Source organism: Mus musculus, chromosome 13, assembly GCF_000001635.26.
Source record: "Mus musculus strain C57BL/6J chromosome 13, GRCm38.p6 C57BL/6J".
NCBI classification, from domain to species: Eukaryota; Metazoa; Chordata; class Mammalia; order Rodentia; family Muridae; genus Mus; species Mus musculus.
The window spans coordinates 49979572-50123227 of record NC_000079.6 but is presented as its reverse complement, the minus strand read 5'-3'; the positions used below and the strand labels follow the sequence as shown (position 1 = coordinate 50123227).

The following is a 143656-nucleotide window of genomic DNA, read 5'->3' as shown; positions in this document are numbered from 1 at the left end:
CTGGTATCTGTCCAGAAATTTGTCCATTTCGTCCAGGTTTTCCAGTTTTGTTGAGTATAGCCTTTTGTAGAAGGATCTGATTGTGTTTTGGATTTCTTCAGGATCTGTTGTTATGTCTCCCTTTTCATTTCTGATTTTGTTAATTAGGATTTTGTCCCTGTGCCCTTTAGTGAGTCTAGCTAAGGGTTTATCTATCTTGTTGATTTTCTCAAAGAACCAACTCCTCGTTTGGTTAATTCTTTGAATAGTTCTTCTTGTTTCCACTTGGTTGATTTCACCCCTGAGTTTGATTATTTCCTGCCGTCTACTCCTCTTGGGTGAATTTGCTTCCTTTTTTTCTAGAGCTTTTAGATGTGTTGTCAAGCTGCTAGTATGTGCTCTCTCCCGTTTTTTCTTGAAGGCACTCATAGCTATGAGTTTCCCTCTTAGAAATGCTTTCATTGTGTCCCAAAGGTTTGGGTACGTTGTGGCTTCATTTTCATTAAACTCTAAAAAGTCTTTAATTTCTTTCTTTATTCCTTCCTTGACCAAGGTATCATTGAGAAGAGTGTTGTTCAGTTTCCATGTGAATGTTGGCTTTCTGTTATTTATTTTGTTATTGAAGATCAGCCTTAGTGCATGGTGATCTGATAGGATACATGGGACAATTTCAATATTTTTGAATCTGTTGAGGCCTGATTTGTGACCTATTATGTGGTCAATTTTGGAGAAGGTACCATGAGGTGCTGAGAAGAAGGTATATCCTTTTGTTTTAGGGTAAAATGTTCTGTAGATATCTGTCAGATCCATTTGTTTCATCACTTCTGTTAGTTTCAGTGTGTCCCTGTTTAGTTTCTGTTTCCATGATCTGTCCATTGGTGAAAGTGGTGTGTTGAAGTCTCCCACTATTATTGTGTGAGGCGCAATGTGTGCTTTGAGCTTTACTAAAGTTTCTTTAGTGAATGTGGCTGCTCTTGTATTTGGAGCATAGATATTCAGAATTGAGAGTTCCTCTTGGAGGATTTTACCTTTGATGAGAATGAAGTGTCCCTCCTTGTCTTTTTTGATGACTTTGGGTTGGAAGTCAATCTTATCAGATATTAGGATGGCTACTCCTGCTTGTTTCTTCATACCATTTGCTTGGAAAATTGTTTTCCAGCCTTTCATTCTGAGGTAGTGTCTATCTTTTTCTCTGAGATGAGTTTCCTGTAAGCAGCAAAATGTTGGGTCTTGTTTGTGTAGCCAGTTTGTTAGTCTATGTCTTTTTATTGGCGAGTTGAGACCATTGATGTTAAGAGATATTAAGGAAAAGTAATTGTTGCTTCCTGTTATTTTAGTTGTTAAAGGTGGCATTCTGTTCTTGTGGCTGTCTTCTTTTAGGTTTGTTGAGGGATTACCTTCTTGTTTTTTCTAGGGCGTTGTTCCCGTTCTTGTATTGGTTTTTTTCTGTTATTATCCTTTGAAGGGCTGGATTCGTGGAGAGATAATGCGTGAATTTGGTTTTGACGTGGAATACTTTGGTTTCTCCCTCTATGATAATTGAGAGTTTGGCTGGGTATAGTAGCCTGGGCTGCAGTTTGTGTTCTCTTAGTGTCTGTATAACATCTGTCCAGGCTCTTCTGGCTTTCATAGTCTCTGGTGAAAAATCTGGTGTAATTCTGATAGGCTTGCCTTTATATGTTACTTGACCTTTTTCCCTTACTGCTTTTAATATTCTATCTTTATTTAGTGCATTTGTTGTTCTGATTATTATGTGTCGGGAGGAATTTCTTTTCTGGTCCAGTCTATTTGGAGTTCTGTAGGCTTCTTGTATGTTCATATGCATCTCATTCTTTAGATTTGGGAAGTTTTCTTCAATAATTTTGTTGAAGATGTTTGCTGGACCTTTGAGTTGAAAATCTTCATTCTCATCCACTCCTATTATCCGTACGTTTGGTCTTCTTATTGTGTCCTGGATTTCCTGGATATTTTGAGTTAGGATCTTTTTGCATTTTCCATTTTCTTTGATTGTTGTGCCGATGTTCTCTATGGAATCTTCTGCACCTGAGATTCTCTCTTCTATCTCTTGTATTCTGTTGCTGATGCTCAAATCTATGGTTCCAGATTTCTTTCCTAGGGTTTCTATCTCTAGTGTTGCCTCGCTTTGAGTTTTCTTTATTGTGTCTACTTCCCTTTTTAGGTCTAGTATGGTTTTGTTCATTTCCATCACCTGTTTGTATGTTTTTTCCTCTTTTTCTGTAAGGACTTCTACCTGTTTGATTGTGTTTTCCTGTTTTTCTTTAAGGACTTGTAACTCTTTAGCAGTGTTCTCCTGTATTTCTTTAAGTGATTTATTAAAGTCCTTCTTGATGTCCTCTACCATCATCATGAGATATGCTTTTAAATCTAGGTCTAGGTTCTCAGGTGTGTTGGGGTTCCCTGGACTGGGCGAAGTGGGTGTGCTGGGTTCTGGTGATGGTGAGTGGTCTTGGTTCCTGTTAGTAAGATTCCTCCGTTTACCTTTCGCCATCTGGTAATCTCTGGAGTTAGTAGTTATAGTTGACTCTGTTTAGAGATTGTTCTTCTGGTGATTCTGTTACCGTCTATCAGCAGACCTGGGAGACAGATTCTCTCCTCTGAGTTTCAGTGCTCAGAGCACTCTCTGCTGGCAAGCTCTCTTACAGGGAAGGTGCGCAGATATCTTGTATTTGGACCTCCTCCTGGCCGAAGAAGAAGGCCCAAAACAGGACCTTTCTCAGACAGTGTGTTTCTTTGGCAGTTCCCAGGTGGTACAGACTCTCACCTAAGCAGACTAAATTCCTAAGTTCCTTGGAGTCCCGGGACCAAGATGGCGACCGCTGCTGCTGTGGCTTAGGCCGCCTCCCCAGCCGGGTGGGCACCTGTCCTCCGGTCCGGAAGGTGGCCGGCTGTCCCCGGCCCACACAGGGTGCTGCCTCAGCGCCTCTGTGCTTCTGCCTGTTCCAGAGGCTGTCAGGTTCTCTGGCGCACCCTCTCACCTGTTCAGACTAATTTCCTAGGTTCGGCGGGTCTCGGACCAAGATGGCGACCGCTGCTGCTGTGGCTTAGGCCGCCTCCCCAGCCGGGCGGGCACCTGTCCTCCGGTCCGGACGGTGGCTGACTGTCCCCGGCCCACACAGGGTGCTGCCTCAGCGCCTCTGTGCTTCTGCCTGTTCCAGAGGCTGTCAGGTTCTCTGGCGCACCCTCTCACCTGTTCAGACTAATTTCCTAAGTTCGGCGGGTCTCGGACCAAGATGGCGACCGCTGCTGCTGTGGCTTAGGCCGCCTCCCCAGCCGGGTGGGCACCTGTCCTCCGGTCCGGACGGTGGCTGGCTGTCCCCGGCCCACAAAGGGTGCTGCCTCAGCGCCTCTGTGCTTCCGCCTGTTCCAGAAGCTGTCAGGTTCTCTGGCGCACCCTCTCACCTGTTCAGACTAATTTCCTAAGTTCGGCGGGTCCCGGACCAAGATGGCGACCGCTGCTGCTGTGGCTTAGGTCGCCTCCCCAGCCGGGCGGGCACCTGTCCTCCGGTCCGGAAGGTGGCCGGCTGTCCCCGGCCCACACAGGGTGCTGCCTCAGCCCCTCTGTGCTTCTGCCTGTTCCAGAGGCTGTCAGGTTCTCTGGCGCACCCTCTCACCTGTTCAGACTAATTTCCTAAGTTCGGCGGGTCCCGGACCAAGATGGCGACCGCTGCTGCTGTGGCTTAGGCCGCCTCCCCAGCTGGGTGGGCACCTGTCCTCCGGTCCGGAAGGTGGCCGGCTGTCCCCGGCCCACACAGGGTGCTGCCTCAGCGCCTCTGTGCTTCTGCCTGTTCCAGAAGCTGTCAGGTTCTCTGGCGCACCCTCTCACCTGTTCAGACTAATTTCCTAAGTTCGGCGGGTCTCGGACCAAGATGGCGACCGCTGCTGCTGTGGCTTAGGCCCCCAACTCTGCTTTCAATAGGTGTACCCCTCAATTTTAGAAACTCAGCAAGATGCATATATAGAATTCCTTCCCAGGCAAAGTATAGACTATGGACTCTAAGGAAAAGCTCTCTAACAGACCTGGTTCTTAGCCTGGTGCTCTGAGTATGGGAAGCCTAGACCATCACAGACTCAGAGTGATTTCTGTCAGGGCAGAGATTATGCCTCCAATGTGTCTTGTGTTGGAAAGAAGGGAATTACTAGGAGACCTGAGTCTTCCTGTATTTCCCTTTAATTGAGGGTTGGGTGGAGTATAATCTCTTTGTGACTGTACAGGAGCCTCAGTTAGACCAGGAGAGATGGAGCTGGAAGCAGACCTACCTGGATGTTGCTGTTTACAAGAGTATTGCAACATGTAAGAGCAGAGCCTCCTGCTACCATGGAAAGCAGAACTCTGGTGCCCCTGGGATTGGCAGCACTATATGCTTGTTTGGAACCCACAGCCCCATTAGTACACCATAAAGTCAAGAGTGAGATGAATCTCCTACAGGAGACTTGAAATTTAAGAGACCTGGGGTGAGTCCTGTTCTGGACTTGGTTATTTTTGATAAATGTGGCAAAGTTAGGAAGACCAGGTTCTTGACCAAGACTGTCTTGGGGCTCCTGGCTAATCCAGGAAAGAGAGCTGGAGTTTCCCCAGAGCTATGATAAATTTCAGGTCCAAAGGACAAACAGGATTCCTTGAGGATAAGTGTGACCAGAGGCAAAGTGCTCCCTTCATGAGTACACTTCAAGTCTCTTCTTCATATTTCACTTCATGAAGACAGATGTCTACATCATTGACAATGAACTCACAGAGGCCATACCTTTGTTCATAAGAGCACAAGTGTATTTACCAAAGAGGTGGGTCAGGAAAATGTTACTAAATATTTAGGTGTAATAATCCAGGGTGTGCTCTACTTCCTGGCTCCGGAGGAACTCTGATAAATTCGAGAAGTCCATGAAGAGGGAGGGATGACAACATTGCCCACTGACATCTTCTCCCCATGAATGTATGCTCTTCCTGTTCTCATTGGCAGACCTTGGTCCCTCTAAGACTAGAGAGCAAACTCTCTCCTTAGGCTGCCTAGGCTCAGTTCACAGCTGAGGAGGATCCAGCAGGGACACCTGTGAAACACAGGACAGCACAGCTTACACATGGTCTCGGCTCTAGCCCATGAGGGTTTGGTTTAGAGTAGGGCTCCATGCAACCCAGGAGGACACAGCTTACAGGAGGCATCCACTGCAGTGCAGAAGAGCATGGGTTATAGCCTGGGTCCACTGCAGCCTCCCAGCTGGACTTCCCACCCTTCTGCTCATGTCGATGAAGAACAGGAAGATTGAGACCTCTTTTTCTCCCAGGAAACGTAAGGAAATATTGGGCTTGCAGGTAACTGAAGATGTAGTCTTGACACCTCCTAGGAGCTGAGAATAATCAGCATTTGGATAAGTGCATAGCCTGCTGCAACAGCTGTTTGTGCCATCACATCTCCCAGAATAGCTAAGACCTCTCTGCAGGCCCCCCCACTTCATTTATTCCATGAAGCCACAGTTACTTTGATACCCAAAACACACAAAGATACCACAAAGAAGGAGAACAGTTTTGCTTATGAATATTGATTCAAACATACTCAAAAATTTCTAGAAAACTGAGTTCAAGAACACATGAGAACCATCATTCACCAGAAACAAACAGGCTTCATTCTAGAGATGCAAGGTTGGCTCAATATACAAAAATCCATTAATGTAATGCATTATATAAACAAACACAAAAGGAAAAGAAATCACATGAATTCAATGCAGAAAAAGCATTTGACAAAATACAATACCTCTTTGAGGGAACCCATTCCGGGCTCCCTGGCCAGCTGGACAGAAATCTACTCCAGGCTGTAAACAAGCCCATGTTTGGTGCATGGCCCGCCCTTAATTCCTGATTGGCTGAGCAAGCCTGCCTGGTGAGGTGATGTGACCTATGGTGATTGGTGGGGGCGTGGTTGTGGCTGGAGTGGAGAAAAACACTTGTAACTAGAGAGGCGGGGGATTTGAAGAAAGAAGCTGCCTGAGTAAACTGCTTTAAGAAGAAGCAGCGGTTGTGTTTTGCTTGCTTGCCGTGTTGGATGCGACACCTCTTCATGTTAAAAGTACTAGAAAGATGAGGAATTCATGGTCCATACCTAAATATAGTAAAAGCAATATACAGCAAACCAACAGCCAATATCAAATTAAATGGAGCGATACTTGAAGAAATTCCACTAAAATCAGGAATGAGACATGGCTGACCACTCTCCTTGTATCTATTCAATATAGTTCTTGAAGTTGTAGCTAGAGTAATAAGACAACAAAAGGATATCAAGGGGATAAAAAATGGCAAGGAAAATGTCAAGGTATCATTATTTGCAGATGATAACATAGAATACATAAGCAACCCAAAAAATTCTACCAATGAACTTCTACAGCTGAGAAACATCTTCAGCAAAATGGCCTCATGTAAAATTAACTTGAATCAGTAACTTGCATTTATACCAATGATAAAAGAACTGAGAAAGAAATTAGGGAAACAACATACTTTATAATAGTCAGAAATACTATAAAATATCTTGGAGTAACTCTAATCAAACAGGGGAAATATCTATATGACAAGAACTTCAAGTCTCTCAAAAAAGAAATCAAAGAAAACCTCAGAAAAAGGATTGATATTCCATGGTAATGGATTGGTAAGATTAACAGTCAAAATGGCCATTCTACCAAAAGCAATCCACAGATTCAATGCAATGGCCATCAATATTCCAACACAGTTCTTCACAGACATGGAAAGAGCAATTCTCAATTTGATATGGAAATACAAAAACAAAAACAAAAACAAAAAACAAGTATAACTTAAACAATTCTTTTTTAAAAATATTTTTATTAGGTATTTTCCGCAATTACATTTCCAATGCTATCCCAAAAGTCCCCCATACCCTCCCCTCTACTCCCCTACCCACCCATTCCCACTTTTTGGCCCTGGCGTTCCCCTGTACTGGGGCATAAAAAGCTTGCATGTCCAATGGGCCTCTCTTTCCAGTGGTGGCCGACTAGGCCATCTTTTGATACATATGCAGCTAGAGTCAAGAGCTCCGGAGTACTGCTTAGTTCATAATGTTGTTGTACCTACAGGGTTGCAGATCTCTTTATCTCCTTGGGTACTTTCTCTAGCTCCTCCATTGGGGGCCCTGTGATCCATCCAATAGCTGACTGTGAGCATCCACTTCTGTGTTTGCTAGGCCCCGGCATAGTCTCACAAGAGACAGCTATATCAGGGTCCTTTCAGCAAACTCTTGCTAGTGTATGCAATGGTGTCATCGAACTTAAACAATTCTTAACAATAAAAGAACGTCTAGGGGAATCACCATCCCTGTCCTCAAGCAATACCACAGAGGATTAGTGAGAATAACTGCAACAGAGATGGGCAGGTCGATCAATGTAATAGAATTAAAGACACAGAAATATATTCACACACTTATGGATACTTGATGTTTGACAAAGAAGCCAAAAATATACAATGGAAAAAAGAAAGCATCTTTAGTAAATGTTGTTAGTTTAAGTGACAGTTGTTATGTAGAAAAAATGATAACAGATTCATATTTTTCATCTTGCAAAAAGCTCAAATCCAATTGGATCAAGGACCTCAACATAAAACAAGATACACTGACTCTAATAGAAGAGAAAGTGGAAAAGAGCCCTGGATTCATTGGCATGGGGCAATTTCCTAAACACAACTCTGAGGTCAAAAATTGATAAACGGCACCTCATGAAACTGAAAAGCTTATGTAAAGCAAAGGACATAGCCAATATGACAAACTTACAACCTACAGATTGGGAAAAAAAAATCTTCACTAACCCCAAATCTGATAGACGGCTAATATCTAAAATAAATAAAGAACTCAACACGCTAACCTCTAAAAATGCAAACAACATAATCAAAAAATGGGGTATGGAGCTAAACAGAATTCACAACAGAGGAACCTGAAATAGCCGAGAAGCATGTAAAGAAATATTCAAAGTCCTTAGTAATCAGGGAAATGCAAATCAAAATGATCCTGAGATTCTGCCTTACACCAATCAGAATGGCTAAGATCATAAACTCGGGTGACAGCACATGTTGGGGAGAATGTGGAGAAAGTGAAACTCTCCTCCATTGCTGTTGGTGTTGCAAACAGGTAGAACCACTCTGGAAATCAATCTGAATGTTCCTCAGAGAATTGGAAATAGATCTTCCTGAAGACCCAGCTATACCACTCTTGGAAATATACCTAAAGATTCCCCATCATGCCACAGGGACACCTGTTCCACTATGTTCATAGCAGCCTTGTTTGTGATATTCAGAAACTGGAATATATATATATTCAGCTATTAAGAATGAGGACATTATGAGTTTTGTATGAAAGTGGATGGAACTAGAAAATATCATCCTGAAAAAAGTAACTCAGACCCAAAAGCACATGCATGGTATATACTCACTAAAAAGTTGATATAAGCCATAAAATCACAAAATACATAAGTTACTATCCACAGAACTCAACAAGGTTGAAACCCTCCAGAATGTACCAGAGACATGGAAGATGAAAGACACTCAGGACTCAGATGGAGGGACCTTAGATGAAATTCTCAAAAGTGGGGAGAGGGAACTTGTAGAGTCCACCTCCAGTAGAATACAGGGCATCAAGTGGAAGAATGGCATTTCCATCCCACAGTCAAATACTCTGTCTCAGAATTCTCTCTGCCTAATAGAAACCAAGAAAAAAAATGGAGAAAAGACTGAGGGAAAGGAGGTCCAGTGAACAGCCCAAATTGGTATACGACTGAAGGAGATATTCTGAAGCCTGACACTATTACTGATGTTATAGTGTGCTTATATACAGAAACCAGCATGGCTGCCCTCTGAGAGGCCCAACAAGCAATTGAAAGAGTCAGATGCAGTTACAGTGAATCAAAGGATAGAAGCTGGGACCCCTGTAGTTGAATTAGGGAAAGGCTGGTGTTTTGTCCGGCCCAGCCGACCACATGTTTTGGGTCCTAGGCTGGAAAAGCATGTTGGAAACCTTTAAGAGAAGGGCTAGGCCTCGAGAGATAAGGAAGGAACCAAGACAAAGCTCTCTGCTCAAGGTTCAATTTTTACTATTCCAGCACTCTGTTATGAAGGAAGGGGGAGAGGCCCGATTCTTGCCAAATAATCTTGGGATCCAGTAGCAAGGTGACCACGTGATGGCTTCTGAACAGCAAAGCTGTGGGCTCCAGCAGTGGGCGTGGCAGAACGATTGAGCAGCAAGCTCCATCCAGGTGTAAACAGTGGAACCATTAAGGCTGGAGGAGGGGAGGCTACATCTCCTCCCTGTTGTTAATAAAAAAATAAAAAAAGAAAAGGCTGGCCTGAGGCAAAAAAAAAAAAAATTATGTATGCGCAATAGTTCTGCCTGAACTCAATTCTTAAGGCTAAAGAGAAAGCCCACCTCCATAGGATTTCCTAACTATTCTTATGGAAAACCGTATCTGGATAAGACTGCCCTTTCTGTCCTAGTAAACAACAAACAGAAAAGCCCTGAGCAGTATGCTCAGAATTTATAATGCTAATTAGTACTGAGTAGGTAACTTCCTAGTTGAATTTTAAGTAGGTTGTTGGAACCCTGGCGAGGGTTGACTGTACAAATTTGAAATGCACTTTATTAAGAATAACACTGAGTTGATATTCCTCTGAATTTTTGGATGACAGGCGGGAAACAGGGAGGAGGGGGTAACAACTGGCTCCGTAGTACAAGGCCAATTGGCTTTTTTAGGGTGGGAGGCTGTGAAGGGCTTGCCCTTCCAACAGTACGGTCTCCAACCTCCCCCCCCCCATTAATTAAGTTTAATAAGGCCATGCTTAACTGAGGTGATCAAATGATTTTCTCATCCGTAAATGAGTGGGCTTTTAACCTTGGCTTGGGTGGACATTGACCCAATCCCTCCCTCCCGTGGGTGCTGTCACGACCCACACCTGTGGCTCTTGGTATCTTTTGGGGAGGGGAGGCAGAGTCTTAGATATTTTTGGTTTTAGCTGGAAATAGATACCAACATCCATCCAAACCAGGTATATTGCACAGGGAACTCAGAAATGGTCAAGTTGGACCGCTCCCTGAAGTAATTCTCTGCACCAAGCGATACCCATACTGTATTCGTATGATCACGAAACAGTATGCACAATTCTGAGTATTGTGCAGCTCCTATTGTCAACCTCAGATTTAGCAAGGCCTAGACAAGAACTATGTCATTAGTAACACCACGATTCGTGGCTGAAATAGGAGCTGGAAGTCATCCTCCTCATCTCTGTTATTTCCACAGCCTGAGGAACTAATGGGACCTTGCAGTAACAGCAAGGGTGAAAAGCCAGAGGCCAGCAAAGGGACTAAGCCCATCTATCAAAATAAAAACCAATCTCTTTTAATATTTGAAATATCTGCTTTTCTTTTACCCTCTTGGTAAACCTAAATTTCAACTCAGGCCGAAAGCCACGTGCTGGAACGTCCTTGGAATGAAGATAGCAGTTGCCACCTGTGAGCTCTTGGGGGTGGGGGGATACATGCCCGCTGGTCCGGCTGGAGAATGTTGATTGACCTGATTGAAAAACAACATCTAGACAATGAGAAAGTAGCAAAGCAAATTTTCTTTTGGGGAAGTCCTGGTACTTTATTCAGTTGGAAATTATAAAGCTAAGGCTAGTCTCTGACCTCCTGTCGGGGAGCTGGTTAAGAGAGTAGCAGGAAAACAGCTTTTCTGGGAGCCTCAGTTCCCAGCTGAATTTTAAACGAAAGAGGAATTTTAGTTCTCAGAATGATACTTACGAGGAGATTTAGAAACTGTGTTCATCTGAGGAATTAATCTCTTTGGCAGCCACCGCACTCCATCTTCATCTCGTGAAAAAACACAAACCGAGCCACTTCCCCAGATTAGAACCGGATCTGGAACCTTCCATTCGTTAGTCAGCGGGTCCTTCCATTTTACCAATGCATAAGAATTAGAAGTAACTGGATGCCAGTGGCGATCTGCTGCAGACTGACCTTTAATATCAGTTTGCAAAAAATTTAGAACAAATAAAGTAAAGGCAAGATGAGCCTTTGGTGACCTTGAGGTATATAACTATCCCTGTTTTGTTTTAAAAAGCCAATTCTTTAAGGTGTGATGAGCATGTTCAACTATTCTTTGTCCCATGGGGTTAAAAAGAATTCCAGTTTTATGTTTGATACCGAATTCCTTGCAGAATGAAATAAAATTCTTACTAGAATAGGATGGCCCGTTATCTGTCTTAATACGTTTAGGCAATCCCATGGCATTAAAGGCTTGCAGGCAATGATCAATTACGTTTTTAGAAGCCTCTCCTGTATGAAGAGAAGCAAAAAGAAATCTTGAACAGGTATCGATACAAACATGTATATATTTTAGTTTTCCAAATTCTGCATAATGGGTTATATCCATTTGCCAAATATGATTAGGCATAAGGCCTCTAGGATTGACTCCTAAATGTGGCACTGGAGATAATGTAATACATTTAGGACATTGTTTTACAATCATTCTTGCTTGCTCCTTATTGATCTTATGTCAGAACCTTAGGGTATGGCTAGAGAGATGAAACCTTTCATGATCATGTTGGGCCAAAGCAACAGGATCTGAAATTAAGGTTTCTCCTATTAGACCTCTGTCAATGTGATCATTGCCTTTAGCTAGAGGCCCAGAAAGACCAGAGTGAGACTGTATGTGGCCAATTAAAAATGGATTTTTCCGGGCGAGAATGATGTTTTGCAATTCTGAAAATAAAGATCCTGACAGCATATTGAAGTTAAACATACCACAGGTCTCCAATAAGGGTACTGATTGTGCAACATATAAACTGTCAGTAAAGATATTAAAAGCCTCATGTACAGACTGAAAGACCATTAGTACTGCTGTTAACTCGGCTAACTGAGCCGAAAGGCCAGGAGTCTCTATGATAACTTGTTGATTATTATTAAGATATCTAGCTTGCCCTTTAGAGGAGCCATCAGTAAAAATCAGTAGAGCATTATATAAAGGCTGTAAGGAAGTCATTTTAGGAAATATCACATCATGTACATTTGAAAATTTTATCAACCTATCTTGGGGGTAGTGGCTGTCTATAGTTTTGTTAAAAGGCTGAACAATGATATCTGTCTCTTTGTCGAAATAAGTTAATGCCTGCCTTCTTTTAGTGATCATCATCTGTGCCACTGCTTTGTGATATGGCAAGATATTACATTTAGGAGAAATCTTTGAGTGTATCCACATAATAGGAAATTTTTGCCATAGCAGTCCCATAGGCACATGAGTTGTATTGAAAATTAACAGATGTAGGGGCAAGGAGTAATCTATATAAGTGACAAATTGCTCTTTAATAGCTTTTTCCACTAGCTGTAAGGCCAGCAATCCTTCTGAGGCTAGGGATCTAGGGGAAGTGGGGGATGTGCTCTGACTTAACTTTGCTAGGTAATTTAGAATATAGGCATCTCTAATATTGGACTGAATATTAGACCGGTCAAAGATTGAGTTAGAATGACTGGTCACACTGAAAAAAAAGAGAAAAATCATTATGACTCTATTAAATGACTAATTTCATGAATTCAGAATATACAGTCTCTGATGTACTATTGCCATAAAGTTAAAAGACTAGAAGCTATTCTAAGCTGGAAAAATGGCAAGCAAGAATGGATCTAAAACATGAACTTAATTTAATTTCTTAGTCATTATAATCAGGACACTGAGTCAACTTACCTGCCAGCTCATCACACGAATTAACCAATATGCTTTTGCAGCGTTTTGTGGAGAGAACCTGTTTTTCTCTTTCCTAATTAGGTAGCTGTTTAGGATCAATATATAAGCCAATAAGTAGATATTTTTTAAGATACTATGAAGCATTTATTAAATTCATTTTCCTTTAAATTTTAAATTTTGAAAATAAAGGTATGATTTAAATAGTGTGCATGGGAATGCACTAAATAGTATGTATGGGGATACAATTTTTCTCTTTTTTGTCTTTTAAGAAGTTAAAGTTTTAAAGTTTCACAATATCTAATCTTTTAAATTAATAACTTGTTGACAAAATATTTTAAATACTTGTCTGTAGAGGGGCAGTGACTAATTGCACTTTTAATCATTTTTGTTAAGGAGTGGTTGTAACTAAAAAGCTTGCAAAGTTATTAAGAGTCACATGTGCATAATTTATTTATTTATAAACTAGAAATATGCATAAGCATTTGCAAATTAGAGAATTAATAGTATCTGAGGGACAAACAATTTTAAGCAATTCTGAGCTCAGAGATATTGCATTGACTATTAATATACTAATTAAGGTTTGATTGTTCAGCATTTTAAAACACCATCTACAGCACACAACTAGATTATTTGTGCTGGAACAGGGGAAACTGTGTGTCTTAAGACTCTACCCAACAGCAGCTAGTTGGGCCCACGTGGGCCACAACGATTGGCTGGGAGGATGAGAAAAATGACTTTACAATGTGTTTTCTGGCCAAAGAATTGTCACAACTGGCACAACTAATATTTAATTACCAATGAATATAATTAATAACAATAATAAAAGCTTTCTTTATTTTTTGTAAAACCTTTTGTAGTAAACTAAAACCCTAAGTAATAAAAGGATATTGTCTCTGAGTCCTTTGGGTGAGAGCAAGGATTTAAGGTAAACTTCCCTTGAGAAGCATTAGTTAATAAAATACTTTCTACTTAGGAAACAATATACACTGAAAGATTCAAACTCTTAGCTTCTTGAATAGAAGCAGAGACAATAAAATTTTTCTTACATAATGTAAAGCTATATTAGCCATATCTAGAGGCAAAATTTTCTAGTGACTACCAGTTCACTAGAAGCAAATCTCTTTGAATTTAAGCATTATTCTAAACATCTGAATAGATCTGCAACACTGTTAAAAAGAAATTTTTGGAACACAGGGAAAAACTTTCTCAGGCACTGTTTGCAAAACACAAGAGGACCACAAGCTGCTCTGGGACTGCCCAGAGCCCTGCATTGACTCAAAGGTAAAATATTTTTTAATCTGAGCATCTTGGCCCTCCTGTAATAAGGACCGATTCTAGAGGAACAATTTAACTGTCTACGCCTATAATTTGTGATACTCTTTTTTAAGATGACTTACAGTTAAAACGTTCTTCACAACTTTAGTGTTGTGAAAAAATTGCCCATATTGCAGTTTCCTTCCAGGCAGCAACTATAGCCAAACTGATTGTTTGAGGGTCTAATCTATGCACAAAGACAAACATAGCTAGATAACTCTGTCCCAGTTTTGTATGAAATGAGCTGTATTAGCGCTATCAAAAGATGATTACTCTTATAATTATCTTAATTAACAACATATGGGTGAGTAGAAAATCTTAAAATTGTAATCAAACTGCAAGCTGCAGTCAATGGAACACGGGCAGTTTTAACCATAATTTTCAAGTTTCTTTTGTAATGTTAGGATAATATTTACAACCTTGGGAAGGCAAAATCCAACTTTAAAACAATTTATTATCTTTAAAATCAATATTAGAAGCACTACTATCATATTACGAAGTTTGGCTGCCAATTAATACCTATGAATACATGCAAGCTTTAATGCTTTAATAAAGAGGCATTGCTTTAAATCTTATCTTAAATTTTACTTTTTAGGACAGGAACCACATTAATTATTATCTAAACTAGAAATATCTTTAGAGATCCAGCCTCTTGACCTGCCTTATGCCACGTGTGGGAAGACATTAAACTTGAGTTATCAATTTTAAGACTAACCATCTGTAGCAATGTAACAATTATTCACCTTAACCAACAACTTATGAGCTGATTGTGAAAACACACAGAGCACATTACCAATAAAAAGGAACCAAATGATGTAGGTACATTTAGACCAATCAGAAAATATTAATTTTCTAGCTACAATCATAGAATAAATGCACTTTATCATTTGTCAAACACATTAATCATGAACCATTTATCAGCTTTTTTACCCTGAACTAAGAGGCTGTGCACTCGCCCTTTTTTCCTAAAACGAACAGTTTTTCCAGCAGGGACCCTCCTGCCATGTGTCTGATTTTTGGTTGAAGCACATGGCAGCTCTCAGCTTTGAAGATAAAGTTTTTTATACCATCTTTTTTATCTAACATAAAACATAGAACATTCATTCATACAGACTGGACACAAACATACATGAATTGAACACGTGAACAGTTCGTTGCACCAGACATTAGACAAGACACAAAAGGGGGCAGAGTACTTCTGCTATAAGGCCCAGAGAGAACAAAGCATGGCACTTCTGAAATTACTCCCTGCTTTTTGGGACATTTTCCTCCCTCATGATGCAGTTTTTTTTTTTAACTGTGGCAATCTACCTGATTATTAATTTCCTTTTAATAAACCTTTTCTTTTCTCATGCCTAAGAATGTAGCTTCTGACAGCTAAGGCCAACCGCCTATTACATTTCTTAGTTCCTGTTAAGCTTCACTGCTGAACCTAAGTGAATTAGCGCTCAGGTTGAACGCTGTTTCAGCTTAGCCCATACCCCTTCTCCGGTATGAATTTCGTTTAATTATTTTCTTCTTCTATGGAGCTCCAAACCAGCAGTGTGTCTTCCAAAAGTCCTTTGCCCTTTCTCTGTCCTGAGTTGGTTGGTTCGTCAAATGTTGTGTCTGGCTAGCCGACCACATGTTTTGAGTCCTAGGTTGGAAATGCATGTTGGAAACCTGGAAGAGAAGAAGGGCTAGGCTGCGAGAGATAAGGAAGGAACCAAGACAAAGCTCTCTGCTCAAGATTCAATTTTTACTATTCCAACACTCTGTTATGAAGGAAGAGGGAGGGGCCTGATTCTCGCCAAATAATCTTGGGGTCTAGTAGCAGGATGACCACGTGACGGCTTCGGAACAGCAAAGCGGTTGGATCCAGCAGTGGGCATGGCAGAATGATTGAGCAGCAAGATCCATCCACGTGTAAACAGTAGAAACATTAAGGCTGGGGGAGGGGAGGCTATAGGCTGGAAGAAGCTGAAGAAGAGGGTGACCCCATAGGAAGACTAGCAGTCTCAAACAAACTGGGCCCCCAAGAAATCTCAGACGACAAGCCACAAATTAGGCAGCATACACTAACTGATATGAGTTTCCCAACACATATACAGCAGAAGATTGCCTGGTCTGGGCTCAGTGAAGAAGATGTATCTAACCCCGAGACACTTGACTCCCTATGGAGTGGGGTGGGCTGGGATGTTGCAATATCTTCATGGAGATGTGGAAGGAGGAATGGGGTGAGGAACTTTCAGAGGGCAGACTGAGAAGAGGATAACAACTGGATTGTAAAAATTATTAAGTACTAATACTAATACTTCTAATAAATAAAAAACAAAGACACCATTACAATTACAAGCAAATAGATGAAACTAGAAAATATCAACCTGAGTGATGTAACACAGATTCAGAAAGACATGCATAGTAAGTAGTCACTAACAAGTGGACATTAACTACAAAATATAAAATAACTATTCCTCAATTAACAGTCAGAGAGACAAGGCAGAACATGGAGTGCCCAAGAGAGGATGATTGAATCATATTCAGAAGAAGCAATCCAATAGACATCAGAGGTAGATGGAAGGAAAGAACTGGCTGGGAGAGGGGTTGGAGGAGCAGCAGACACAACTAGATGCAGACACACAAAGCCCAAATTTAGGCAGGGCTTGGGGAGTATTGTGAAAGAGTTGGGGTAAGGATTGAGGGAACAATAAGGGTCAAGGACACCACCAGATGACCTAGTTGACATAGTCAACTATCTGGGGCACATGGGGGCTCACAGAGACTGTATCACCACCCAAAGAGCTTGCAGAGGTTTGAAATTGGCCCCCTACACATTTGTAGCAGGTGTGCAGCTTAGAGTTCACGCAGGTCCCTGAAAATTTGAGCAGGAGTTGTCTCTGATTCTGTTGCCAGCTTTTGGATTCCCTTCCCTTAGCTGGACTGCCTGGATGAGCTTCAGTGGCACAGGATGCACTGCTTCCAGTTGAGTGATGAGGCTGGGTGGTACCCAAGGGGGGTGTCTCCCCTCTCTGATGAGAAGGAAAGGGAGTAATGGGTGGAGAGATTTGTGAGGGTGGGATTGGAAGAAGGGACTACAATCAGGATGTAAAGTGATTAAAAATTTAATGGGACTAAAGGAACTGAAATAGCACAGAAAAGAGCCTAAAAATTGAAAATGGAATGACATGAAATTAAAAGGTCTTGTACAGACAAAGAAGCTGGCATCTCAGGCATAGATGATCAGAGATCATCCCACCAATGAAATTCTGTGTGTGCCCTGAACATTTAGAATCTAGAAACAATGGTGATTACTGAATATCAAAATTCAAGCAATCAATAAAGGACTAAAGAATAGTTTTTAAACAGTAATACACAGAGGATGATAATTATTCTACCAATACTTCAACATTCTCAGCTTTTCAGGTTAATTAAGGTTCAGAATATATAAAGAATACAAGAAATTAGATAGCAACAGTCAAAGCAACCCAATTATATAATAAGGTACAGAGCATAATGGAGAATTCTCAACAGGGAATACTTCAATATTCTTTGCCTTCAGGTAGTTAAGATTATAGCAATACTGAGATGACATTTTACTTAATGACAATGGCTGAGATCAAACAATGAGAAATTTTAGCAAAGTTGAGGGAAGGGACATGTCAGAAGCTGCTATTGGGTGTGTAAACTGGTGTTTAAACAGCATGGTGGGAATTGGTACAGAGTCTCCTAAAAATAGAACTACCATAAGCCCAGGTGTACCATTTCTGAGCATGGGCTCAAAGGATGCAGTCTGCATCCTGCCAAGGACATCCATGCACATCCATGGTGACTGTGGTATACTCCCAATGGCAAGACAATCAGGCATTTTAAAAAGACCTAAATGAATTCTATCAGAGTTTGCTAATTTGAAAAATTGGATATGTAAAGGAAAGTATCCAAACACTACTGAGCATTTAAACTATCATAGGCGGTTTAGTTCTTAATTAGCCACAAGCATTCTTATGGCCAGGAAATGAAATTCATTTTCATAAAATTCTGTACCTGAAGACAAAAAGGTACATTAGTTTTGATTATATGAAATAATAACAAATCTAAATAAATAAGTGACAAAAGGAAGTTTTGTGTCTGACTTGACACAATCTGTGATTACAGAATGAACAGACAGGGTTCTGCAGACAGAAGACAATGTGACAGTGACAATACCAAAGAAACAACACAAGTTCCACAGAGAAGCTCACTTTGTCAAAAACTAAGAAACTGATCTACTCAAGTAGGTATCTTCTAGGAGGCAAACGTACAATGTAACTTTCTGGTTGACACCTGAAATACACCTGAAAGAATGTTTGGCTGAAGCAGACACAGGTGAAAGAATGTTTCCTATAGGAAACATGAAATGACGAATAATGTTTAGATGGAACATTAATATGATCCTAAAGAAAGTGGGAGCTTGAGGTTTGGTATGCCTAGCTCCATTTTGCTACTCATAGCAGGTGTAAAGCTTGTATTGGTTCACATTACAATTGCTGAGCTTCACCCATGGAGTCCTCTTACAGAGAACCTCACCAAAGAACTTCTAGTGAGATTCCTGAGGATTTTGCTGCTTCCTTGGACTCAGACTTCATTGGCAGCCTCACAGAATCGGCTGCATTCAACTGCCCTTGCTGACTCTTGTGTGGTGTCTGCCCAGTGGACTGGTCTGCAGGAACTGATTCCTGTTTGGTGTTTGCTAGGGAACTGGACTCAGACCAACTAAGTTTGTAATGGCCCAATAGAACTATTTCTATATAGGTCTGCTTCCCCCATATCCTAACAACCTTTCTTTCCCACTTCATCTGGTGGCTTGTGGGCTAGAGGGATTTTAACCCTTGTTAAAGTAGGCTGAACAAAACAAATGCCTACACAGAGGAGCACTGATACTCAGGGATAAGGAACAAAACGTGGCCAGAGGTCTATTTTTGCCTGACTCAGCAGCAGGATTTGGAAAAAAGGAAGCAGGAAAAGGACACAGGAGGTGACCTTGTCCTGGAGGCTGGGGAGGGGCTGTGGCAGCCTCTCTACTGCCAGCAGCCCTTTGTGATGAGGAGGCCACACCTGTGTGATGTGCCATGAGCCCTCCTGACACATCTCACACTGCACTCAAGGACTCAGTAGCCTGAGAGCTGCATTGCAATTCAGAAGATGGAGAATTTTCTCTCTCTGATGAATAGCATTATTGATTCATGGATGAGCAACAGCTCCATGGACATAGCAATGGACATGAACATTGGCTTTATGTGTGGAGTTGGGCTCTTTTTCCTACTTATCCCCTTCCTGAAGGAGTACCCAGTGTCACCAGCATCTGAGAATGAATGGGACAAACCACAGGTGAGGAGAGCCTTGGTTTATACACAATGGGGCAGCAGTCTGTTGTTCATGGCTGTTGCTTTCACATTTTCTAGGAACACTGGTTTAGTGACAATTTTGGTATTTTTTTTAAAAAGTAACATAAGAATATAATCTTTTGTTTTAGTCTCAGGTATGAGATATGTGGCTGCTTCAAAATGTTCACAGCAGCTGAGTATGAATTGCCTCATGTTTAAGACAGGGAATGATTTTGCTAGGAGATGATAATTTGTTTTGGTTAATTTCAGAATTCTGGAGATATTTCAGAGAATACATAAATGCTAGTTCCTTGGGAGACATGGTGGGTTGTCCTTTGATCTTGGTTTTTATCGCTTGGTTGTGTTTGTGCTTTGATCAGTAGTTATGTGCATAGAAGACAGAAGAAAACAAAATAAGATATATTAACAGTGAAGATGAAATATCCCCAAGGCACTCAACACCCTCAATCAGCAGACAGTACACTTATAATAACGACTCTCCATTTACCCTGTATGCTTTTCTCCCCACTCCTAACAACAGTTAGGGAATAGAATGAGTGAAGAAAAGGGTGGAGAAGGTTGGAAGAAAGACGAACATACAAAGTAGCTTAGGTCTAGCTACAGACAGTAAGTGGTAATCTCTAGAAAGACTCTGAAGGGGTTGACAGGCAAGGCAGATGGGAGAGTGGTCCTGAGGTGTCTGCATGAAGCTCACAGACCATCAGTCCATGATGGCAGAGAGGCCAGTATGAATCAGTGAGGTTCCATGGACATACATTTCTGAGTTGGTGGGGACACAGGAGAAGCTCAGAGGAGATCATCTGTCCTCTGTTCAGGTGCTTGCTTATGTCTGTGCTGAGCTGATATGAAAAAGGTGATGAGAACATGAGCCTCAGATCAGGGCTTGAGTCTCCTCTGCTCTGAGGAAACAGGTATCACCTGACAGCCCAGAGGCAACTGCAGGGCTCAGCCTTGGGTAGAATCCTGTCTGAGAAACATTGACTGAGGACATCTGTGGTAACTGTGGCATAGACAGTGCCTTCTCCTGTTTATTCCAAAAAGGTGACAAGGGAAATGTGTTTATACACAGTATGAGTGAGTGGAGAATGGATGAGAGAACACTTCTTAGGAAATGCAGATTTCATGTATTTGGGGAACAAAGAGACCAGGAAGCTTGTCTACCAGAGAAAGGAAGAAGTGTCTCCAGCTCATTTGTGTTGTTTATTACTGGCAGGATGTGAAGAGGTGGCAGAAGAAGACCAGTAAGAAAACAGCTACTGGAAAAGGTAGGCTTCTGCTTTCCTGTGGAGAGAAATTCCCTCTGGCCTAGCGTTTAGTGAAGAGGACCTGGTATATAAGAAAGAAGTGGGGGCATGTGGAAATGAAATTAGAATTATGGAATCCCCAGGTATTGGGATGGAAAGGAGCTGTGGATGGCCTGGGATGGGTGCTACACATGGGAGAGTTGTTTAAGGAACTGGAGTGATGCTGTGACCCTGGATGTGGGGGGGGGGGGGGACCCAGGTTCACCTGAAAGCAGGTAGCTTCAATCTCTTAACTGCATTTCTCTTTCAGATTCTGGGCCATTACCATGTTGTAATTGGAATTATAAAGGTTGAGGTAGGGGAATGAAAAGTGTATATGGAGAGATGAGGCCCCTTCATTCCCCTTGCTCACTTTCAGTGCTCTACCCTTGCACTATGGTTCTTGAGCATTAGAATCCTAGCATGGGGAGTCACAAGAGGATGCCTCACTCCTGTGTGTTCTCATTCCTCATCCTGATCCTATCTAACTATCTCCAGGTTGTACAGATGGAGGAAAAAATGCAGAAGAGACCAAGACACCATCACAACCTATGGAAATGGAAGAAATCTTTGTTTTTAATCGATTTTCATACCAGGATGAGGGCTCAGGGTCTGGGCATCTTCATTCTGGATATGGGTGGGATTGGAAGGCATCTTTGTTGGATATGAGACTAAGGGGCATAGGATATGTAGGCGATGGAGGTGCCAAATTTACACAGATGGATGGGCCTCTTGATCCTCTGATTGGGGTTGATGCTTTTGCCTCCTGTCTTTTGCAGCCCCAACAAGCAACGTTACAAAAATCTTAGTCGATTTTTCTGGGGTACATACTCTATTAACTCTGAATCAGTTGTGGCTACTGTCCATGAGCTCAGAAGCCCTTCCTTGGGAAAATGTAAATCTGTGAGGTTTAGTGATGACAGTGGCCCTGACAAAGCTCCATCCAAGGCTAAAGGACTTCCACAGCATTCCCAGCATCAGCCATTACCTCACCACCGTGTGATACCAAAATTGGTAGATGAGAAACAAGTCCAAGAAAAGAAAATCCTCACAAAATCTACCCGAAAACAAACACCACCTTGTTTCAAAAGTAGGACCTATGTGGTGCCACATCCCACCACTGAGAGAAGGAAACAGGCATCCCTACCAGCTGGAAGCCTGCCTGGGAAACATGGACCGAATTCAAAAGAAACCAAAGATTATGATGAGCGAAAACATCAAAAAGCTATTAGCAAGCCCACTGACAACTTGCGCTGGGACACCCTGCATTGTAAAGCTATCAGTCCAGTCATCATCCATCCTGAGCATTGCCAGAGGCTCCAGCTCCATAAGGAGCCAGAGAATAACGAAAAGACAACTAGAGTCAAAGAACAACAAGGAACCCCATTCAGATTCCTCCCCTACAGGAAACCGACCCATGTACAGGAACATTTCCCAGCAAACACTGTTCATTATTGCAAGAACAGGCCTCAACTCTCCCAGCCTGCCCAGCCCTCCATCTTCAACACCAAACCCTACAAATGTAGTAAATGGAAGGGGTCTGTGCCTACAGGGCTGCCCTTAAAGAAGGACATAGCAAAGTCTGATATGCATAACACCATAAAGAAGGACCTTGGTGTGGGGGCACAAAAGGTGCCTGGCACTGCAAGCAGCAGCCCTGGGAAGGACGTGAGACCCAAGAAACCTGCACTGAGGACAGAGAAGGTGTCCTCCATGAAACCTGCTGGGCACTATTCCCTGCCTGAGGCAAAGACAGCATCAAATTTCACAGAGTGTCCAGTGAAACAAAGGAGACCATATCTGCAGATGCTTGTGGCAAGGGATCTGACCCCACCTGGAGTTCCAGCCTCAAACCTCCCCCAGGTTGTGTATCCCTCCTCGCCCATCTGCAATTCCAAGGCTGCCAGGGTCCTGGAAAAATTGCATCACCAGGATGCAGGAGGGACAAGGACGAAAAGTGCATCAGTTGCGAGGCCAGAGAGAGCTGAGTTTATACACTCACTTCCAGAGGCTCAGGAGACCCACAGAGCCCCTCCATTTGCTGCCAGCCATGGGGCCACAAAGTCTCATCTAGATCCATTGCCAAAATACCTCAGTGTTCAGAGACCTGCTTGCTACTTCCAGGCAGCAAATCCCCAACAGATCAGGACTCTCTGGGGCACTGGAAAAGGCAGTCTGAAGCCAAGTACCAATCTCAAAATGGCCAAGCATACACCACAGAAGAACTTTCAGGAGGTGGACTCACGACATCGCCCATGGTGTATGACAATGGAAGGCCCTGGACAAAGGGTCCTACCTTCAGGAGCCAAACAAACTACAGTGGAGGTGAAAGAAGAGCCACCTCATGCATGGAGAGTGAGTCTGGGATCCAGTGAGAGTCACATTGGTAAGCATATAGATATCAGACCCAGGGACTTTGGGTCATTATGGGCCAACAGACTCCCAGCCCATCCACAAATACCTACCTCCCAACACTTGCAGGACTCAAGTGAGAGTATTTTTAGTTCAAACCACCAGCCAAGAGCCTGGCCTGTGAGTCACCATCCAGTTGGCCCCAGTAGAGTCATCCCTGCTGATGTCAACTTGCCTTCAAAGGACTCTCTGCCCAGCTTCCAGAATACAGTCCAAAACACCAAGCCTTCCCAGGGCTTATGCGATGTCCTCATGAGGAGACACCAGAGGAGTGATACTCAAGAGAACAGGGTCCTAGCTGATAAGATCAAAGTTTGTGATTATGATGGGTTCCATCCCCATGTAGAGAGCCAGAGTATAAAATCTAGGGCCATACGCCTGGCAGAAAGGCTTGAAGAAATAAGGCCTTCCATCCTGAGCTCCATAAAGCTCAAGGATACAGCCAAGTCTAGAATAGCAGAAAAAGGAGAGGCTACTTCTAATACCTCTCAGAAGAACACCTTACTTAATAATTTACTAGAAAGAAACCTCAGCAAAAAATACAGTGGGCAAGGGGATTCTTTAAGGATTGATCAACCCACACCAGCTGCTGAGCAGACAAAAGTCTTAACCATTAAAATGGTCATCTACAGAATGATAGCTGCACTGAAATCCCTTGTGGATGTTCTGTTCCAGATCTTGGAGGACAGTGAAGGGGACACATCAGAGGTACAAGGGAGTGAAGTGGAATCACTGACACCCCAGCTGACATCCCACTCTTCTGAGAGTCTGTATGACACAAACTATAGCAGACCAGCAAGCAGGAGGAGCTGTGGCCATTCCACCTCTGAGATGCATAACTATTCTTCTACATATAGAGGAATGGGAGACAAACTGCAGTCAGGGATTAAAGCCCAAAGAGCCTGTGACCCATATATGAACCAAGAGATGAGAGGGATGTGCTTTGACCAGCTCCACATGCCCAAGGGGAAAGAACTTCCATGTGAGTACAGGAGAATTGGAGCCAAGCAGGAGCCAGGTCTTGTTGCCCAGCAAGCCTCTGACTCTAGGTATACCTTGCAGAATAGGTTAAGGAGCAGGTGGCTCAGGCCATCCATGCCTTCCCACACCAGGATCTTCTAGAAGATGTCCCATCTTGCCAGCCATTGTCCTAGTAATAAACTTGGTTTTCTCCCTACAAGGAAACTCTTTCTTTCTGGAGCTCTTCCTTGCCTGCCCATGGCTCCTTCCCAGACAGGAGCTGCTGCTTGCTTCCTGCTGTTGTCGTTTAGCACTGTGGTTTCTGTCCTACAGTGATGGAGAAGAGGAAGGTCAACATTGTGTCTGCCTCCGTGCACTTTATGGAGAGATACAGTAGGTGGGAAGGCACGGTCACTTACAGGTGTCATCCTCATACTGTCCCATCACTGTGCAGTTAGTATTAATCTTTCTGTCATAACAGAGACAACAAAAGGCTACATGTTTTCTGGATGACCCAACTGTCTGAGCTGCCTACCCAGGTCTGTGGCCCAATGTTTACTCTTCGCTGTCCCACCTTGATGTATTTGTCACTGTACAGAATGATGTGCAGAGACAACAATCCCAAAGTTTTATCCCCATTTCCAAGATAGGAGAATCTCTACCTGCATGAGTAGGACAGGCACAGAGAATACCTATCCCAAGAGACCCTACTCAACCTGATGCAACCTGAGCCCTTATCAACACTTACCTAAGCCTGGGTGATAGGGCAGTGACTGCCTATAGTCTGCCTTCCTCTCTGATGAGAGCAGGGTCCAGAGTAGATCCCACAGCCTGCCTTTCTCTCTGAGAAGAGCAGGATCCAGAGTAGAACCTGCAGTGTTTGACCATGGGTGTTTACTGAGGGCCATGTCACACAGGCCTGCCCAGTAACACAAAAAAGCTTGCAGAGAAGCCAGAGACATCCCATTGAGTCCACTCAGTGCCCTCCCTGGAGACCTGGATCCATCCTGCGCAGGCCATCATCTTGCTGATATGAGGACATGCAGCTCACATGATGCTGGACCAGTGCCACTCTGTTGTAGACGATGTCTGATAGCTTGTAGATTGTTTCCTGGAAGGTTTCTTTGCAGGTAAAATAGAAATCTACATTCCTACCTTACAATCCTTCAAGCTCTGAGGAGACCAAAGGCACTGTCTGCATACATTGATTATCAAAGTTTAACCATGCCTCTTTTCTCCCATATTTTGTTCAATTCTGCATCCCTCTTGCCAAGCCCTGAATGAAACAATCCATTTTTCATCCCCCACTACTTCAACATATCTCATCTCCACTATTTCTTTTGCCTTTTTTCATATATTTGTTTTTAGAGTAAAATAACATAAGTATAGCAAAACATGGGATGTCAATTCATTAGTATAAACCAAACACATGCCCAAACACCCAGGGTCAATATGCAGGGTCCTGTCAGCCCCTCAAAGCCCATGTGCTCCTCTGTCATCACACCTCCCCCGTGCCAAGGATGTCACCATACTTTAGAGACCTCCTCCTCACATTTAAGTAGAATCCTAATACCCTGAGCTTGTACTGCTCAACTTAGCAGTCTGGCTCGATCATACTGTGTCTCTTCTCTGTCTGGCATCCTCTAGTTAGCATTGTAGCACTTGTTCTATAGAGCTGTATCTGAATGATTAATATTAAGTAGTTTCACATTGTTTTAATGTACCCAGATTTCCCTACTCATTCCAAAGTTGACAGATGTGCACATTCCCCTGTTTAACTGCTGTGACTGTCCTGGAACCCACTTCTTCCCTGCATGTTGAGATTAATAGCTTGTGTACTTCTGAGGCTCCAGCTTAACTGTACAGAGTTTCCACTGGCATGGACTTTGCTTAATTTTTTGGCCCCTTCAGGCCTCCTTTCCCAAACTCACTCATTTCAGTTAACTGTAGTATCAGCCAATGGGGTTAAGGACTTTAGTATGTTTGGTCCTTGTTCATATTTCTTTTTATTTCATGCAAGTGAACTATTCTTCCACTCTTTGAACTGCCTTTTTCTTCACAGATTTATAGGAACGTATATTCTGGGTGTAAGCCCTTTATGGGTTGTATATCTTGTCAGGAAATTATTCTATGCAAAGTTTTTCCCCCTGGAAATTGACCTACACATGGCTGAGTGCCACCATGTGAGTGCTGACAATTAAACTCTGGTCCAAGGCAGTATTGAGCTACCTCTCCAGTCTCATAGGTACTCACATTTTATCACAAGATTTTAACTAGTACATCCCTCTCAGTAAGTTTATTTTGACTCTTTATTATTTATAGTTGTCAAAATAAAATAGGAAAAAATTAAAAACTTAAAATCAATCAATATGTTGAATCTTAAAATAGTATATTGAATTTTCATGTTCTTTAAATATATGTGCCATTTACAATAACCATAACCATACCATTACCATTCTTTCTCTCTCTCCCTCTCCCTCTCTGTCTCTCTCTCTTTTGGTTTCTTGAGTCAGGGTTTCTCTGTATATCCCTGGCTGTCCTGGAACTCACTCTGTAGATCAGGCTGGCCTCGAACTCAGAAATCTGCCTGCCTCTACCTCCCAAGTGCTGGGATTAAAGGCGTGTGCCACCACTGCCCGGCACCATTATCATTCTTAAACTATTCTTTTAAACTATGAAGATGATATTACTATTTTAAGTTTAGGACTGTTAAATGTACCATTTTAAATTTTGTAAAACTTTACCTTCAAGGTTTCCTACTTGTATTAGATATTTTTTGAAATTCAAGAAATGTTTGTAAATAATATCCATTAGACCACTAAAATTTTATGGTTTCTATTTGTTTTGTTTTTCTTAAGATAAAAGTATGCTGGGAAAAAGCTGAAAGATTTTACTTGCTTTCTTATGTCAAGGCAGGAGGTGTCCAGCAAGATCTGCATCTAGCAGATTATGTGGGTCAATGACAAAAGGTGGGATGTCACCAGGACAGGATACCTATCTTTGTATCTCAGGTGACACTGTCGTCCGGGGGTTGCCTAGCAGGTTCTGGTACCTGGCATTGTATAGGCCACAGAAGAAGAGATGTTGTCAAGGCAGGAATGATATCTAGACATGTATATTTTGGGTGCTGCAAATGTCTCTAAGCTAACAATGTCTATGTGATGATAACAGAGTAGGAGATGCATGCTCTGCACATATATAAGACTGTAGTTTATCAGAACTTCTTGAATATCATGTCTAATTGCACCTGACAATATAGTGCTATGAAGAGTTCCAGCTGGAGAGCACCTCCCTGCCACACATAATAGGTTGGGAATCTGGCCTCACCATACACTACACCACCACAACACTTGGACTTCTTTCCAGAGGTGACTTGTTGGCCAGGCCAAATTCACAGTTTGATGTTGCTGTATGCAATGCTGTTCTCATGGCTTAGTGAACAGAAGACACCATCTGTGTGAGGAAATGCTGAGCCTGTTCCATCTGTAGACAGCTGGCCTTCTCAATGTGGCTCCCCAGACCTCCCTCAGCAGCACATTCCAGCATGATAAAGATGTGTTTTATGGTTTGGGTGATATGGAACAGCTTCATGATGTTTGGATGGTCCAGAAGGTTAATGATGTCAATTTCAGTCAGGTTGACTGAGTCATTTTTCACACCCCTCTCCTGGATTCTGAAAGTGGCCTACACCTCCTTGTTGAGGTGGCACAGCTCTGGAAAGCTGCCTTTGTCAAGTTTCGTGAAGATGAGGAGATGATCTGAAAGGGTCACACTTTTGGAGGACCTGGCTTCCAGGTTAGCTTCCTTGCTGCCTGCTCTTCTTCATTTGCCTGCAAGTTGCTTGATAATTTCCTCTCTAACACCAGGTGACAAAACACTCAGATGAAAACCATGATATTACACACAAGATAAGCAGGTCTGGGAGGAAGATTATTCCTCTCAGTTCTCACATGGAAAAGTGAGAGCGTGGTAAGATGGTAGCACTGTGTGCATCAGGGTCATAGAAAATAACAGCAACAAACCCCAAAGCAGTAGCTGACAGAACACACTGAAGGAGAGAGCTGAACATTACCAAACAGACCATAACATACAATGAATAAAGCAAAAAACCCAAAACATAACAAAACAAAACACATGACCCTTGGAGGAAATGGAGGAGGCATTCCCAAAACAAAGCAAAGTAGAAAGTACAGAGTAAAACTAGAGACACTTGGGGGAAACACTGTTGCAGATACAGCAAGGCTCTAAAATCCATTAGAACAGATCTTGGAATCTATGGAATATATATAGGAAACTTACACAGAAATCTATTGTGAATCAGAGAGAAATGGGCAAATTTTAAAATACATATAAAATGTTTAGTAACAGGCATGAAGTTGAAAAATGAATAAACAAATAGAAATTAACCAAATTCCTAAGACAAGAAATACTCTGGATAAAATGTTTTGAAGAACACCAATGATCCTATAAGAATTCCATAAAATAAAAGGAAGGGACACTTCCCAGTGTGTTACACAAAGCCACTGTTGCCCTGTCAACAAAACCAGACAAACAGAAAAGAGCTGTTTCAGAGGGTAGAGTTGCTTACCACCAGAGCAGATGACCAAAATTTTGTGTCAAGCCCACATGGTGGAAGGATAGAACTGACCCCACAATTTGTCCTCTGACTTTCACATGTGTGCAGACACACAAGTACAGAACCCAAACTCTTGTAGCCCCGAGACTACAAAGCCAGTCAGTGGGAAGAGAGGCTCAGTGCCTATGACCCAACCAAAGAGATTCAGACAAGATGAGAAGGCACGGTAAAGGACCCACCTCACTAGGAAGCCTGGTGTGGATGCTCATCTTCTGTCCTCAGTGGAAGCTCCTTTTAGCTTCCTTTCACTCTGGGAGGTCCTTTCATCTCCCCCTGGGTTACACAATGTAATGGACACTGTCACATGATCCTCAGGACAACCAAACTCTGTTCCTCCATTGAGAAACACCCCCAGCTGCCCAGAATCCATCTCATAACAGAGGTTGCTTCCCTCCATTTTCATACACTATGTTCTGGGGCTTCCCTCCTTGGTGCAGTTTAGTGTTTGAGAGGAACAAAGCTGTCCTTACAGAAGACTTCTCAGATGTCTGCCTTATTCTGCTCGTGCCCCAGCACCCTAGAGGTTCTTCTGATTTTTTTTTCTTCCCCTTCTATTGCCTTATTTGCATCTTGTGTCAGCTCCAGGTCTAACCCTCATTGCCATCTTTGGCTAGTGTCACTCTGTCTCTTATCGCCACCTTCTGCTTGTGAAGGGGTAGAGCATGATGTAAGAATTAAAGAGAAACTCAAAAACAGAGAACAAAAAACAAAACACAAAAATCTTAATGGGACAAAGCTGACCAGAAAGCCTCACCATCAGGGTTATTAAATATGGCAGGTACAGTGTTCTCTGAAATAGTGCTGGCTAGGACATAAAGTGCTACACACACACACACACACACACACACACACACACACACACACACACACTGCATAATTTGAGATCACAAGATGCAATGATAGTTACCAGAGGAGCATTCCCATTGTTGGATGCATCTGGAGCTCCCATCAAGCTGGTATACATTTCTGCATGAACTTTAGGTCTAGACACACAGTTGAGTTAATGTGTGTGCAATATCAGTAGCAGCAGGAACTGTCATTATGTCCTCAGGATTTTCAGATACTTGCTGATAAAAATTTGATCACACAAGTTAATCCAAGTCTGTTTTCAATAGGTTTGACCCTAGATTTTAGGAATCCAGCAAGATCCATAGAATTCCTTCCCAGGCATCTCTTTGCCTATGGGCTCTGAGGAACGACTCTCTAATAGGCCTGGTACTTAGCTAGGGGCTCTAAGTGTGGGACCTCCAGACCATCACGGTCTCAGACTGACTTCTGTGAGGGCAGAGAGTAGGCCTCAACTGTGTGCACTGTGGAGGGGGAGGGAATTACTATGAGACCTGGTTCTGCCTGTTGTTTTCTTTAACAGTAGGAGAAATATGAACTTGTTCCTAATGTGCAGAAGCCTGGTGGATCAGGAGAGATGGACCTGGAAGCAATACCACCTTGATGTTGTTGTCATTTGCATCATGTGAGGGAAGAATTTCCTGGTGCCTGGGCAATCAGACCTCTGGAAACCCTGGCATTGGCAGCACTAAGTATTGGTTTGGAATCCACTGCCACACTTTTAGATGAGGAAGTCAGCAGGAGACAAGTCTGCTACAGAAAGCTAGATACAGACCTGACCCTCAGTGAATGCTTCCCCTGCTCTGGACCTGGTTTCTTTTGATAAATGTGGCACAGTAAGGAAGACCAGACTCCTCCAGAGCATCAGTCCTCCTGCCCAGGACTGACCTGTGGGTGCTTGGTCAACCCAGGGCGGGAACCTTAGGTTTTCCACAGAGCTGTGCTATCTTCAGGTCCAGAGGTCAAACAGGATGCCCTGACCAGAGGCATGGTGATCCCCACACTAGCACACTTCCTGCATGGCTAACAGCCTGGCTTCATTGCTGCCTCCCAACTAGACTTCCCAGGCCTCTGTTCATGAAGATGAGGGACAGGCAAGGTGAGGCCTGTGCTCTTCTCATGACAGTTAAGAATAAAATCAGGCTTGCACGTAATCAAGGTACAGCCTTTGACACTAATTGGAGACAGAAATAATCAGCATTTGGATGAGTGCATAACCTGATGCAACAGCTGTGTGTCATCACATCTCACAGAGCAGATAAGAGCAGGGTGTAGTGACTGCCCTTCCTGCATCCCCAGGTAGATGACCTCTACAGGCTCATCTCCCTTCTATTCTCCAGAGGAAAACACCTACCATGTTTTAGAGCACCTTTTGGCCTTTGTTATTTACTATTCAGTAAACAGTCACAGAAATGGTATTTCCAACATCATATCTGTGGTAGAATGGTCCAGCAAGGACAGCACCCACCTCCCAAACTCCCCTTTCATTATGTCCAGTCTCATTGCATGTTACAAGAGAGGCAGAGGCTGGCTTCACTTCTCCCTCAAGAATGAAATGAAAGATATATAATTGGTAAAGCAGCCTCCATAAAATCTGATTCCCTGAACTGAACTCACATGCCCAGGAGCCCATCTACTTGGGAATTGAAGGGAAATGAAGCTGACCCCACCCTGGAGACATGGGAGTTGCAAAAATGCAAAACAGACTCCACACTATCAAAAACAACTTATCTAGGGAAAATTGGAAACTATTCCATACTGTCCCTCCACAAAACCTTTCCCACATCCTGTTCATTAGCTGCAAAACTCCATGCATGCCATATATGATGGCAAATCATCTTGCCCATGTATGCTCTGCCATCTTGTAGCTAAATATATTATCCTAGCTTCCACAACCTCCCCAACACACACAATTTATTAGAAATCAGGACCTATTACACACACCACTGGGGGCAGCCAGCAGCCTGGTGTTTCATCAGACTCTGATGGATACCTCCATATCAGCACCACATACTGACATGTAGGATCCGGGCCTAAAAAGGAAAAGGCATGGACTCTTAGCAGTGCAGTGAAACAGTAGTAATCTCAGAGCATCCATGCGGGTCTGTTACATAGCAGCACATGTGGGATTTACTGTGGTAGAGTATGAAACATATCGGGGCCAGCTAGGCATCCCCTGCAATCCAAAAAAAGCTGGATATTGAGTAATGTTACACACCTCACCCACACACAACATTCTAGGTATCCAACCCACTGACCTTCTACCCATTCTGCAGGTGCTGGTAGATATAAGGACTTGATAGATGGCAATCTCCCTTTTGAAGACACTCTCCATGCACTGTTATGTATCAGGCCCTGTGGCAACCAAACCTGCAGCCTGTACTCACTGCTATTTCCTGAGATACTTCACAGAACCAGGGACTGTCTCAACCCTCCAGCTCCTGAATAATGATGTGGAGACTTATATTTATTTATTGTAGCTTATGCTTTAGCTTGTTACCCCACAACAAGCATGTATCATTTCACTAACCCATTTATTCTAATTCACATCTCCCACGTGTTCCATAATCACTCAGTACGTCTGACTCCCTGCATGTCTATCTGGGAAATCCTTTCCACCTCTGAATTCTTCCTACAGTTCCTACAGAGAATAACTTAACACAGTGCACAAAATGCTACCTCATTACAGACCCAACTGGCTGTCAGTCCCTTTAACAGCCTCCATCACCACCACAATAGCTACTAGAAATCATCCCATGCCTGACATCCCCCCATGCTGTCCAGGACCACCAGGTCTAAGTGTGAATTTGCACAATATTCTGGAGCTGTACATATACAACTATGTGCTAGGCCCACTGACCTACCCCCTCTCACAAACCACACATATTATGTGTGTGGATAATCCCTCTTCATTGCCACTCAAACTACACTGGTGTTATTTAAGCATGCTGGATTCCCTCGTGATGCCCTTCCAGGCTTTGCTGGAGGACACGCCCAGGCTGCCATTTCACATACAATGCAGGATATCAGAGCCTTCTAGACACATGCTCACCTCTTCTGTCACCCCACATAGACCACTAGGCATCATGGCTAGCTAGACAACAAAGGATATAAAAATGTATACAGAACAGTCTATTAACAAGACAAAGGGATACATTACTCTAAATAGCCTATGCAATTTATAAAAGGCAGAAGATGGCCTTCTTGGCATCAGTGGGTGGAGATGCCCTTGTGCCTGAGGATGTTCGAGGAACCAATGTAGAGGAATGCCAGGGCGGGAAGATGGGAGTGAGTGGGTAGGTAGGGGAGAACCCTCATAGAACCAGGGGGAGGATGGGATATTGGGTTTCTTATGGGGAGAACAGGAAAGGTGAAAACATTTGAAATGTAAATAAAGAAAATATCTAATAAAAATGATAAACAACAACAAAAACAAGACAAAAGTAAACATTCCTAAAATAGCCTATGACATCTCTATAAGCGGTCATATTCTAGGCCACAGGAAAGCCTTAATATTTAGGAAGAAAGGGAAGTAATTTAATGTATAATACCAAAGAACAGAAGAATAAAAGCAGAACCAGTAACAGGAGAAATTACACAAGTTAGTAGAGAATGACCATGACACTCTTCAATGACCAGAAAGCTGTGGACAAAAATCTTAGGGGCACAATTTTAAAATTCCATAACCAAAGGAAAGTAAAGACAGTTTATAAGAACCTTTGGTATATAGCTAAGACACTTCCAAAGGGAAATTTTGTAGCAATGTGTGCATGCATTAACAGCAACAACAACAAAAACAACAAAAAGGAAAAACCCAGCACAATCTCAAACAAATGACCTAATGATGCATCCTAAGGTCTTAGAAAAACAAAGCAAGCTTCCACCCTCTACAAGTGGTGCATGGCAAGAAACAATAGAGATTGGGGCAGAAACAAATGTAATAGATACTAAATGAATACTATAAACATTAAGCTAAACAATAGTTAGTTCTTTGGAAAATAAATAGGATTGAAAACCTCCTACTCAAAGTAATCAAAGATGTAGAGTCCCAGACAACAAAATTAGAGATGATAGGACAGATGTTATAACAGATTCTGATGAAATCTAGAGGATTATTGGTGGTGAGGATTTGTTGAAGACACATATAGGAAAAAAACTTGAGAATGTGGAATAAATAGAAAATCCACTATGACATATCAAAATAATTAGGAAACAAGAATGGTGGAACATGCCTTAAATATCAGTAGTAGTTCGGATGCAAACAAGGCCAGTCTCTGTGAATGTGACCAGATCCCGGTTACATAGTGAGTTCCAAACCAAACAGTCCTCCAATGTTCCACAATGAAATCCTGTCTGATAAAAAAGAAAAAGACTGGAGAGATATTTCATTGGTTAAGTCGACTTACACTTCCTGTTCTTGCATAACACCCAGATTCTATCACCCAGGTCAAACAGCTCTCAATTGCCTGTGATTCCAGCAGGAAGGACACCAGTTATCCCTTCTAGACTCTGTGTGTTCCCCCACACACATACATACTCACACAGCCACATAAACACACATAGTTCAACATGATTAAATGATGAGAATTCCTAACAAATTCTGAATTGACAGAACATTGTTGGATGAAATAAAGGCTTTATATGGTAGACATTGTGCCTACATTATATCAAACACAGCAAAACTGAGAGTATGTCCCTTGAAATTTGCAGTGAGACAAGGATGGCTGCTCTCTGCATTCTTATCCACTAAGAGCCAAAGAACAAAGAGATGACTTTAAATCTAAATTTATAAAGGGGATACAGGTCTTTAGAGAAGAAATTCATAAATCAATTATGAAATATAAAAAAGCAAAATCAAGCATGTGAAAAAATGCATAAAATTGGTCAAGCTCTGAAAATGGAAACAGAAGCAATAAAGAAAAACAACTGAGTGAATCATGGAGCTTGGGAAGAAAGGGAAGAAAGAGAAACTACATATGCAAGTATCACCAACAGAATATAAGAGATGGAAGTGAGGAATTCAGGTATAGAATATATGATATGAAGAAATCAATAGATCAAAGAAAATGCTAGATCTAAAAAGTTCATGACACAAAACATTGAAAAAATCTGGGACATGATGAAAGGAACAAACCGTAAAAAAGAAAACAAACAAACAAACAAACACAAAACCCCAGCATATAAGAAGGAAAAGATTCCCAGCTACAAGACGCAGGAAACACTTTCAACAAAATCATAGAAGAAAATTTCACCAACCTAAAGAAAGCTATGTCTATCAACATACAGGAAGCATACAGAACACAAAATAGATTGGACCAGAAGAGAAAATTCTCCCACCACACAATAATCAAAGCACTAAAATGTACAGAACAACCAAAAAAGTGTATTAGAAGTTTCGAGAGAACAATTCGAAGTAACATTAAAAGTGTGTCTTATTACAATTGTACCAAATTTCTCAACAGAGAATTTAAAAGCCATTGAGCCTTGGAAGATGTCTTGCAAATTTTAAAATAGCAAAGACTTCTTAACAGAGTACAATGGTCAGAAAAACTTTCAATCGACTTAGAAAAAGAAAACAAGATATTCCATGACACAACCAAATTTAAACAATATCGATCCACAAATACAGCCATATGCAAGATATGAGAAAGAAAAGTCTAACCCAAGGAGGCTAATACACCCAAGAAAGCATAGGAAATAATAACACGAAAGCAGCAAACTACAGGAAGGGAAGTATGTGATTGTGGGGGTGCGCACGCGCGCGTGCGCGCGCGTGCACACACACACACACACTCTACCATCACCAAAGTCAAAATAACAGGAATTAACAGATATGAGTCATTAATATCTCTCAACATCAATGGACTCAATTCCCCAATAAAAAGAAAGAGGCTAACAAAATAGATGTTAAAACAGAATCCATCATTCTGGTGCATAACAAAAACATACCTCAGCAACAAAGTGTAAAGATATTACCAAAGAGTAAAGGAATAGACAAGGCTTCTCCAAGCAAGCACATCCAATGAGCAAGTTGAAATAGTAACTCTACTATCTAGTGAAATAGAATTTCAGCCAAGAATAATCAAAAGAGAGGGTAAGGACACTTCATAATACCATCCTAATGAGTGTCATGGAGTTAAAAGGGTAGAAGAAAAAGGGTTGGAGAAGGTTGGAAAGAGAAAAACATTCCAAGTCTAGCTGCAGACTGGAGAGGGAAACTCTCTAGAAAGAGGATCACCTCAGTCTGCAGCCAATGTCATGTAGAGCAGAGGTGACAGTGCCCCTGAGGTGTCTGCTTCAAGTTCTCATACCATCTGGAGAGAGTGGCATAGAGCTCACTAAGAATGACCATGTTCCCATAGACAGACTGTATTTCTGAGTTAGTGAGGACACATGACAAGCTATGAAACACACCACAGCATCTTTCTTTCCTGTGCTCAAGCATTTGCTTTTGTCTGTGTTGAACTGATGTGAAGGAGGTGATGAGACCCTGGTCCTCAGATCAGGGATTGAGTCATATCACTCCTATGAGGTAGTGAGGATCACCTAACAGCCCAGAGTCAGCTGCACAGCAAAGGCTTGGGCATGATCCTGTCTGAGGACATCTGTGGTACCTAAGGTACAGTGCCTTCTGCTATTGTCACAACATGGATAATAGTAAATGTGTTCAGACACAGTGTGACTGAATCAAGGATGAACTGGGGAGCTCTCTGGAAAATGTGGATCTCATGTTATCCATGGACACAGAGTGTAGGAAAGTCAGCTACCCAAGAGAGTAAAGAAGGACCCCAGTTCATTTTTATTGTTTGCAACTGACAGGTGCTGAAGTGGGGGCACAGCAAGACCAGAAACAAAACTGCTACTGTAATAGATAGGTGTGATGGTTTGTATATCCTTGGGCCAGGGACTGGCACCATTTGGAGGTGTGGCCTTGTTGGAATAGGTGTGACCTGGTTGGAATGGTTGTGTCGCTGCGGGTGAGAGTATAAGACCCTCACCCTAGTTGCTTGGAAGTCAGTCATCCACTAGAAGCCATTGGATGAAGACATAGAACTCTCAGCTCCTCCTGCACTATGCCTGCCTGGATGCTGCCATGCTCCCACCTTGATGATAATGGACTGAACCTCTGAACCTGTAAGCCAGCCCCAATTAAATGTTGTTTTTGATAAGACTTGCCTCAGTCATCATGTCTGTTCACAGAGTAAAACCCTGACTGATACAAAAGGCTTCTTCTTTTCTACGCAGAAGAGTCCAATCTGGCTCTCACTCATTGAAGAAGGTCATGATGAGAGCCATGTGTTTTGGATAAGAGAAGCAGAGCTCAAAGAAGGAAGTGGGGCTGCTGGGAAGGAAATCAGAAACAGAGAATCCAATCCCCAGGCTTTGTGAAATAACAAAGGTGTGTTTGGCATGAATGGGTGTTACACTTGGGAGTGTAGTTTGAGGCAATGGAGGGATACTGTGCCTCTGTATGGAGACTCCAGGGTCTACCTGCCAGCTTGTAGCTTCAATGCTCCCAAGTGCAAATATCTTTCAGATAACAGGTCCTGTGGCCCTTACACTATTGTAAGGGAGAATAACAGGAGAGGAGGAAAGAGCAATGAAAGTGAAAATGGAGAGATGAGGCCCCTCCATTCCCCTTGCTCACATTCAGTGCTCTGTTCTTCCACTATGATGCTTGAGCATTAGAGTCCTAGCATGGGGAGTCACAAGAGGATGCCTCACTCCTGTGTGTTCTCATTCCTCATCCTGATCCTACTTAACTATCTGCAGGTTGTACAGATGCAGGAAAAAATGCAGAAGAGACCAAGACTCCATCACAACCTATGGAAATGTAAGAAATATTTGTCCTATGGAATTTTCATACCAGAATATGGGCTCAGGGACTGGGGATATTCATACTGAAGATACTTTGCAGGGTGAGATTGGAGCACATTCCTATTAAAAGTGATACAAAGGGATATGGGATATGGAGGCAAGTGATAGACTATATGACTACATGTATGATATTTACACAGACTGGTGGGCCTTTTGATGCCCTGCTTGGGGCTGATGCTTTCACTCCTTATCTTTCGCAGTCCCACCAAGCAACATTCCTAAACTCCATACAACCATTTCTAAACTCTAATAAGAAAATGGATCACCTTCCTTTCTCTCGACTGTTGTTCTTCCTCAATATCTTGGAGGATCTTTTACAGCAGAAATTTAGTGGACCTGTCTGGGGCATATCCTCTGTATTCACAGAGTCAGTTGTGGCTACAGCCAAAGACCTCAGAAGCCCTTCTTTACCAGGACACAAAACTATGAGATTTAGTGATACATATGGTTCCTTCCAAGGACTACCCAAGGCTAAAAGACCTTCACAGCTTACTCAGGACCAGCCATTGAATCAACAGTTTGTAACGCCAAGCTTGGTAGTTATGAGAGAGTTCCAGGAAATGGAAGAACTAACAAGATTTATAGCAAACTAACACCTTGTTGTTTCCAGAAATAGGGCTTGTGGAAAATCTGTCCCTAGTACTGACCGAGAGATACAAGCACATCTTCCAACTGAAAACAAGCCCTGGCAAAATGGGCTGAATTGGAAAGGCACTACAGGTTCCAATGAACAAAAACACTAAGAGCAAATTAGCCAGCCAACTGACAACTTGTCCAAGGACACCATGCCCATGAAAGCTATCAGTTCAGCCTACATGCTTCCTGAGCATTGACAAATGCTCCAGCACCATGAGGAGCCACAGAATGAAGATGAGGCAACTAATGTGGGAGAAAAACAAGGAACCCCTGTCAGATTCCTCCCATCCATGAAACTGACCCCACTTCAGGGACATTTCTCAACAAACAGTTATCATGAGTGCAAGACCAGGCCTCTGCTCTCTCAGCCTGCCTAGCCCTCTGTGTGAAACTACAAAAGCTACATGTCAAACCAGATGATAGAGTCTGGGTGCAGTGAGATGTAATAGTTAAACATAAAAAAAAAAAAAAAAAAAAAAAACATGCCTACGATAATAGCCTAGGTGTTAGGGACAAAGACGTGCCTTGAACTTTAAGCACCATGCCTGGGAAGAGGCTGAAACCCAGGAACCCTGCACTGGGGATAGAGAAGGTGTTCTATGTGAACACTGCCATGTGTCATTCCCTGCTTGATTCAAAGACTGAAAGGAAGCTGTAATCAAACATAACACCACTTCCTGTGAAATGCAGGAGGAGACCATATCTGGAGAACTTAGAGGCAAAGATCTCACCCTACCTGTGTTTCCAGCCTCAAACCTTCCCCCAGATTGTACATTTCTCCTTAAATATCTGGACAGGACATTGAGACAAAAACTAAGCAGAGACACGGTGTAGCTAACAGAAGTTATGAACCAACAGAAAACCTTCATACTCATTGAAACTACACAACTCTCTACTTCAAGATAACTTGGTCAGGGAAGAAATAAAATAAAAAATACTTTCTAGGATGTACTGAAAAAGAATGCAGAGCATAGCCTGACTTATGGGACACAATGAAATAAGTGCTAGGAGGGAAACAAATTCAGAGCACTGATTTCTTTTATAAAAAATTAGGAGGAAATTAGTCTGAACAGGTTAGAGGGTGTGCCAGAGAACCGGACAGCTTCTGGGATGGGCAGAAGCACAGAGCCGCTGAGGCAGCACCCTTGGCGGGCCGCAGACAGCCGGCCACCGTCCGGACCAGAGGACAGGTGTCCGCCTGGCTTGGGAGGCGGCCTCAGCCTCAGCAGCAGCGGTCGCCATCTGGGTTCCGGGACTCCGCGGGACCTAGGAAATTAGTCTGAACAGGTTAGAGGGTGCGCCAGAGAACCGGACAGCTTCTGGGACGGGCAGAAGCACAGAGCCATTGAGGCAGCACTCTTGGCGGGCCTCAGACAGCCGGCCACCATCCGGACCAGAGGACAGGTGTCCGCCTGGCTCGGGAGACTGCCTCAGCCTCAGGAGCAGCGGTCACCATCTTGGTTCCAGGACTCCCTGGAACTTAGGATTTTAGTCTGCACAGGTGAGAGTCTGCACCACAGAAGCTGACAGCTTCTGGGAACTGCCAAAGCAACACAGCTTCTGAGAGAGGCCCTGTTTTGGGCCTTCTTCTTCGACCAGGAGGAGGTCCAAAAACAAGATATCTGCGCACCTTCCCTGTAAGAGAGCTTGCCAGCAGAGAGTGCTCTGAGCACTGAAACTCAGAGGAGAGAATCTGTCTCCCAGGTCTGCTGAGAGACGGTAACAGAATCACCAGAAGAACAATCTCTAAACAGAGTCAACTATAACTACTAACTCCAGAGATTACCAGATGGCGAAAGGTAAACGTAGGAATCCTACTAACAGGAACCAAGACCACTCACCATCATCAGAACCCAGCAATCCCACTTCGCCCAGTCCAGGGCACCCCAACACACCCGAAAACCTAGACCTAGATTTAAAAGCATATCTCATGATGATGGTAGAGGACATCAAGAAGGACTTTAATAAATCACTTAAAGAAATACAGGAGAACACTGCTAAAGAGTTACAAGTCCTTAAAGAAAAACAGGAAAACACAATCAAACAGGTAGAAGTCCTTACAGAAAAAGAGGAAAAAAACATACAAACAGGTGATGGAAATGAACAAAACCATACTAGACCTAAAAAGGGATGTAGAAACAATAAAGAAAACTCAAAGTGAGGCAACACTGGAGATAGAAACCCTAGGAAAGAAATCTGGAACCATAGATTTGAGCATCAGCAACAGAATACAAGAGATGGAAGAGAGAATCTCAGGTGCAGAAGATTCCATAGAGAACATCGGCACAACAATCAAAGAAAATGGAAAATGCAAAAAGATCCTAACTCAAAATATCCAGGAAATCCAGGACACAATGAGAAGACCAAACCTACGGATAATAGGAGTGGATGAGAATGAAGATTTTCAACTCAAAGGACCAGCAAACATCTTCAACAAAATTATTGAAGAAAACTTCCCAAATATAAAGAAAGAGATACCTATGAACATACAAGAAGCCTACAGAACTCCAAATAGACTGGACCAGAAAAGAAATTCCTCCCGACACATAATAATCAGAACAACAAATGCACTAAATAAAGATAGAATACTAAAAGCGGTAAGGGAAAAAGGTCAAGTAACATACAAAGGCAAGCCTATCAGAATTACACCAGATTTTTCACCAGAGACTATGAAAGCCAGAAGAGCCTGGACAGATGTTATACAGACACTAAGAGAACACAAATTCCAGCCCAGGCTACTATACCCAGCCAAACTCTCAATTACCATAGATGGAGAAACCAAAGTATTCCACGACAAAACCAAATTCACACATTATCTCTCCACGAATCCAGCCCTTCAAAGGTTAATAACAGAAAAAAACCAATACAAGAACGGGAACAATGCCCTAGAAAAAACAAGAAGGTAATCCCTCAACAAACCTAAAAGAAGACAGCCACAAGAACAGAATGCCAACTTTAACAACAAAAATAACAGGAAGCAACAATTACTTTTCCTTAATATCTCTTAACATCAATGGTCTCAACTCCCCAATAAAAAGACATAGACTAACAAACTGGATACACAAACAAGACCCAACATTTTGCTGTTTACAGGAGACACATCTCAGAGAAAAAGATAGACGCTACCTCAGAATAAAAGGCTGGAAAACAATTTTCCAAGCAAATGGTATGAAGAAACAAGCTGGAGTAGCCATCCTAATATCTGATAAGATTGACTTCCAACCCAAAGTCATCAAAAAAGACAAGGAGGGGCACTTTGTTCTCATCAAAGGTAAAATCCTCCAAGAGGAACTCTCAATTCTGAATATCTATGCTCCAAATACAAGGGCAGCCACATTCATTAAAGAAACTTTAGTAAAGCTCAAAGCACACATTGCACCTCACACAATAATAGTGGGAGACTTCAACACACCACTTTCACCAATGGACAGATCATGGAAACAGAAACTAAACAGGGACACACTGAAACTAACAGAAGTGATGAAACAAATGGATCTGACAGATATCTACAGAACATTTTATCCTAAAACAAAAGGATATACCTTCTTCTCAGCACCTCATGGTACCTTCTCCAAAATTGACCACATAATAGGTCACAAAACAGGCCTCAACAGATTCAAAAATATTGAAATTGTCCCATGTATCCTATCAGATCACCATGCACTAAGGCTGATCTTCAATAACAAAAAAAATAACAGAAAGCCAACACTCACGTGGAAACTGAACAACACTCTTCTCAATGATACCTTGGTCAAGGAAGGAATAAAGAAAGAAATTAAAGACTTTAGAGTTTAATGAAAATGAAGCCACAACGTACCCAAACCTTTGGGACACAATGAAAGCATTTCTAAGAGGGAAACTCATAGCTCTGAGTGCCTCCATGAAGAAACGGGAGAGAGCACATACTAGCAGCTTGACAACACATCTAAAAGCTCTAGAAAAAAAGGAAGCAAATTCACCCAAGAGGAGTAGACGGCAGGAAATAATCAAACTCAGGGGTGAAATCAACCAAGTGGGAACAAGAAGAACTATTCAAAGAATTAACCAAACGAGGAGTTGGTTCTTTGAGAAAATCAACAAGAAAGATAAATCCTTAGCTAGACTCACTAGAGGGCACAGAGACAAAATCCTAATTAACAAAATCAGAACTGAAAAGGGAGACATAACAACAGATCCTGAAGAAATCCAAAACACCATCAGATCCTTCTACAAAAGGCTATACTCAACAAAACTGGAAAACCTGGACGAAATGGACAAATTTCTGGACAGATACCAGGTACCAAAGTTGAATCAGGATCAAGTTGACCTTCTAAACAGTCCCATATCCCCTAAAGAAATAGAAGCAGTTATAAATAGTCTCCCAGCCAAAAAAAAGCCCAGGACCAGACAGGTTTAGTGCAGAGTTCTATCAGACCTTCAAAGAAGATCTAATTCCAGTTCTGCACAAACTTTTTCACAAGATAGAAGTAGAAAGTACTCTACCCAACTCATTTTATGAAGCCACTATGACTCTGATACCTAAACCACAGAAAGATCCAACAAAGATAGAGAACTTCAGACCAATTTCTCTTATGAATATCGATGCAAAAATCCTCAATAAAATTCTCGCTAACCGAATCCAAGAACACATTAAAGCAATCATCCAGCCTGACCAAGTAGGTTTTATTCCAGGAATGCAGGGATGGTTTAATATACGAAAATCCATCAATGTAATCCACTATATAAACAAACTCAAAGACAAAAACCACATGATCATCTCGTTGGATGCAGAAAAAGCATTTGACAAGATCCAACACCCATTCATGATAAAAGTTCTGGAAAGATCAGGAATTCAAGGCCCATACCTAAACATGATAAAAGCAATCTACAGCAAACCAGTAGCCAACATCAAAGTAAATGGAGAGAAGCTGGAAGCAATCCCACTAAAATCAGGGACTAGACAAGGCTGCCCACTTTCTCCCTACCTTTTCAACATAGTACTTGAAGTATTAGCCAGAGCAATTCGACAACAAAAGGAGATCAAGGGGATACAAATTGGAAAGGAGGAAGTCAAAATATCACTTTTTGCAGATGATATGATAGTATATATAAGTGACCCTAAAAATTCCACCAGAGAACACCTAAACCTGATAAACAGCTTCAGTGAAGTAGCTGGATATAAAATTAACTCAAACAAGTCAATGGCCTTTCTCTACACAAAGAATAAACAGGCTGAGAAAGAAATTAGGGAAACAACACCCTTCTCAATAGTCACAAATAATATAAAATATCTCGGCGTGACTCTAACTAAGGAAGTGAAAGATCTGTATGATAAAAACTTCAAGTCTCTGAAGAAAGAAATTAAAGAAGATCTCAGAAGATGGAAAGATCTCCCATGCTCATGGATTGGCAGGATCAATATTGTAAAAATGGCTATCTTGCCAAAAGCAATCTACAGATTCAATGCAATCCCCATCAAAATTCCAACTCAATTCTTCAACGAATTAGAAGGAGCAATTTGCAAATTCATCTGGAATAACAAAAAACCTAGGATAGCAAAAACTCTTCTCAAGGATAAAAGAACCTCTGGTGGAATCACCATGCCTGACCTAAAGCTTTACTACAGAGCAATTGTGGTAAAAACTGCATGGTACTGGTATAGAGACAGACAAGTAGACCAATGGAATAGAATTGAAGACCCAGAAATGAACCCACACACCTATGGTCACTTGATCTTCGACAAGGGAGCTAAAACCATCCAGTGGAAGAAAGACAGCATTTTCAACAAATGGTGCTGGCACAACTGGTTGTTATCATGTAGAAGAATGCGAATCGATCCATACTTATCTCCTTGTACTAAGGTCAAATCTAAATGGATCAAAGAACTTCACATAAAACCAGAGACACTGAAACTTATAGAGGAGAAAGTGGGGAAAAGCCTTGAAGATATGGGCACAGGGCAAAAATTCCTGAACAGAACAGCAATGGCTTGTGCTGTAAGATCGAGAATTGACAAATGGGACCTAATGAAACTCCAAAGTTTCTGCAAGGCAAAAGACACCGTCAATAAGACAAAAAGACCACCAACAGATTGGGAAAGGATCTTTACCTATCCTAAATCAGATAGGGGACTAATATCCAACATATATAAAGAACTCAAGAAGGTGGACTTCAGAAAATCAAATAACCCCATTAAAAAATGGGGCTCAGAACTGAACAAAGAATTCTCACCTGAGGAATACCGAATGGCAGAGAAGCACCTGAAAAAATGTTCAACATCCTTAATCATCAGGGAAATGCAAATCAAAACAACACTGAGATTCCACCTCACACCAGTCAGAATGTCTAAGATCAAAAATTCAGGAGACAGCAGATGCTGGCGAGGATGTGGAGAAAGAGGAACACTCCTCCATTGTTGGTGGGATTGCAGGCTTGTACAACCACTCTGGAAATCCGTCTGGCGGTTCCTCAGAAAATTGGACATAGTACTACCGGAGGATCCAGCAATACCTCTCCTGGGCATATATCCAGAAGATGCCCCAACTGGTAAGAAGGACACATGCTCCACTATGTTCATAGCAGCCTTATTTATAATAGCCAGAAGCTGGAAAGAACCCAGATGCCCCTCAACAGAGGAATGGATACAGAAAATGTGGTACATCTACACAATGGAGTACTACTCAGCTATTAAAATGAATGAATTTATGAAATTCCTAGCCAAATGGATGGACCTGGAGGGCATCATCCTGAGTGAGGTAACACATTCACAAAGGAACTCACACAATATGTACTCACTGATAAGTGGATATTAGCCCAAAACCTAGGATACCCAAGATATAAGATACAATTTCCTAAACACATGAAACTCAAGAAAAATGAAGACTGAAGTGTAGACACTATGCCCCTCCTTATAAGTGGGAACAAAACACCCTTGGAAGGAGTTACAGAGACAAAGTTTGGAGCTGAGATGAAAGGATGGACCATGTAGAGACTGCCTTATCCAGGGATCCACCCCATAATCAGCATCCAAACTCTGACACCATTGCATACACTAGCAAGTTTTTATCGAAAGGACCCAGATGTAGCTGTCTCTTGTGAGACTATGCCGGGGCCTAGCAAACACAGAAGTGGATGCCCATAGTCAGCTAATGGATGGATCACAGGGCTCCCAATGGAGGAGCTAGAGAAAGTACCCAAGGAGCTAAAGGGATCTGCAACCCTATAGGTGGATCAACATTATGAACTAACCAGTACCCCGGAGCTCTTGACTCTAGCTGCATATGTATCAAAAGATGGCCTAGTCGGCCATCACTGGAAAGAGAGGCCCATTGGACACACAAACTTTATATGCCCCAGAACAGGGGAACGCCAGGGCCAAAAAGGGGGAGTGGGCGGGTAGGGGAGTGGGGGTGGGTGGGTATGGGGGACTTTTGGTATAGCATTGGAAATGTAAGTGAGCTAAATACCTAATAAAAAATGGAAAGAAAAAAAAATTAGAGAGCTCCTACACTGACTACTCAACTAACAGCACACCTGAAGGCTCTAGAACAAAAGGAAGCAAACCAACACACCAGAGCAGTAAGTAGTACAAATAAACAAACTTATGGCTGAAATCAACCAATTAGAAACAAAGAGAATGAGACAAAGAATCAAGAAAACCAAGAGCTGGTTCTTTGAGAAAATCAACAAATAGATAAACCCTTAACAAAATAACAATTCGGAAATTTAAAGGGGGACACAATAACAGAAACTGAGGAAAGGATAAACAGGCTGAGAAAGAAATTAGGTAAACAACACCATTCACAATGGTCACAAATAATATAAAATACTTTGGTGTGACTCTAACTAAGCAAGTGAAAGATCTGTATAATAAGAACTTCAAGTCTATGAAGAAAGAATTTATAGAACAACTCAGAAGATGAAAAGATCTCCCATGCTAAAGGATTGGCAGGATTAATATAGTAAAAAATGGCTATTCTGCCAAAAGAAACCTAGAGATTCAATGCAATCTCCTCAAAATTCCAACTTAATTCTTCATCAATTAAAACAAAAAAAAGAGCCATTTCCAAATACATTTGGAATAACACAAAACCCAGGAGAGCAAAAATTATTCTCAAAAATAAAAGAACTTCTGATGGAATCAGCATCCCTAATCTCAAGCTGTACTGCAGAGCAATTGTGATTAAAAACTGCATGGTATTGGTACAGTGACAAGCAGGTAGATAAATGGAGGAGAATTGCAGACATAGAAATGAACATACACCTATGGTCCGCTGATCTTTGATAAAGGGGTTAAAACCATCCATTTGGGGAAAAATAGCATTTTCACCAAATGGTGCTGTCTCAACTAGCAATTAGCATGTAGATCAATGAGAATCCATTCTTATCTCCTTTTACAAAATTCAAGTCTAAGTCGATTAAGAACCTCCACATAAAACTAGAGACACTGAATCTTATAGAGGAGGAAGTGGGGAAGAGCCTTGAGCACATGGGCACAAGTGAAAAATTCCTGAACAGAGCACGAATGGCTTGTGCTGTAAGATCAATAATCGACAAATGGTACCTCATAAAATTACAAACTTCTGTAAGGCAAAGGACACTGTCAAAAAGACAAAAAGGCAACTAACAGATTGGAAAAGATCTTAACCAATCCTACATCAAATACAGGGATAATACCCAATATATACAAAGAACTCAAGAAGTTAGACTCCAGGGAAACAAATATCCCTATTAAAAAAAAGGTATACAGAGTTAAACAATGAATTCTCAACTGAAGAATACAGTATGGCTGAGAAGCACCTGAAAAGATGTTCAGCAACCTTAATCATCAGGGAAATGCAAATCAAAACAACCCTGAGATTCCAGCTCACACCAGTCAGAATGGCTAAGATCAAAACCTCAGGTGACAGCAAGTGCTGGCATGGATGTGGAGAAAGAGCGTCACTCCTCCATTGCAAGGTGGTGGGATTGCAAGCTGATACAACCTCTCTGGAAATGACTTGGACAGTTCCTCAGAAAATTGGACATAGCACTACCTGAGGACCCAGCAATACCACTCCTGGGCATACACACAGAAGATGCTCCAACATGTAATAAGGACACATGCTCCACTATGTTCATAGCAGCCTTATTATAATAGTCAGAACCAGGAAAGAACCCGGATAATCCTCAACAGAGGAATGGATACAGAAAGTGTGGGACATTTACACAATGGAGTACTACTCAGCTATTAAAAACAACGAATTTATGAAAATTTTAGGCAAATGGATGGATCTGGAGGACATCATCCTGAGTGAGGTAACCCAATCACAAAAAACACACATGATATGCCTTCACTGATAAGTGGATATTAGCCCCAGAAGCTCAGAATACCCAAGGAGCAATTAGCAAACCACACAAAACTCAAGAAGAAGGAAGACCAAAGTGTGAACATTTTGATCCTTCTTAAAAGGGGGAATGAAACACCCATGGAAGGAGTTATAGAGACAAAATATGTAGCAAAGACTGAAGGAAAGGCTATCCAGAAACTGCTCCACCAGGGGATTGATCCCATTTACAGTCACCAAAGCCAGACACTATTGTGGATGCCAACAAGTGCTTGCTGACAGAAGCCTGATATAGTTGTCTCCTGAGAGGCTCTGCCAGTGCCTGACAAATACAGAAATAGATGCTCACTGCCATCCATGGAACTGAGCACAGGGACCCCAATGAAGGACCTAGAGAAAAGGACCCAAGGAGTTGAAGGGTTTTGAAGCCCCATAGGAGGAACAATAATATGAACTAACCAGTACTCCCATAGATTCCAGGGACTAAACCACCAACCAAAGAGTACACACGGTGGGGCTCATGGCTCCAGCTGCATACGTAGCAGAGGATGGCCTAACAGGACATCAATGGCAGGAGAGGCCTTTGGTCCTGTGCAGGCTCTGTGCCCCATTGTAGGGGAATGCTAGGGCCAGGAAGCAGGGGAGTGGGGGTTGGTGAGCAGGGGATGAGGGAGGGGATAGGGGGAAGTGGTTTTCAGAGGGGACCCCAGGAAAGTGGATAACATTTGAAATGTAAATAAAGAAAATATCCAATAAAAAATTATAAGATCTTACTACTAATGGCTATACTCAACAAAACTGAAAATCAAGATAAAATGAATGTTTTTTTTTCTAGACAGATACCACATACCACAGTTAAATCAAGAGCAGGTAAACTATATAAACAGTCCCACAACCCCTAAAGAAATAGAAGAAGTCTATTTTAAAATATTAAAATGCATTAAGTATATTGAAATATTAATTAATAAATGTCAATTATTAAATTGATAATATTGATGCAAAAATACTCAATAAAATTCTAGCAAATCAAATCCAAAATCACATCAAAACCCTCATTCATACAATCAAGTAGGCTTCATCCCAGGAATGAAGAGATGGTTCAATATATATAATCCATCAATGTAATCCACTATATCAACAACCACAAAGGACAAAAACCACATGTTCATCTCATTGGATGTTGAAAAGGCATTTGACAAAATACAGTAAAATGCCATGTTAAATATCTTAGAGACATCAGAAAATCAAAGCACATACCTAAACATAAAAAGGGAAGATACAGCACATGGATAGTCAACATCAAATTAAATGAAGAGAAAATTGAAAAAAAAAATCCCATTAATATCAGGAAGAAGACATGGCTGCCTACCCTCTCACTATTTATTCAATATAGTGCTCAAAGTTCTAGCTAGAGCAATTAGACAATAAAAGGAGGTCACAGGGATTCAAATTGGACAAGAAGATTCAAGGTATCACTATTTGTGGATTGTATGATAGTATACATAAGCAACTACAAACTTCTACCAAAGAACTCTTACAGCTGATAAACAATGTCAGCAAAGTGGCTGAATATAAAATTAACTCAAATCAGTAGCCTTCCTTTATACAAAGGATAAACAGGTAAAGAAAGAAACTAAGGAAACAAAATCATTCACAATAGTCACAAAAAATATAAAATATCTTGGTGTAATCTAACCAAGCAAGTGAAAGATCTGTATGACAAGAACTTCAAGTCCCTGAAGAAAGAAATTGAAGAAGAACTCAGAAGATGGAAAGCTCTCCCATGCTCATGCATCTGTAAGTTTAGCACAGTAAAAATGGCTGTCTTACCAAAAGCAATTTGAGGTCACTTATGTTTACTATAATATCATCCACTGATTCAATGCAGTCCACATCCAAATTACAACTCCATTCTTCACAGACAAGGATAGAGCAATTCTCAATTTCATATATATATAAAAAAAAAAAAAAAACCACCAAACAAACTAAAATCACAGGATTGGAAAAGTATCTTACTATCTCATCGATCAAATTTCCCAACAATAAGAGAACTTCTGGGGAATCATCATTCCTCAAGTCAAGCAGTACTACAGAGCAATAGTGATAATAACCATATGATGTGGGTATAGAGACAAACAGGTGGATCATTGGGATAGAAGTTAAGAGACAGAAATAAACCCGCATACCTATGGACTCTTAATCTTTGACAAAGAAGCCAAAACTGATACAGTGGAAAAAAGAAGGCATCTTTGACAAATGGTCCTGGTCTAACTGGCAGGGTGCACATAGGAGAATGCAAATGGACCCATATTTATCACCCTGCACGAAGCTCAAATCCAAGTGGATCAAGGACATCTACATAAAACCAGACACACTTACTCCAATAGAAGAGAAATTCAGAAAGAGTTTCAAACACATTGGCACCGGGGAAACTTTCCTGAGCCATTGGTGATGAAAAATTGACTAATGGGACCTCATGAAACTGAAAAGCTTCTATAAGGCAAAGGATACTGTCAATAAGACAAAATGGCAATCTACAGATTGGGAAAAATCTTCATTAACCCTTCATCTGATAGAGTTACAATACAAAATATACAAAGAACTCAAGAAATTAGACTCTTGGAAACCAAATAACCCAATTAAAAATGGTGTAGAGGGCTTAAAAGATAATTCTCAACTGGGGAATCTCAAATGACTGAGAAGCACTTACAAAAAAGCTCTTAAAAAAGTTCAATGCCCCTAGTCATCAGGGAACTGCAAATCTAAATGACACTGAGATTTTACCTTACATCAATGAGCTAAGAGTTCACCATGGCTAAGCTTACAAACTCAAGAGACAGCACATGCCAAAGAATATGTGGAGAAAGAAGCACACTCTTCCAGTGTTGGTGGGATTGTAAAGTGGTACAACCACCCTGGAACTCAATCTCATGGTTGCTCAGAAATTTGGAAATAGTTCTACCAGAAGACCCGGCTATACCAATCCTGGGCATATATATGAAAGATGCTCCACCATACCACAAGGACACATGCTCCAGTATGTTCACAGCAGTTCTGATTATTACAAATAATTAGAAGCTGGAAAAAAACCCAAATGTCCCTCAACAAAAACAGGATATAGAAAATGTGGTATATTTACACAATGGACTAATACTCAGCTCTTAAAGATGAGAAAATAATGAATTTTGCAGGCAAAAACAAGAAAATACCATCCTGAGTGAGGTAACACAGACCCAAAAGGACATCAATGTTATGTGCTCACTGATAACTGGATAATACCCTTAAAGCCCAGAATACCCAAGATACAACTCATAGACCATATGAAGCTTAACAAGAAGGAAGATCCAAATGTGGCTACTTCAATCCCACTTAGAGCAGAGAACAAAATGATCAGCAGAGACAAAAGGGAGGAAGTACCTAGGTGGGAAAGGGGAGGGGGAGGCAAAAGAAGGGCAGAATCATATATAGGGTGTGTGGGGAGGGGGCAGGAGAAACACAGACAGCCAGGAGAATGAATAGAAAAATTCAGCAGTATGGGGTCAGGGGAATGAGAAACCTCTAAAAAGTCCCAGACACCACATAAGTGGGAGTCTCCCAGGTCCCAACGGGAATGATTTTAGCTGATATGGCCGACAGTGAGGAGATGAAACCTAAAAAGCCCACCTCCAGTAGATAGTCATCATCCCCATAGGAGACATGGGGCCACCAACTCTTCTTCAATACTATTGACCCAGAATTGTTCCTGTCTAACAAAATGCAGGGACAAAATAAAGCAGAGGGTGAATTTAATGCCATCCATAGACCCAGCCAACTTTGGATCTATCCCATGTGAAGGCACCAAACCCCAAAACTCTTATTACTGATGCCATGTTGTGCTTGCTGTAGCATGGCTGTCCTCTGAGAGGCTCTACCTGCAGTTTACTAAGAGATACGGGTACTTATAGCCAACCATTGGACTGAGAACTGGGATGCCTATAGAGGAAGGAACGGACTGATGAACCTGACAATACCAACTAAGCCAGACCCTCAGAACTCCCAGAGTCTAAGCTGCCAACCAAAGAGCATACAAGTGCTGGTCTATGGTCCCCTTCAGTAGGAAAGGATGTGCTTAATCCAATAGAAACTTGATGGCCAATGAAAGGGGAATTCTAACTGGATAAGGTGGGTGTGGGTGGTTGGATGGGAGAGCTCCCTTTCAGAAACAAGAGGAATGGGGTGTGTGTGGTAAAGACATTATGGAGGGGGAACCAGGAACAGAAAAACAATTAAAATGTAAATAAAATAATTGATAGAAAAATAAATCAAAATAAAAGCTGATTCCTTAAAATAGGCTCAGATTTGCAGGAAGCCAGCTATGTGGGTATTGCAGAAGAAAAGTAACAGAATACATCCCAGACACCTGGTGGACACACACACACACACACACACACACACACACACACACACACAAAAGACAACAGACCCCACACTTTCAAAAACACCTTATCTAAGGATAACAGCTAACTTCCCATTCCTATCCCTCACAAAACCCCATTCCCACTTCCTGATTATTATCTGTAAAACCCCAGCTTTGTGTGCAGCCTAAATAATCTGAGCCTGATGGGCACTGCCCTCCTGTAGCTACATATACAATTCTATCCTCCACCCCTCATGACCCCACATAACATGCTAGAAATCAGGTCCTTTACACACACCACTAGGGGCTCCCAGCAGCCTGGTGGTTCATCAGACTCTGATAAACACCTTCACATAAGCAGCACATACTAGCCTTTAGACTTCAGGCCAAGACACAGACACTGACTTCTAGCAGTATAGTGAAACAGTCACAGTGTCAGAGTACCCAGGAGGGCCTGTTACATATGAGGGGTTCACTGTGTTTGAGCATGAAACATACCAGGTCCAGCTCGTACCCCCTGCAATCCACTAAAAAACCCGGATATTGAGTATTGCTACACACCTTCCCAACACATAAACTCATAGGTATCAAGCCCTCTGTCTTTCTACCCAATCTGGATGTACTGCTAGATATCAGGTCTTATCAGATAACCACTTCCCTTTTGATGGAGCTCCACATGCACTATTATGTGTCAGGCCCCATGGTTCTCTAACTCCCCTCCAGTACTCACTGCCATTTCATGAACTACTTCACAGAAGTATCACAAGAATGCCTTGCCTCACCTGTTTCTGAAAAACGACATAGAGACTTCTGAATAGCATGTATAACTTAATTATTGGCATTCATTCTAATCCACATTTGCAAGGTGTCCTGTTACCTCTCACTCAATATGTCCCACTTCCTCCATGTCTGGCTTGTGATCTCCTATGGCTTCTGAATTCTTCCCACAGTTCCTATCTCTGCCCTGAAGTCCCAACTTGAATATCCAGCTCAGATAAAGGCATGCAGTTCATTCTTAAAGCCAATTAGAGAATGTCTTGGGGACTCCGCCGAACTTAGGAAATTAGTCTAACAGTAATGTCTACCCCTTTCCCTCCATCCATTTTTCCCCTGTCAAGTGTTAGGGGATAGAATGGGTGGAAGAAAAGGGTGAAGAATGATGGAAGGAAGATGAACCTACAAAGTAGCTAAATTCTAGCTACAGACAAGTGAAGGGAAATCTCCAGAGACTGAAGGAGCAATCAGGTACTGTAGAGGTGAGAGTGGCGCTCAGTTGTCTTCCTGAATCTCTCAGGTCAACTGTACAGGGTGGCAGAGAGGCCAGTAAGGACGACCGAGTCTCCATGAAGACACTGCATTACTGAATTCATGAGAGAACAGGACAAATTACAGGAATATTCATTTCTCCTTTTCTCAGGTGCTTGCTTTTGTGTATGCAAAGCTGATGTGAAGCAGGTGATGAGACCAAGGGTCTCAGATCAGGGCTTCAGTCTCCTCTGCTCTGAGGAAGCAGATATCACCTGACATCCCAGAATCAGCTACAGAGCTCAGCCTTGGGTAGGAGCCTGTCTGAGGAACATTGGCTGAGGACATCCCTGGTAACTGTGGCATAGACAATGCCTACTTCTGTTTTCACAATGGGGCTAAAAAGAAGGTGTTTATGCACAGTATGAGTGAGTCAAGGATGGATGAGAGAGAGCTTCCAGGGAAATAGAGACTTCATGACATCCATGGGCACAGAGAGAAGGCAGCTTGTCTACCAGAGAGAGGAAGAAGGGATTGTGGCTCATTTGTGTTGTTTTTAATTGGCAGGAAGTGCAGAGGGGGCAGAGCAACACCAAGAGAAAAACTGCTGCTGTAAAAGGTAAGCTTCTGCTTTCCTGTAGAGAGGAATTCTTGCCAGCCTGCCCTTCAGTGAAGAGGGTCATGATGAGAGCCATGCTCCCTGAGGACATCAGATACAGGAAGGAAGAGGAGGATGCTGGGAAGAAAATCAGAATCTGGGAATCTGCAGGTTGTGTGATAGAAAGAAGCTGTTGTTGGCTGGGCTGGGTGCTACACAAGGGAGTGTGATTCAAGGCACTGGAGTGATGCTATGTATCTGTATATGAGATTCCCAGGTCCTCTGAACGTAGATAGCTTCAATTCTCCCAGCTGTGCTTTCTTTGAGATAATTGATCCTGTGGACTTTGCACTCTTGTAAGGGGAATGACTGGAGCGGGTGGAGGGAGGTGCAAGGAAAGTGTAAATGAAAAGTTGAAACCCCTCCATTCCCCTTACAAACATGCAGTGTTCTGTTGTTGCACTATGGTGGTTGAGCATCAGAGTCCTAGCATGGGTACTCCTAAGAGAGGAGCCTCACTCTTGTTTGTTCTCAAGAAACTCTTGTTTCCTCTCACCAAGAGGAAGACAATTGACTCAAAGACTGAAATAAAGCTGGAATCAAATTTCACAGAGCTACCAGTGAAACACAGGAGGCTATATCTGAAGATCCTAGAGGCAAGGGATCACAACCCACCTGGAGTTCCAGCCTCAAACCTTCCCCAGGTTGTGAATCCCTCCTCACCCATCTGTGATTCCAAGGGTGAATATGACTTCAAGGCTGCCATGATCCTGGAAAATTTACATTACCAGGATCCAGGAGGGGCAAGGATGGAAAGTGCATCAGCTGCCAGGCTAGAGAGTGCTGAGTTTATACACTCACCAGCAGAGGTTCAGGAAACCCAAAGAGTCCCTCCACCTGCTGCCAGCCATTGGGCCACAAAGTCCCATCCAGATCCGTTGCAGAGATACCTGAGTGTTCAGCAACCTGCTTTCTGCTTCCAGGCAAAACCCCAGAAGAGCATGACTATCAAAGGAACTGGAAGAGGCATCCAGCATTCAAATGCTACTCTGAAAATGGCTACGTATGCACCATGGAGTAGGTTTCAGGATGGGGCTCCAGGATATCCCCACAGCACTGGGACAGAAAAGGTCCCAACTTCAGTAGTCAAACAATCCCATGCACTGTGGGGGAAAGCAGAGCTACCTTGTGCCTTGAGAGTGAGTCTGGGATCCAGTGAGATTCACAATAGCCAAACCACCAATATCAATGCCAGGGTCTTTGGGTTTTTAGAGGCCAAGAGAAGCCCAGCCCATCTACAAAAACCTATCCCAGAGCAATCACAGGACTCAAACCTAAAAACACAACTGTTCAGTAAGAGGAGGGATATACAACCTGGGGCAAGTTTGAGGCTGGAACTCCAGGTGGGGTCAGATCCCTTGCATCAAGCATCTCCAGATATGGTCTTTGACTTGATTTCAAAGAAGCAGACACAGGCCTGTCCTGAGAGCCATCATCCAGCTGGCCCCAGTACAGTACACCCTGCCAAGGTCAGCTTACGTTCCCAGCACTCTCTGGCCAGCTTCTAGAGGAGATGCCAAAACACCAAGACTTCCCAGGGCTTATGTGATGTCTTCATGAAGAGACAGGAAATGGTGGAAACTAAGGACATCAGTGTTCCAAAGGATCAGATCAAAGTGCTGGATCTCAAGGGGTTTCACCTTCATGAAGAGAGGCAGAGCACTCTAAGAGCTACAGGCATAAGTCAGGGAGAAAGGCAGGTGAGAGTAAGATGTTCCATCCCGAGCTCCACCGAGCTCAAGGATACAGCCAAGACTTAGATACCACAAAACGGAGAGGCTACGTCTAAGACCTCTTGGAAGAACATCCCAAGGAATGCTTTTCAATGTGGAAACCTAAGCACAACATGCAAGGGACAGCAGGATATTCTAAAGCATTCTAGCTCCCCACCAGCTACTGAGCAGACACAGAAGGTTGTAACAAGAAACGAGTCCATCTGCCATATGCTAGGTGAAATTACATGCCTTGCGAATATTCTGTTCCAGATCTTAAGAACACTGAAGGGGAACAGTCAAAGGTAAAAGGCTGGTGTAAAGTGGAATCACTGAGATCCAAGCTGGGTGCCTTATCCCATACCTCTGAGGGTCTGTATGACACACAGCATAGCAGAGCAGCAAGCAGGATGAGCTGTGGCCATGTCAGCCCAGAGGAGCACAACTGTCCATTTACATACAGGAGAAGTGGAGACAAACTGCACTCAGGAGTTGATGCCCAAAGAGCTAAGTTTATGGTTGCCATAGGCCAGACACTTGGTCATCTTCCTAATACACTTGACTCCCACTTTGACTGTGGAATTCCTAAAACTGGGATGACCTACATGGCCTCCTCTCCCATCCCTGCACATGAACCAGCTGTAGAATATTTTGCTGCCTCCAGATGTGTATGCATGAATCCCTGTGCACTGAAGCTTCAGTGGGGGGCTACCATTCTTTAAAGCCATTGACCTGAATCCAAATAAAAAGGAATCGCATACCTAGAGTAAAGAGAAGGACGAGATCTGTACATGTTAAATTATGACAGTTTTAGGGCCCAAGTCTTAAGACCACTGAAGCACTTACACTCAATCTGTAATAAGTAAATGCCAGTGCATTTAACCCAGGGAAACACACAGCTGCCTGAGTCTATCATTAGCAGGATTACTAATGCTTTCATTAATAAAGTGAAAAGGGTCTGTTTTATGGTGATGTTAAAAATCCTTTACTTATTCATGTATTTGTATCTTTGGTCCCCATTAGGTATCACTGTTTTAGGAAGCTGGGAAACCCTTGAATGTGGAGCGTAGCTGCTAATACTGGGCTTCTGGGAAGTCAAAGCAGTGTTAACCAACTGCCTCACCTCTGCTGCCAGTGACACCAGCTGAGACTACCACCATATTGTCCCTGCCCTCAGAAAGCCTAAGCTGAAATAAACTCTTCCTTCTCTGTGCCATGTCTTGTCATGGTGATGTGACCAGCCATGAGAAAATAACTTGAGACAGAAGACAGTCACGTGGGTTATAACTTCCCATGTTTGGCCTATTTTTGGTGTGACCTCACAAGGAGCCATCATGAGTAGCTACAGGAACCTGCTCATATGAGACATTGGCTCTGGCTGGCTTTGTGCTTATACTTCAGAGAAGCTGTTTGTTGCTTGGAGAGAACTTGGTCTTGGATGTTGGTGTTGGAAAACCTGAGCATTCCTGATTGATCAGTTGGACGGTGACATAGTACACTTGTCAGCTCATTGATTTTTGATGTTGTCTTTTTGCTTTATTTTGTTGTCTCTGAGACTCTAGCTCCTGGGCTGGCTCAAAACTATATAGGCCAGATTGTCCTGGAGCTCACTATGTAAAGAAGGCTGGCCTGGAGCTCACAGCTATCCATTTACCCTGCTTGTAGAATGATGGGATTAAAGACACAAACCACTTAAGCTGGTCTGTTTTAGTTTTTACAATTTTTATTTATCTATTTATTGGTTTTGCTTTTGAGTGTGATTTACACACACGTATTCATTTTCCTTCATTAATTATTACATTCTTTTCCATTGTAATGCTTACTTACTTTTCCATTGCTCTGACAAAACACCATGACCTAGGTAACTTATAGAAGAGTTTGTCTGGAAATTACAGTTTCAGGCAGTTAGAGTCCATGACCATCATGGCAGGGGTCATGACAAGCAGGCAGGCAGGCAGGCAGGCATGGCACTAGAGCAGTTGCTGAGAGTTTACATCTTGAGACAAAAACCACAGAGTAGAAAGGAAGACTGAGTTTTGAAACCTGCCCTGAGTGAGACTTGCCCTAATCTTTCTCAAACAGTTCCATGAGCTAGAGATTTTATATATATGCGCCTATGGGGTCATCCTCATCCAAACTGCCACATAGACAATTTATGCTTGCCATTTTTAACTTTGGTTTTTCTTATTGTAAAACTTATGTTAATATATATTAACTGTACAAGATAAGGAATTTTATTGTAACATGTCTATACATGCATGTAATGAACTTTGATCATCTTTATTATTTCTAGCTCTGATCTTTATTATGTTTTGTTGACTATGTTCTGGGGTTTAATTTATTCTTTTTTTCTATAACCTTGAAGGTCATCATTCAGTTGTGCAAAATAACTGTTTTTTTTATGATATAGAAATGTATGACCACGCCCTTGTCTCCTAGACCTGCTTAGCTTGTTTGATCTAGCACTGTATAGTGATATCACACTTCACAACTTAACGTGGTGGCAATTGAGGAGGAGCTTGAGGCCAGCCTCACGATGAGGAAACCCTCAAAAATAATGTCAAAGTCTCAATGATCTCAATGAAGAGGAGAAGGGAACCTGCTTTTCTTACTCTCCTATCATCTGGAAGGAGCCAATTGAAGGAGGAAGATAAGAAAGGGAGGTGGAAGAGCTGCAGAGGCTTCCTGGCATGCAATGCTGCCTGGAGAAGACAACTGTGCCATCCAGGTCTTCAGAGTGATGCTGTGGGTACCAATATCGTAACCAACAGTCTGGGAGAGAGTAACACTGGCGTGGCATCCTGTTACACCCTACTTGGTGACCCAGGAATACCACGGGGACGATGAAAGTGACAGGGGGCAGTCTTCCTTCCCTACAATCATCCTGGGCCAAACATCACCAGGTAACAGCCTTGGGTTGTGCCCACAGCCCCTGAGTCCAGCTAACACAGAGGCTGGAAGGGTTTAGGGAGATAGATATATGTCCTTAGAACATTATGCTCTTGCCCCCCAGACTCAGAGAGAAGAGCTATATCCCCAAGGTAAGAGAATTACAGTGGCAGGAGAGGACAACAGAGTCTGCAGGAAACCCAATAACTGAGGCGATTATGATAATTCTTCCTATTTATTTTATATTTGCCTTTTAAATAACCTTTGCAATTTGCACATATCACAGGACATGACACTCGTGATGTCATTTGCCTTAGAAGGAGCTTTCTCCCTGATCTGGGAAAGCTGAGCCAGAAGTGGACAGCACAGGGTGTAAATTGAGGTGGAAGGGGAGGGAGGAGGGTTTGGCAAAAGGGAAAACAGAAGTTCAGAAGGGAGGACCCTGGTGGAGAGCTGTGGTATAGCAGGTTAGTTCCATGCTAACTCCTGTCTATGTCAAAGTCTCTAAAAGAGTCCTTTCCCGGTATCTTTTGTAGGGGGTGAAGAACATGTCCAGTTCTATGGTTCTTGAATGATGGGCCTGTTTTAGATCTGGTGTGCACTGAGAGCCACAGGAAAGGTCAAGACCAGAACTACAGGAGTGTGCCTCCCTCCACACCATTAGACACCGGCAGGGCACACCACCACCCCATGCCCCATGCCCCCATCCCATAACTCATCCAGCTGCTGGGCCTGAGCTATCACTTCCTGCGTCCTTCAGCTTTACTGTAGTCCCAGTATTATATGCTGGAGCCAGAAAGAGATAGTTCACTATCATCCCACCCCTAGATCCTGAGCACCTGTGGGACTGGGCACCCACAAAGCCCCTGTCAGTCACCTCTGGACACAGAGCTGAGGGCCTTACAAGCTTCAGATTTTCACCAGCTTGGTCCCTGCACAATTAGCAGTCTTCTCACTGACCAGCATGGGAGAGAAATACAGAAATCATGTAAGTCCAAACGGGGGGGGGGTGAGAAGGAGAAAAATAGGGAGTAGGAAGGGCTATGGGAAAGAGAGAAGGGAGAGGAAGGATAGAGAATTGGGTTTGGGGATTGTGGGGAGAAGGAAAATCTGCCCTGAGGAAATTCTAGATACTGAGGTGAGGGAAAGGAATGAATGCATTGGGTGATAGAGAGGCCGTGGATAAGCAGGATCAAGTCCCCTGAAGAGTGGAGCTGGAGGGGCAGGGCATGGGCAGCCATCAGGTGTGCTTGGGATAAAGCTGCACAAATGGGAGGTAGCCTTGGAAAGATGCTCCTGGCGTGGGTAGGAGAGCTGTTGGCAGAGAGGAGAAGGGAAGCCCCAGCTCAGGAGGAGACCATCACTGCTTCTGTCTGACCTAGTCTTGGGCAGCTCTGCTATATGTTTTCTTTGTCTTCTTAGATTCCTCGGTCCAGGCTCTGGTGCCCGGTGGTATTACCATCTCCTCCCCTGACATGTTTCCACGAGGTCTGATTTTTACTACCAACCCAGTTTATTGACTGGTTCACTGAGATGGCACTGTTCCACTTTGGAAAGATAAGTTGGCCCTGTCAGGCCTTGCACACAGAAGCTCTCACAAGGACAGTGGTCATTTTTCTACTTTGTGCCCAATGCCACCGTTGGGATCAGACCCACAAGGAAATGGATTGTCACAGGACTAGAACCCTCACCCATTGGTGCTGTGTCGAGCCCTGCTGAGTACGGTGCCTGCAGTATCTACTGGGAACCCTCAAGTAGGTAGAGTGGCTCCTTGAGTTGGAAGGCCACCGCTGGTGCTATATGGAGTCCTACCCTACTGGACTCTTATTGCTGAAGATGTCACTGAATCTACTAAGTACCAGCCAGCGGTAGAAGATGAGGTTCCTGAAGCCTGGTTTTGACTTAATGCTGACCTAAGCATAAAGAAAGGCAACAGGAGGCATCAGAGGCCAGCCTCCCACAACCCCCAGGGGACAGTGTAATGATGTGACTTGCTGATGAGCTAAGGATGATTGAGTGACTGGGATCTATTGAGCTCAGCAGCAGGTCCACACACTGACACTCTGTCCCTAGACTGTTGAGGAGGACCAGGCAATGTTAAAATGAATGGCCGTATGCTTGTACATCAGTATGGAATGGAAACCATGCTCTTGTGGGTCATCCACTCACTGTATTGCATCATGCAGTAAAGCCACAACTGTCAGGCGAGTCCCGTGGAGGAAATAGAGGTAGAGATGCTGAGCAGCAAGTTCAAGGGACCCGAGTGGGTTTGACTAAGCGGGTGACTGCAGAGGCAGGCCTGTGGCCCTGTTCACTTTAATGAAGCCAAGGCATGAGGAGAGAAAAGAGGGTGGCTATTGCCCTGCATGGAGCAGGCCAGATGGACACCAGCTTAAGCATAGGATGGTGGTCTTTGGGGGAGGGTTTTAGTCTCTGGCATGCACAGAGATGTTTTGAGTGGCCTTGTATGACAACTATGTCAGCACACCTGTGAGACTGGGATGGTGGCTTTGAACTCCTACCTGAGAGGAGAGAGGAAAACAACAGGCTCAAACCCCAGCACACTCTCTTATGGCCTATCCACATGTTCCTTACTCTGACAGTGGGAATGGAGACTGTCATTTGAGCTCCTACATATTAGGCTTTCTCCATATATCCTCATGTAACCCACAGATGTCTACCTCAGTTGGGAGCATGCTCTGGAACACCTAAGGAGTAGGGGATGAATATAGCTTCTGAAGGAAGGATAGACTTTCCAAGATGGCACCCCATGGAGCCTATTAGTCAGGCCTTTTGGCCCTTGCTGTAATTCTCTGTGTGGCCTCTGACTAAATTTTGGTGTTCAGAATTCAGCTCCAGAGATCCCCACAGGCCACCTTTTGTCATCAGTTCTGTTGGCTCACTTGGTCCATGTGATGTATGAAAGAGATCATTTTCCCTTGTCCCAAATGGACATATGCAAGTGAATTGAGAGATGGCTGGTAGAGGCCCATGTCTACCTGGCATGTTAGTGGGAGCTGTTTCTTACCGTTTGTTCCCAGAGCCTGGTGCCTAGGACAGTAGCAGAGCTAGCCAGGCAACATTAATCACTTCAAATGATGACCCCCTGAGAAGCCCCTGCTGATAATGCCCAGATGTCACAAAGGAAGGAGACAGACAGGATTTATGCCTGCCTCTCTTTAGTCCCTGGAAACCAGCCAAAAGGAACTTGTCCTCTGCAGAGAAAGCTGACATTAGTAAGTCCTGGGTAATACTAAACATTGTGTCCATTCATCCACTCCTTAAAGTGTTTTTTCCCTTCCTAGAATTCACATCTCCAAGCTACTGGCCTATTATCTGAAACTAGAAATACAATGTAGCCAAGACATGGCAAGAAGAAAAATTTAATACAAAGAATATGAAAGGCCTCACCCCGCCCCCTGCTAGCCTTCACACCTGGTCTCTTTAATCTGACCAGGTATTGCAGGGATAAGGGGCGTGGCCCCAGAAGCTCCTTTTGCCCATCATGGCCTTATTCTTTCCAAGCAAGAAACACTGACTAATGTCAAGGAGTGATGCCCTGCCCAAGGTCACAGCCCTGCTGAAAAGTGGAGGTGCACACTGGTCACAGACCTGCTGAAAAGTGGCAGTCCACACTGCTTCATATGGAGGGCTCCATGCTTGCAGAGGACAGAGGGGTCCAGGTGCTACTAAGTGTCCTCTTTTTCTCCAGGTCCCTTTACATTGTTGCTGGACACTGCTCTTGTTTGTTCTGTCTGGAAAGCTCCAAGCTTCCTCCTGGCCCCTGGATGTTTGTGAACTAAAGGAAAAGTCACATTAGTAGAAATGCTGTGCTGTGACTCTGATTTCCTTAAAAATGAGGCTTACAGTGTATCTGCCTATATAAACTTTTCACCCACTGGCCAGGGTGATAGGCTACTTGCCTTAGAATAAAGATATTTAAGTGCAGATGTGGAGTGTCCAAGTCTTCTTTGGGTCTCCTCCAGTCATTTTTTGAGGTATGGTGTCCCCTCTCTCTGCTCACAGTAAGTGACACTTGTTCTCATATTTACCCATCCTCCAGTGTCCAATATCCTCCTGAGGAATGGCTGGGCTTTACAGCACGTCAATCTTTCTAGAGACTTTCTACAATGCAAACATAGGTGCCAATTGGTTCAGCAGACCTACACAGTTAGGTATGTGTCAGGCAAAGCATGAGGTCCTAGACATACTATAGTGGCAAGGATGCTGTTCTGTCCATGGGCTGAAGTCTAGTGGGTGGGAGCACAGAAAGGTGAGGTTACTGCAGGATGACAGAGCTCACATGTGCTGAGCACACATGGAGCCCTGGTCAGTCTCTAGAGCCTATGAACACATATGTGCACACATGCATGTATGTACATGCACACACAAGGAGAGACAAGGAAGCATGTGTGGGAAAAGTCTGTGAGTTTGAAGGTAAGAGCAAGGGAGACCATTTGGAGAAGGCAGCTGCTTCAGAGTCTGGAAGAGTTCTTGGATGACATGACATGTCACCTCAGTCTGGAGCAGGGTTGGTCCCAGGATAGGAAACAAAGAGCCAACTGTGGGATCTATGCTCCTGTGTCATAGAGTTCTCAGATGCAAGAAAGTTCAAGGAATGCAGAGAAAGAAATCCTCAGCTCAGAATCCCCGCACCCCCGACACACAAAGTCCTCTGTGACCTGAGCAGGGGCCTGTGCTGGGGCAGAGATGAGGAGCTGCACTCTCTTGAGGTGAGAGCCTGAGGAAGAGGGGCTGGGAATAGTCAGAGGGCTGCATTGTCACCTTTTTGTTTTGTGTGGGCTGGTGATGACATGCAAGGCCTTGTTACTCTGCCTCTGAGCTACACACACACACACACACACACACACACACACACACACACACACACACACAGGTAAATCTGAGGTTTGTCTAAAGACACACTGCCCAAGCTGATCTTGAACTGCTAGGCTCAGAAATCCACCTGCTTTTTCCTCCTGACTATTAAGGACCTCAGGTACATGCCACACTTCAGGGGCCCAGTGGGAAGACCTGACTTGAACCAATGGGCCTGGTCTTTGTGCCTGGGCCTTGTAGGAAGAGGGTGGGTCCTGTTCAATGGGACCTGTCTGAGTACCCAGGGCTGTGTATTTGTGCCAGGGTGGGGTCACATGTGTAGGAGGTGTTGGAGCAAGGTTTGTTTGCCAGGGCCGGGGCCCAGACAAATGTAGCCATGCCTGGGGCTGGGTGGCACAATCAACTGATGCCTCAAAACTAAAGAATTGAGACAGATCTGCCTCTTGAGCCCTGTAAAGTATCAGTTCAAAATAGACAGAAGCCCTGAATTTAAACCCTGAATGCTGAAGCTGTTGGAGGGGGAAGAAGGAAAACACTGCATACACAGGCATAGGCAGAACTGACTGGAGCACCCACAGCACAGGAGAGGGCCCCACGTGCTGGAAAATGAGATGACACAAAATTAAAATGCTTCTGCACAAAACAAGATGCTATCATTAGGGGGATCAGACCTCCTAGAGCCTGGGATAAGCTCATCACTGTGGGGTGTTAACATCTAGAATGTACAAAGAGCTGCAGATATTCAACTCTAAGGACAAGTGGTCAATAAATGGACTAATGAACTGAAAACAGTTTTCAAAAGAAAACATGGCACAGCCATGTCCACTAGGTATGGTGCGGGGTCATGGAGCAAGCATTACTGCTTGCCAAGGTTCCAACAAGACTGAGACACAGGCTGCAGCTGCTGTCATTCTGTCTGTCACTTTGGGGTTTGGTCTGTGTGTGCTGCATTCCTGGGGACTTTCTGTAAGATGGTTCATTTCATGTCTTTTCGTGAGACAAATTATGCATGAGTATTTTTAGAAAAATCCTAAAGTAAACTTTATTTGGCCATGACTTGGAAGTCTTACTTATGCCCTGGAGATTGTTAAGCACAGATAAGCACATACCTAGATAGGCCATTACTCCAGGAATCTTCTTAGACTTCTACCCCTGAGCTAACACAAACTGTATAAATGGAGCAGTGTAAACAGAGACAATTGACAAACTCGGACTGGCCAGGAGAATAGGTTACAGAGTCAAGGCCTCACTTTACAATAGCTTACACTTCTATAAAAATGTAGTTTACAGATAGGGGGGTCATACAGAGTACACCTCTGGAGGAATAGAATGCAGTAAATTAGACTGACTAAAATTACCTTTTCCTATTTCATAGCTTAGACGATGAAACCTATAATAAAAGGAGTTAGGTTTCTGCATTAGTATTCATAAAAAAGCCTGGTTCAGATATTTTCTGTTTGTCTGGAAAGCTTTCAATTGCAAACACTTCCAGCCTCAGAGCAGGCTGTCATATAATAATACAGCATGTTTGCTTTGGAGGAGAAATTCTTTAGATTCTCTAAATTGGAGTTACAGGGCTGATAATAATACAATCTGTTCTGTTTGCATTTTCTAATTGTAAGTGAACTCGTAATCCTGGACATGTAATGAAAAGTCAGACACACTGTGATGTGGCCTGAGCCCTCCTGACAAGTCACACGCTGTACTCCATGGTGCAGCTCCATTGTGTTAGTGTTCTGACAGCTGCGTGGGAATTCAGAAGATGGAGAATTTTCTTCCTCTAATAAATAGCATTAGAGACTCATGGATGAGCCCCAGCTCTGTGTTCATAGCAATGGACATGACCACTGCCTTTATGTGTGGAGCTGGGTTCTTTTTCCTACTACTCCCTTTCTTGAAGGACTGCTTAGTGTCACCACTACCTGGGAGTGAAAGTCACACCCCAAAAGTGAGGAGAGCATTAGTTCACACACACTGGAGCAGCAACTGTGTTGCTCTTGACTGCTACTCTCATATTTCCTGGTCAGGTAGTCAGACAGGTAAGGGGAAGTCACCAGAAAGAGCAGCACCACAGTCTGCAGGGACTGGCGGGCAGGGCAGAGGCTAAAATGGTGCTGAGGTGTCTGCCTGACACTCTCAGAGCACTGTACAGCGTGACAGAGAGGCCACTAAGGAGGACTGAGGCTCCATGGACAGGCTGCATTTCTGAGTTGGTGGGGACACAAGAGAAGCTCAGAGGAGATCATCTGTCCTCTACTGATGTGCTTGATTTATCTGCTGAGCTGACAACAAGCAGGTGATGAGACCAAAGGCCTCAGATCAGGGCTTGAGTTTCCTCGGCTCTTAGGGAGCAGGTATCACCTGACAGCCCAAAGGCAGCTACAGGTGCTCAGCCTTGGGTAGGATCCTGTCTGAGGACACTGACTGAGGACATCCCTGGTATGTGTAGCACATATAGCCCCTTTTGCAACTTTTCCAACAAGGCAATAAGGAAGTGAGTACAGTGTGAATGAGGCAAACATGGCTGAGAGAGAGAGCTCACTGGGAAATGCAGATTTCATGTATTCAAGACCAAAGAGAGCAGGCAGCTTGTATACCAGAGAGAGGAAGAACAGACCCCAGCTCATTTGTGTTGTTTCTAAATGGCAGGGTGTGAGGAGGGGGCTGAGAAAGACCAGGAAGAAAACTGCTACTGGAAAAGGTAGGCTTCTGCTTTCCTGTGGAGAGAGATTCCATCTGGCCTGCCCTTTAGTGACAAGATTCATGATGAGAGAGCCAAGTGTCCAAGGACATGACATGCAGGAAGGAAGAGGGACTTCTGGGAAGGAAAGTAGAATCAGGGAACACCCAAGTTTTGTGACAGAAAGAAGCTGTGGTTGGGCTAGGATGGGAGCTACACATGTGAGTGTTGTTCAAGGCACTGGACTGATGCTGTGCCCCTGTATAGGGAACTCCATGGTCCACCTGACAGCAGGTAGCTTCAATACTCCTATCTGTATTTCTCTTTCAGATAATTGATCCTGGGGCATTATATGTTGTAAGTGGAATTACACAAGTTGAGGGAGGAGCAGGAAAGTGTAATGGAGAAATGAGATCCCTTTATTCCACGTTCTCACTTTCAGTGTTCCTTGCACTATGATAGTTGAGCATTAGAGTCCTCGCAGAGGTGTTCATAAGAGAGATGCCTCACTCTTCTGTGATTTCATTACTTGTCCTGTTCTTACTTAATTATCTCCAGGTTGTAGAGATGGAGAAAAAAATGTGGAAGAGACCAATGCTCCATCACAACCTATGAGAATGTAAGAAATCTTTGTCTCATGGGAATTTTCAAGCCAGATTGTGAGCGCAGGGTCTGGAGATGCTGTGCAGGGTGCAATGGGAAGACAGCCCTGTTGGATGTGAGAATGAGGAACATGTGACATGGAGGCAATGAGTCACTGTATGGCTACAGGTGCCATATTTACACAGACTGATGGGCCTCTTGATCCTCTGCTTGGGGCTGATGTTTTGCCTGCTCTCTTTTGCAGTTCCACTAAGCAACTGCTCCAATACTACCCACCACAACCCCTGTGGAACCCTCTTCACAAAATGGATCACCTTCCTCTCTTTCAGCAGTTGTCTTACCTCAAGGTCTTGGAGCATCTTATATAGAAGGAGTTTAGTCACATATTCTGGGGCATTTCCTCTCTGTTAGCTGAGTCAGTTTTGGCTATTGCCCAGATTCTCAGAAGCTCTACCTTGTCAGAACGGAAAACCGTGAGGTTTTGTGATGCTTTTGGCCCTGCCCAAGCTCTAGCCCAGGGTCAAGGACAACCACAGCTTTCCCAGGAACTGCCATTGGCTCTGAAACTTGTGACACCAAGCTTGGAAGGTGTGGCATGGTTCCAAGAAATGGAAATGGTCCCAAGCTCTACATCAAACCAAATACCTCCTTCTTTTAGGAGAAGAACCTGTAGAATAGCATGTCCTACCACTGAGAGAGGTACACAGACACCACTAACAACTGAAAACCAGTCCTTGCCACATGGACTAATACTGGAAAAACACCACAGATTCTGATATCCAAAAACATCAAGAAGCTATTTGTAAGGCCACTAAGAACTTGTCGAAGGGCACCCAGCACACTACAGGTATCAGGTCAGCATCCATCCTTCCTGAGAATTGTCAGATCATCCATAACAATGAGGAGCCACAGAATGAAGACAAGGCACCTAACATGGGAGAACCACAAGGAACTCCTGTCACACTCCACCCTTCCAGGAAACTGACCCAGTTTCATGAACATTTCCCAGCAAACAGTGATCATTATTGTAAAAGCAGGTCTCAACACTCCCAGACTGCCAAGCCCTCCATCCTCAACTGCAACCCTACAAATGTAGCAAAATGATGGAGTCCTTTCCCCTGGGGTACCTGTAAAGAAGGACATAGCAACCTGTGATATACATAACACCATCAAGAAGGGTATTGGTCTAGGAGACAAAGTTGTGTCTTGCACTTCAAGCAACAACCCTGGGAATTGGCTAAAATCCAGGAACCCTGCACTGAGGAAAGACACTCTGTCCTACATGAACCCTTAGGAGCAACATTCCTTCTTTGACCCAAACACTGAAAGGAAGCTGGAATCAAACAGCACAAAGCTCCCAGAGAAAAGCAGAAGGAGACCATATCAGGAGAACCTTGAGGCAAGGGATCTGACCCCACCTGGGGTTCCAGCCTCAAATGTTCCCCAGGTTGGGTTTGCCTCCTCACCCATCTGTGGTTCCAAGGCTGAATACTATTCCAAGGCTGCCATGGTCCTGGAAAATTTACACCACCAGAATCCAGGAGGGACAAGGGTGATAAGTATTTCAGATGCCAGGCCTGAGAGTGCTGAGTTTACATTCTCACCTGCAGAGGTTCAGGAGTCCCAAAGAACACCTCCACCTGCTGCCAACCATGGGCCCTCAAAAGCCCAACTAGATACATTGCAGGGATACCTGAGTATTCAGCAACCTGCTTTTTGCTTCCAGGCAAAACCCCCACAGAGCAGAACTATCAAATGCACAGGAAAAGGCAAGCTGCAACCAAATACCAGCCCTAAAATGCCCACTCTTACACCATGGAAGAGACTTAAGCATGTGGACACAGGACAACCCTGCCAGTGGGTGGTAGTGATTGACCCTGAAGAAAGTATCCCGCCTTCACCAGCCAAACAAAGCAATATAGTGGAGGAAAAAGAAGAGCCGCCTCCTGCATTGAGAGTGAGTCTGGGATCAAGTGACATTCACAATGACCAAGCCATGGATCCCAGGACCTTTGCATCTTTAGAGGCCAACAAAAACCCAGGTCATCTCCAAACACCTACCACACAGCACTCAGAGGACTCAGCCCTAAAACCACAAGCATAGAGTAAGGTTGACTTGATATCAAAGGAGCAGCCAGAAGCCTGGCTTGTGAAACATGATCCAGATGGGCCCAGTAGAGTACATCCTAACAAGGTCAGCTTGCCTTCACAGAGCTCACCTCCCAGCTCCCAAAATGCATGCCAAAACACCCAAGCTTTCCAGGGCTTAGGTGATGTCCTCATGATGGCACATGAAAGGGTGGAAACTAAAGAGATCAGTGTCCTGAAGGATAAAATCAAACTGTTGGATCCCAAGTGGCTTCATCACCATGAAGAGAGGCAGAGTATTATAAGATCTACAGGCATACGTCAGGGAGAAAGTCTTGGGGGAGTGAGGCCTCCATCTCAAGCTCCACCCAGCTCAATGATACAACCTGGATACCAGGAAAAGGAGAGATTACTTCTAAATGCTCTTGGAAGAACATCAGAAAGAATCCATTACAATATGAAAAAATCAGCAGAAAATACAACAGTTCAGGGGATTCTTTACAGAATGATCACCCCCCAGCATCTACTGTCCAAATGCAGGAGGCGGTAATAAGATACAAGGTCATCTAAAATATGGTAGCTGAAATACAATCCCTGGTGAGTATTCTTGTCCTAATCCTGGAAAATACTGAAAGGTACCAACCAAAGGTACAAATGTGTACAGTGGAATCACTGACATCCCAGCTAGGTGGCTCATCCTATCCTTCTGAGGGTCTGTAAGACACAGATCATAGCAGAGTACCAGGCAGAAAGAGCTGTGGCCATGCCGCAATCCCTGAGATGCATAACTGTCCCTTCACATACAGAGGAATTTAAGATGAACTACAGTCAGGGATTGAAGACCTGAGAGCCTATGATCAACATCGGAACCAAGTAAAGAGGGGAATGGGCTTTGACCAGTTCCACATTCCCAGGGAGTTTGACCTTCCATGTAGGTACAGCAGAATTGGAGAGAAACAGGAGCCAGGTCTTGCAGACCAGAGAGCCTTTGACCCATGTAGAACAAAGATTGTAATGGGTCACTGTCCACACAGAAGCCCCGAGTGCAAAAGCATTCATTCAGATACAGAGAAATTAGTGATGAACAGCAGCCAGGTGTTGACCATAAAGCCTTTGACCCACATCAAAGTACAAGAAAAGGAATGGGCTGTGGCTGGTTTCTGAGTCCCAAAGAGAACCATCCAGTCAAGCACAGGGCAACTGACAGCTCTTGGCCTTCAGTTGCTGCCCAGCGAGCCTCTGACCCCAGGTAGACCTTACCAGAGTAAGTCAAGGAGCAGGGGGCCCAGGCCATCCATGCTTTCCCACACCAGGATCTTCCAGAAGATGTCCCATCTGCCCAGCCACTGTTTTCCCCATGCCTCCTTGTAATAAACTTGGTTTTGTCCCTGCAAGGAAATTCTTTTTCTTTCTGGAATTCTTCCTCGCCTTCTCATGGCTCCTCCCCAGGCAGGAGCTGCTTCCTGGTTCCTGCTCCTATCTTTCAGCATAGTGGTTTCTGTCCTACAGTGATGGAGCAGGGTAAGTTCAGCATTGCTTCTGCCTCACTGCAGTTTATGGAGAGACAGGTACACATGGGAAGGCACGGGCACTTAGAGGTGGCATCCTCACACAGTCCCATCGCTATGCACATAGTATCAATCTTGCTGTCATTACAGAGACAACAAAGGGCTATAGTTTTTCAGGATGAGCCAGTCATGTAAAGATCCCATTCAGGTGTGGCCCAATGTTTTCCCTTTGCTGTCCCACCTTGATGTATTTGTCACTGTACAGAATGATGTGCAAAGATGACAATCACGAATTTTCATCCCCAGTTCCAAGATAGGAGAATCTCTACCTGCATGAGTAGGACAGGCACAGAGAATACCTATCCCAGGAGACCCTACTGAACTTGATGCAACCTGAGCCCCGATCAACACTTACCTAAGCCTGGGTGATAGGGCAGTGACTGCCCATAGTCTGCCTTCCTCTCTGATGACAGCAGGGTCCAGAGTTGATCCTGCAGTGTTTGACCTTGTGTGGTTGCTGAGGCCCATGTCACACAGGCCTGCCCAGTAACACAGCAAAGCCTGCAGAGAAACCAGAAACATCCCATTGAGTCCACTCAATGCTCTCCCTGAAGACCTGGATCCATCCTGCCCAGGCCATCACCTTGCTGACATGTGGACATGCAGCTCATAGGATGCCGCACCAGTGCCACTCTGGTATAGACAATGTCAGCTTATAGATTGTGTTCTGGTGGAAGCTTTCTTTGACAATATTTGGAAACCTACATTTTTTTTCTTTCTTTCTTTCTTCCTTTCTTTCTTTCTTTCTTTCTTTTTTTTTAGGTTTTTTTTTTTTTTTTTTTTTTTTTTTTTTTTTTTTTTAGGTTTTTTGAGACAGGGTTTCTCTGTGTAGTTCTGACTGTCCTGTAACTCACTCTGTAGACCAGGCTGGCCTTGAATTCAGAAAGCCACCTGCCTCTGCCTCCTGAGTGCTGGGTTTAAAGAATAGACAGAGGGCTGCATTGTCACCTTTTTCTTTTGTGTGGGCTGGAGATGACATGCAAGGCATTGTTACTCTGCCTCTGAGCTACACACACACACACACACACACACACACACACACACACACACAGCTAAATCTGAGGTTTGTCTAAAGACACACTGCCCAAGCTGATCTTGAGCTGCTAGGCTCAGAAATCCACCTGCTTTTTCCTCCTGACTAGTAGGGCCCTCAGATACATGCCACACTCCAGGGGCCCAGTGGGAAGACCTGACTTGAACCAATGGGGCTGGTCTTTGTGCCTGGGCCTTGTAGGAAGAGGGTGGGGCCTGTTCAATGGGGCCTGTCTGAGCACCCAAGGCTGTGTATTTGTGCCAGGGTGGGGTCACATGTGTAGGAGGTGTTGGAACAAGGTTTGTTTGCCAGGGCCAGGGCCCAGACAAATGTAGCCATGCCTGGGGCTGGGTGGCACAATCAACTGATGCCTCAAAACTAAAGAATTGAGACAGATCTGCTTCTTGAGCCCTGTAAAGTATCAGTTCAAAATAGACAGAAGACCTGAATTTCAACCCTGAATGCTGAAGCTGTTGGAGGGGGAAGAAGGAAAACACTGCATACACAGGCATAGGCAGAACTGACTGGAGCACCCACAGCACAGGAGAGGGCCCCACGTGCTGGAAAATGAGATGACACAAAATTAAAATGCTTCTGCACAAAACAAGATGCTATCATTAGGGGGATCAGACCTCCTAGAGCCTGGGATAAGCTCATCACTGTGGGGTGTTAACATCTAGAATGTACAAAGAGCTGCAGATATTCAACTCTAAGGACAAGTGGTCAATAAATGGACTAATGAACTGAAAACAGTTTTCAAAAGGAAACACGGCACAGCCATGTCCACTGGGTATGGTGCGGGGTCATGGAGCAAGCATTACTGCTTGCCAAGGTTCCAACAAGGCTGAGCCACAGGCTGCAGCTGCTGTCATTCTGTCTGTCACTTTGGGGTTTGGTCTGTGTGTGCTGCATTCCTGGGGGTGCTTTCTGAAAGATGATTCATTTCATGTCTTTTCGTGAGACAAATTATGCATGAGTATTTGTAGGAAAATCCTAAAGTAAACTTTTAATCATAACTCATAATCCTGGCCATGTAATGAAAAGTCAGACACACTGTGGTGTGGCCTGAGCCCTCCTGACAAGTCACATGCTGTACTCTCTTGGTGCAGCACCATTGTGTTAGTGTTCTGACAGCTGCGTGGGAATTCAGAAGATGGAGAATTTTCTTGCTCTGATAAATAGCATTAGAGACTCGTGGATGAGCCCCAGCTCTGTGTTCATAGCAATGGACATGACCACTGCCTTTATGTGTGGAGCTGGGTTCTTTTTCCTACTACTCCCCTTCCTGAAGGACTGCTTAGTGTCACCACTACCTAGAGGTGAAAGTCACACCCCAAAAGTGAGGAGAGCATTAGTTCACACACACTGGAGCAGCAACTGTGTTGCTCTTGACTGCTGCTCTCATATTTCCTGGTCAGGTAGTCAGACAGGTAAGGGGAAGTCACCAGAAAGAGCAGCACCACAGTCTGCAGGGGCTGGCAGGTAGGGCAGAGGCTAAAATGGCGCTGAGGTGTCTGCCTGACACTCTCAGAGCACTGTACAGGGTGACACAGAGGCCACTAAGGAGGACTGAGGCTCATGGACAGGCTGCATTTCTGAGTTGGTGGTGACACAGGAGAAGCTCAGAGGAAATCATCTGTCCTTGCTGAGGCTCTTGATTTATCTGCTGAGCTGACAAGAAGAGGGTGATGCGACCAAGGGCCTCAGATCAGGGCTTGAGTCTCCTCGGCTCTTAGGGAGCAGGTATCACCTGACAGCCCAAAGGCAGCTGCATAGCTCAGCCTTGGGTAGGATCCTCTCTGAGGATCACAGACTGAGGACATCCCTGGTATGTGTAGCATATATAGCCCCTTTTGCATCTTTTCCAACAAGGCAATAAGGAAGTGAGTACAGTGTGGATGAGGCTAACATGTCTGAGAGAGAGAGAGAGAGAGAGAGAGAGAGAGAGAAAGAGAGAGAGAGAGAGAGAGAGCTCACTGTGAAATGCAGATTTCATGTATTCAAGACCAAAGAGAGCAGGCAGCTTGTATACCAGAGAGAGGAAGAACAGACCCCAGCTCATTTGTGTTGTTTCAAAATGGCAGGATGTGAGGAGGGGGCAGAACAAGAACAGGAAGAAAACTGCTACTGGAAAAGGTAGGCTTCTGCTTTCCTGTGGAGAGAGATTCCATCTGGCCTACAATTTAGTGAACAGGTTCATGATGAGAGAGCCAAGTGTCCAATGACTTGACATGCAGGAAGTAAGAGGGACTTCTGGGAAGGAAAGTAGAATCAGGGAACACCCAAGTTTTATGACAGAAAGAAGCTGTTGTTGGGCTAGGATGGGAGCTACACATGTGAGTGTTGTTCAAGGCACTGGACTGATGCTGTGCCCCTGTATAGGGAACTCCATGGTCCACCTGACAGCAGGTAGCTTCAATACTCCCATCTGTATTTCTCTTTCAGATAACTGATCCTGGGGGCATTATATGTTGTAAGTGGAATTACACAAGTTGAGGGAGGAGCAGGAAAGTGTAATGGAGAAATGAGATCCCTCCATTCCCTTCTCAATTTCAGTGTTCGTTGCACTATGATAGTTTAGCATTAGAGTCCTTGCAGAGGTGATCATAAGAGAGATGACTCACTCCTCTGTGTTCTCATTACTTGTCCTGTTCTTACTTAACTATCTCCAAGTTGTAGAGATAGAGGAAAAAATGTGGAAGAGACCAAGACTCCATCACAACCTATAAGAATGTAAGAAATCTTTGTCTCATGGGAAATTTCAAGCTAGATTGTGAGCACAGGGTCTGGAGATGCTGTGCAGGGTGCAATGGGAAGATAGCCCTGTTGGATGTGAGAATGAGGAACATGTGATATGGAGGCAATGAGTCACTGTATGGCTACAGGTGCCATATTTACATAGACTGATATCTCTCTTGATCCTCTGCTTGGGGCTGATGTTTTGCCTGCTGTCTGTTGCAGTTCCACTAAGCAACTGCTCCAGGACTCCCCACCACAACCCCTGTGGAACCCTCTTCACAAAATGGATCACCTTCCTCTCTTTCAGCAGTTGTCTTACCTCAAGGTCTTGGAGCATCTTATATGGAAGGAGTTTAGTCCCATATTCTGGGGCATTTCCTCTCTGTTCCCTGAGTCAGTTCTGGCTACTGCCCATATCCTCAGAAGCTCTACCTTGTAAGAATGGAAAACCATGAGGTTTTGTAATGCCTGTGGCCCTGCCCAATCTCTAGCCCTGGGGCAAGGACAACCACAGCTTTCCCAGGACCTGCCATTGACTCTGAAACTTGTGACACCAAGCTTGGAAGGTTTGGCATGGTTCCAAGAAATGGAAATGGTCCCAAGCTCTACATCAAACCAAATGCCCCCTTTTTTCAGGAGAAAGACCTGTAGAATAGCATGTCCTACCACTGAGAGAGGTACACAGACACCACTAACAACTGAAAACCAGTCCTTGCCACATGGACTATACTGGAAAAACACTAAAGTTTCTGATATCAAAAAACATCAAGAAGCTATTTGTAAGACCACTAAGAACTTGTTGAAGGGCACCCAGCATACTACAGGAATCAGGTCAGCTTCCATCCTTCCTGAGAATTGTCAGATCATCCATAACAATGGGGAGCCACAGAATGAAGACAAGGCACCTGATATGGGAGAACCACAAGGAACTCCTGTCACACTCCACCCATCCAGGAAACTGACCCAGTTTCAGGAACATTCCCCAGCAAAGAGTGATCATTATTGTAAAAGCAGGTCTCAACTCTCCCAGGCTGCCAAGCCCTCCATCCTCAACTCCAAACCCTACAAATGTAGAAAAATGATGGAGTCTGTTCCCTTGGGGGTACCGGTAAAGAAGGACATAGCAACTTGTGATATACATAACACCATTAAGAAGGGCATTGGTCTAGGAGACAAAGAGGTGCCTTGCATTCAAGCAACAGCCCTGGGCAGGGGCTAAAATCCAGGAACCCTGCACTGAGGACAGACACTCTGTCCTACATGAACCCTTAGGAGCATCATTCCTTCCTTGACTCAACACTGAAAGGAAGCTGGAATAAAACATCACAAAGCTTCTAGAGAAACACAGAAGGAGACCATATCGGGAGAACCTTGAGGCAAGGGATCTGATCCCACCTGGGGTTCCAGCCTCAAAAGTTCCCCAGGTTGGGTTTGCCGCATCACCCATCTGTGGTTCCAAGGCTGAATACTATTCCAAGGCTGCCAGGGTCCTGGAAAGTTTACATCACCAGGATCCAGGAGGGACAAGGGTGGAAAGTATTTCAAATGACATGCTTGAAAGTGCTGAGTTTACATTCTCACCTGCAGAAGTTCAGGAGACCCAAAGAACACCTGCACCTGCTGCCAGCGATGGGCCCTCAAAAACACAACCAGATCCATTGCAGGGATACCTGAGTATTCAGCAACCTGCTTTTTGCTTCCAGGCAAAACCCCCACAGAGTAGAACTATCCAATGCACAGGAAAAGGCAAGCTGCAACCAAATATCAGCCCCAAAATGCCCATGTTTACACCATGGAAGTGGTTTACACATGTGGACTCAGGACAACCCTGCCAGTGGGTGGTAGTGATTGACCCTGTAGAAAGTATCCCACCTTCAACAGCCAAACAAAACAATATAGTGGAGGAAAAAGAAGAGCTGCCTCCTACATTGAGAGTGAGTCTGGGATCAAGTGACATTCACAATGACCAAGCCATCAGTATGGATCCCAGGAACTTTGGATCTTTAAAGGCCAACAAAAAACCAGGCCATCTCCAAACACCTACCACACAGCACTCACAGGACTCAGGTCTAAAACCACAAGCATACAGTAAGCTTGACTTAATATCAAAGGAGCAGCCAGAAGCCTGGCTTGTGAAACATGATCCAGATGGACCCAATACAGTACATCCTGCAAAGGTCAGTTTGCCTAAACAGCACTCACAGACCGGCTCCAAGAATACATGCCAAAACACCCAAGCTTTCCAGGGCTTGGGTGATATCCTCATGAAGACACATGAAAGGGTGGAAACTAAAGAGATCAGTGTACTGGAGGATAAAATCAAACTGATGGATCCCAAGTGGCTTCATCACTATGAAGAGAGGCAGAGTATTATAAGATCTACAGGCATACATCAGGATGAAAGCCTTGGGGGAGTGAGCCTTCCATCCCAAGCTCCGTCCAGCTCAATGATACAACCTGGATACCAGGAAAAGGAGAGATTATTTCTAAATGCTCTTGGAAGAACATCAGAAGGAATCCATTACAATATGAAAACTTCAGCAGAAAATACAAAAGGTCAGGGGATTCTTTACAGAATGATCACCCCCCAGCATCTACTGTCCAAATGTAAGAGGTTGTAACAATATATAAGGTCATCTACAATATGGTAGCTGAAATACAATCCCTCATGAGTATTCTTGTCCATATTCTGGAAAACACTTAAAGGTACCAACCAAAGGTACAAATGTGTACAGTGGAATCAATGACATCCCAGCTAGGTGGCTCATCCTATCCTTCTGAGGGTCTGTATGACACAGATCATAGCAGAGTACCAAGCAGAAGGAGCTGTGGCCATGCCGCAATCCCTGAGATGCATAACTGTCCCTTCACATACAGAGGAATTGGAGACAAACTGCAGTCAGGGACTGAAGACCTGAGAGTCTATGATCAACATCAAAACCAACTAAATAGGGGGATGGGCTTTGACCAGTTCCACATTCCCAGGGAGTTTGACCTTCCATTTAGGTACAGCAGAATTGGAGAGAAACAGGAGCCAGGTCTTGCAGACCAGAGAGCCTTTGACCTATGTAGAACAAAGACTGTAATGGGTCACTGTCCACACAGAAGTCCCGAGGTGCAAAAGCATTCATTCAGATACAGAGAAATTAGAGATGAACAGCATCTAGGTGTTGACCATAAAGCCTTTGACCCACATCAAAATACAAGAAAAGGAATGGGCTGTGGCTGGTTTCTGAGTCCCAAAGAGAAACATCCAGTCAAGCACAGGGCAACTGACAGCTCTTGGCCTTCAGTTGCTGCCCAGCGAGCCTCTGACCCCAGGTAGACCACACCAGAGTAAGTCAAGGAGCAGGGGGCTCAAGCCATCCATGCCTTCCCACACCAGGATCTTCCAGAAGATGTCCCATCTGCCCAGCCATTGTTTTCCCCATCCCTCCTGGTAATAAACTTGGTTTTGTCCCTGCAAGGAAACTTTTTCTTTCTGGAATTCTTCCTCGCCTGCTCATGGCTCCTTCCCAGGCAGGAGCTGCTTCCTGGTTCCTGCTCCTATCATTCAGCACAGTGGTTTCTGTCCTACAGAGATGGAGCAGGGGAAGGATGGCATTGCTTCTGCCTCACTGCAGTTTATGGAGAGACAGGGACCATGGGAAGGCATGGTCACTTAGAGGTGTCATCCTCACACAGTCCCATCGCTATGCACATAGTATCAATCTTGCTGTCATTACAGAGAAAACAAAAGGCTATAATTTTTTCAGGATGAGCCAATCATGTAAAGATCCTATTCAGGAGTGGCCCAATGTTTTCCCTTCGCTGTCCCACCGTGATGTATTTGTCACTGTACAGAATGGTGTGCAGAGACAACAATCACGAATTTTCATCCCCAGTTCCAAGATAGGAGAATCTCTACCTGCATGAATAGGACAGGCACAGAGAATACCTATCCCAGGAGACCCTACTGAACTTGATGCAACCTAAGCCCCGATCAACACTTACCTAAGCCTGGGTGATAGGGCAGTGACTGTCCATAGTCTGCCTTCCTCTCTGATGAGAACAGGGTCCAGAGTTGATCATGCAGTGTTTGACCTTGTGTGGTTGCTGAGGGCCATGTCACACAGGCCTACCCAGTAACACAGCAAAGCCTGCAGAGAAACCAGAAACATCCCATTGAGTCCACTCAGTGCCCTCCGTAGAGACCTGGATCCATCCAGACCAGGCCATCACCTTGCTGACATGTGGATATGCAGCTCATAGGATGCTGCACCAGTGCCACTCTGGTGTAGACAATGTCTGTCAGCTTACAGATTATGTTCTGGTGGAAGGTTTTTTTGAGGATATTTGAAAACCTACATTCTTTTTCTTTCTTTCTTTCTTTTTTGGTTTTTTGAGACAGGTTTTCTCTGTGTAGTCCTGACTGTCCTGTAACTCACTCTGTAGACCAGGCTGGCCTCGAACTCAGAAAGCCACCTGCCTCTGCCTCCTGAGTGCTGGGATTAAAGGTGTGTGCCACCATGCCCAGCTGGAAACCTACATTCTTGCTTTGTATTCTTTCTGAGCTCTGATGTGAGGACAGACCTTATCTGCATCCATTGTCTGACAAAGTTCAATCTCTCCTCCTTCCTCCTATAATTATCTTTCAATTCCACATCCCTCCTGCAAGCCCCAAATGAAACAATCCATTTTCCACCCCCCACTGCTTCACCAGATCTCATATCCACTTCCTCTTTGCATTTTCTTCATATATTTGTTTTTAATGTAGGATAAAAGAAAAATATAGCCCAAGAAGATGGGCGGGCATAATGTGGATGCTTCAGTGCTTCTTAGAAGGGTGAACAAAATATTCACATTAAGAAATATGGATTCAAAGTGTTGAGCAGAGCCTGAATAGATGACCATCCAGAGACTGCCTTACCTGGAGATCCATCCCATATACAGCCACCAAACCAATACACTATTGTGGATGCCAGGAAGTGCTTGCTCACAGGACCCTGATATAGCTGTCTCCTGAGAGGCTGTGTCAGAACCTGACAAATACAAAGGGAGATGCTCACAGCCAACCCTTGGACCGAACACTGGGTGCTGGATGGCGGAGATGGAGAAGGGATTGAAGGAGTTGAGGGGGGTTGCAGCCCCATGGAGGGAGCAACAGTGTCAACTAATGAAATACATCCTGGAATTCCAGCTGTCTGTACCACCAACCAAAGAATACACATGGAGTAAACCATGCCTCTAACCACATATGTGGCAGAGGATAGCCTTGTTGGACATCAGTGTAAAGAGAAACCCTTGGGCCTGAGTGTGTTTGATACCCCAGTGTAGGGAAATACCAGGGAGGGAAAGACAGGAGTGGGTAGGTGGGCAGGGGACCACCCTCATAGAGGCATGGAAAGGGGAATGGGATAGGGAATGTCTGAAGGGGAGATCTGGAAAGGGGGAAACATTTGAAATATACATAAAGAAATTATCCAATAAAAATTTTTCAAAAATGAATAAATAAAAGAAAATATAGCAAAATATATATGTAATGTCAATTCAGTACTATAAACAAGTGCGCAAACAAGGTAAAATGAAGGATGCTGTCAGCCCCTCAACACCCATGTGCCTCTCTATCATCACTCCTGCCTACTGCAAGGGATGCCACCTTGGTTTAGGAATCTCCTCCTCACATTAAGTAGACTCTTGATACACTGAGCTTGTTCTGCTCAACTCAGCAGCCTGGCTCACTCAAACTGTCTCCTCTCTGTCCAACAGCTTCCATTTTATATTGTAGCATAGCATGATGCATCCTTGCTCAGTAGAGCCACATATGAATCATTTATATTAAATACTTTCACATTATTTCAATGTACCTAGATTTCTCTGTTCATTAAAAAGTTGACAGTTGTCCACATTTCCCCGTTTAATTGCTGTGACTTCCCTGGAGCCTGCTTCCTCTCTGCATGGTGCTATTATTAGCTTGTGTGCTTCTAGGGCTCCAGCTCAGGTGTACACAGGTTCCCTCTGGCATGTGGGTGGGTTTATTTTGTGACCCTTTGAATCTTCTTTTCCCAATTTCACTTGCTTTAGTCACTTTAGTGTTAGCCGATGGGGTTAGGGACTTTTATGATGTTTGGTGCCTGGTCATATTTCCATTTTAATGCATACAGGTGTGCCATTCTCCGACTCTTAACAACCTTTCTCTTCATTGATTCCTAGGAACACATTCTGGGTGTGAGTCCTTTATTAGCTGTATATCTTGGCAGGAAATTATTCTATACCAAGCACTTTCCCCCTGAAAGTTGTTACCCATGGCTGTGAGCCACCAGTGAGTGCTGGGAATTCATTCCTGCTCCTCTCCTAAGCAGCCAGTGCTGTTAACTACTAAGCCACCTCTCCAGTCCATAGGTCCTGGTATTGTATGGGAGGACATTAACTAGTTCATTCCTCAAAGGAGTTTCATTTTTCCCCTCGATTTTTGTATAGCTCTCAAATTCCAAGGAGGAAAAGATTTTAAATTTCATTGTGATTATGTTGAATCATAAAATACGATATTGAATTCTCATTTTCTTTTTTTCCATTTTAATTAGGTATTTAGCTGATTTACATTTCCAATGCTATACCAAAAGTCCCCATACCCACCCACCCCCACTCCCCTACCCACCCACACCCCTTTTTGGCCCTGGCGTTCCACTGTACTGGGGCATATAAAGTTTGCGTGTCCATCCTTTCATCTTGGCTCCAAAATTTGTCTCTGTAACTCCTTCCAAGGGTGTTTTGTTCCCACTTATAAGGAGGGGCATAGTGTCCACACTTCAGTCTTCATTTTTCTTGAGTTTCATGTGTTTAGGAAATTGTATCTTATATCTTGGGTATCCTAGGTTTTGGGCTAATATCCACTTATCAGTGAGTACATATTGTGTGAGTTCCTTTGTGAATGTGTTACCTCACTCAGGATGATGCCCTCCAGGTCCATCCATTTGGCTAGGAATTTCATAAATTCATTCTTTCTAATAGCTGAGTAGTACTCCATTGTGTAAATGTACCACATTTTCTGTATCCATTCCTCTGTTGAGGGGCATCTGGGTTATTTCCAGCTTCTGGCTATTATAAATAAGGCTGCTATGAACATAGTGGAGCATGTGTCCTTCTTACCAGTTGGAGCATCTTCTGGATATATGCCCAGGAGAGGTATTGCTGGATCCTCCGGTAGTACTATGTCCAATTTTCTGAGGAACCGCCAGACGGATTTCCAGAGTGGTTGTACAAGCCTGCAATCCCACCAACAATGGAGGAGTGTTCCTCTTTCTCCATATCCACACCAGCATCTGCTGTCACCTGAATTTTTGATCTTAGCCATTCTGACTGGTGTGAGATGGAATCTCAGGGTTGTTTTGATTTGCATTTCTCTGATTATTAAGGATGTTGAACATTTCTTCAGGTGTTTCTCAGCCTTTCGGTATTCCTCAGGTGAGAATTTTTTGTTCAGCTCTGAGCCCCATCTTTTAAGGGTGCTATTTGATTTTCTGGAGTCCACCCTCTTGAGTTCTTTATATATATTGGATATTAGTCGCCTATCTGATTTAAGATAGGTAAAGATCCTTTCCCAATCTGTTGGTGGTCTTTTTGTCTTATTGACGGTGTCTTTTGCCTTGCAGAAACTTTGGAGTTTCATGAGGTCCCATTTGTCAATTCTCGATCTTACAGCACAAGCCATTGCTGTTCTGTTCAGGAATTTTTCCCCTGTGCCCATATCTTCAAGGCTTTTCCCCACTTTCTCCTCTATAAGTTTCAGTGTCTCTGGTTTTATTTGAAGTTCCTTGATCCACTTAGATTTGACCTTAGTACAAGGAGATAAGTATGGATCAATTCGCATTCTTCTACATGATAACAACCAGTTGTCCCAGCACCAATTGTTGAAAATGCTGTCTTTCTTCCACTGGATGGTTTTAGCTCCCTTGTCAAAGATCAAGTGACCATAGGTGTGCGGGTTCATTTCTGGGTCTTCAATTCTATTCCATTGGTCTACTTGTCTGTCTCTATACCAGTACCATGCAGTTTTTATCACAATTGCTCTGTAGTAAAGCTTTAGGTCAGGCATGGTGATTACACCAGAGGTTCTTTTATCTTTGAGAAGAGTTTTTGCTATCCTAGGTTTTTTTGTTATTCCAGATGAATTTGCAAATTGCTCCTTCTAATTCGTTGAAGAATTGAGTTGGAATTTTGATGGGGATTGCATTGAATCTGTAGATTGCTTTTGGCAAGATAGCCATTTTTACAATGTTGATCCTGCCAATCCATGAGCATGGGAGATCTTTCCATCTTCTGAGATCTTCTTTAATTTCTTTCTTCAGAGACTTGAAGTTTTTATCATACAGATCTTTCATTTCCTTAGTTAGAGTCACGCCGAGATATTTTATATTATTTGTGACTATTGAGAAGGGTGTTGTTTCCCTAATTTGTTTCTCAGCCTGTTTATCATTTGTGTAGAGAAAGGCCATTGACTTGTTTGAGTTAATTTTATATCCAGCTACTTCACCGAAGCTGTTTATCAGGTTTAGGAGTTCTCTGGTGGAATTTTTAGGGTCACTTATATATACTATCATATGATCTACAAAAAGTGATATTTGGACTTTCTCTTTTCCAATTTGTATCCCCTTGATCTACTTTTGTTGTCGAATTGCTCTGGCTAATACTTCAAGTACTATGTTGAAAAGGTAGGGAGAAAGTGGGCAGCCTTCTCTAGTCCCTGATTTTAGTAGGATTGCTTCCAGCTTCTCTCCATTTACTTTAATGTTGACTACTGGTTTGCTGTAGATTGCTTTTATCATGTTTAGGTATGGGCCTTGAATTCCTGATCTTTCCAAAACTTTTATCATGAATGGGTGTTGGATCTTGTCAAATGCTTTTTCTGCATCTAATGAGATGATCATGTGGTTTTTGTATTTGAGTTTGTTTATATAATGGATTACATTGATGGATTTTCGTATATTAAACCATCCCTGCATCCCTGGAATAAAACCTACTTGGTCAGGATGGATGATTGCTTTAATGTGTTCTTGGATTCGGTTAGCGAGAATTTTATTGAGGATTTTTGCATCGATATTCATAAGAGAAATTGGTCTGAAGTTCTCTATCTTTGTTGGATCTTTCTGTGGTTTAGGTATCAGAGTAATAGTGGCTTCATAAAATGAGTTTGGTAGAGTACCTTCTACTTCTATTTTGTGAAATAGTTTGTGCAGAACTGGAATTAGATCTTCTTTGAAGGTCTGATAGAACTCTGCACTAAATCCGTCTGGTCCTGGGCTTTTTTTGGCTGGGAGACTATTAATAACTGCTTCTATTTCTTTAGGGGATATGGGACTGTTTAGATGGTCAACTTGATCCTGATTCAACTTTGGTACCTGGTATCTGTCCAGAAATTTGTCCATTTCGTCCAGGTTTTCCAGTTTTGTTTAGTATATCCTTTTGTAGAAGGATCTGATGGTGTTTTGGATTTCTTCACGATCTGTTGTTATGTCTCCCTTTGCATTTCTTATTTTGTTAATTAGGATTTTGTCCCTGTGCCCTCTAGTGAGTCTAGCTAAGGGTTTATCTATCTTGTTGATTTTCTCAAAGAACCAACTCCTCGTTTGGTTAATTCCTTGAATAGTTCTTCTTGTTTCCACTTGGTTGATTTCACCCCTGAGTTTGATTATTTCCTGCCATCTACTCCTCTTGGGTGAATTTCCTTCCTTTTTTTCTAGAGCTTTTAGATGTGTTGTCAAGCTGCTACTATGTGCTCTCTCCCGTTTCTTCTTGGAGGCACTCAGAGCTATGAGTTTCCCTCTTAGAAATGCTTTCATTGTGTCCCATAGGTTTGGATACGTTGTGGCTTCATTTTCATTAAACTCTAAAAAGTCTTTAATTTCTTTCTTTATTCCTTCCTTGACCAAGTTGTCATTGAGAAGAGTGTTGTTCAGTTTCCACGTGAATGTTGGCTTTCCATTATTTATGTTGTTATTGAAGATCAGTCTTAGGCCATGGTGGTCTGATAGGATACATAGGACAATTTCAATATTTTTGTATCTGTTGAGGCCTGTTTTGTGACCAATTATATGGTCAATTTTGGCAAGGTCCCGTGAGGTGCTGAGAAGAAGGTATATCCTTTTGTTTTAGGATAAAATGTTCTGTAGATATCTGTCAGGTCCATTTGTTTCATAACTTCTGTTAGTTTCACTGTGTCCCTGTTTAGTTTCTGTTTCCACGATCTGTCCATTGATGAAAGTGGTGTGTTGAAGTCTCCTACTATTATTGTGTGAGGTGCAATGTGTGCTTTGAGCTTTACTAAAGTGTCTTTAATGAATGTGGCTGCCCTTGCATTTGGAGCGTAGATATTCAGAATTGAGAGTTCCTCTTGGAGGACTTTACCTTTGATGAGTACGAAGTGTCCCTCCTTGTCTTTTTTGATAACTTTGGGTTGGAAGTTGATTTTATCGGATATTAGAATGGCCACTCCAGCTTGTTTCTTCAGTCCATTTGCTTGGAAAATTGTTTTCCAGCCGTTCACTCTGAGGTACTGTCTGTCTTTTTCCCTGAGATGGGTTTCCTGTAAGCAGCAGAATGTTGAGTCCTGTTTGTGTAGCCAGTCTGTTAGTCTATGTCTTTTTATTGGGGAATTGAGTCCATTGATATTAAGAGAGATTAAGGAAAAGTAATTGTTGCTTCCTTTTATTTTTGTTGTTAGAGTTGGCATTCTGTTCTTGTGGCTGTCTTCTTTTTGGTTTGTTGAGGGATTACTTTCTTGCTTGTTCTAGGGCGTGATTTCTGTCCTTGTATTGCTTCTTTTCTGTTATTATCCTTTGAAGGGCTGGATACGTGGAAAGATATTGTGTGAATTTGGTTTTGTCGTGGAATACTTTGGTTTCTCCATCTATGGTAATTGAGAGTTTGGCTGGGTATAGTAACCTGAGCTGGCATTTGTGTTCTCTTAGTGTCTGTATAACATCTGTCCAGGCTCTTCTGGCTTTCATAGTCTCTGGTGAAAAGTCTGGTGTAATTCTGATAGGCCTTCCTTTATATGTTACTTGACATTTCTCTCTTACTGCTTTCAATATTCTATCTTTATTTAGTGCATTTGTTTTTCTGATTATTATGTGTCGGGAGGAATTTCTTTTCTGGTCCAGTCTATTTGGAGTTCTGTAGGCTTCTTGTATGATCATGGGCATCTCTTTCTTTATGTTTGGGAAGTTTTCTTCTATTATTTTGTTGAAGATATTAGCTGGCCCTTTAAGTTGAAAATCTTCATTCTCATCAATTCCTATTATCCGTAGTTTTGGTCTTCTCATTGTGTCCTGGATTTCCTGGATGTTTTGAGTTAGGATCCTTTTGCATTTTGTATTTTCTTTGACTGTTGTGTCGATGTTCTCTATGGAATCTTCTGCACCTGAGATTCTCTCTTCCATTTCTTGTATTCTGTTGCTGATGCTCGCATCTATGGTTCCAGATCTCTTTCCTAGGGTTTCTATCTCCAGCGTTGCCTCGCTTTGGGTTTTCTTTATAGTGTCTACTTCCCTTTTTAGTTCTAGTATTGTTTTGTTCATTTCCATCACCTGTTTGGATGTGTTTTCCTGTTTTTCTTTAAGGACTTCTACCTGTTTGGTTGTGTTTTCCTGCTTTTCTTTAAGGGCCTGTAACTCTTTAGCAGTGCTCTCCTGTAATTCTTTAAGTTACTTATGAAAGTCCTTCTTGATGTCCTCTATCATCATCATGAGAAATGTTTTTAAATCTGGGTCTAGATTTTCGGTTGTGTTGGGGTGCCCAGGACTAGGTGGGGTGGGAATGTTGCGTTCTGATGATGGTGAATGGTCTTGATTTCTGTTAGTAGGATTCTTATGTTTGCCTTTCGCCATCTGGTAATCTCTGAAGCTAGCTGTTATAGTTGTCTCTGTTAAGAGCTTGTTCTTCAGGTGACTCTGTTAGCCTCTATAAGCAGACCTGGGAGGGTAGCTCTCTCCTTAGTTTCAGTGGGCAGAGTATTCTCTGCAGGCAAGCTCTCTTCTTGCAGGGAAGGTACCCAGATATCTGGTGTTCGAACCGGCCTCCTGGCAGAAATTGTGTTCCACTCACTAGAGGTCTTAGGATCCCGTGGGGAATCCTGTGTGGGCCCTTGCGGGTGTCGGGCGACTCCACTGGCAAGGTACCCCGGTGCTCGAGTGGAGCGGAAGGGGCTTGTGCCCCAGGTCAGGCCCGGGTAGTCTGCTTCCCTATTTACCGCAGTATCAGGTTGTATTGGGGCAGGCGCTGTGTTCCACTCACCAGAGGTCTTGGGATCCCGTGGGGAATCCTGTGTGGGCCCTTGCGGGTGTCGGGCGACTCCGCTGGCAAGGTACCCTGGGGCTCGAGTCGAATTCTCATTTTCATTAAGTTAGAATATAATTTGATTACAATAACCAGTACCATTATAAAAGTGATTATTTTAAACTGCGAAGGTGATCCTACTACTGTAAGTTTAGAACTATTAAATATATCACTTCATGATTTGTAAAAGTTTACCTTCAAGGCTTCCCTGCTTATATTAGATAGTTTTCTTTCTTTTTTTTTTTAAGTTTTATTTATTTATTTATTTATTTATTTATTATTTATTTATTATATGTAAGTACACTGTAGCTGTCTTCAGACGCACCAGAAGAGGGCATCAGATCTCATTACGGATGGTTGTAAGCCGCCATGTGGTTGCTGGGATTTGAACTTCAGACCTTTGGAAGAGCAGTCGGTTGCTCTTACCAACTGAGCCATCTTACCAGCCCTAGATAGTTTTCTAAATGCTAGTCATGTTTTAAAATTATGTCCACTGAATCAGTATGATATTTGTGTCTCTATTTCTTTTGTTTTCCTTAAAATAAAAATATGAAGTTGGGTGGGTAGCAAGGGAGAATTTTGGAAAAAGTTGAAGGAAGGGAAAGAATATGAACAAAATATATTGTATGGAAAACTTAAAAACAAAACAAAACAAACAATGTTTGGGAAGATAAAACCAGTTTTCCTAGCACACCACGGTCAAACAAGGTAACTAAGATTCTTTTTTATATATGGAAAAAACATTTTATTGCTGCATATTGAACAGCTAACAGGCTATTTGGTCACTTCTCAGAGTTTTCCTCTCAGCTCATTTTCTTACAGATTCTGTTGTTAGGAACGGCATGTGCTATCCTTGATCAACCCACTTCACACTGAAACTCCATTCCCTCCTGTGATATGGGCTTTGTGACATAATTAGATGACTAGCATGAAACCTCCCAATTAGACAGATACCTTAATAGAAGAGAGGAACTTTTATGTGCTCTGTCATCTATGGGTAGTGTGTGTGTGTGTGTGTGTGTGTGTGTGTGTGCACCTTTATCTTTGTTTCCTTTTATCAGACATGTCTACAAATACAAGAGGACCATCTGCAAACTAGGAACAGAGACCTCAGCACAACCCAGTCATGTGTGCAACTCTGCCCTAATTGCACGTGGCCTGGCAGTGGAGTTGGAGTATACAAGCCAGGAAAGACTAGGCAAGGGGGCCTCCATCAGTGTAGGCTTAGAGAAGACATCAACCTCACTGGGTAATAACATTTCTGGTGCAATTTTGTAGGGAGGATCACTTGCACCTCTGTGAGTAATCCCTAACCTATGCTCTGTAAATAATGCCTAAAAGCTCCTTGGCTCCAAAAGTAGATCCTGCCTTAGTTTGTCACTGGCAACTTAGGAAGAAGGGTGGATGGTAAATCTCCTGGAAAGACATTCTATTGACACCTAATCTGATAAAGTTTACATCCCTTCTTCTGGAGTCCAGTTTTCTTAACTATTCCATTCTCTGTCAGTACCTGAGGAATGGGAATTTAAATATTTTTTCTATCATTGTACGTTTGACTAGCTTTCTTATAGATTTCTCTTATATACTACATTCTGTGGTTCTCCATTCTCCCTGGAGGCTGCTGCCACATGAATGGACAGAGTCAAAGAACAGGATTTGGATGGCCCTGGATACATGACAGACTTTCAGGATTAGCTTCACAGAGGCAGCTCATATTTATTTGGTGTAAATCAAGGACCAAATAATCGTTTGGAAGAGGCTAGTGATTTCCTAGATGGATAAGAATTATTGACTAGAGCTGTTACCAAAGAATGTCTCCTTTGCAAGTAGAGGAATTCCAGGATTTTGCTGAACAGGTTCTTATTGGGAGAAAAGAAGCTGAACCTATAACCTCACCAAGGCTATGTGACAGTTCCTAAGTAGAGGATATATGGGTCAGGCTCCCCAGATGAGGCAGAGAAGAAGCCCAGCTAAGAAAAGGGAGTCGTAAATCCTGCACTGAGCTCAAGAAAGCTGTCTGGACATTGAGGACCTCAGCAGCACTGCTTAACCACTTTCTTAAAGTCTATTCATTTGTCAACTTAGTTGCTTGTTTGTTGAGATTCATTTCAATCATCATTGGTCCATTCCACACTCAAGGGAGAGATAATGAAAGGGTGTGGCAATGTGTAATAGGAACCCTAACTCCTCTTTAGAGTTCAGTCATGAAACACATACTTTGAACTTTATCTACAACTTTTAGAGCTAGATACATACCTCAGGTGTTGAGTGTTTTGCCTGTCATGCTAAAAACTGTGTGTTCATGCTCCAGAACTGAAAAAACAAAGCAAAACTGTTTCTCTGTCTAGGAACCAATAATTTATACTGAAAAAACGTGATGACTTCCCTCAAAATGAGAATATGATTACAGCAATATGATTACTTTTCTCAAAGAGGAAGTTAAGGTCAATGCTACATTTTATCATCTATCAACAGTGCTAAAGTTATATAAAGAGTTTTCAAACAGATGATACTTAAACCTAAGTACGAAACAAAAACGAAACATGCATTGTAATGTCCTTGACACACATGACTCGAGTCACTGCCAGCATGATTAATTTTGCTTGAGTCAGTCACTCAGTGACTAAAGTTGTATGTTCACAAATGACACGTGCCACTCCAGAATACATTTTTGCTCCATTGTATTTAAAGAGTTTATGATGAAAAGATGAAATTGTCCATCTAAAAATGAATGTCATTTTTTAAAAATATGGTAAACATTCCCGGTAGAGTATATGTATATTTCTCCTCTCATTGAGTTTGAAAATAATAGTAAAAACTGGCACCACCTCTTTTAACTAGTCACCACAAAAGATCAAAGCAGCACTCACTTCATGTGGAAAGCCTTTGTGTGGGCAGAGACCTGGATGTGCTGGTGAGTTAAGGCACCCACCACTGCTTCCACCTCTGCTGTTTGCATTGCAGTATCCCTGAGGCACTGACACTCATCCCTGTGCAGCCCTAATGTAGTTTTCTGCTGGCTCTGCTTCCATGGTAACCTTTACTGCCAAGCCTTGAGCTTCCTTTCCATCCCTGAGCAGATGGCAGATGTATAACACAAACCTGGGGAAGTCAGACAACCCAAATAAAGATCTGCAAAATATCGATGGCAATAATTCTGAGCATGGGACTACTTAACAGAAAATAGCTCGATGCCCACAGCATAGAGGAACAAAATTATTGACAAAATGTAACACACAGTAGGTGAATAATGCCTGTAGAGTCAGGCCCTGGGACATGGAGGATGCCGTGACTAGGAATAGAGCTATGCCTGGATTCTAATTGTTGGCTTGGAGACATGCATAAGTCTCTTAAGATCAAAACTAAGTATTTGACTCCAGGAATATTAGAGATTAATTTAAACATTACTGTAGGCACTGAATCCACACTATTACCTCCCCAGCTACAGTTTACTGATGAAAATTACACAGGCTGAAAATCATTTCTTCATGTATTCCCAGTGAGCCTCACCCCTAGAAGCACCTCTGCCCACTGGGTGGTGACCCCATCACTCACTAACATGTTCTGATATGGAAAAGTAAAATTCACCAGTGAAAACAAAGTAACAGTGATGACTTATAAAAGTCCAGAATACACATCTCAGACAGAATTCCTCCCAGACACACTCAAGAGCAAAACAAAAGTTAAATTCAAGAAAGGATCATACCTAGGACACAAGAACAGAGGCAACACAAATAAAATTTATGACAATTCTAAAATACGGCCAGTGAACAAGAATAGCCTATAACTTAAATGCTGGGTGAAATAGCATACGAAAACATGGGAAGACTACTACCTGGCACATGAGGCATTCTGTAAAGTACAGCAGTGCTCTGCTCACTCATCAGCTCTGGCAGCGGGTAATCTGGGTGCAGCTTGGACAGGATCAGTCTTTGGGGAAACTGCCAGAGCCCTCTGGTCTGCATAACAGACAGTCATGTGGGGCGGTTCAACGCTTATATTTCTCCAAGGGCTTCAGTCCAACTGTCCAAGATGGGTACCAACCTTACTGCCTGGGGGTTATACAGCAGATGAGTGTCCTGCCTCATAGTGTTCCCAGGACTATGAGCCATGTTCTGGGAAATGAGTGCCCTGGTCATTGATAACCTGGTTAGTTAGCTGTGTATCACATGAATTGCTCACAGCCTTAGAAGGTAGACAATGAGTACCTCCCTTACTAAGGAAAGCTTGCTGCAGCCAGTGACTGTGTCTACTCAGCTTAGAGTTGCTTCACAAAGGAGAATGTCTAACAGTCCCATACTCATGTACTGCTGCTCATGTAGTCACATGATAGGGCAAGAGGTAGGAATATACCTGTCACTGGGTTGTGACCACCAAAGAGTCATGGTATTTTAAGGACAATCCTACCCAGTTATTTCTGCTTTACTCCATTTTAGCACTTTCAAAAGAACTTTCTACATTTCCACAGCACCATGTCTGCTGCCTGGGTCAGGGCTACACCCTCCTGTGCATCAGTAAAGCCATCTCCATCTTTCAAGCAGGTGGTTTAGTTATGAATCAACACACTAGCTAGGGTCAGTGAGATGACCACAAAAATTGCCAGTGTGGTTACTCAGATAGACTATCTATCCGTCATTAGAGAACGGGATTCTCTTCCACACAAGTAGGCCTGACTACTCTGCCTAGGTGTTAGTAAAACAATCCTGCAGCCATGTTTTGGAGATACAGGAAGTCATATAGTCAAAATTCACCCTTGCATTGCCAATTTCCTGTGTCAGGCCTGCTTGATTGAGAGGCAGACTGTAATGTAGGAGTGTACAAGACACTTGGGTTGTTTGCTAGAGTCTTCTGTTTGTCAAATATGTCAGGTATGTGCTGCCTTCCCTCAAGCCTCTGAGGTCACAGATGCTGGGAAGCCACCAGAGATGGTGAGGCATTTGCATAGATTAAATGAGCCCAACAGCAGCCCCAAGAGGGTCAATAAGCTGCTGGTTAGGCCTTGGTGTTGTGAATCCACAAGTCACTAATACAGAGCAAGATCTACTCTCTCAGCATGAGGCTGAGTGGCCCATCTAACAGGACTCTATGGAGGACATTGAGTGACACAGGCAGGCATAGGCAGTGCTCCACCTATCACAGGCATTGCACACTGCCAGACTCTGTTCTCCATGGGTGGGTGAGCCATAGCGCCACCTACTGGAGCAGTGGAGACTAAACTTTAGAATACATGATGCTTCACTATTACCTAGAAAAAGGTAAATTCTGAGAAATATTCAGGATAATCAGGGAAAACAAGGTTCTTCTTCCCTTCTACTGACATTTTCACTTTCAAAATCAGGGGACAGTTGAGAATTTTTTAGGAAGCAGAGCGTCACACCTGGGAACTGGCAATAGGGACAAGGAAGAGAGTGGGCAGATGTGGTCTACACAAAGCTAAAGAATGTGTGGTGAAGCAGAGGCACCTAGCTGAAACTGGAACTCACTGGACAAGGAGTGAGCTTCTGAAACTTGTGGGACTATTTATCCACATAACTAAGAAGCAAAAAGAAAAGAAAGACACGTAGATCATCCTGGCAACATAGAAAGCCGAACTGACCAGGAAAACTGGGAGCAAGAGCTCCTTCAGGTACAAGGGAGGGGATGGAGCCCGACCTCTTTGTGTCTATCAGGGAGAGAGAAAAGTATGAAGAAAAATGTACTGTGACAGTTAGGCTATGCCCTTCCTCTACAAAGGAGACTTTGCTGGCCCGGGTCCTGAGTGAGGAGAGCTATGTGACTGAGGATGTGAGTTGCAGAACCCTGACAGTGAAAAAATCAAAACTGGGGGTACATTGTAGGCTCTACACGTACAACAAAGCTATCCACATATAATGCTCATAGAGGGGAGCATATGGGGAGGAGAACTGTGCTATCCAGATTTGGAGGAGGATCTCCGGGCCCGTCTGTGGACAAACTGTTTCACCCTCTTAGACCTAGTCTTCTTGAAAGGACTCCTTCTTTCTCACTCATGCAGTAGCTTTGGAAGCACAGAACTTGGTACAAGAAGCACTCTATAAATGATAGGGCCAAATGAAACTTTGTTTGCAGTCATTGTCACTAGCCTGAGTCCAGGGACACTGGTGCTGGGGTTTTGCTTTCCTGGGCTCCACTTGTCAGACAGTGGTCCCATCCTCTGTCTAATCTCTGAGTCCAGCCTGTAGAGATAGCTGGTAGTAGAACAGACTCAGAACCTACAAGGATCTTGCCACACCTCTGCATAATGCTTATCAGTATTTCTGAAGTGACCCCAAGGCTTGGGCCTTTCCTTGTAGGAAAAGTAAAAGCAGGGTTCAAGCATCTATGGAGCATGAAATAGGAAGGATATCTGAGGTCAGGGCAGTTGTGGGCCCATGGGCAATAGGGCTGACCCTACTCTGCCTACCAGGCCTCTTGACCTCATCCAATCCGTGCAGCAGACTGCACCTCTCTGCCTCCTGAAGCCATCACAAGAGCTCATAACTGAACCACGATGAGTTCACTCTTCCCTCTTCTGCAGCATAAAATGGAAGAGCGACTCCCCACTTCTCAGCAGCCATGTCCCCCAAGAGCTTGGAGGATAAGTTGGAGCAGAGATGCAGCAGGTACTGCTATGGCATGTGCTCCCTGCTCAGTGAGTCTCTGCTGGCTCCTGCCTGGTCTCTGAAAACTCTTCCCCTGCCCACCCTAAGCTGCTTCATTCCACAATCTCTCATTCTTCCCCACCTTGATATCAGGCTCCGTGACCTCCATTCTCCTCCCAGGCCTAGTGCTACCTCGCAATGAGACCTAGCCCCAACTTAGGACCTGTGGCTAAGGTCAAGACCCAGGCAAAATTCCTATATACTCAGCAAAACCAGATCCTTCTAAATCTCTGACTAGACTGTAATAACAGCCTTCTATCTCAGCAGAAGGTGCCAAGTAAATGAACTGTCCTTCCTGGAGTGACTGAAATGAGCAAAGGTAAAATTTATCCTCCAGTAGTATTAAGATATAATTAGTGACCCCACTCTCAACCTTTCCCTGGGCAACCAGGCCACCCAGATCTCCATGTCAGTCTCTGTCATTTATGCAGATTCCATCATCACCAGTGAAGGAGCAACACAGCGAGGAGCAGACACAGGACATGAACAGCTCCAAGGCTCCCACTTCACATGGGGCAAGTCTGATGTGGGAAGGGTAAATTCTCAAGGACATGTCAATGCCAAGGACAGAAAACTCCACAGTTGCTTGTGAAGACAGCAAGGCTGTGTAGATGATGGGGTCCTTTAGCTCTGAAAGGCCGTCTAAGACGGAACAAGAGGTGAAACTAAAAGATGGAAGGAAGAGACTAGAGCCCTGCTCTGAGACTTCTTTGTCTCCTCCCATGCCAGACTCTGCAGGATTCTCAGGCTGGGCTACAGTTGGCAAAGTCATCTCGAGCAGACCAGTGGCCCCAGATGCTATGGTTTCAATATTGCCAGGCATGTCAGCTCCACAGTCAAGTCCGAGCCGCCCCCAGCACCTCTGAATTCCCCCCAAAAGCCATGGGGGACACAGGTTCTCTGTTGGTTCCTTGGTAGGGATCCTTACAGGAAGGCTTCCAGCAGATACATTAACAAGGTCCAGATCTGTTCTACTCCAGATTCACTGCACACCCAGCAGTTAAACAGCGGAAGAGCAGCGAATCTTTCCAATACAGTCTGATTGGCTGCAGGCATCATGTGCAGCATGCACCATGTGATCAACTGGCAGCCTGTAATTGAATCCATTCCTGTGATTGGCTGGAATTTCTTTGCTGTGATTGGCTGACATTCGATTGCTTAGTTACAAGATTAACCTACCCTTGGTTCATATAGGAAATGAGGTCACAGGTCTCTGTATGGTGGCCACATTGGACAAACCTCATTGGTTTTTGTCCAAACTAGAGTTCAACAGTCCCATTTCTTTCGTCCTTCCAGGTCACTCAAGTATGGGCGTTGATGGGCCCTGCCACTGTCTGCCAGGATTGAAAGGAATCTTAAGGATTCCTTACAAAGTTCACATTTCACAGTGCCAGGTTAGCCCAGCACTCTTAGGAATTCCTTCTTCAGCATTCTGACTATAAAGGTGCGATTTGGTGGGAAAGAAGAGCAACTCTTTGTTCAATAATTAAGGCGAGTCCTAAGAGATACAGGCAGACAATATTGCTGACATTCATTCTTCCTCAGAACCCTCTCTGAGGCTCAGGGAGCAAAGCTGCACAGCTTGACAGTCAGGCCTCAGAGGCAGCTCAGCAGCTTGTGAGCCCCACTGCTCACAGGCTGCAGATGGACTCGGGAGTGCACGGTGACTGACTGAGAGGTGCCCATTCCTGCAGGCCACCTGGCAACAGGCATCTTAGTGATCCGCAGGCCAATCCATTGCCTGCTTTGATTAATTTAACCATGATGATTTGGGTCAATGGTCTTTCTCCTCCCATCTGTGGGATTAACACTACCCTGACACTCTCTAAATTCAAACTCTGAAAGAGGAGAATCAAAAAGAATTGTTTGATGTTGTTTTGAGACAAGGACTTGCTATTAGCACAGGCTAGACTAAAACTTTCTGCAATCCTGACTTAGTCTCCCTAAAGCTTGGAAACACAGGCATGAACCTCTACACCCAAGAGAACATCAAGAGTAGGCAAATCTCAACTCAAAATGATGAGAGAATCCTCCTGCCATCAGGAATTTGAGAGGCCAGAAGGCAGCGGGCTGATATAGTCAAAGTGGTAAAATTTGAGAACATTCCTGTCGGTTGTGTTCACTGTATGTATGTGTGTGTCCCCAAAAGACAATTATGCTGTTGGTATTCTATATATGGTGTTTCTGATAAATGTATACTTTGTATCGCTGTTTTAGATAGAGAAAAAAATAATCAGCCAATCAGTTTATTCCGATGAGGATTTAACACATGCTCTGTGGAGATGTCATTTCTTTGGCGTTCCTCCAAAATGGGAATTTAATATGCCACACTTCAGAAAAACAAAACATGAAACCCTTCCTGCTTGTGAACATGATTCCAGAGTTAAGAATTTGTTTAGTGCTGTCTAGCTTGAATTTTGTATATATGTATACATAACATATACATATGCATACATATACACGTTTCTCTCTCTCTCTCTTTCTCTCTCTCTCTCTGTCTCAGTCTCTGTGTGTGTGTGTGTGTGTGTGTGTGTGTGTGTGTGTGTGTGTGTGTAAATAGCTATGTATACCACTGTTCCATATTTCATGTGGTCCATAGAAGAAGTATATTTTCATTTTTTTATGTATATATGAGACTAAGCTGCCGTCTGAATAATTTTCTGTAGTGGTTTAAGCAGTTGACCTGTTGCAGTTGGAGATGAATAAACAGACAGTGCTGCAGAGGCTGCCTAGAGATTTACAGGTTAAACCCAGCTTTTAAAGGTCGATGCCAATGTGTTTTAGTCGTGGGGCAAGCAGCTAGGCGAATGACTCCTGGGACCACCAGGCCTGAAGTTACCTGTCAGCTGAGATCTGAGAATCTGGAGAACTAGATCCTGCAGGAGTGCAGCTTCAGTTGTACATTGCTAGTCTGCCTCCAGTAGGAGGCGTAGTCCCTGGGAGGCAGACCCTTCACAGAGCCACTGCCCTGGCTAGTGATCCCCACCCCTTCACAGGATCCCAGAGCTTAAGAACTGGGCAAGTGGGCGGAGCTTTCTTATTTAGGGAGGGGCTCAGAGCAGAGGGCAGGACTGTGAAGGTGGTTCTGTAGGGGCATGGACAGACTGTGAAGTTGGATCCTCAGGTGAAAGGGTTCTAGGTCTTCAAGCAGTTGATCTCCTGTGCAGAAGTTGGTTGTTGAGTCCGATGGTCACAGACGTTGGAGTGGCAGTTTCTTCTTGCTCCCCGTTTAGTTGCTGCTGCTGACAGAGAAGCTCAGCAATGCTCAGACTCTGCTGCCCCAGGGCCATTGTCCAGGCTGCAGGAACCTGCGCGGGCGGCCCTTGAGTGGGGTATTTAAGGCCCTAGGACGGTCAGGGAAGCTGCACCAGGCCAGGCTGATGGAAGAGGAAGAAGACTGAGGTAGAGTGATTTGACTTTTTAAACTGCAGCTTACTTGCCATTGTGTTTATACAACAACTGTCGCCTCCCTCCTGGCCCCAAACAGGGTTTCTCTGTATAATTCTGTCTTGGAATAGCCTATAGATCAGCCTATAGATCTACCCAGGTACACTAAAGACTTTTTTATTTTCAGTTATTTATCCCAAATACTGCCCCCATCATCCCTTACAGAGTTCCTCCCCCATCCCCTCCCTTTAGCCTTTGAGGCAGCAGCACTCTCCCCCATGTCCCAGTATCCCCTCACCCCTGTAGTCTCTGCAGGATTAGGCCCACCCTCTCCAACTGAGACCACTGCTTTTTCCATTCATTCTCCTGGCCCTCTGGGCCTCTCTCCTGCTCTCTCCAAGACGTTTATCAGGAAGGGATATTTGTTTGTCAGATGCTTTTTAGACATCTAGTGAGATAATCATGTTTTTTTTTTCCTTTCAGTTTGTTTATTTAGTGGATTACAATGTATTGAAGGATTTTCATATATTTAACCTGTATCCTTGGGACGAAGCCTACTTGATCATGGTGGATGCTTTCTTTGATGTTTTCTTGGATTCAGTTTGCAAGTATTTTCTTGAATAAGTTTGCATAAATGGTCATTGGGGAAATGTGTCTGAAATTTTCTTTGTTGAGTCTTTACGTGCTTTAGGTATTTGGGTGACTGTGGCCTCATAGAAGGCATTTGGCAGTGTTCCTTCTGTTTATATTTTGTGGAATAATTTGAGAAATATTGGCATTATCTCTTATTTGAAAGTCTGGTAGAATTCTGTGCTAGAACCATGTGAGCCAGTTTATGTTTTGGTTGTGAGATTTTAATGACTGATTCTATTACATTAGGGGTCATAGGACACTTTAAATAGTTTATTTGATTGTGATTTAACTTCGCCCAGTAATATCCATCTAGAATATCATTCATTCATTTAGACTTTCCAATTTTGTGGAGTACAGGCTTTTGAAGTGAGACATAATAATTCTTTGGATTTCCTCAGTATCTGTTGTTATGTCTCCCTTCCTTTTCATTTCTACGTTTTTGTTTGTTTGTTTGTTTGTTTGTTTTTTAATTTGGATGCTGTCTCTCTGTCTTTTAACTAGTTTGGCTAAGGGTTTCTCTATTGTGTTGACTTTTTCAAAGAACCAGTTCTTGGTTTCACTGAATCTTTACATTGTTCTCTTTGATTCTCATTTATTGATTTCAGCTCTGAGGTTGAGCATTTCCTGTCTTCTACTCTTCCTACATATGTTTGCTTCTTCTTTTTTATTCTTGGAACCTTCAGATGTACTTTAAATTTGTTAGCACAAGAAATCTCAAATTTCTTTATGAGAGCATTACATGCTATGAACTTTCCTCTTAGCACAGCTTTCATAATGTCCAATAACTTTGAATATGTTGTGCTCTCATTTTATTTAAATTCCAGAATGTCTTTAATTTCTTAATTTCTTCCCTGTCCCAGTGATCATTGAGTAGGGACTTGTTCAGTTTCCATGAAGGCTTCCTGTTGTTTCTCTTGTTGTTGAAGTCAGCTTAAATCCAGAGTGATCTGATAAGATGCATGGGGTTATTTCAATCTTATCATATGTTGTGGCTTGCTTTGTAGCCAATTAAATGGTCAGTTTTGGAGATGGTTCTGTGAGGTGCTGAGAAGAAGGCATAATACTTGTGGTTTGGTGAAATGTTCTATAGATATCTCTTAGGTCCATTTGAATCATAACCTCTGTTAGCTTTGTTATCTCTCTGTTTAATTTCTGTCTTTATGATCTGTCCATTGGTAAGAAAGGGAGTTTTAAGGTCTCCTACTACTAATGTGTGGGGTTTGATGTGTGATTTAAGCTTTAGTAAAGTTTGTTTTGTGAATGTAACTACCCTTGCATTGGGGCATAGATGTTCAGAACTGAGATGTCTCCTTGGGGGATTTTTTTCCTTTGATAAGTATGAAGTGTCCTTCTTTGTCTCTTTTGATTACTTTTGGTTGGAAGTCTATTTTTTTTTAGATATTAGAGTAGTTATTCCAGATTGTTTCTTGTGTCCATTTGCTTGTAAAACCTTTTCCCAGACCTTTATACTGAAATAATAACTATCTTTGTTGCTGAGATGTGTTTCTTAGACACAGCAGAATGATGGATTCTGTTTATGCATTAATTCTCTTAGTATGTATCCTTTTACTGGGAAATTGAGTCCAATGATGCTGAGAGATATTAATGACTAATATTAATTACTTCCTGTTATTTTGATGTTGGTGGTGGTTGTGTGTGTGTGTGTGTGTGTGTGTGTGTGTGTGTGTGTGTGTGTTCTATTGGTTTTAATGGTGGGAAATTATTTATTTCTTGTGTTTTCTTGAGCATGTTTAGCCTCCTTGGGTTGGAGTTTTCCTTCTAGTATTCTCTGTAGGGCTGGGTTAGAGGAAAAGTATTGTTTGAATTTAGTTTTCTTGTGGAATATCTTGGTTTCTCCATCTATGGTGATTGAAAGTTCTCTTGGCTATAATATTCTGGGCTAATATCTGTAGTCTCTTACAGGCTGCAAGCCCTCTTACCAGGCCCTTCTAGGTCTTAGAGTCTCATATGAGAAATCATATTTAATTTATGATATATCTGCCTTTATATGGTAGCTGGGCTTTTCCCTTGTAGCTTTTAACATTCTTTCTTTATTCTGCATATTTAGTGTTTTGATTAGTATGTGATGGCAGGATTTGCATTTCGAGTCCAATCTATTTGATGTTCTGTAAGCTTCTTGTACATTTATAGGAATAACTTTCTTTAGGTTAGGGAAATTTCCTTGTATGATTTTTTTGAAGATATTTTCTGGGCCTTTAGACTGGGTATCTTCTTCTACTCCTTTTTTTTTTTTTTTTTTATAAAACTTTCTAACTTGCATAATTCCACAGTCACTGATTTTTTTTCTTTTTTAATATTTTTATTAGGTATTTTCCTCATTTACATTTCCAATGCTATCCCAAAAGTCCCCCATACCCTTCCCCCCACTCCCCTACCCACCCACTCCCACTTTTTGGCCCTGGTGTTCCCCTGTACTGAGGCATATAAAGTTTGCATGACCAATGGTCCTCTCTTTCCACTGATGGTCGACTAGGCCATCTTTTGATACTTATGCAGCTAGAGACAAGAGCTCCAGGGGTACTGGTTAGTTCATATTGTTGTTCTACCTATAGGGTTGCAGATCCCTTTAGCTCCTTGGGTACTTTCTCTAGCTCCTCCATTGGGGGCCCTGTAATCCATCCAATAGCTGACTGTGAGCATCCACTTCTGTGTTTGCTAGGCCCTGGCATAGTCTCACAAGAGACAGCTATATCAGGGTCATTTCAGCAAAATCTTGCTAGTGTATGCAATGGTGTCAGCGTTTGGAGGCTGATTATGGGATGGATCCCTGAATATGGCAGTCTCTAGATGGTACATCCTTTTGTCTCTGCTCCAAACTTTGTCTCTGTAACCACTTCTACTCCTAATATTCTTAGGTTTGGTCTTTTCAAATGTCCCAGATATCCTGGAAGTCTTGTGTCATATCCTTTTTAGATTTTGCATTTTATTTGACCAGTATATTGATTTCTTCTATTGTATAGTCTATTGCTGAGATTCTCTCTTCTAATTCCTCTATTGTTTTGGTGATGCTTGCATCTGTAGTTCCAGTTCTCTTTCCTAGGTTTTCCATCTCCAAGATTGCCATAGTATGTGTTTTCTTCGTTGCTTCTATTTCCCTTTTCAGCACTTGGATAGTTTTAGTCATATCATTCACCTGTTTAATTGTATTTTCCTGTATTTCATTATATTTATTTGCTTCCACATTTAATGCCTTTACCTCTTTGAATGTATTTTCCTTTATTTCCTTAAGGAATTTATTCATTTCCTCTTTAAAGGCCTCTATCATCCTTATAAGATCGTCTTCTTGTGCTTCAGTTTCATTAGGATATCCAGGGTTTGTTGTAGCAGGATAGCTGGGCTCTGATAGTACCATATTACCCTAGTTCTTGTTGATTGTATTCTTATGTTGTCCTTTATGTATCTGATTTTCCCTGATTTGGGTTGGATGATCCTGATGTCAGCAAGACTTCTTGGGAAGTAGGGTGAGCTGTGAGCCAGATAATAGAGATTAGGGTTGGCTGTGCCTCAGACAGATACCATTCTGCAGGCTATATCCAGGGTAGACCATACTCTGCCAATAATGTCCTAGTCAGACCCAGCTGTGGTGGTGGGCAGATCCAACCAGCATGGGTGGTCAGTAGAATTCCAAGCTGGTTCATTTGGGGGCTCTGAAGGCTTCCATGGAGGTGAGAGGTACACTCTTATGGTCCTGCAAAGGTCCTCCAGACTGGGGAGCTAGGACCACTAAAATTTTTTAAGAAGTTTTCTGTTAGATTAGATTACTTGCTAGGTCAGTGTTTTCCAACCTGTGGTAAAAACCCATCAGAAATCACTTATTTCTGATGGTCTTTGGAGCCAACACACCACTCAGTATCAAAATTACAGTTATGAAGCAGCAAGGAAAGTAATTTTGTTTTGTGGTCACAACAACATGAGGAACTGTATTAAAGGGTTGCAGCATTTCAAGGTTAAGAATCAATGCTCTAGACATACCCATAGTGTAGGCTGCCACAGACCAGCCTGGTATGGGGGTCCTTGTTTCTCGAGGCTGGTTGGGTAAGGATTCAGTGCTGACAAACAGAAACAAACTCACAGGCAGTTTGGATTTGAGTGTATTTTTCAGCTCTCAAACAAGGGCTTTTATGCATAAAGATACAAGTATTACAACCCTGAGCAGATGTGTCAAATACAATGGCGGGTATTGTAATAATCATTAGGTACTGTAAAATACAAAATCATCTAAGTATTACAACTTCTAAAAAGTATATTCAATGAAGCAATCAGGTAGAAAGGATATTATTATAATCATTTGGCACAGAGAGATACAAAAATCATCCAAGACTAGTGGCAAATTTCCAAGAATTAATGAATTTTCATGATCAATAACTGTTTAATATCTAGTTCCTGTCTTTCTGTAAATCTTCAAAGCATAAATTTAAACTGTTTTTATTCTTTTTATTTAAGGCTTTCTTGAACAATATGCCAAAATATACTTCCAATGACACACATGCAGCCATATAAAATTTTATTCTTGGGAAAATTTATATTTAACAATACTATCTTAAACATGATTCAGAAAGTGAAGCACTGGTTTTCCTGGTGATGAGGTTATGGTTATTAGTGACTCCATCTCAAGGATGGTTTCATACCCATTATTCTTTCTTAAGATCTTAGCCTAGGCTATCAGGAACATCTCATAAATAGGAAAAGGAATAAAAAAAGATAAAACAGGAGACTCGAGCCCCGGGCTACCTTGCCAGCAGAGTCTTGCCCAACACCCGCAAGGGTCCACACGGGACTCCCCACGGGACCCTAAGACCTCTGGTGAGTGGATCACAGTGCCTGCCCCAATCCAATCGCGCGGAACTTGAGACTGAGGTACATAGGGAAGCAGGCTACCCGGGCGTGATCTGGGGCACAAGTCCCTTCCGCTCGACTCGTGACTCGAGCCCCGGGCTACCTTGCCAGCAGAGTCTTGCCCAACACCCGCAAGGGTCCACACAGGACTCCCCACGGGACCCTAAGACCTCTGGTGAGTGGATCACAGTGCCTGCCCCAATCCAATCGCGCGGAACTCGAGACTGCGGTACATAGGGAAGCAGGCTACCCGGGCCTGATCTGGGGCACAAGTCCCTTCCGCTCGACTCAAGACTCGAGCCCCGGGCTACCTTGCCAGCAGAGTCTTGCCCAACACCCGCAAGGGTCCACACGGGACTCCCCACGGGACCCTAAGACCTCTGGTGAGTGGATCACAGTGCCTGCCCCAATCCAATCGCGCGGAACTTGAGACTGCGGTACATAGGGAAGCAGGCTACCCGGGCTTGATCTGGGGCACAAACCCCTTCCACTCCACTCCAGCCCCGGCTACCTTGCCAGCTGAGTCGCCTGACACCCGCAAGGGCCCACACAGGATTCCACACGTGATCCTAAGACCTCTAGTGAGTGGAACAAAACTTCTGCCAGGAGTCTGGTTCGAACACCAGATATCTGGGTACCTGCCTTGCAAGAAGAGAGCTTGCCTGCAGAGAATACTCTGCCCACTGAAACTAAGGAGAGTGCTACCCTCCAGGTCTGCTCATAGAGGCTAACAGAGTCACCTGAAGAACAAGCTCTTAACAGTGACAACTAAAACAGCTAGCTTCAGAGATTACCAGATGGCGAAAGGCAAACGTAAGAATCCTACTAACAGAAATCAAGACCACTCACCATCATCAGAACGCAGCACTCCCACCCCACCTAGTCCTGGGCACCCCAACACAACCGAAAATCTAGACCCAGATTTAAAAACATTTCTCATGATGATGATAGAGGACATCAAGAAGGACTTTCATAAGTCACTTAAAGATTTACAGGAGAGCACTGCTAAAGAGTTACAGGCTCTTAAAGAAAAGCAGGAAAACACAGCCAAACAGGTGATGGAAATGAACAAAACCATACTAGAACTAAAAGGGGAAGTAGACACAATAAAGAAAACCCAAAGCGAGGCAACGCTGGAGATAGAAACCCTAGGAAAGAGATCTGGAACCATAGATGCGAGCATCAGCAACAGAATACAAGAAATGGAAGAGAGAATCTCAGGTGCAGAAGACTCCATAGAGAACATCGACACAACAGTCAAAGAAAATACAAAATGCAAAAGGATCCTAACTCAAAACATCCAGGTAATCCAGGACACAATGAGAAGACCAAACCTACGGATAATAGGAATTGATGAGAATGAAGATTTTCAACTTAAAGGGCAAGCTAATATCTTCAACAAAATAATAGAAGAAAACTTCCCAAACATAAAAAAAGAGATGCCCATGATCATACAAGAAGCATACAGAACTCCAAATAGACTGGACCAGAAAAGAAATTCCTCCCGACACATAATAATCAGAACAACAAATGCACTAAATAAAGATAGAATATTAAAAGCAGTAAGGGAGAAAGGTCAAGTAACATATAAAGGAAGGCCTATCAGAATTACACCAGACTTTTCACCAGAGACTATGAAAGCCAGAAGAGCCTGGACAGATGTTATACAGACACTAAGAGAACACAAATGCCAGCCCAGGCTACTATACCCGGCCAAACTCTCAATTACCATAGATGGAGAAACCAAAGTATTCCACGACAAAACCAAGTTCACACAATATCTTTCCACGAATCCAGCCCTTCAAAGGATAATAACAGAAAAGAAGCAATACAAGGACGGAAATCACGCCCTAGAACAACCAAGAAAGTAATCATTCAACAAACCAAAAAGAAGACAGCCACAAGAACAGAATGCCAACTCTAACAACAAAAATAAAAGGGAGCAACAATTACTTTTCCTTAATATCTCTTAATATCAATGGACTCAATTCCCCAATAAAAAGACATAGACTAACAGACTGGCTACACAAACAGGACCCAACATTCTGCTGCTTACAGGAAACCCATCTCAGGGAAAAAGACAGACACTACCTCAGAGTGAAAGGCTGGAAAACAATTTTCCAAGCAAATGGACTGAAGAAACAAGCTGGAGTAGCCATTTTAATATCGGATAAAATCGACTTCCAACCCAAAGTTATCAAAAAAGACAAGGAGGGACACTTCATACTCATCAAAGGTAAAATCCTCCAAGAGGAACTCTCAATTCTGAATATCTACACACCAAATGCAAGGGCAGCCACATTCATTAGAGACACTTTAGTAAAGCTCAAAGCATACATTGCACCTCACACAATAATAGTGGGAGACTTCAACACACCACTTTCTTCAAAGGACAGATCGTGGAAACAGAAACTAAACAGGGACACAGTGAAACTAACAGAAGTTATGAAACAAATGGACCTGACAGATATCTACAGAACATTTTATCCTAAAACAAAAGGATATACCTTCTTCTCAGCACCTCACGGGACCTTCTCCAAAATTGACCATATAATTGGTCACAAAACAGGCCTCAATAGATACAAAAATATTGAAATTGTCCCATATATCCTATCAGACCACCATGGCCTAAGACTGATCTTCAATAACAACATAAATAATGGAAAGCCAACATTCACGTGGAAACTGAATAACACTCTTCTCAATGATACCTTGGTCAAGGAAGGAATAAAGAAAGAAATTAAAGACTTTTTAGAGTTTAATGAAAATGAAGCCACAACGTACCCAAACCTATGGGACACAATGAAAGCATTTCTAAGAGGGAAACTCATAGCGCTGAGTGCCTCCAAGAAGAAACGGGAGACAGCACATACTAGCAGCTTGACAACACATCTAAAAGCCCTAGAAAAAAAGGAAGCAAATTCACCCAAGAGGAGTAGACGGCAGGAAATAATCAAACTCAGGGGTGAAATCAACCAAGTGGAAACAAGAAGAACTATTCAAAGAATTAACCAAACGAGGAGTTGGTTCTTTGAGAAAATCAACAAGATAGATAAACCCTTAGCTAGACTCACTAAAGGGCACAGGGACAAAATCCTAATTAACAAAATCAGAAATGAAAAGGGAGACATAACAACAGATCCTGAAGAAATCCAAAACACCATCAGATCCTTCTACAAAAGGCTATACTCAACAAAACTGGAAAACCTGGACGAAATGGACAAATTTCTGGACAGATACCAGGTACCAAAGTTGAATCAGGATCAAGTTGACCATCTAAACAGTCCCATATCACCTAAAGAAATAGAAGCAGTTATTAATAGTCTCCCAACCAAAAAAAGCCCAGGACCAGATGGGTTTAGTGCAGAGTTCTATCAGACCTTCAAAGAAGATCTAATTCCAATTCTGCACAAACTATTTCACAAAATAGAAGTAGAAGGTACTCTACCCAACTCATTTTATGAAGCCACTATTACTCTGATACCTAAACCACAGAAAGACCCAACAAAGATAGAGAACTTCAGACCAATTTCTCTTATGAATATCGATGCAAAAATCCTCAATAAAATTCTCGCTAACCGAATCCAAGAACACATTAAAGCAATCATCCATCCTGACCAAGTAGGTTTTATTCCAGGGATGCAGGGATGGTTTAATATACGAAAATCCATCAATGTAATCCATTATATAAACAAACTCAAATACAAAAACCACATGATCATCTCGTTAGATGCAGAAAAAGCATTTGACAAGATCCAACACCCATTCATGATAAAAGTTTTGGAAAGATCAGGAATTCAAGGCCCATACCTAAACATGATAAAAGCAATCTACAGCAAACCAGTAGCCAACATCAAAGTAAATGGAGAGAAGCTGGAAGCAATCCCACTAAAATCAGGGACTAGACAAGGCTGCCCACTTTCTCCCTACCTTTTCAACATAGTACTTGAAGTATTAGCCAGAGCAATTCGACAACAAAAGGAGATCAAGGGGATACAAATTGGAAAAGAGGAAGTCAAAATATCACTTTTTGCAGATGATATGATAGTATATATAAGTGACCCTAAAAATTCTACCAGAGAACTCCTAAACGTGATAAACAGCTTCGGTGAAGTAGCTGGATATAAAATAAACTCAAACAAGTCAATGGCCTTTCTCTATACAAAGAATAAACAGGCTGAGAAAGAAATTAGGGAAACAACACCCTTCTCAATAGTCACAAATAATATAAAATATCTTGGCGTGACTCTAACTAAGGAAGTGAAAGATCTGTATGATAAAAACTTCAAATCTCTGAAGAAAGAAATTAAGGAAGATCTCAGAAGATGGAAAGATCTCCCATGCTCATGGATTGGCAGGATCAACATTGTAAAAATGGCTATCTTGCCAAAAGCAATCTACAGATTCAATGCAATCCCCATCAAAATTCCAACTCAATTCTTCAACGAATTAGAAGGAGCAATTTGCAAATTTGTCTGGAATAACAAAAAACCTAGGATAGCAAAAAGTCTTCTCAAGGATAAAAGAACTTCTGGCGGAATCACCATGCCAGACCTAAAGCTTTACTACAGAGCAATTGTGATAAAAACTGCATGGTACTGGTATAGAGACAGACAAGTAGACCAATGGAATAGAATTGAAGATCCAGAAATGAACCCACACACCTATGGTCACTTGATCTTCGACAAGGGAGCTAAAACCATCCAGTGGAAGAAAGACAGCATTTTCAACAATTGGTGCTGGCACAACTGGTTGTTATCGTGTAGAAGAATGCGAATCGATCCATACTTATCTCCTTGTACTAAGGTCAAATCTAAGTGGATCAAGGAACTTCACATAAAACCAGAGACACTGAAACTTATAGAGGAGAAAGTGGGGAAAAGCCTTGAAGATATGGGCACAGGGGAAAAATTCCTGAACAGAACAGCAATGGCTTGTGCTGTAAGATCGAGAATCGACAAATGGGACCTAATGAAACTCCAAAGTTTCTGCAAGGCAAAAGACACCGTCAATAAGACAAAAAGACCACCAACAGATTGGGAAAGGATCTTTACCTATCCTAAATCAGATAGGGGACTAATATCCAACATATATAAAGAACTCAAGAAGGTGGACTTCAGAAAATCAAATAACCCCATTAAAAAATGGGGCTCAGAACTGAACAAAGAATTCTCACCTGAGGAATACCGAATGGCAGAGAAGCACTTGAAAAAATGTTCAACATCCTTAATCATCAGAGAAATGCAAATCAAAACAACCCTGAGATTCCACCTCACACCAGTCAGAATGGCTAAGATCAAAAATTCAGGTGACAGCAGATGCTGGCGAGGATGTGGAGAAAGAGGATCACTCCTCCATTGTTGGTGGGAGTGCAGGCTTGTACAACCACTCTGGAAATCAGTCTGGCGGTTCCTCAGAAAACTGGACATAGTACTACCGGAGGATCCAGCAATACCTCTCCTGGGCATATATCCAGAAGATGCCCCAACAGGTAAGAAGGACACATGCTCCACTATGTTCATAGCAGCCTTATTTATAATAGCCAGAAGCTGGAAAGAACCTAGATGCCCCTCAACAGAGGAATGGATACAGAAAATGTGGTACATCTACACAATGGAGTACTACTCAGCTATTAAAAAGAATGAATTTATGAAATTCCTAGCCAAATGGATGGACCTGGAGGGCATCATCCTGAGTGAGGTAACACATTCACAAAGAAACTCACACAATATGTATTCACTGATAAGTGGATATTAGCCCCAAACCTAGGATACCCAAGATATAAGATATAATTTGCTAAACACATGAAACTCAAGGAGAATGAAGACTGAAGTGTGGACACTATGCCCCTCCTTAGATTTGGGAACAAAACACCCATGGAAGGAGTTACAGAGACGGAGTTTGGAGCTGAGATGAAAGGATGGACCATGTAGAGACTGCCATAGCCAGGGATCCACCCCATAATCAGCATCCAAACGCTGACACCATTGCATACACTAGCAAGATTTTATTGAAAGGACGCAGATGTAGCTGTCTCTTGTGAGACTATGCCGGGGCCCAGCAAACACAGAAGTGGATGCTCACAGTCAGCTAATGGATGGATCATAGGGCTCCCAATGGAGGAGCTAGAGAAAGTAGCCAAGGAGCTAAAGGGATCTGCAACCCTATAGGTGGAACAACATTATGAGCTAACCAGTACCCCGGAGCTCTTGACTCTAGCTGCATATATATCAAAAGATGGCCTAGTCGGCCATCACTGGAAAGAGAGGCCCATTGGACTTGCAAACTTTATATGCCCCAGTACAGGGGAATACCAGGGCCAAAAAGGGGGAGTGGGTGGGCAGGGGAGTGGGGGTGGGTGGATATGGGGGACTTTTGGTATAGCATTGGAAATGTAAATGAGTTAAATACCTAATAAAAAATGGAAAAAAAAAAGATAAAACAGATGAGTTGCCAAGGAACTACGGCTCAATAATTTTTCTCCAGGCAAGAGTTCCACAGACCAGTCCAGGATGCCTCCTTCCTTTGAAGTCTATCACTTCAGTCTGTGAAACTTGTCACAGAGATCCTACTGGGGTTGGTGTGGCAATACGCAAAATATATAAAATGTGAGAATTACTATTATGCTGGGAGTTAGTAGGGATTGTGCATATTATTAAATTACAGGTAGTTGGTGGAAAATAAGTGTTTATGTTGCTTAGTATTTGTACAGAACACAGAATCATATAGTAGTTATTTCCAACAGGGGAATTCTAGTTTTCAATTGGAATAAGTACACAACATTTATTTTTGAAAAAATTTTTAATAGTTCTTGTGTTATTGTATAGGTAAGTCCAGCCACTCCTCTGCCTTAAGATATGCAGTGTCATCAAGGGTTCCAGTAGGACGGTGTTCTCTTCCCCTTTTCCTCCTGTCTTCTACATCCTTTTCCCATGACACTGAGGCCCAACAGGAGTTGTTGGGAGGCTTGGGCCCTGGCAAAGGCAGGAGAAGGCCAAGGAAGCCTGGCTATTTGTACACTGCCCTACAAACCTACAGTATCAGGTATATAATTTCTTCTTATATTTGGAATTAATGTACTTTATTGGTTGCTTTCCAATTTCTTATTTTTAAGAGTCTTTGTCTTCCTCTGTCTGGACTGAGCTGAGCCTTACTATGGAGATCAGGCTAATATTGAACTCTTGATATTCCTGCCTCTACCATGGGAGTCCTGGCATGGTAGGCTTGCGCCAAGCACACTTAGACAACACTCTAATACTTCATTGAGTTGTGTTCATGACAGATATTGGTTTGATGTTTCTATTCTTTGCTAGCTTTGGATATTTTCATAATGCTGCTTTCAAAGAATGGGTTAGGAAGGACACCATCAGCTTTTGTGCACCAAAGTGAACATAGGAATTGGAGGGCAGAAGGGTGTCCTAGATTCAATTCCTGCCACTGCCAAAATGAAAAAGGAAGGAATTGGTACAGTTTCTTCTTGTTTGAGGAATTTATCATTGCTTTTATATAGTACAGGCCAGGCAGGCTAGTACACACCTTAATCCCAGCACTCAGAAGGCAAAAGCAGGCAGAATTCTGTCTAGCCCAGCCTGTTCTAAATAGAAAGTCCAGGCCAGCTAAGACTATATAGTAAGGCCTTGTCTAAAAAAAATTAAGGTGAGGCCAGTAACCTGTTTCCATAAGCAACGTTAGTTACCTCCCAGAATGATAATCTAAATTCAATCCCCAGTACCCACAGGGTAGAATGACAGAAATGACCCTTACAAGTTGTCTTCTAACCTTCATAGACACAGTAACACACACACACACACACAGACACACACACACACACACACACACACACACACACACACACACAAAATGAAAGAGAATTTTAATTAGAAAGTAAAAATGGCTGGCAACTGAAGAATGACACCCAAGGTTGACCTCTTACTTCCATGTATATGCATGCAGACAAACCTTCACACATACATACATACATACACACACACACACACACACACACACACACACACACACACGTACAAAGTAAATTTCATAAATATGTGGTCTCCAAATGAGAAGGAAATGGAGAGAGGAAGAGGAGGACAATGGAGTAGGAAGAAGAGCATAGGGAAGGGAGAGGGATGGAGGAAAGAAGATTTAGTCATCCAAACTGGAATGTTCATAGAGCAGACAGTCCTGAGGATGTGACTCTGTTTGTAGGAAACAGTGAACCTATCAAACAGAACAGAACACATTTAAGACCTAATAGTCTAAGCTCTCAGCAAATGGCATTTCTAGCAAAATTATATTCCTGTAAACGAACCTAATTATACAGTTTCATTCACAAAAGACATAAATATTGGGAAATGACACATTGCATAGAGGAAGAGAAGCTGTAGCTAAGTGGATGCTGGGAATTATGAAACCAGTGATCCTCCCCGAGTCACCTAAAGTTCAGTGCTGACCCCCTCACAATCACTGCAGATGTGCTGGGGGAGTGGGAATTTGGTAAGCTAATCGTAAAATTTCCTTGAAGAGAGATCTCTACAGCATTGACACTGAACTCACAGAGGCTATTACTTTGTTCATGAGAGCACAAGTGTATTTAGCAAAGAGGTGGGTCAGGAAAATGTTACTAAATGTCTAGGTGTGATAATCCAGGGTGTGCTCTACTTCCTGGCTCCTGAGGAACTCTGGTAACTTTGGGCATTTCATGAAGACAACATTGCCCATTGCCATCTCCCCGCGAATGTATGCTCTTCCTGTTCTCATTGGCACATCTCGATCCCTCTGAGACTTGAGAGCAAACTCTCTCCTTAGGTTTGTCCCAAGCTCAGTTCATAGTGGAGGTGGTTTCAGCGGGGACACCTGTGAAACTCAGGAAGGCACAGCTTACACGTGGTCTCCACTGCAGCCCATGAGGGTTTGGTTTAGAGCAGGGCTCATGCAGCCCAGGAGGACTCAGCTTACAGTAAGCATCCACTGCAGTGCAGAAGAGCATGGCTTACAGTCTGGGTTCACTGCAGCCTCCCAGCTGGACTTCCCAGGCCTCTGCTCATGAAGATGAGGAACAGGAAGGTTGAGACCGCTCCTCCTCCCAGGACACGTAAGGAAATATTGGGCTTGCAGGGAACAGAAGATGTAGCTTTGACACCAACTTGGAGACAGGAATAATCAGCATTTGGATGAGTGCATAGCCTGCTGCAACAGCAGTTTTGCCATCACATCTCCCAGAGCAGCTGAGAGCAGGGTCTAGTGGCTGTTCTTCATGCATCCCTAAGTAGACAACCTCTCTGCAGACTCCTCTCCCTAGCATGCTCCAAAGAAAGCACCCATCACTTGTTATAGAGACTCCGGGTCAATGTTGGTGACTAGCTAGCAACCTAATAACAGGAATGCTTTTAGCCAAGTAATAGGTATGGCAGAATGCTTTGGGCAGATTAGTTCCCACCTCCCAAACTACCCTTTCACTATGTCCAGTCTCATTGTCTGTTAGGAGAGAGGCAGAGGCTGGCTTCACTCCTCCCTCCTGAGTGAAAAAAAAAGATATATAATTCTTAAATATATCTTTAAAAAAGATACATAATTCTTAAATGGACTTCAATAAATGCTGACACCCTAAACTGACCTCACATGTCCAGGAAGCCTGGTATTTGGGTATTGCATAAGAAATGCAGTTGACCGCATCCGAGACAGCTGATGATTGCAAAAATGCACAACAGACTGCACACTTTCAAAAACAGCTAACTACTCCATCCTGTCCCTCACAAACCCCTTTCCCACTTCCTGATTATTAGCTGTAAAACTGCTAAAAATTCTGACCCTGATATGCTCTGCCTACCTGTAACTGCATATGCCATGTTATACATCCATGCCCCATTACATGTTATAAATCAGGTCCTGTTACACACATCACTGGGGGCGACCAGCAGCCTAGTGATTCAACAAACTCTGATGGATACCTCCATGTCAGCACCACATACCCACTTTTAGATTGCAGGCCTCCAAGGCACAGACCCTTCCAGTGTAATGAAACAGAATCGACAGGAGGGCATCCTGAAAAGCCTGTTACACAGCAGCACAAGTGATATTTACTGTGGATGAATAGAAATCATAGCAGGCTGGGCACCCCTGCAATCCACAAAGAAGCTGGCTATTGAGTACTGTTACACAGCTCTCCAGCACATAAACTTCTAGGTACCATGCTCTCTGCCCTCCCCTTTCTGCAGGCACTGCTAGAGACATAATGGGTCTTGTTAAATACCCCCCATTTGATGACCCTCCACAGGCACTGTTATGTATCAGGCCTGTCGCAACCCAACCCCCAGACTGTACTCACTGTTGTTTCCTGAACAACTTCACAGAACTATCGCAGGAATGTCTTGACCCACCAGCTCCTGAATAATAACATGATGACTTACCTTTATTTATTGTCCCTAAGGCCTTAGCTTGCTACCCCACAACAAGCTTGTATAACTTCATTAACCCCTTTATTCTAATTCACTTTTGCACGTGTCCCATAACCTCATACTCAGTACATCTGATTTCCTGCATGTCTGGCTGGTGAATCTCTCCGATCTCTCAATTCTTCCCACAGTTTCTCTCTCAGAACAGAAGTCCCAGCTTCCATATTCTGCACAGATATAGGACTGTGGGTTTTCCTTAAAGCCAATCAGAGATGCCTTAGGCAGGTAAGGAAGGGCAGAGATAACATTAATACATTAAACAAAAATGCTACCCCATTACAGACCCAGCTGGATGTCAATCCCTCTAGAAGACTCTATCACTATCACCACTCCTGCTTAAAGCCATCCCCAGCCCGAAACTGCCTGCATTACTGTCCAGTATCTTGGGGTCTCAGTGTAAGGTTGGACTGAACAAACTTCTGGAGTCATACATACACAACTAAGTGCCAGGCCCCACTGACCTACCCCCTTTCTTAAAACATACACACTGTGTTTGTTGATAGTCTCTCATCATTGTCACCCAAACTACACTGGTGTAGGTGATGCCCTCCTGTTGAAATTTATACATATCAGGCTTTGCAGGACTACACCCCCAGGCTGACATTTCACATACAATGCTAGATATGAGAGTCTTCTAGACATACATTCACCTCTTCTACCACCCCACAAAGACCACTAGGCATCATGCTCAGCTGGACACACAAGAGTCATTGCCACATACACACACCTAGGTGGCAGGGCATGTAGTTCTCGTACTGCACAGTACTGTTAGAAGGAGACCTTGCAAGATATTCCCCTGTGCTTATGCCAATGCCACAGGTGTTTGGCAGGCGTTGTTGGGCTCACCTTCCCTGGAGGTTGTATACTCAAATATGCTACTTGGTATCAGGTCCTGTTACATATTTATTTATCCCTAACCAACATTCTCTCTTAGATTTCAGCCTCTGCTAGTAGTCCTCCAACAAATCCCAGCTACACATTAGATATCAGGCCATCAGCACAAGTGTGCATGAATGTACACACAGACACACACATGCCACAAAGACTGCTACGAATCAGGTCCTCCTGGACACCTCTCCCTGATCTCTGCCACCACATGCACACTGTTATGCAGTGAGCTCTGCTGCACTTTTGCCACCCTCCATACATGGTGACCTTGATTTACTGGATACTACCCCACACACTGTGCTAGGAATAAGGTCCTCTTGAACATGGTCCCTGCAACACTGACACCAAAAATATTTATTCTTTAGGCCATGCTAGCTAGAATCAACACAGTTGCTCTCCATTTTAAACTTACAGATGTCAGTCCTCCTGGACAATTCCCTCAAGTGACAACCCACATGCAATGCTAGCTATCACTCCCTACTGGATACCCTTCAATCCCCACTGCCATCCAAATTTACAGCCCTAAGTCTCAGTCCTCTTCACCCCTATTGCCAACTCATATATACTAACTGCCACCAGGCAACAAAAAATATACCTTCTTCTCAGTGCCTCATGGTACCTTCTCCAAAATTGACCATAGAAACTCTCACAAAACAGCCTCAAGAGATACAAGAGGATTGAAATAATCCAATGCATCCTATCAGATCACCTCAGACTAAGTCTAGACTTCATTAACAATAAAAACACAGAAAACCCACATACCCATGGAAAGTGAACAACTCGCTACTCAATGATAACTTGGTAGGGAAGAAATAAAGAAAGAAATGAAAGACTTTTTAGAAAACAATGAAAATGATGACACAGTAAATAAAAAGAAGCAAATTATCTAAACAGTCCATAGCCCCTGAAAGAACAGAAGAAGTCATTAAAAGAAGCCTCCTAACCGCCCCCCCCCAAAAGCCCAGATGCTTCAGCTAGAATTTTACTGGCCCTCACAAGAAGAGCTTATTACCAATACTCCTCCAACTCTTCCATAAAATAGAAACAAAAGGAACAATACTTAATTTATTCTATGAAGCCACTATTACTCTGATACCCAAACCACACAAAGATCCCACAAAGAATGGGAACAGTTTTGCTTATGAATATTGATGCAAACATACTCAAAAAATTCTAGAAAACTGAGTTCAAGAATACATCAGCAATATCATTTTCCACAATCAAATAGGCTTCAATCTAAGGGTGCAAGGTTGGTTCAATATACAAAAATCCATTAATGTAATTCATTATATAAAAGAAACACAAAAGGGAAAAAAATCACATGATCATCTCATTAAATGCAGAAGAGGCAAAATATAATACCTCTTCATGTTAAAAGTACTAGAAAGATCAGGAATTCATGGTCCATACCTAAATATAATAAAAGCAAAATACAGCAAACCAACAGCCTATATCAAATTAAATGTAGAGATACTTGAAGAAATTCCAGTAAAATCAGGAATGAGACATGGCTGACCACTCTCCCTGTATCTATTCAATATAGTTCTTGAAGTTGTAGCTAGAGTAATAAGACAACAAAAGATATCAAGGGGATAAAAAACAGGAAAGAAAAGTCAAGGTATCATTATTCGCAGATGATAAGATAGAATACATAAGCAACACCCGGAGTTCCAGCCTCAAACCTCCCCCAGGTTGTGGATCCCTCCTCACCCATCTGTGATTCCAAGGCTGTCAGGGTCCTGGAAAATTTGCATCACCAGGATCTAGGAGGGACAAGGATGGAAAGTGCATCAGTTGTGAGGCTAGAGAGAGCTGAGTGTATACCCTCAACTGCAGAGGCTCAGGACACCCAAAGAGACCCTCCACATGCTTCCAGCTATGGGACCACAAATTCCCATCAAGATCCATTGCCGAGATACCTGAGTGTTCAGAGACCTGCTTCCTACTTCCAGGCAGCAAATCCCCAAGAGATCAGGATTATCCGAGGCATTGGAAAAGGCAGTCTGAAGCCAAGTACCAATCCCAAAATGGGCAAGCATGCAACACAGAAGAGCTTTCAGGAGGTGAACTTAAGACATCACCCCCGGTGTATGACAATGGAAGGCCCTGGAGAAAGGGTCCGACATTCAGCAGCCAAACAAACTACAGTGGAGGTGAAAGAAGAGCCACCTCGTGCATGAAGAGTGAGTCTCGGATCCAGTGGGAGTCATAATGGCAAAGACATCAAAATCAGACCCAGGGTCTTTGGGTCTTTAGGGGTCAACAGACTCCCAGCCCATCTACAAATACCTACCTCACAACACTCACAGGACTCAAGTCAGAATAATTGGAGTTCAAACCAGCAGCCAAGAGCCTGGCCTGTGAGTCACCATCCAGTTGGCCCCAGTAGAGTCCACCATGCCAAGGTCAGCCTGCCCTCACAGGGCTCCCTGCCCAGCTTCCAGGCTAGTTGCCAAAACACAAGACTTCCCAGGGCTTATCTAATGTCTTCATGAAGAGACAGGAAAGTGTGGAAACTAATGACATCAGTGTTCCAAAGGCTCAGATCAAAGTGCTGAATCTCAATGGGTTTCACCTTCATGAAGAGAGGCAGAGTGCTCTAAGATCACAGGCATAAGTCAGGGAGAAAGGAATGTGAGAGTAAGACATTCCATCCCGAGCTCCACTGAGCTCAAGGATACAGCCAAGACTTGGACACCAGAAAAGGGAGAGGCTATGTCTAAGACCTCTCAGAAGAAAATCCTAAGTAATGCTTTTCAGTGTCGAAACCTTAACACAAAATGCAAGGGACAGCAGGATATTCTTAAGCATTCTAGCTCCCCACCAGCAACTGAGCAGACACAGAAGGTTGTAACAACAAAAGAGTCCATCTACCATATGCTAGGTGAAATTACATGCCCAGCAAATATTCTGTTCCAGATCTTAGAGAATACTGAAGGGAAGGAATCAAAGGTAAAAGACTGGTGTAAACTGGAATCACTGAGATCTAAGCTGGGTGCCTCATCCCAGAGACCTCTGAGGGTCTGTATAACACACACCATAGCAGAGCAGCAAGCAGGATGAGCTGTGGCCATGCCAGCCTAGAGGAGCACAACCGTCCATTTACATACATGAGAAGTAGAGACAAACTGCACTCAGGAGTTGATGCCCAGAGAGCCTTTGAACAACATCCAAAGCAAGTGAAGAAAGAAATAAACTTTAACCTGTTACCTACCCCCAAGAGGAATGAAAATCCATGTAGGTACAGGATAACTGGAGACAAGCACAAGCCAGAGGCCTCTATGTCCAGAGAGCATGTACACCTGGCAAAATTAGGATCAAGTTTGGATTAGGGCACTGTCCACAAAGAGGTCCTGAGGGGAACCACAGTTCCTTCAGATACACACAAATTGGAGACAAAGAGCAGCCTGGTTTTACCCATAAAGCCTTTGACCCACATCAAAGTACAATGAAAGGAATGGGTGGTGGCTGCCCTATAAGTTCCAAAGAGAACCATCAGGCAAGATCAAGAAGAACTGGAATCCAGTGCCACTCAGATGTTGCTGGCCAGAGAGACTCTGATACCCAGTAGACCAGAATAGGTCAAGGAACAGGTGGCTCAGGCCACCCATGCCTCCACACACCAGGAGGTTCTAAAAGATGTCCCATCTGCCCAGTCATCTTTTGCCCTGTGCCTCCTGGTAATAAACTTTGGTTTTTCCTACAAAGAATCTATTTCTTTCTCGAGCTCATCCTTCTGTGCTCATGGCTCCTGCCCAGAAAGAAAGTGATTCCTGGTTCACATTCCTGCTTTTGAGCAGAGCTGTTTCTGTCCTACAGTGATGGAGCAGGGGAAGGTTCCTCCATGCATGTTGGTAGTAACAGCTTGTGTACTCCTTGGGCTCCAGCTCAGGAGTACAGGGGCTTCCTCTGGCACATGGCTGGGCTTAGTCTCTGGTCCTTTGAAGCCTGTTTTCCCAAGTCCACTCACTTCAGTAACTAGTATTAGCCAGTGGGGTTAGAAACTTTTAGTATGTTTGGGGACTGTTTATATTCGTGATTTATTACATATGCTGAGCCTTGAACACTCTCCCAATTTACTATCAGTCTTTCTCTGCAGTTTAGAGGAGCATATATTTTGGCTGTGAGCCCTTCATTGGTTGTATATCTTTGCAGGAAATTATCCTATTCAAAGAACTTTCCCCTGGAAATTGAGTTACAGGTGGCTGTGTACCACCATGTGAGTGCAGGTAATTGAACCTTAGTCCTGTCCAAGGCAGCCTGTGCTTTTAACTACTGAGCCACCTCTCCAGTCCCATATGTCCTAATATTGTAAGAAATGACTCTAACTAGTTCATTCCTCAAAAATAATTTCATTTTCCCCTTTATTTTTGCATAGCTGTCAAACTATAAAGAGAAAAATAAACTTTAAATTTTATCATGATTATTTTGAATCCTTTAATAGTATATTGAATTCTCATTTCATTACATTGGAGTGTGTATCACAATAACCAGTATCACTATAAAACTGATTTTTTTCAAAGATTTATATTTTTATATGTAAGTATACTGGAACTGTCTTCAGACACTCCAGAAGAGGGCATCAGATCATGTCATGGAGGGTTTTGAGCCACCACACAGTTTCAGGGATTTTAACTCAGGATCTTTGGAAGAGAAGTCAGTGCTCATAAGCACTGAGCAATCTCTCCAGCACCACAATTGATTCTTTTTAAAGACGAACATGAGGCTACTGTTTAAGTTTAGAACTATTAAATGTATCTTTTCATAATATTGTAAAACTGCCTATGGTTTCCAACTTGCATTATATATTTTTCTAAATGCAAGTCATGTTTTACAATTATGGCCACTAGACCACTATAATTTATGTGGATTTGTTTTGTGTTCTTTAAGGTAAATATATATAAGTAAATATGTAGTGAGGGAGAATTCTGGGAAAAGGAGGAGGAAGTGAAAGAATATGAATAAAGTATTCTATGAAAAACTTACAAACAAAACAAAACAAACAATGCTTTGGAAAGCAAAAATAAATGTACTATTACACCCAGTCAAATGACATTAACATAGAGTTCTCTCTGATATATAGAAAAACAACTGACTGCTGTATATTGAACAGCTATCCAGCTACTTTGCTTACTTCTCAGAGCTTTCCTCTCTGCAATTTTCCTATAAGATCTGCTATTGGGATGGACATGTGCTATCCCTGTTCCAGCCCACTTCACACTGAAACCACATTCCCTGCTGTGATATGGGCTTTGGGACGTAACTGGGTCATAAGCATTGCAGTGAATCCCTTGTACATAGAAATAGAGAAGAACCTCTATGTGCTCTGTCATCTATGTGTAGTGTATATTTGTGAGATATGTGTATTTATGTATGTGTATTGAGTGTGGTGTGTGTATGTACCTTTCCCTTTATTTCTCTCTAACAGATTGGTGTACAAATACAAGAGATGGATCTGCAAACCAGGAAGGAATTCCTTACTGCCACCCATTCCTGTTGTTTGCAGCTCTTCCCTAATTGCACATGGCCTTGCAGAGGGTCTAAAGTGCATATCCCAGGGAAGACTAGGGCAGGGGACCTCCAACTTACATAGATGTATGTAGAAGACATCACACTCACTGGGTACTAACTTTTCTAGTGCAGCTTTGCAGGAGGAAACACCCACACATCTGTGGGTAACCACCAACCTAAGCTCTTTAAGTGAACCCTATACACTCATTGGTTCCCAGAGTGGATCATGTCTGCCTGTGTCCCTGGGAGCTGAGGAAGGAGGGTAGATATTAAGTCTCCCCAGGGGAAGAAATGCTATTGACACCTAATCTGGTAAACTTTTACTTCTTTTAATATGTCAGGGCAGGAGGTGTCCAGGAGGACCTTACTCTACCATGATATGTGTGTCATTATAGGAGGAGGAATGTCCAGCAGGACCTGATACCTATCCTTGTATTTCAGGTGACACTGTCATCAGGGGGTTGTCTAGCAGATTCTGGTACCAGGCATTGTACATGCCACAGTGGAAGAGATGCTGTCAAGGCAGGAGTGATATCTAGAAATCTATTGAGTGTCCTACATGTCTTAAGTTAGCAAATATCTATAGGGTGTTAACAGGGAGGGAGGTGCATGCTCAATACATATATAAGTCTCTTGGTTATTAGGGCCTGTTGCATACCACGTGCAACTTCACCTGCCAACAGAGTGCTATGATCAGTTCCAGCTGGCAAGCTCTTCCCTGCCACACATAATATGCTGGTAATCTGGCCTCACCATACCACACTATCCCACCACAGTACTTGAACTTCTCTCCGCAGGACACTTAGTAGCCAGGCCAAATTCACACAATGTGATGTTGCTGTGTGCAACGCTGTTCTCATTGGTTAGTGAACAGAACACATCATCTGTGCGAGGAAGTGCTATGACTGTTCCAACTGTACACAGCCTTCCTTCTCAGTGTGGTTCACCAGATCTCCCTCGGCAGCCTGTTCCAGCACCATAAAGATATGGTTTCTGGTTTGGATTATGTGGAACAGCTTCATTATATTTGGATGTCTATCTCAGTCAGGTTGACTGAGTCATTTTTCTTATCCCTTTCCTGGATTCTGAAAGTGGCTTACACCTCCTTGTTGAAATGGTACAGCTCAGGAAAGTAGCCTTCGTCAAGGGTCATGAAGATGAGATGATCTGAAAGGGGCACACTTTTGGAGGACCTGCTCTACATGTTAGCTTCATTGTTGCCTGCTCTGTATATTTGCCTGAATGTTGCTTGACAATTTCCATCCTAACACCAGCTGACAAAACACTGAGATGAAAACCATGATATTTCATGCAAGAGAAACAGGTCAGGAAACAAGATTTACTGCTCTCATTTCACACATGGAAAAGTGAGAGGGAATTGAGATGGTTCCTTGGGGCACTTCAGGGTCATAGAAAAATAACAGCAACAAAACAAAACACCCTAAAGCAGTAACAGAACCTAACCAAACAGACCATAATGAATAATGAAAAAATGCATATACCTTGGAAAATCAGGTGAAACTGAGGAAGAATTACCACAACTAAACAAATGAGAAGATACAGAATAAAACTATAGATACTTGGAAGAAATACTGTAGCAGATACAATAAGGCTCTAAGGACCATTAGAACAGATCCAAGAATCTATAGAATAGAAAGAGCAAACCTATGACACAAACCATTGTGAAGGAGGGAGAAATGGGTAAATTTCCAATTACATACAAACTACCTGAATAGATTAGTAAAAGGCAATGAAGAAATATTAATAAACAACATAGTGCCCAAGACCACAAATATTATTGAATGAAAACTCCCAGGTGTTTAAAGAACACCAAAGTTCCTAAAATAATTCGATAAAATAGGAGGGAAGGGACACTTCCCAATGTGTCCCAAAAAGCCAATGTTACCCTGTAACCAAAATCAGATAAAGTGAAAATAGGTGGTACTTCTTGGATAGAGTTGGTTACCACCAGACCTGATGACCCAACTTTTATTTCTCAAGCCCACTTGGTGGATTGAGAGATCTGGCCTCACAATTTGTCCTGTGATTTTCACATGTGTGTAGACACACATATGCAATTAAAACTACAATAACCAAATATTATGTCAAAATTTCCATGTGAAAATGTGAAAACCTAACAAGATTGCTTAATACTTCACGATAGTTCAACACACATTTTAAAAATCATATTCATGATCAAGATCACTTCATTCATGAATATGGGATGAGACTTAAATACACAGATCCTTAAATTAAAAACATGTGAAGTATATACAAGACAAAAAAGTGTGTATTCTTAAGAATAACATTTTGCCTGTGTGTCTCCATGAGGTGCAGCCTGTGTGGGTCGGCGCTGGCTGCTGCCTCCTGCGAGTCACAGCAGCCACCCTCCCACGTCCTGAGCTGAGAGCCCTCTTAGCTGCTTGGCCCGTGCCCTCAGGCTCCCAGTTCTCTTAAATGTTTTCTTGGAACCTTAAAGATGGAAATGACAAGCATGTCCCTGAAACGTGGGTGCCTTGTTGTGGAAGATAATGACAGTGTGACCCCACACGATGAAACAAAGAAACAGAAGGTGTCCAAGGGCTGTCTGACCAGCAGTCAGGATGGGGTAGAGAATGATGGTCTCCGCCGCAGTGAGAATGAGCCTGGGCCTCCAGAAAATGAAAGCACGGTGAAAGATGACGAGAATTTCAGTGCTCAGTTGCAAGAGGAAGAGAAGGAGGAGGAGGAGGAGGAGGAGAAGGAGGAGGAGGAGGAGGAGAAGGAGGAGGTAGCAGGAGGGAGGAGGAGGAGGAGGGAGGAGGAAGACGGCCTTTCAGAAGCAGTGGAAGAGGAAGAAACAGAGTTTTGCAGACATGATGAAACTCTGTCTCACAGAACTTGATGTGGGCATCTGCAAGTTCGTGAATTCGCATCATGGCTTCTCAGGGATCTTAAAAGAAAGGTACTCTGACTTTGTCGTTCACGAAATCGGGAAAGATGGACAGATCAACCATTTGGATGACTTATCTGTTCCGGTGGACGAAGAGGACCCTCCAGAAGATGCTCTCACAGTTTTGACAGCTGAGGACAGGCAACAGTTGGAGGAGCTCCAGCTTTTCAAAAATAAAGAAACCAGTGTTGCCATCGAGGTCATTGAGGACACCAAAGAGAAGCAAACAGTCATCCATCAAGCCATTAAATCTCTCTTCTCAGGACTAGAGACAAAAACAGAGGATAGAGAGGGGCGGAAATACATCGTAGCCTACCATGCAGCTGGCAAAAAGGCTTTGGCAAATCCAAAAAACATTCTTGGCCAAAATCCCGGGGAAGTTACTGCCACTTTGTTCTCTACAAGGAAAACAAAGATACCATGGATACCATCAATGTCCTATCCAAGTACCTGCGGGTAAAGCCAAACATATTCTCCTATGTGGGAACCAAAGACAGAATGGCAATCACAGTCCAGGAGATTTTCTCAAAATAAGTGCACAAAGACTTGCTCACCTCAATAAGAGCCTGATGAACTTGAAGCTCGGGAATTTCAGTTTTCAGAAAACCCCTCTGAAGTTAGGAGCGCTCCAAGGAAACCACTTCACTGTTGTTCTCAGAGCAATTCTACAGAATTCCTGGACAGAAGTCATGGATTTAATACTGAAACCCCATTCTGCAGCTGAGAAGGGTTACTTGGTGAAATGCAGAGAAGAATGGGCCAAGACCAAAGACCCAGCCTCTGCTCTCAAAAAGCTGCCCATCAAAAGGTGTGTGGAAGGGCAGCTGCTTCGAGGACTTTCCAAATATGGAATGAAGAATATAGTCTCTGCATTTGGCATAATTCCAAGAAACAATCGCTCAATGTATAGCCACAGTTATCGAGCTACGTATGGAACACCATGGTGAGCAGAAGAACTGAGGAGTCCGGGCTGAGGCTTGTGCCCGGAGACCTTGTTCTCAAAGAGCCACGCCCACCTACATTGAGGAAGATGACGTCAACAACTACTCCATCTGGGATGTGGTGATGCCTTTGCCTGGGTTTGATGTTATCTACCCCAAATATAAAGTCAGCAAGGCCTACGGGGAAATGCTTGCTGAAGACAACCTTGATATTGACAACAGGAGACACACGATTCGAGATTACTCCTTATCAGGGGCCTACGGAAGGATCCTCATCAGGCCTCAGAGCGTCAGCTGGGAAGTTGTTGCATATGATGATCCTAAAATTCCACTTTTCAACATGGATGTGGACAACCTCGAGGGGAAACCACCACCAGTCTTTGCTTCTGAAGGCAAATACGGGGCTCTGAAGATGGACTTTTCCTCGTTCTACTTACGTCACCCTGGCCATTCAAGAAGTGTTCAAAATGGACACTAGCATCAAGAACCAGACCCAGCTAAATACGAGCTGGCTGCGATGAACAGCGCATCGCTCAGAGAGAAGATGCCGACCTGCTTCTGGCCTCCTGTTCTGGTCTTTTTAAGGCTGACTCGTGTTTGGAATTTAAAACTTTTGTAGTAAAGGATGATTTGTATTTTGTAAAGTTTTTAATCAGCTTAAATACTTTGCAATATTTACAAGTCCTACACATATACAAGTCCTGAGGATCCTAATTACAGCTCAGAGATAGAATTGGGTCAGCATATCCTGTAGGTGCTTAGATTCTAGTACAGCATCAGCTTCCTGCCTTTAACACAGGGAAGGGGGGTTGCTTTAAAGTTGCGGTTTTAGGTTTTGCTGCACACCTGAAGTACAAACCAGAATCTTAGAAGTTTGTGATGAGATGACACATGGTCCATGTCAGAGCAAATGCAGCAGACTGGAAATTAGAGACTGCACACTTAACACGCACTTCTCGTGTTGGTTTCAATAATAACAAAACATCCACGGGTTTATAAACACAGCGTGGCTTTTGTTGAGTGACTGTGTTAGCTTCAGGTAAGCATTTATACACATCTTAGCTTGCAGTGGCTTTTCTGGTTAGTCTATCAGCATCTTTCAGGGCAGTCTTTTCCTTGATAGGAGCCTGTAGCTTTTCTTGGGTACAGTCTGATTTTATTCTGGGTGCCTCTTACTTTCAGAACCTTTTCACTGGACTCAGAAGTAAATAGTGGCCAGCCTGGTCTACAGAGTTAGTTCCAGGACAGCCAGGGCTACACAGAGAAACCCTGTCTCAAAAAACAAAAAACAAACAAACAAAAAGTAAATAGTGATCACAAAGGAAATCTGGAAAACTTAGAATGGCTCCTGCAGCCAGGAAGTAGTGGCACACACCTTTAATCCCAGCACTTGGGAGGCAGAGGCAGGCAGATGTCTGAGTTCAAGGCCAGCCTGGTCTACAGAGTGAGTTCCAGGACAGAGAAATCCTGTCTCAAAAAAAACAAAAGAAGAAGAAGAAGAAGAAGAAGAAGAAGAAGAAGAAGAAGAAGAAGAAGAAGAAGAAGAAGAAGAAGAAGAAGAAGAAGAAGGGTTCCTACTTCTATCTGCAGTGCTGACCCTCAGCCAGCAGCTGCTTAGGGGTTTCCACCATGGCAGTGCAGAAAACTCTCCTCTAAAAAGATGGATATGCCTTTCAGACAGTGGGAGACATGACTCTACCCAGTTTTATTTTCTGTTATTTCTTAAAGCAAATGTAACAAACATTTTAAGAACACATTTTTTACAAATTATGTAAATAAATCAAATAAATATCCTAAAACTGAAAAAAAAATAACATTTTGTCCTTTTCCAGAAAAATAGGTGGAAGGAGGGATAATGCTACATGTGACAAGCCAAGTCCCTAAAGACAAATGTGTTATGTTCTCTCTCCTATGCAGAATGTGCATGTTTGGCGGGGCCTTGACATGAAACAGGGACATGAAAGAGGGCAGGGCTCTTTGCAACATGAAAGCAAAGAGATTTCTGGTGCCCTGACAGGCAGATCTCTGGCACCCCTGGCATCGGCACCACTTAATGCTGGATTGGAAGACACTGCTAAACTTTTATACCAGTAAGTCGGGAGTGAGATGAGTTTGCTCCAGGAAGCTAATTAGAGATCTGGGGTAAGTGCTTCCAATTTTCTGGACCTGGTTTCTTTTGATAAATGTGGCACGGGAAGAAAGACCAGACTCCTCCAGAGCATCAGTGTTCCTGCCCAGGACTGACCTGTACCTGCCTGGTCAACCCAGGGCAGAGACCTGGTGTTTCCACAGAACTGTGCTATCTTTCAGGTCCAGAGGTCAAACAGGATGCCTTGAGCATGAGAGTGATCAGAGGCATGGTGATCCCTACACTAGTACACTTCAAGCATGACTGACATCCTAGCTCCACTGCTGCCTCCAAGCTGGACTTCCCAGGCCTCTGTTCATGAAGATGAGGGACAGGCAAGCTAAGGCCTGTGCTCTTCCCATGACAGTTAAGAATAAAATCTCAAGGGACTCAAGGTACAGCCTTTGGCATCACCTTGGAGACCAGAATAAATAGCATTTGGATGAGTGCATATCCTGCTGCAACAGCTGTTTGTGCCATCACATCTCCCAGAACAGCTAAGAGCAGGGTCTAGTGGCTGCCCTTCATGCATCCCAAACTAGAAAACCTCTCTGCAGGTTCCTCTCCCTGCCATGCTCCCGAGGAAAGCACCCACCACTTGTCAAAGATTTCCCTGGTTTTCTGTAGATACTAGTCAACAACCTAGTGCAAAAACGATTTTTTTCTCAAGTCACACCAATTGCAGAATAATCCAGCCAGGTCAGCTCTCACCTCCCAACCTCCCTTTTCACTATGTCCAATCTCACTGCATTTTAGGAGAGTCAGAGGCTGGCTTCACTCCTCCCTCATGAATGAAAAGAAAGATATATAATTCTTAAAGGAACCTCTATATAATCTGATTGCCTAAGCTGAGCTCTGACTTCCAGGAGGCCAGCTATTTGTGGATTGTAGTGGAAATGCAGCTGACCCATCTGCAGGGATCTGGTGGTTGCAAAGAGAACCAACAGAACCCACACTTCCAAAAGCAGCTTATCTAATGAAAACCACTAACTAACCCATACTGCCCCTCCAGAACCCCTTTCCCACATGTGATCATTAGCTGCAAAACTCCCTCTTTGCATGCAGGCTAAATAATCTTGCCCTGATATGCCCTGCCCATCTGTGGCTGCTTATACCATGATATGTATCCACAGCCCCTCCACCCACATAACATGCTAGACATGAGACACTGTTACACACACCACTGCGGGCAATCAGTAGCCTGGTGTTTCATCAGACTGATGGACACCTCCATATCAGCACCACACACCGACCTGAAGGATCCGGGCCTCCAAGGCACAGACATGGACTCTTAGCAGTGCAGTGAAACAGTAGTCATCTGAGAGCATCCATGCAGGCCTGTTACATAGCAGTACATATGGGATATACTGTGGTAGAGTATGAAACATACCAGGGCCAGCTGGGCATCCCCTGCAATCCACAAAAAGCTCGATATTGAGTAATGTTACACACCTTGCACCCTACATAAACTTCTAGGATACTCTGTCCTTTTATCCACTCTGCGGGCATCCTAGATATCAAGTCTTGTTAGAAAACCACCTCCCTTTTGAAGACACTCTCCATGCACTGTTATGTAGCAGGCCCTGTGGACACCAAACCCTCAGCCTGTACTCACTGCTAATTCCTGAACTACTTCACAGAATCAGGGACTGTCTCAACCCTCCACTCCTGAATAATGATGTGGAGACTTATATCCATTTATTGTAGCTTTTGCCTTAGATTGCTACCCAACAAAAAGCATGTATTAATTCATTAACCCATTGCTTCTAATTCACATTTCTCACATGTTCCTTAACCTCTCAGTACATCTGACTCCCTGCATGTCTATCTGGCAAATCCTTTCCACCTCTGATTCTTCCTACAGTTCCTTTTTCTGTCAAGATGTGCCACCATGTGTATTCTGCACATATCTACGCCTACTGCTCTTTAATAAAGCCAATCAGAGAATGCCTTAGGCAGGTGATGAAGGACAGAGAGTAACTTAACACAGTGCACAAAAATGCTACCCCATTACAGACCCAGCTGGCAGTCTCCATCACCACCACAATACCTACTAAAAATCATCCCCTGCCTCACATCCCTCCCCATGCTGTCCAAGACCGCCAGGTCTAAGTGTGAACTTGCACAATATTCTGGAGCTGTACATAACAAGTATGTGCCAGGCCCCACTGACCTACCCCCCTCACAAATCACACATACTGTGCTTGTTGATAGTCCCTCACCATTGCCATGCAAGCTACGCTGGTGTTATTTAAGCCATGCTGGACTCCCATGTGATACCCTCCCATCAAAATTAATAGATATCAGGCTTTGCTGGACAACTCCCCAAAGATGTTATTTCACCTACAATGCTAGATATCAGAACCTTCTAGACATCCATTCACCTCTTCTGCCGCCCAATATAGACCACTAGGCATCATGGCCAGCTAGACACACTCAGGCTATGCCACATACACAAGTCTAGGTGTCAGGCCATGTAGTCCTCTTACCATACATACAGTGTTAGATAGCAGACTTGCAAGATATCCCCCCTTTGCTGATGTGGAAGCTGTGTGTTTGGCAGGCCTTGCTGTGCTCGCCCTCCCTGGCCTCTGCAAACTCAAATACACTACTTAGTATTAGGTCCTTTTGCACCTTCATCCCTAACTGACAATCACTATTATGTATTAGCCCCTGCTTGTAGTCCTCTGTCAAATTCCAGGTACACAGTAAATATCAGACCAGCAGCACATACTCACACACACACTCCACAAAGACTGCTAATAATCAGGTCCTCCTGCATACCTTTCACTAATTACTGTGACCACATACACACTGTTATGGGCTCTGCTGTACAACCATTGCCAACCTTCCTAACATTGTTACCTTGAACTACTAAACACTACCCCACATACTGTGCTAGGAACAAGGTTTTCTTGAACATGGTCCTTGTAACACTGACACCAAAAATAAATTGTTATTCTTTAGGCCATGCTAGCCAGACTCAACACTGTTACCCTCCCTTCTAAACTTACAGATGCCAGGCCTCCTGGACAATTCCCTCAAGTACAACAAATATACTATTCAAGGTATCAGGCCCTACTGAACACCCTTCCACCCCCATTGCAATTCTACATTATAGCCCTAAATCTCAGACCTACCACTACCATTGCCTCCACATATATACTAACAGGCACCAGGCAATGCTGAAAAAATTCTTGATGCCTGGCACAGCATCAGACCCTGACTGGATACCCTCATAGCTTCACCATCTGTAAACCTGTAGCTATCAAGGATCCTAGTCAAGCATTCATCCAAGGTTTAGTGATTTATGTAAAAATGAGTAAGCATATGCCTCTCATTTGTCTGAAGATGTTTTTGTCTTGAACAAATAATAAAGCAATGTGAATACAATACTGATTTAAAACAAATTGACAGTTTATTTAATTATAAATATTTGATAGACACACCTGTATTATAAATAAAGACACACTTTGGGTCCTGTGAAAATTTCTTGGTTGAAAATTTTTGATGTGAATGGAGGAAGTTTAAAGCTCTTCACCACAAGAATGACAGCCTCCTGCTGTGTGGTCAGAGAAACCTTGACAAGTTCACAATGGCCCTGGCAGTCCACAGGTCCAGGGTAAAAGAGGGCATTGGCACTAGGCAGTCAGGATCCCCAAGGTCAGAACATGGTACAAGGAAAATGTCTAAGGGAAACACACACAACCCTGAGCCCACTTAGCCTCAGGTTGTGAGCTACTCTGACAGACCACAATCTCGCATATACTGTTATATATCAGGATTTGCGAGATACCAGGCCCTCCTGCCATTAAATCCCCAAATACACTTCTAGGTACCAGGCAGAGCTGGACTTCTCTTCCCCCATTGCTGCAGCCCAAAATACACTGGTTGTGGTTTTTCCCCACTGGATACCCACAAGCCCATTGCTTCCAAATATGCCAGGCTATTTACATGCACTGAGGGTCATCCCAAGCCACCACTTCAATTACCTTTTAGAAACCAGACCTGGCTGTGTCAGTTTCCTTTTAGGACACTGTTCCACATGCAATCCTAGGTATGAGGTCTTAGTGGACATCCACCCATTTAACCAATTGGCATATACTGCTTGTGATCATGTTCTAGCTGACAGGCTACCCTGGCAATGCCCATGCTGTGAGCAGAACCTATGTCTTACACTGTCTCGATGAATAGGAACCAGATGCTGGATAGCCCAGAGCCCTAGGGTAAAACCAAACAGAACTAAGCCCCCACCCCCAAAATCACTGAGATGAATCATAATGATATTCAGGTATATTCATAGACTGGTTCAATTGTCATCAGAGAAGCTGAGGCCTGCAGGTTTTGGGAGAGGATGCAGAGACCCACAGGCAAAAAGATTAGGCACAGAGGTGGCCCAAATTGAAGGCTTCCATCATATGCCTCCCTTTGGAGCTGAGGAAATTCCATAAAAAAGGTGGGTGAAAATCTGTGAGATCCAGAGGGGTTGAAGACACAAGGAAAGCATGTCTCTGAATCAACTAGGCAGGGCTGGGGGTTGGGTTGTCACAGAGTCTGAAGCAGCAATCTCAGTGCGTGTGAGGGCCTGTACTAGGTCTTTTTTCATTTATGTAATTATTGTTGGCTTAGGATTTGGCAGGGTGGGTCATAACTGTGAGAGGAGAAGTATGTCTGATACATTTCCCTGATCCTAGGACCTTTTTCCAACTACTGAGTTGCCTAACCCAACCTCGGTGTGATGGCTTTTGCCTGGTCTAATTGAATCTTATGGTATTATTTGGTTAATAACACTGGGAGGACTCCTCTTTTCCAGGGAGAGCTAGGGGTCTGACCTGTGTGACACAGGAGGTGAGGGGGAATTGACAGGAGGCGATGGAGCGGAAGCTCAGGTCAGATGCAGAGTAGGAGAATAAGGAAAATTTGTTAAAAATAAAAATGAATAAGCAACTATACTATAAACAAAAAGAAACAAGATAGCTTCAATACTACAAGACCATCATTAGATAGGAGACTCAAATAAAGGGTTAACAAACTTTAGACATAAATTATACAAGTTACAATGGTCATAACAGATAAATACAGAATAGTCTATGAACAAGATGAAGTTACATACTCCTATAAACAGCCTACTAAATCTTTAAAAGTGGTCATATTCTATGCCATAGTAAAGTCTTAAAAAGTAGAAAGAAAGGAAGTAATTTCCTGTATCACACCAAAGAACAGAAGGATCATATCAGAACAAATAATTTGAGAAATTGTACAATTTTGTACAGAATGACTGTTACTCTCTTGAATGACCAGTGAGTTGTTGAAAAAAATCTCAGGGGCTCAATTTTAAAATTCTACAAGCAAAGGAAAATAAAAACACAGTTTATCGGAGACTTTGGGATACACCTAAAGGGATACAGAATCTTTGGGATACAGTACCAAAAGGAAAATTTGTAGCAATGTGTGTGAGCATTGTCAACAACAAAAAATTGGAAAAAACAGCACAATCTCAAAAAAATGTCCTAATGTTGTATCCTGAGGTCTTACAAAAAGAGAGCAAGCTGCCGCACTATACAAGCAGTATGCAGCAATAAATAATAGAGATTGGGGCAGCAACAAATGTAATAGAGAGTAAAATAATAATATTAAAAATTGGGTCAAACATGAATTAGTCATTTGGAAAATAAGTATGATTAAAAACCTCTTACTGGGCTGGTGAGATGGCTCAGTGGGTAAGGGCACTGATTGCTCTTCCGAAGGTTCTGAGTTCAAATCCCAGCAACCACATGGTGGCTCACAACCACCCATAATGAGATCTGACACCCTCTTCTGGTGCATCTGAAGTCAGCTACAGTGAACTTATGTATAATAATAAATAAATCTTTAAAAAAAAAACTCTTACACAAATTAACCAAAGATGTAGAGTCCTAGATAGCAAAATTAGGGATGACAGGAGAGATGGTACAACAGATTCCGGTAAAATCTAGAGGAATGTTGTGGGATATGTTGAAAATACATTGAGTCAAAAAACTCAAGAATGTAGAATAAATAGAAAATCCACTATGATATATCAAAATAAATTAGGGGCCAAGCATGGCACAGCATGCCTTTAATATCAGTAGTAGTTTGGATGCAAAGAAGGTCAGTCTCTTTGAGTGTGAAGACAGCCTGATTTACATAGGGAGTTCCAAGCCAACAAGTGCTTCCATGATCTACAGTAAAATCCTGTCCAAAATCAAAAGAATAGCGAGCGAGATATTTCGTGGTTAAGAGTACTAATACTTAGTGCTCTTGCACAACACTCAGATTCTATCACCCACATCAAACAGCTCACAACTGCCTGTGATTTCAGCTGAAAAGACTCTATCCCTTCTAAACACTGTGTGTTCTCTCACACATACACACTCATACAGGAACACAAATGTCAACATACATTATATAAGGAAATTCCCAACAAATTATGAATTGACTGAACGTGCTTGAATATAATAAAGGCTTAATAGGACAGACTTAAGGCCAACAGTATATCAAACAAAGCAAAACTGAGAGTATGTCCTTTGAAATCTGCAGTGAGACAAGGATGTCTGCTCTCTACATTCTTATCCACTTAGAGCCAAAGGACAAAAAGATGACCTTAAATCCAAACTTAGAAAGATCATATAGGCATTAGAGAAGAAATGAATAAATTACTATGAAATATAGGAAAACACAATCAAACACATGAAAAAATACATAAAACTGCTCAACATCTGAAAATGGAAAAATAACTAATAAAGAGAACACAGCCTGAATGAATCATGGAGTGTGGAAACCAAGCAAAGGAACGGGAGCTACAGATGCAAGCATCAACAACAGAATATCAGAGATGGGAGACAGGAATACAGGCATAGAAGTTATGATACGAAGAAATCAATAGATCTAAGAAAATGTTTAATTTAAAAAAGTTCATGGCACAAAACATCAGAGAAATTGGGATACTGGGAAAAGACCAAACCTAAGAAAAATGGGAACAGAAGGAGAAGATTCACAGCTACAAGGCCCAGAAAAATTTTCAACAAAGCTTATAAGAAAATTTCACCAACCTAAAGAAGGATATGCCTATAAACCTACAGGAATCATACAAACCACCAAATATATTGGATCAGAAGAGAAAAATTCTCCCACCACACAATAATCAAAGCACTAAAATATACAGAAGAACCCCCCCCAAAAAAAAGAATTTTAAAATTCTCAAGAAAAAGGGACAAGTAACATAGCAAGTCAGACCCCTCAGAATCACACCAAATTTCTCAGAAGACACTTTAAAAGCCAGAAGGGCTTTGGCATATGTCCTGCATTCTCTAAAAGAGTCACGACTTCCGCCCACAATATTATAGCCAGAAAAACTTTCAATCACCATAGAAAGAGTTAACAAGATATTACATGACAAAACCAAATTTAAGCAATATCTATCTATAAATAAATTTCTATAAAAGATCCTAGAAAGAAAACTATAGACCAAGAAGGCTAACTACACCCAAGAAATCATGGGAAATAACACCAAAGCAACAAACCATAGGAAGGGGATTGTATGTAAGCATGGACGCACACACACACACACACACACACACACACACACACACACACAAACAAACACACACTACTATGACTAGAAGTGATGAAACTTAAGGGATTGGGATGATCATCTTCTTTTCCTCCTGTACTGGACCAAAGAATTCCTGTTTTCAGACCCAGAGGAAAAACAAAATCTGAATAAAGCTAGATGTAGCATTTATTTCCCAGTCTATGCATTTATTCAGTCACTGTATTGTATGTTATTTGCCCTTGCCCCCAAAATATGTAGTCTAAGAGGAGTTTCCTATAACATTTACTGCCCAGTCTGTTTACCCAGTCTATGTATGATCAATTGCTTGGGCTAGCCATTTGACATTTATTTGCATGATTTTTTTGAACATAAGACACTGAGACAGTGTGTGTGAATCACTTGGGCTATTTGTTTTGTAAAGACATATATGTATCAGGTGATAAGTGGATTTCACTGGTTCAATCTAAATTTTGTAAGTTCTGTTGGTAAGCATATTTTTTCATTCCCTTTAGATACATAACTATAACCACTCCTCCATCACGAAAATTTTTGCATGTTCCATCCTAATGTCAACACATCCTTAAAGAATATTGGTTAATCTAGTTTCACCTGGATTCCTGTGTGGTATGTTTGATGGACTAGACTTCAGATGCTGATTCATATTTGATGTTTGGACTGAGAATAACAAGGACTGGAATTGCCCTAAAGAACTATTTCTGAACAGGTCTGATTCCCCATATCCCAATACCCTTCCTTTTCCACTACCTCTGTAGGTGGAAGGGCAGAGGAGTGGTTGAACCATATTAAAGTAGGTTGTCAAAACTCTATGCCTACAAAGGGAAATACTGAGGCTCAGAAAGAAGGAACAAACCATGGACAGGACCTATTTCTGACTGATTCACAAGCAGGATTCAGAAGGAGGGAACAGGGATAAAATAGAGGAATGGCTGGCTGGGCTGAAAATGGGAAAGTGGCTGTGGCATCCTCTCACTACCAGGATCCCTTTGTGGTGAGGAGGCCACAGCAGTGTGATGTGCCCAGAGTCCTCATGACACATCTCACACTGAGTTTTAGGACTCAGTGTCCTGAGAGCAGCAGTGTTCTTCAGAAGATAGAGACTTCTCTCTTTCTGAAGAAGCTCTAGAGACACATGGATGAGACCCAGCTCCATAGACATAGCAATAGGCATGAACATTGGGATTTGTGGGAAGAAGGGGCTGTTTTTCCTACTATTCCCATTCTTCAGAGAGTATTCACTGCCACCAGCAGCAGGGAGCAAATGGGAAATCCTAAAGGTGAGCAAAGACATGGTTCACACACAGTGGAGCAGTAATCTGTAGTTTACAAAAGTTACTCTCACATTACCTAAGAAGACCAGTGTACGGACATTTTTTTAGCATTTTGTTCTTTTAAAAACATAAGTATAAGAATACATTTTTGTTTTAATCTCCTGTGGGGAATATGGTGCTACTTCAGATTTTCCACAGCAGCTGACTATGGTTTGCCTCATGCTCTAGCATGTGTGTGATTTTGCAAGCAGTGGATAGTTTGTGTGTTTCTATGACTCTTGGAGTTCTGAGATCTTTTCAGAGGGTATATAAACGATAAGGCCTTGGAAGGCAAGGTGGGTTGTTGGTTGCTTGTTATTTGCTATTAGTTGATAGTGTTTGTGGTTTGTTAAGCAGTCATGTGAACAGAAGGAAGAACAAAATGGATATCCTGATGGCAAACATCAAACTTGCCCCAAAGGAACTCAACCCCCTAATCATTAGGAAGTAGTCTAACAATAATGTTTCCCTTTCCCTCTCTAACCTTTTCCCTCCAATTTAGTGTTATGAAATTGAAAATGTGGAAGAAAATGGGGTGGAGAAGGGTGGAGGAGAGAAAAGCATTCAGAGCAGAGCTACAGACAAGTGAGGGGAACTTTTGAGAGAGAAGCAAATCAGTCTGCAGGGACGGGCAGGTAAAACAGAGGTGAGAGTGCCCATGAGGTGCCTGCCTGCAGCTCTCAGAACATCTGTAGAACATGATATAGAGACCACGACGACGACCAAGGTTCCATGGACAGACTGTATTTCTGAGTGGGTAAGGACACAGGACATACCATGTGACAAGCCATCACTCATTCCTGTCCTCAAGCAGTTGCTTTTGTTTGCTATGAGCTGCTGTGTAGCAGATGATGAGACCATGAGCCTCAGATCAGGGATTGAGTCGTCTCTGTTCTGAGAAAGTAGTTATGAACTGACAGCCCAGAGTCAGATGCAGAGCTCAGCCTTGAGTGGATCGTATCTGAGAACCACTGACTGAGGACATCTGTGGTACCTGAGGCACAGACGGTCCCTTTTGCTGTTTTTCAAACAGAGCCAAAAGTAAATGTGCTTATACACAGTGTGTAGGAGTCAAAGATGAATTAGAGAGATCCCTGGGAAATGTGAATTTCCTGTTACTCATAAACACAGATTGCAAGAAGTTTGTCTGTCAGAGATAGTAAAGACGGGCCCAAGCTCATTTGTATTATTTGCAAGTGACAGGTGATGAAGAGTGGGCAGAGCAAGACCAGGAAGGAAACTGCTACTGTAAAAGGTAGGCTTCTGCTTTCCTGTGGAGAAGAATTCCTTCTGGACATGACCTAATTGAAGAAGATCATGATGAGATTCATGCTTTCTGAACATGAGATTCAGAAGTCCAAGAAAAAGAGATAGCTGCATTGAAGGAATTCAGGGACAGGAAATCCCCAGGTTTTGTGACACCACAAAGCTGTGGTGGGCCTGGATGTGTGCTACACTTGTGAGTGTAGTTGGAGCACTGGAGGGATACTGTGCCTCTGTATGGGGATTCCCAGGTCCACCTGCCAGCATGGAGCTTCAAGTCTCCCAGGTGCAAATCTATCTTTCAGATAGCATGTCCTGTGGCACTTGCTGTAATATAAGGGGAATGACAGGACTGGATGGAGGGGCAAGGAGAGTGTACATGGAGAGATACCCTACCTCCATTCCCCTTGCTCACATACAGTGCTTGAGCACTAGAGTCCTAGCATGCGTGGGGAGTTACAAGAGGATGCCTCACTCCTTCGTGTGCTTATTTCTTGACCTTATCCTACATAAATATCTCCAGGAAGTAAATATGGCAGAAAAAAATGTGGACGACACCAAGACTCCATCACAAAGTATGAAAATGTAAGAAATCCATCTGTCTTGTGAAATTTTTTCCCTAAAAAATGTGAGGTCACCTCCTGAGGTACTTCATACTGCAGATGCTATGCAGGGTGAATTTGGAACACATCCTGGTTGAATGTAACACTAAGGGATATGGGATATGGAGGTAATGGACAAACATTATGGCAACAGGTGCCATATTTACAGACTGATGGGCCTCTTGATCCTCTTCTTGAGGCTGAAGTTTTCACCTCCTCTCTTTTGCAGTCACACCAAGCAACATTCCTAAACTCCACACCACAACCTTTTGAAACCCTGATAAGAGAATGGATCACGGTCCTTTCTCTCAACTACTGTCTCAACTCAAGATCTCTGAGGAGAGAGCACACCTGTTAGGAGGCCAGAGTGCATGTGCCTTACCTCTTCTGGAGGCACAGCTCAGAAGGCATTAGATGTGCTAACAAACATGATTTTACTTTGAATTTTCTTGAGAATGTAGTAAAAATAACAGGACTTGAGTCTTATTTGAAAGATCCTGACAAACAATAGTTTCAGTGGCACCAAGAGCAACAGTTCTGTTTCTAGCTGTGAGGACCCCTTGGCCACAGTGTGTACTTTTCTTGGTGCTGTATAGTCCTCACTTTATGCAAATATTACTGCTATGCTTTAGACAAATGCATTCCTCCCTGTTGTGTGACACCACCTGTAGTGGCTATTCCTGGTTGTCAACTTGACAATATTTGGAATGAACTACAATCCGGAATTGGAAGGCTCACCAGTGACCCTTATCTGGAGGCTTGGAGATCCTTATCTGGATCTTGGTTTGAAGATCTTGAGCCATAGTGGCTATGGATTCCAGAAGATTGAATCTCCGAGTTAAGGAACACACCTTTAATCTGGGCTATGCCTTTCATCTGGGATTAAAGGTGTGGTGGAACACACCTTTAATCTGGGCTACACCTTTTGCTGGAGACAATATAAGGACATTGGAAGAAGGGAGTCTAGCTCTTGCTCTTGCTCCTTCGCCTGCTTGCTGCGTGAGACTGAGTAACTGCTAGATCCTTGGACTTCCATTCACAGCTGCGACTGAACCATTGTTGGGAATTGGGCTGCCGACTGTAAGTCATCAATAAATTCCTTTACTATTTAGAATTTATCCATAAGTTCTGTGACTCTAGAGAACCCTGACTAATACAGAAGTTGGTACCAGGAGTGGTTCTAGAGTAACAGAAGTACAAGGATGAATCTTTTAAAATACTGGAATTGGCTTGTTGATCCACCAGCACTTTCAAATATTGAAACCTCTCCAGATTCTCTCCCTCCTGGGAGCTCAGAGAATTTTGAAGACCCATGGTTGAAACTATATTCCGAACTTAAAGAAGCTAATGCCCTTGATTTTCTTAATGAATTAGGTGATTCAGTGCACAAAGCTTTCTACAAGATGGGGAAAAAAATCGAAAAATGATTTTACTGGCTGGCTGCTCTTAGTATCTGTGGAAAAAATGATGAATGAAAGGAAGGAGTTGTGTGATAAAATCGAAAGGCTCCAGACACAAGTAAACGATCTAAAAGTTGCTAAGTGTGTCCTTGAGGAGAATCTTCTCTCTTGTAGCAATAGAGCTCAAGTTGCAGAAAATCAAACAGAAACTCTCATTGTAAGGTTGGCTGAACTACAGAGAAAATTCAAGTCTCAGCCTCAGAGTGTGTCGACAGTTAAAGTAAGGGCTCTAATTGGCAAAGAATGGGATCCTACAACATGGGACGGGGATGTGTGGGAAGACCATGTTGAAGCTGAGAATTTTGAATCCTCAGATTCTCAAGGGTTTGCCCCACCTGAGGAAGTAGTACCCTCAGCCCCACCTCTTGAAATAATGCCTTCCCCACATGAGGAAATTAATTTTGCAGAGTCTGCTCACGGCCCACCAATAGTTTCTTCTAGACCTGTAACCAGACTCAAAGCAAAACAGGCTCCTAGAGGGGAGGTAGAAAGTATAGTCCATGAGGAAATTCGCTACACTACTAAGGAGCTTAATGAGTTTGCTAATTCATTCAAGCAGAAACCTGGTGAATATGTGTGGGAATGGATTTTAAGGGTGTGGGATAAGGGTGGAAGGAACATAAAACTAGAGCAGGCTGAGTTTATTGACATGGGTCCTCTGAGTAGAGATTCTAGGTTTAATACGGAAGCTCGCATAGTTAAAAAAGGTGTCAAAAGTTTGTTTGAATGGTTGGCTGAGGTGTTTATCAAAAGATGGCCTACTGGAAATGACTTGGAGATGCCTGATATTCCGTGGCTTAGTGTTGATGAAGGGATTTTAAGACTTAGGGAAATTGCAATGCTAGAGTGGATATATTGTGTAAAGCATAATTGTCCACAATGGGAAGGTCCAGAAGATATGCCTTTCACCAGCTCTATAAGACGCAAATTGGTGAGAGGGGCACCAGCACATTTGAAGGGTTTTGTTCTTTCCCTTTTCCTTGTGCCAGATCTTAGCATTGGAGATGCTTCTGCTCAATTAGATGAATTAAATTCACTGGGTTTAGTTGGATCCCGAGGTAACAAGGGCCAGGTGGCAGCATTGAATCACCGGAGACAAGGTGATCCTAGTTATTATAATGGACAGCGTAGACAAAAGAATGTTTATAATAACATACCCAGTAATGGTCAGCACAGGAGAGGTGAAATTTATAATGGCATGACTCGCTTGGACCTTTGGTACTGGCTAATCAATCATGGTGTTTCCAGGAATGAAATACATAGGAAGCCTACTGCATATTTGTTTGATCTGTATAAGCAGAAAAATTCTCAAACAAATGAAAGAAAGGCTACATTAGATCGTGGTAAACAGCAATCTCGGCCAGTGAATCAATTTCCAGACTTGAGACAGTTTGCAGATCCGGAACCCCTTGAATGAAGGGGTGGCCAGGTTCCTCTGAGGAAGGATCTTGATAAGACACTCAAAGGTTTTGCTGTTACCCTTTCTCCAGTTCTTCCCCAGAGGGACCTACGGCCTTTTACAAGGGTAACTGTACACTGGGGAAAAGGAAATAATCAGACTTTTCGGGGTCTGCTGGATACTGGTTCTGAGTTGACACTGATCCCAGGGGATCCCAAGAAACATTGTGGCCCTCCAGTTAAAGTAGGGGCTTATGGAGGGCAGGTGATTAATGGAGTTTTGACTGATGTCCGACTCACAGTAGGTCCAGTAGGTCCCCGGACACATCCTGTGGTGATTTCCCCAGTTCCAGAATGTATAATTGGGATAGATATACTCAGAAATTGGCAGAATTCTCATATTGGTTCCCTGAACTGTAGAGTGAGGGCTATTATGGTTGGAAAGGCCAAATGGAAGCCTTTAGAGTTGCCTCTGCCAAAGAAAATAGTGAATCAAAAACAGTATCGTATTCCTGGAGGAATTGCAGAAATTACTGCCACTATCAAGGACTTGAAAGATGCAGGGGTGGTGGTTCCCACCACATCTCCATTTAACTCTCCTATCTGGCCAGTGCAGAAAACAGATGGATCATGGAGAATGACAGTTGATTACCGAAAACTAAATCAGGTAGTAACTCCAATTGCAGCTGCTGTACCAGATGTAGTTTCCTTACTTGAGCAAATTAACACATCTCCTGGCACCTGGTATGCGGCTATTGATCTGGCAAATGCCTTCTTCTCAGTACCTGTCCATAAGGACCACCAGAAGCAATTTGCTTTCAGTTGGCAAGGCCAACAGTATACCTTCACAGTTTTGCCTCAAGGATATATTAACTCTCCTGCCCTGTGTCATAATTTAGTTAGAAGGGATCTTGATCGTTTGGATCTTCCACAAAATATCACATTGGTGCACTATATTGATGACATTATGCTGATTGGACCAAGTGAGCAGGAAGTAGCAACCACTTTGGACTCATTGGTAACACATATGCGTATCAGAGGATGGGAAATAAATCCAACCAAAATTCAAGGACCATCTACCTCAGTGAAATTCTTAGGAGTCCAGTGGTGTGGGGCATGCAGAGATATTCCTTCTAAGGTGAAAGATAAGTTATTGCACCTGGCCCCTCCTACAACCAAGAAAGAAGCACAACGTTTAGTGGGTCTATTTGGATTCTGGAGACAACACATCCCTCACTTGGGTGTGTTACTTAGGCCTATTTACCAAGTGACTCGGAAAGCTGCTAGCTTTGTGTGGGGCCTGGAACAGGAGAAGGCCCTTCAACAGGTCCAGGCTGCTGTGCAGGCTGCTCTACCACTTGGACCATATGACCCAGCAGATCCGATGGTACTTGAGGTGTCTGTGGCTGATAGAGATGCTGTTTGGAGCCTCTGGCAGGCCCCTGTAGGTGAATCACAGAAAAAGCCTTTGGGATTTTGGAGCAAAGCTCTACCATCATCTGCAGACAACTATTCTCCCTTTGAAAAACAGCTCTTGGCCTGCTATTGGGCCTTAGTGGAAACTGAACGTCTGACAATAGGACACCAAGTCACTATGCGACCTGAACTACCCATCATGAGCTGGGTACTATCAGACCCTGCAAGTCATAAAGTGGGACGTGCACAGCAGCAGTCTATTATCAAATGGAAGTGGTATATACGTGATCGGGCCAGAGCAGGTCCTGAAGGCACAAGCAAGTTACATGAAGAAGTTGCTCAAATGCCTATGGTTTCTATTCCTGTTACAATGCCATCTGCTGCCAAGCATGCACCTATAGCCTCATGGGGTGTTCCCTATGATCAACTGACCGAAGAGGAGAAGACTAGAGCCTGGTTTACTGATGGCTCTGCACGTTATGCAGGCACCACCCAGAAGTGGACAGCTGCAGCATTACAACCCCTTTCTGGGACAACCTTGAAAGACACAGGTGAAGGGAAATCTTCACAGTGGGCAGAACTTCGGGCAGTACACATGGTATTACAGTTTGTTTGCAAGAAGAAATGGCCAGATGTACGATTATACACTGACTCATGGGCTGTAGCCAATGGATTGGCTGGATGGTCAGGGACTTGGAAAGATCACAATTGGAAAATTGGTGAGAAAGACATCTGGGGAAGAAGTATGTGGATAGATCTCTCCAAATGGGCAAAGGATGTGAAGATATTTGTGTCCCATGTAAATGCTCACCAAAAGGTGACTTCAGCTGAGGAGGAGTTCAATAATCAAGTGGATAAGATGACCCGTTCTGTGGACAATCAGCCTCTCTCCCCAGCCATCCCTGTCATTGCTCAATGGGCACATGAACAAAGTGGCCATGGTGGTCGAGATGGAGGTTATGCTTGGGCTCAGCAACATGGGCTTCCACTCACCAAGGCTGACCTGGCTACAGCTGCTGCTGATTGCCAGATCTGCCAACAGCAGAAACCAACACTGAGCCCCAGATATGGCACCATTCCTCGAGGTGACCAGCCAGCAACCTGGTGGCAGGTTGACTACATTGGACCACTTCCTTCGTGGAAAGGACAGCGTTTTGTTCTTACTGGAGTAGATACTTATTCTGGTTATGGATTTGCCTTTCCTGCACGTAATGCCTCTGCTAAAACCACCATTCACGGACTGACAGAATGCCTCATCTATCGTCATGGTATTCCACACAGTATTGCTTCTGACCAAGGAACTCATTTCACAGCCAGAGAAGTACGACAGTGGGCTCACGATCATGGAATTCACTGGTCTTACCACATTCCCCATCATCCTGAAGCAGCTGGGCTGATAGAAAGATGGAATGGCCTTTTGAAGACGCAGTTACAGCGCCAATTAGGTGGTAACAGCTTGGAAGGCTGGGGCAGAGTTCTTCAGAAGGCAGTATATGCTTTGAATCAGCGCTCGATATATGGTACAGTTTCACCCATAGCCAGGATTCATGGGTCCAGGAATCAAGGGGTGGAAAACGGAATAGTTCCACTTACTATCACTCCTAGTGACCCTCTAGGAAAATTTTTGCTTCCTGTCCCCATAACTCTAGGTTCTGCTGGCTTAGAAGTTTTGGCTCCAGAGAGGGGAGTGCTCCTACCAGGAGCTACAACAAACATTTCATTGAACTGGAAGCTCAGACTTCCCCCTGGTTATTTTGGGCTTCTAATGCCCTTAAACCAACAGGCTAAAAAAGGAATAACAGTGTTAGGAGGGGTGATAGATCCAGATTACCATGGGGAAATTGGATTACCTCTTCACAATGGTGGTAAGCAAGATTATGTCTGGAGTGCAGGAGATCCCTTAGGGCGTCTCTTAGTACTACCATGTCCTGTGATTAAAGTCAATGGGAAACTACAACAGCCTAATCCAAGCAGGATGACAAAGGACGCAGACCCATCAGGAATGAAGGTATGGGTCAATCCTCCAGGAAAAGAGCCAAGACCTGCTGAGGTGCTGGCTGAAGGTGAAGGAAATACAGAATGGGTAGTAGAGGAAGGTAGTTATAAATACCAATTAAGGCCACGTAACCAGTTGCAGAAACGAGGATTATAAAGTAATATGAATGCCCATTGTAAATTTACTAATGCGTTTGCGATTGTACGAGGGATAGTTATATCATGTTAGGCGTATTTACAACCTTGTTATTGTTTCATGTGAACATGAGATATTATTTGTGTCAAGTTGACAAGGGGTGGATTGTAGTGGCTATTCCTGGTTGTCAATTTGACAATATTTGGAATGAACTACAATCCGGAATTGGAAGGCTCACCAGTGACCCTTATCTGGAGGCTTGGAGATCCTTATCTGGATCTTGGTTTGAAGATCTTGAGCCATAGTGGCTATGGATTCCAGAAGATTGAATCTCCGAGTTAAGGAACACACCTTTAATCTGGGCTATGCCTTTCATCTGGGATTAAAGGTGTGGTGGAACACACCTTTAATCTGGGCTACACCTTTTGCTGGAGACAATATAAGGACATTGGAAGAAGGGAGTCTAGCTCTTGCTCTTGCTCCTTCGCCTGCTTGCTGCGTGAGACTGAGTAACTGCTAGATCCTTGGACTTCCATTCACAGCTGCGACTGAACCATTGTTGGGAATTGGGCTGCCGACTGTAAGTCATCAATAAATTCCTTTACTATTTAGAATTTATCCATAAGTTCTGTGACTCTAGAGAACCCTGACTAATACACCACCCTTAGGGAAATTTGAACGAAAGTCTGCTAGAACCAGATAGGGAGTTGTATACAGACCCAAGTTTAGGTATCACCAAAGTTCACCTAAGTGAGTTTGGCTGGTCTGAGCCCATTCCGAGTGTCTCTGCAGCCTTTACTGTGCATAGAGAAGTGAATAAGTCACTTCAGGGCATTTCTATGTTCATTGAGTCATTTACTCCCTGATGCTACTGAGTTTGACTGTAGGATGGAATGAATGTTTCACCTCCATTTAGAACAGCAGTTTTCAATCTTTGGGACACAACCACTTTGGGGGTTGCATATCATATATCTTGCATATCATATATTTATATTATGATTCATAATAGTGGCAAAATTAAACACATGTAATAGCAACAAAATAATTTTGTGGTTGGAGGGTCAGCATAATGTGAACTGTACTAAAGGGTTGCAGCATTGATTTAGAAGATCCTGCTGCTTCACCTTCCCTTTCATCCCTATCTTATCAAGCTTTCCTCCAAGGAAGGTTTTAATCTCAGAGGAAACAGCTGTACAACACCCCCATTTTACAGATGAGAAAAAGACAGAAAGGTAAGAAGTGTTCTAATTAACATTCAATCACTAGTATGACTGACTCCGAAGCCTTCATTAAACAATGAGCTACATGTGGATTTTGTTTTAGCAATAAGTAAACTCTAAGAGATATAACCTCAATCATAGATCCCTCTACAAAGGTGGTTTGGGTTGGATTGGTTTGGTTGGGTTGGGTTTGGGGTTTTCTTTGTGGGGGTAGGACTGACCAAGGACATCATGAGTATTAAGGTAACTCTATCCACTGATCTACCCTCTCAGCTCTGTCTTTAATTTCTAATGAGCTCATTGTGCATGTTAATAGGGATCGGTGTGATATTTCAGTGTGTTCATGTGCTATTTACTGATAAAATCCAGATTCTGTTTATCTGACCTCACTCCCCTCACTCTCCCCACCTCTGACAAATACTGTTTTATACCCAGACCGACTGTTTTTTCTGTTTTACTTCCATAGTTTACAGAGCATGCACAGTCCTTCCCTTTGCGTTTCTGGGCTGTTTCCCTTAACACAGTGTCCTCCATCCCTGTGCCTTGTACTGTAAATGACAGGATTTCATTCTTTTTTGTGCTCTATATTCTTTGTTCTGCTCCGCTTCACCTTTATTGAGCTGATTGGCCAGATCCCATCATTTCCTCTGATAGTCCAATAGGAAGCCAACTTGAAACAATGGCTTCAGCAAAATCAGATGAAAGGATAGATTTTAATATGAGACATGGGGATTGGGGGAATGGATGGGTAGTATAGGGGTTGTAGGAGAGGATA

At 43.1% G+C, this 143656-nt stretch overlaps 1 protein-coding gene, 1 long non-coding RNA gene and 3 pseudogenes across 3 annotated transcripts; 4 read left to right on the top strand and 1 right to left on the bottom strand.

The window, feature by feature from the left end:
- Window positions 1-19035: 19035 nt before the first annotated feature.
- On the top strand, window positions 19036-21316 carry LOC115486420 (annotated as a pseudogene).
- Window positions 21317-21357: 41 nt separating this feature from the next.
- Window positions 21358-24260, top strand: Gm8700 (predicted gene 8700). 2 transcript variants are annotated; one of them, XM_006516999.4, is made up of 2 exons: window positions 21358-23054; window positions 23756-23784. In XM_006516999.4, the coding sequence occupies exons 1-2, from the start codon at window positions 21422-21424 to the stop codon at window positions 23770-23772; spliced, it is 1650 nt and encodes a 549-aa protein (XP_006517062.1). In that variant the 5' UTR covers window positions 21358-21421; the 3' UTR covers window positions 23773-23784. The 2 variants fall into 2 exon arrangements, with proteins under 2 accessions (XP_006517062.1, XP_030103379.1); XM_030247519.1 differs by having other exon boundaries at window positions 21358-24260.
- Window positions 54044-68466, top strand: LOC667541 (hypothetical; annotated as a pseudogene).
- On the bottom strand, window positions 70380-114966 carry Gm30520. Its single transcript, XR_382341.1, has 4 exons — window positions 114898-114966; window positions 114689-114741; window positions 77785-77930; window positions 70380-70520 (listed from the first exon to the last, which is right to left on the bottom strand). It is a non-coding gene; the product is annotated as a predicted gene, 30520 (long non-coding RNA).
- Gm6554 (predicted gene 6554) lies at window positions 120804-122880 on the top strand (annotated as a pseudogene).

Excerpts from the sequence above, each read along its gene's own strand:
- Gm8700 (XM_030247519.1), top strand. The coding sequence starts at position 21,422 with ATGCTTTTGCCTCCTGTCTTTTGCAGCCCCAACAAGCAACGTTACAAA.